The sequence below is a fragment of the Marmota monax genome, unplaced genomic scaffold (assembly GCF_021218885.2).
Source record: "Marmota monax isolate L192 unplaced genomic scaffold, Marmota_monax_Labrador192_F-V1.1 WCK01_AAM20220418_F8-fsc00040, whole genome shotgun sequence".
Classification (NCBI taxonomy): domain Eukaryota; kingdom Metazoa; phylum Chordata; class Mammalia; order Rodentia; family Sciuridae; genus Marmota; species Marmota monax.
In genome coordinates, this window is record NW_026692782.1 from 3,535,676 (window position 1) to 3,654,467 (window position 118,792).

The 118,792-nt window shown below is 35.7% G+C and overlaps 1 protein-coding gene across 4 annotated transcripts; it reads left to right on the top strand.

Moving 5' to 3' along the window:
* Positions 1-13,655: 13,655 nt before the first annotated feature.
* Positions 13,656-114,292, top strand: Ddx60 (DExD/H-box helicase 60). 4 transcript variants are annotated; one of them, XM_046447871.2, is made up of 38 exons: positions 13,657-13,854; positions 19,802-19,912; positions 20,064-20,124; positions 20,564-20,753; positions 21,902-22,243; positions 23,885-24,001; positions 35,546-35,689; positions 37,722-37,880; positions 43,556-43,697; positions 44,793-44,948; positions 47,010-47,115; positions 47,859-47,974; positions 49,260-49,420; positions 52,533-52,785; positions 55,090-55,256; positions 55,765-55,923; positions 57,608-57,757; positions 61,045-61,164; positions 62,250-62,345; positions 65,314-65,429; positions 66,211-66,341; positions 66,437-66,546; positions 71,659-71,763; positions 72,302-72,430; positions 73,452-73,576; positions 77,490-77,648; positions 81,584-81,731; positions 82,742-82,894; positions 84,890-84,994; positions 87,022-87,222; positions 98,080-98,184; positions 98,421-98,562; positions 100,357-100,478; positions 105,403-105,550; positions 107,770-107,912; positions 109,230-109,381; positions 110,328-110,390; positions 113,554-114,292. In XM_046447871.2, the coding sequence occupies exons 2-38, from the start codon at positions 19,894-19,896 to the stop codon at positions 113,651-113,653; spliced, it is 5,115 nt and encodes a 1,704-aa protein (XP_046303827.1). In that variant the 5' UTR covers positions 13,657-13,854; positions 19,802-19,893; the 3' UTR covers positions 113,654-114,292. The 4 variants fall into 4 exon arrangements, with proteins under 4 accessions (XP_046303829.1, XP_046303830.1, XP_046303827.1 ...); XM_046447873.2 differs by lacking the exons at positions 109,230-109,381; positions 110,328-110,390; positions 113,554-114,292 and adding an exon at positions 106,382-106,449 and having other exon boundaries at positions 13,656-13,854; positions 107,770-107,902; XM_046447874.2 differs by lacking the exons at positions 109,230-109,381; positions 110,328-110,390; positions 113,554-114,292 and adding an exon at positions 106,382-106,436 and having other exon boundaries at positions 13,656-13,854; positions 107,770-107,891.
* The last annotated feature ends 4,500 nt before the right edge of the window (positions 114,293-118,792 follow it).

Below are 118,792 nucleotides of genomic sequence, written 5' to 3' on the forward strand. Positions count from 1 at the left end.
GTATGTATCATGGAGAGAAGCCTGTGATAAAAATGTTGCATAAGCAATAGTGTACAAGACTCTGAAATACAAAAGTTCTCTTTCTTAAAAACATTACATTAGTAGTTTGACCAAAGCTCTTAAGTTATTATAACAATGTTTGAATGATTTATTAAGGGTGGGATTAGTGCCTGGAAAGTAATACAGTTTTGCCTTATAGTTTTTTTTTTTTTATTAATTACACATGACAGTACAATGATCTTGACATATCATACATTTGAATCAAATGGGGGCCTTAGAGTTTTTAAAAAAGCTGTCTCGGCCCAGTTTTGAGGCCCTGGCTGGAAGTCAGCCCCTTCCTCTTTTTTGGGAAGCCCTTTAAGTCTACACCCTCAAGTGCTCTGCACAGGGTCACTCTATGCCTGTTCTTACTACCCCAGGACCAGCTGCCGAGACATCCCCAATGTCCCAGAGCCCTCTGAAATCATTCAAGTTAGTCCCAAATCTTTGTCCCGCATGACTGTCTCTTCTCACAGAAACCAAAATAAAGGTGTTGGCCCACAGTTGCCTGCCTCTCCTTCTGCCTCTGGGCCAAATCTCATGCTTCCTTGAGTGGCCCATGTGGTTGTGCTGTCCCAGAGTACCTTGAGTAATACAATTGTACAACTTTTTCCAGTTCTTCTGTCTTGCTCTGCATCTGGCCTTACCACACCTCACCCCAGGTCACATGGCTGAACTGAGTTTCTCAGGCTTTTTTTCACATTTACACTGGAGCCCATCTTCATGTACATCTGAATTTGGAAAGTAGGATCAGGGGCCTTTTTCTGGGTCCCATGTATTTACAAAAAATCTTACTAAAAGTCTTGTACTTTGGAATCCCTTGTCATTGGAGCTGACATCCTGTACCCTATTTTATTTAATGAAGTTTGGATTAGGTAAGTTTATGGTTCTCTTCTTTACCCCAAGACCTGCCATTAATACAGGGGGACATTAGCACACATTTATCTATTTATTCCACACCAAACCAAAAATGCTTCATGTGTGTTCTTTGACCAGTTTATAGCTATTGATCTTCACTTCTATTCATATTTTACCCTTTAGCTCCACAGCCACAATTGCATGTGCTCTGCTTCCAAAATACTGAATCAAAATACATAGCATTAAAGGACTGTGATATAGCAAAGTGGTAGAGGGCTTGTTAGCATGCAAAATGCCCTGGGTTTGATCCCCAGTATCATAAAAACAAACAAGCAAGCAAACAAAACTGTGTGTCATTTATCTGTTGCTGGATAAGAAATTGCTCTACAACTTAGTGGCTTAAAATATGATATACATGAATTCAGTCTATGTTTATTCCAGAGCATTAAAAATGATCCTCACTGATTTTAAAAAGATGCCCTCTACTCCAGGCCAGCTCTTGTCTGTGGATTTGCAAATCTCTAGATCCCTTTGTAAGTGCATTAGTTTCTGCACATTTATAGGTTCATACTTTAAAATATAATCTATTTAAAATATTTTCTGTTTATTGAAGCCATAACCTTTGGCTTACTCCATTTGACTTTACTTTGAGGACATATATGAAATCATCTTCATCTCAACATTTATAACAGGAAAAAATAGAAACAATGTAAATTTCCAATTTATGGGATGATTAAAGAAACTCATGGAATTTAAAATGACTATAGAAAGTGATGCTCATAATAGATTAAACTCACTATAGGATGCTAATAGGAAGAAGTTACTTGTCTTTACACTATGAACACATTACTTAAAAGCACAAATACCCTTTTTTATGACTAAAGATTTTAATGATTTAAATTAAGTTGAAATTAAAGTACAGGGTTGACTGGATGAGATTGATTGGTTTTCTATTTTATTTTATTTTACTTTTCTCTACTAGCGGGGAAAGGCATTGTATACAAAGATAACTGGATATTATGAAATGGCTTTGACATTCATTTGAACTAAATCAAAACTAACGTGTTGTTTGTTTTCTCCCAGACTTTGCATTTTGCCAGCCTCCCGGGTGTGCTTAGGGGATGTCAAACTTGGGGTGGAGTGCCAGATAACTGAGGACAGCTGTGGAGCCATTTTGGAAGTTGCTCCCCAAAGAAGCCCACTTTGGAAAGGTGTGGCTGTCACTCCCTGGGAAAACGGAAAGGAAGAACATAACAAAGGAGGAAATCAGCTGTTGGAACAAGGAAGAATTTAGATATTCAAAAAATGCCAACCATTGAAGACAGTTGCTCTGCCACACACAGTCCTGAGGCCTGCCCTCCTCTACTTCTGTTGGCCTAGCAATTTGCTCAAAACTATTTTGGGAAAGAATTTCCACAGAACTGGCATAGCTTTAGCTCCCAACGTTTCCTCTCATCGACTGGTCAACAGGTGTTGAAAAAGCCTGTGGCTGAAATATCACAGACCCTGTGTGCTCATTTTAATTTTACATTGCCTCCACGATTTTATTTGAATCTATTACTTCCAGGGCAAGGAGATGTTTTATTTGTTTTTTTCTTCAAAATAAAGAGGAAAATAAATGGATACTGACACGATATTTATTTTCATAAGCACACATATCAATTTATTAAGGTTTACTTCGGATGTTTGAGTTTAGCATTGAAGTTATGATCATACAAATCAAACCAAAATAAATTTAGTAGTTATAGCTGGAGAAGTAAGTAGCACTGAATTCCTTTCCAAAGTCACAGGTCAGATAAACTCCTGAAATAGCAATCATACCTGAATCGGAGAAAAAGAACAAAGCAAAACAATACAGTGTTAAATTGCTAAACTTTTACCTAATCATGTAGACCTAATCCTCACTGCTTCTGTATTTAGCAGTCCAGGTTTCACTGTTCTTAAATCGAAAAGGAATGAATGACTCCTCACAGTGGATGACCTCATCCTTAATGCCATGGGCCCTGTTAAATCCTCATAGCTAATACCCAATGGTGTTCAAATTACTTATGCTGTCCAATCAGAAACTGGTAAATTTTCTATTAAAGATTTAGCTCAAATATTCTCTTCAATGCCCATTTCAACAGTATCTTTGCTACAATTTCCTTTCATCTCTGAAGGGACATAATACACATCTGACAGGCTACTGTGGGTACCTCAGCACACACAATCATGGCTGGCAAATTTTTGCTATGGGCACCTTTCTCCAGAAGCACAGGTATGAAAATGCATTGATGACGTTGTCTTCAAAGGAGATTCATTTGGAACACTCCTTGAGGACATGCAAAGACTCACAAATAAATTTACTAAATGTCATTATTCCACATAGGAGTGCAAGACTCTGACACCCTGGTTAAATTCCTGTAAAGGATTTGCTAAGCTGAGGGTTACACTCCATCCTCGTCACTGTCAAAACACAACCCTTGTCCCTCTGAGCACCCACACTGTGAATACAAGTCCAACATCTCCTAAACTTTTTGGTTCTGGAGGCAAGACATTCTATATTTACAAATCTTGTTTTATTTTACTGATGCTCTTACTTGTTAATCAGCCCACCCTAAATGTGTGTGTGTGTGTGTGTGTGTGTGTGTGTGAAGCTCCTATTAAATGCTATGAAATCCATCCGGGTGGAGATCAGCAAGCACTCAGAGACTCCTTTACTACACCACTGTAGGGGCTTTAACAACCACCTCTCCTGCTTCGTTGAGTCTGAAGAAGTTTCCCCATGGACTTCCAATAAAAAATACTGCCCCCTCCTCCCTGTGCTGTATGTCATTGAACAGCATCTACTGACCACATCCTGGGCTCTACTGGATGCAGAGGCTCTCACAGACTCTGACGTGGACCTGCTGTAACCACTCACCCATTGTGTTTGTAAGCAATCAATGTGATGGAATATAGACTGGGCCCATTTCTTCAGTGTCCAAAGGTACAAAGGGAGAAGTTGAATTGATCCAGATTATCAAATTTCAGGCAAGTGTGGAGGAAAGTCAGTTAAACTCAAGCAGCTGAACGTGCTCATTAGAGAGAAGATGATGTGCTAGTGTATGGAGCTCACCCTGAGAAGATGTGTTGAAGATTACTAAGAGGGTAAAGTGCAGGGAGAGGTGTGAAAAATAGAAATGAAATTTGTGGTTTTCTAGATTTTAGACAAAGTCCAGGGCATGGTCATGGGAGTAGGATGTTGAGGTAGAAAAGAAAAGCTTGCTTGATCTTCTTTGTGTTATTTACATACTTTGGGAATGCTAAGGTTTGAATGTGCCCTCCAGATTCACATGTTGGAAACGTAAACCCAGAGCAACAATGTTGGGAGGTGGGGTCTAATGGGAGGTGTTTAGATCATAAAGGTTTCATCCTCATGAATAGACTAGTGCCAATTAGAGAGCTTGAGGCTGCAAATTGGACCTCCTACTCTCTCTCCCTTGCCTTCCACCATGAGATGATGCAGGTAGAAGGCCCTTGCCACATGCTGGACCGTTGAAACTAGACTTCTCACCTTCCCAAACTATGAGAAGTTTTTTTCTTTACAGATTACCTAATCTGTGGTATTTTGTTATAGTGACACAAAACAGACAAAGACAGTGGAATATTGAGGAGGATGAGTCATAGTTTACTGAGTTCTCATTTGATAAAACTGAAGTCATTAGAAGTTGAAACAACCATACAACATCCTTACAAAACAACAATAAAATATGTATACTAAAATCAAAGCAACCAAAAAATGAACACTTTAACCAAAACAGGAAACAAAAGGAAATAATTTGTCCATTAAGTGACTTTCAGTTGTTGAATGTGAAACATTTCTCAGAGATTATGTAATACAGAATATTATAAATACACGTTTGGGGTTAGAGCAAGTTTTGATCTTGACATCAATTTTTAACTGTTTTATCCATTTACTCCTAATTCATCAAATCTATAAAGTGAAAAAAAGCAATAGCACACAGATCATAAATTGTTGTGAGAATGAAATATGATAATAAGATAATAAATGTTAGCATATAGCTTAGCATATAGTAGCCTCCTGAATGAATGCTGCCTCTTGTTGCAACACAATCCATTGTTTCTGCTGCTAGAAAATATGCATTTATCTCCCTACTATCTTAACCTATAATAGTGTATTAGTTTTTAATGGCTGCTGTAACAAATTATCATTAACTTAGGGGCTTAAAAACAGCACAGGTTTATTCTTTTTCATGAATTTTTTATTTATATATGATAGCAGAATACATTATAATTCTTATTACACATATAGAGCACAATTTTTCATATCTCTGGTTGTATACAATTTTTCATATCTCTGCTTGTATACATAGTATATTCACACCAATTCGTGTCTTCATAAGTGTACTTTGGATAGTAATGATCATCACATTCCACCATCATTAATTACCCCATGCCCCCTCCCTTCCCCGCCAACCCCTCTGCCCTATCTAGAGTCCGTCTATTCCTCCCATGCTCCCTCTCCCTATTCCACTATGAATCAGCTTCCTTATATCAGAGAAAACATTTGGCATTTGGTTTTTGGGGGTTAACTTCACTTAGCATCATCTTCTCTAACTCCATCCATTTACCTGTGAATGCCATGATTTTATTCTCTTTAACTGCTGAATAGTATTTCATTGTATATATATGCTACATTTTTTAATCCAATCATCTATTGAAGGGCATCTAGGTTGGTTCCACAGTTTAGCTATTGTGAATTGTGCTGCTATAAACATTAATTTGGCTGTGTCCCTGTAGTATGCTGTTTTTAAGTCCTTTGAGTATAGACCAGGAGAGGGACAGCTGGGTCAAATGGTGGTTCCATTACCAGTTTTCCAAGAAATCTCCATACTGCTTTCCATATTGGCTGCACCAATTTGCAGTCCCACCAGCAGTGTATGAGTATGCCTTTTCACCTACATCCTCACCAACATTTATTGTTGTTTGTCTTCATAATAGCTTCCATTCTGACTGGAGTGAGATGAAATCTTAGAGTGGTTTTGATTTGCATTTCTCTAATTGCTAGTGATGATGAACATTTTTTTTATGTATTTGTTGACTGATTGTATATCATCTTCTGAGAAGTGTCTCTTGAGGTCCTTGGCCCATTTATTGATTGGGTTATTTGCTTTTTTTGGAGTTTAGCTTTTTGAGTTCTTTATATACTCTAGTGATTATGAAGTGGCACCCCCTTTCTCCATGGAAAAGTCTTAACTGGGATTCTCCAGAAATCATCACCATGGTTGATTTTAGGACTGTCAGCAAGGGAGTCTCTGCAAAAGATTTCAATGTAGATAAACTTCCTATTTTCATGTCCCCCTGTTTTACTTGGCCGCTGGCTGGGAAGATACCAGCACTCCAGGTGCTGGACACCCCCTTACTAGTTTTTCACAAACATATCCAGTATAGTAGTTTGTAGAAATGTGCAAGCAAGGCCTCTGGACTTGAGCTGGGCTTCACAGAGATGTCTATATTTTTAAGATAAATTACTAATTGGGCTCCATGGTAACAGCTGGCAGGAGGAGGAAAGACAGGGAAGAAAAAGCTCTCTCCTTCTCAGGTGTTGTCCTTGAAGGGTTAACTTGCCCAAAACAATGAAAGAAAAAGCTGCTTTTATGTGAACTTCTGCAGACTGTGAACTTCTGAACCCCTCCCCTTACATGCTGGGTATAAAACTCTGAAACTACCTGAACTTGGGGTTCAGGGAATTAATTGATTACAGCAAAAGCTGTGCCCTCTGAACCTGGCTGCAGCCAAATAAAACTATTTCCTGTTATATTTGGTGCCTTGTTTCATCTGTCCCTACAATAATTAGTGATGTGTGACGGGTAAAGATTTGCTCCCAAGATGTAGGCTCTCTATTCACCTCACAGATTGTTTCTTTTTTCAAGAAGAAACTTTTTAGTTTGAGTCCATCCCATTTATTGATTCTTGATTTTAATTCTTGTGCCACAAGAGTCTTATTAAGGAAGTTGGGACTTAATCCCACATGATGGAAATGAGGGTCTACTTTTTCTTGTATTAGATGCAGGGTCTCTGGTTGTATTCCTAACTCCTTATCCATTTTGAGTTGAATTTTGTGAATGGTGAGAGATAGAGTTTTAATCACTTTGTTGCATATGAATTTCTAGTTTTCCCAGCACCATTTGTTGAAGAGGCTGTCTTTTCTCCAATGCATGTTCTTGGCACCTTTGTCTAATATAAGATAATTGTAGTTTTATGGGTTAGTCTCTATTCTGTACCATTGGTCTACCAGTCTGTTTTGGTGCCAATATCATGCTGTTTTTGTTATTATTGCTCTGTAGTATACTTTAAGTTCTGGTATAGTGATGCCACCTGCTTCACTCTTCCTGCTAAGGATTGCTTTAGCTATTCTGGGTGTCTTACTTTTCCAGATGAATTTCATAATTGGTTTTTCTATTTCTATGAGGAATGTCATTGGAATTTTGATCAGAATTTCATTAAATCTGTGTAGTCTTTAGGTAGTATGGTCATTTTGATAATATTAATTCTGCCTATCCAAGAGCAAGGTAGACCTTTCCATCTTCTAAGATCTTCTTTGATTTCTTTCTTTAATTTCTGTAATTTTCATTATATAGATCTTCTTTCTTTAATTTCTGTAATTTTCATTATATAGATCTTTCACATCTTTCATTAAGTTGATTCCCAAGTGTTTTTTTTTTTTTGAGGTTGTTGAGAATGGGGTAGTTTTCCTCATTTCCCTTTCTGATGATTTGTCACTGATATATAGAATTGCCTTTGATTTATGGGTGTTGATTTTATATCCTGCTACTTTGCTGAATTCATTTACTAGTTCTAGGAGTTTTCTGGTGGAACTTTTAGGGTCTTTCCAGGTATAGAATCATATCATCAGCTGATAGTGCCAATTTGAGTTCTTCTTTTCCTATGTGTATCCCTTTAATTTCTTTTATCTGTCTAATTGCTCTGGCCAGTGTTTCAAGGACTATGTTAAATAGAGGTGGTAAAAGAGGGCATCCCTGTATTGTTCCAGTTTTTAGAGGAAATGCCTTCAATTTTTCTCCATTTACAGTGATGTTGGTGTGGGGCTTAGTGTAGATAGCCTTTATGATGTTGAGATATGTTCCTGTTATCCCAAGTTTTTCTAGTGTTTTGAACATGAAGAGTGGTGTATTTTGTCAAATGCTTTTTATGCATCCATTGAGATGATCAGATGATTCTTATCTTTAAGTCTATTGATGTGATGAATTACATTTATTGATTTCCATATGTTGAATCAAACTTGCATCCCTGGGATGATTTCCACTTGATCATGGTGTATGATCTTTTTGATATGTTTTTGTATTTGATTTGTCAGAATTTTATTGAAAATTTTTGCATCTATGTTCATTAGAGATATTGGTCTGAAGTTTTCTTTTTTTGATGTGCTTTTGCCTGGTTTTGGAATCAGAGTGATGTTGGCCTCATAGAATGAGTTTGGAAGTGCTGCCTCTTTTTCTATTTCCTGAAATAAATTGGAGAGTATTGGTATTAGTTCTTCTTTAAAGGTCTTGTAGAACTCAGCTGTGTATCCATCCAGTCCTGGGCTTTTCTTGGTTGATAGACTTTTGATGGTGTCTGCTATTTCATCACTTGAAATTGATCTGTTTAAATTGTGTATATCATCCTGATTCAACTTGGGCAAATTTGTCAATGCCTTCAGTATTTTCTACTTTATTGGAGTACAGATTTTCAAAATAATTTCTAATTATCTTCTGTATTTTTGTAGTGTCTGCTGTGAAATGTTATTTTTAATCATGTATGTTAGTGATTTTAGTTTTCTCTCTCCTTCTCTTCGTTAGCATGGCTAAAAGTGTGTCAATTTTATTTATTTTTTCAAAGAACCAACTTTTTCTTCTGTCAATTTTTTCAATTATTTCTTTTGTTTCAATTTCATTGATTTCAGCTCTGATTTTAATTATTTCCTGTCTTCTGCTGCTTTTGGTATTGATTAGTTCTTCTTTTTCTAGGGCTTTGAGATGTAGTGTTAAGTCATTTATTTGTTGACTTTTTCTTCTTTTAAGGAATGAACTCCATTCAATGAACTTTCCTCTTAGAACTGCTTTCATAGTGTCCCAGAGATTTCAATATGTTGTATCTGTGTTCTCATTCACCTCTAAAAACCTTTTAATCTCCTTGATATCTTCTGGAACCCATTGTTCATTCAGTAGCATATTATTTAGTCTCCAGGTGTTGGAGTGGATTTTATTTTTTATTTTATCATTGATTTCTAATTTCATTCCATTACAATCTGATAGAATGCAGGGTAGTATCTCTACTTTTTTATATTTGCTAAGAGTTGCTTTGTGGTATAGTATATGATCAATTTTAGAGAAAGATCCATGTGCTACTGAAAAGAAAGTATATTATCTCGTTGAAGGTTGGAATATTTTATATATGCCAGTTAAGTCTAAGTTGTTAATTGTATTACTGAGTTCTATAGTTTATTTGTTCAGCTTTTGTTTGGAAGATCTATCCAGTGATGAAAGAGGTGTGTTAAAGTCACCCAAAATTATTGTGTTGTGGTCTATTTGACTCTTGAACTTGAGAAGAATTTGTTTGATGAACATAGCTGCTCCGTTGTTTGGGGCATATTTATTTATAATTGTTAAGTCTTGTTGGTATATGATTCCCTTGAGAAGTAAGTAGTGTCCTTCTTTATCCTTTTTGATTGACTTTTGTTTGAAGTCTACTTTATTTGATATGAGGATGGAAACCCCTGCTTGCTTCTGCAGTCCAATGTACAGGAAAAGAATGAGTGATGTGAGTGGTATGATTTTTCCCAACCCTTCACCTTCAGTCTGTGAATATCTTTTTCTATGAGATGAATCTCCTGGAGGCAGCATATTGTTGGGTCTTTTGTTTTTTGATCCAATCTGCTAGTCTATGTCTTTTGATTGGTGAGTTTAAGCCATTAACATTTGGGGTTATTATTGAGACATGATTTGTATTCCTAGCCATTTTTGTTTATTTTTGGTATTTATTATGACTTGGTTTCTCCTCTGATTAGTGTTTCCTTTAGTGTGACCCCTCCCTCTGCTGATTTTCATCATTGTTTTTCATCTCCTCTTCTTGGAATATTTTGCTGAGGATGTTCTGTAGTGCAGGCTTTCTAGTTGTAAATTCTTTTAACTTTTGTTTGTCATGGAAAGTTTTTATTTCATCATCAAATCTGAAACTTAGTTTTGCTGGATATAAGATTCTTGGTTGGCATCAATTTTCTTTTACAGCTTGGTTTATGTTGTTCCATTATCTCCTGGCTTTGAGGGTCTGGGTTGAAAAATCTGCTGAGATTTGAATTGGTCTCCCCCTATATGTGATCTGATTCCTCTCTCTTGCAGCTTTTAAGATGCTATCCTTGTTCTGTATTCAAGGCATTTTCATTATAATGTGCCTTGGTGTAGATCTATTGTAATTTTGTACATTTGGTATCCTGTAAGCCTCTTGTATTTGGTTTTCCAATTTGTTCTTCAAACTTGGGAAATTTTCTGATATTATCTCACTGGAGAGATTGTGCATTCCTTTGGTTTGAAACTCTGTGCCTTCCTCTATCCCAATAACTCTTAGATTTGGTCTTTTGATACTGTCCAATAATTCTTGGATGTTCTGTTCATGACTTCTAACTTTCTTCACTGTGTGGTCAACTTTATTTTCCAGGTTGTATACTTTGTCTTCATTATCTGACATTCTTTCTTCCAAGTGATCTAGTCTGTTGATTATAGTTTATATTGAGTTTTTATTTGATTTATATTTCAACGATATCTGACTGTTTTTTTTTTCAGGGTCTTTATCTCTCTCGAAGTAATCTTTTGCTACCCATATTTGCTCTATTATCTCAATGTTGAGTGCTCAATTTTTGCCTGTATTTGCTCATTTAGGTCATTCTTTAATTCACAGATCATTTTAATTATGAACCTTCTGAACTTTTTCTCTGACATTTCATCAACTTCGCTGTCCATAGATTCTGTTATTATAGTGTCCTGGTTTGTTTGGGGCACTTCCATCCCTTGTTTTTGTTTCTGTGTCTTCTTTTCTTGCGGTGTACATCTGAGATAGTACAGTTTCTTCCCTATATTCTTGTAGTACCTGTGCAGATTGTCTGTACCTCACCTTGATGTTGGGCTTCCAGACCCTGCTGGTGTCCCTCAATGGATGCTACTGCATCCTGGGTCTGGGTCCTGCATAAGTTGGAGTGGGTGGATCTGGCCCTCTGGGATTGACCTCCTGTGGTAGTTTGCTTAGTAGGAAGGGGTGGTTCTGTGCCAAAGGCTAGGCTCTGGCAGTGTCTGCCCTGCCAGAGGAGAGGTGAACTGGGCCTACTGAGATCCTGGATCCCCTGTGGGCTGTTCACAAGTTTATTCTTTTCCTGTTCACTGAGCTCCAGTCCAAGAGTCATAAAGCTGGTTTCTAGATGTTCTAGAAAAGAATGTGTTTCCATATCTTTGCCAGCTTCTAAAGAACATCTGATGCTCTAGTTTGTGGTTCTTCCTGCATCTTCAGTCTGTCACTTTCTTGACTTCTGTTATCAGGTTACATTCTCTGATACTTGTCTCTCTAATATAAAAAGGTCCTTATAATTATTGTGGGTCTTACTGGATAATACAGGATAATTCCTTCTCTGAAGGTACTTAATTTAGTTTATTCCCTAAAGTATATGTTGCTACAAAACCTAACACATTCACAGGGGATTAGGAGGAAGGTCAAAATACATTCAGCCTACCACATTAGAACTATTAGTGAAGGATGGGTACAAATATAGGATGACTTCGGACAGATCACATGCTAAATTCCAGTTCTTTTATTTTCTTTCTCAATATCATTATTAACAAACACATCAGTTCCAATAAATAAGTTCCAAACACACAAAGTTCTAATAAACAAGTGAGTAGATAAATGCCTGATGGATGTGAGAAATACCTTTCCTCCCTCTGGAGTGCCGGCCCAGTATAGAACAGAACAGAATAGAATATTCATCCAATGAATAGAACAGTAGTTCTCAGACTCTGCCTTACCCTGAGTTATTTCAATTTATAAAGCTATAGTGTGCCATAAGCTGCTTCGTTTTCACTTTATGTACTGAGGTAGAAAGACTCTATTGCTTGTTTGTACAAGTAAACAGTCATTATCTGCCTAGCACAATCATAAGGCACAAACTGATAATAAATTATGCTAATAAAAATGGCAACCAGTGAGCGTATGCATCCCTGTGATTCGAAAAGTGGGCCCATGAGCTAGTTGAATACACCAGACCATTAAATGAAGCAACCCTCTCACCAAAGACCCAAAAAGGAGGAGCACCCCAAGACTGAACCTGGGGGGCACACTGACCCCATCACCTGGTCATTCCTTATAAGCCTTGCTCAAGAAAATCACCACAACAACAGACCTCTGAATCTATCCTTGGGCTTTAGCACAGGCTCGGTTTCTCTTATCTGTGGACCAAGCACAGCTGGCTCCAAGCTGACACCTCAAAGTTGAAACTCCAGGCTGATGCTGAAACTGCCCTCAGTCTGGACCAAGGCCTAGGGTAAGTTCCTGAGCATTAACAGCTCTGTGCCCTGAACCTGTACTTTGGCTGATTTGTAATCTTATCTGACCACCTGTAGGGACTCTTTGCATTTGTTACCTGTTGTCCTCTGCCTTTACTGTCAGTTGGATCTTTTAAAACCCTGTCACTGCCTTAACCCTTTATTAGCCTTTCTATAGCACGCGTGGGGACACACACACACACACACACACACACACAATTGTGAAAAGTGAGATGAGTGACTTGAGTGTTACAGATATTAAAAATTAAGATTGAAATAAAAGAACTTATGTTTGCCCAGCTTGATTATCAGGTGACCCACAAGGATATTGTGAACTGCTACTGCCAAAGTGGTGCAGCCTGTGAATATATTGTTATTAAAAAAATTCTGACATTGTGGAAAGACTCAAATGTGTTTAATCTGATGACATAGCTTGCTCCCAACACTCACTGTCCTTCCCTTTTTCTTGAACAGCTTGACTCTTTGATTTATGACTTAAAAATATATCACCCCTTGTTCTCTCTGTCCTGTTTTCCCTGCGCAGTAGAGCCAGTGGCTAGGCCTTTAAGGAAAAAGCAGCCTGTGACTTCCCATGGTCACCAGGATTACCCAAGTCCACTGCTTCCTGGCCCCTAAACCCTTCCTAAAATTCCAGTATATTTGCATATTTATAGCATTCATGAAATGAAGCACATCAGGTCACTAAAAAGAAAGGAGGTTCCTAGTGTTGAAATAAGTAGATGAAAGTAGCATCCAGGCTGATATCTATCTATCTATCTATCTATTTATTTTTACCTGTTGATGCTTGCAACGGAGGTTTCAACAATAATTCCAAATTCACATAGAACAGTAATCATCAGTTTGGGGACCAGACATTCCCCATATCTCGCCTGGCATTTCAGATTCCACCATGTTATAGTCTAAGTCAACCACCTTTTTGATTTTGTCGCATTGAGATGTCCCCAGATTTCTCTGCTTCAGTTTCCTCTATATTTATGCCCCAATTCCAATGTCCTTTAATATTACCTTTGCTTTTTTCTACCTTAAAATTCAGATGGAAGAGAACGATGTTAAAAGCCATATTTTCCAAATCAGCATCAGCCAGTTCTTGAGGAAAGGAAACTGAAACTAAGTGAGGCTGAGAGGAGAAAGGAAACTGAAACCTATGCCCTAGGAATAAAGACAGGCTGCGGTGCAGAGGTGCGCCCAGTCGGACTTAGAGGTTCAGCGGCGCCAGGTCCTGAAGTTTCCACTGGAGCTCGGCGCCAGGTCCTCTCTCCTCCACTTTCCCTCGGTTAGGCGTGCAGTTCAGTTGCTCTGTGGACGCTACATGTTCAGGACCCGGGATTCCGGTCCCGAGTCTGGGGTCCGGGGATCCCTGTCCGAGGTGAGGAGAGAGAGGTGCTTCAGCGCCAGCTAGGAGATGGGGAGTGTCAAAGTGAAGGATGTCCCCAGGGAAGGGCTGGAGCCGAGCTATTCCGCGGAGGGTCGAGGTCTCTTCCACTTCTGAATGGATTGGTCGGGATAGTGGCTCCGGAGTTGCAGAAGTAGGACACCCGCTGGACTTGCAGAGGCTGCATTGCACTGACTGCTGGGTCCCAGAGGCCGGGCTTGGGGAGAGGCAGAGGGAAGGGTTGGGATAGTGGAGGTGAGTGCGGAGGTTTGGAGAAGGAAGCGAGTACAGGCATTTGAGGGGCCCTCTTCAAGGGGAATCTGGGCTCTTGAGGTACAACTAAGGGAAGTCCAATGTGATGACCTTGGGTATTGACAGCAACAAGTATGTTTCCTCCACGCAGAACCCAGGGCCTGCTCCAGGCTTTCAGAATCTCAACCTGCACTTTAATAAGGTATCCTAAATGATGCCTATGCACCCTTAAATTTCAGTGGCTTGAGACAATTTATGGCTTACCTCTTAAGGGTTAAAGGTGTTGTGTACTGCTGGGCATGGTCCCAGCATCTCTGTTGGCTGAGGCAGGCGAGAGGATCAGGATCGCCATGTTTGAGGTCCTCCTGGGCAATTTAGTGAAACCCTATGTTAAAAAAAAAAATAAATAAAAAGGAAGGACTGGGGATGTACTTTAGTGATAAGGCACCCCAGGTTCAATCCCTTTAGGAGCCAAGAGGCAGGCATTACTTTTCTATTGTTGCATAATGAATTACCACATTTAGTGCCTTAAAACAATAAGAATTAATTGTTTCTGTGGATCTGAAGTCCAGGCAAAGGTTAATGGAGTCCTCTTGCCCAGTATCTCACTCAAGGGGAACTCAAGGGCTGTCCTCCCCTCCCAGGCCCTGGATTATTAACATAATTTTGTTGTTTCCTTGCTGGCGGTTGGTTGGGCTTACTCTGAACCTTTAGCTCCCACCCTCACTCAGGTCCCTGCCACTTGGCCCTCACCAAGTGGCTATGCCTTCCAAGCCTGCAAGACACTTTCTCCCTTGTCTGCCACCAAAGGGTCTATTACATAATGTAACCTAGTCATGGGAGAGGCTGTTCCATTAAGTTCACAGGCCTGCCACTCTCCAGGGGAGGAGATTATACAAGGCTTGTATGCTAAGGCGGTGGACCCCTGGAGACCATCTACACTTTCTGCCAGCCACCTCAGATCAGCTTCCCGGGGCGGGGTTTCTATCAGCCACTTCACCATTTTGCTCTAATACATGACCCACGGTTTCCTACTCTTCCCTTCTTCTTCCATTCTCTTGCCTTCCACTCCCATTTCTTCCTCTTTTCCGCTTCCTTTGTAAGATTTTTTTGAATCAGAATGCGAATACGATTCTGACAATACTGTAATTAGATGATATACTTTTAACGTTTCTTTAATTTCCTTATAATTTATTTGTTTGGATGTGTGTCCTGTAGAGATTTCCCCAGTCTTTTTGATGTCACTTAACATGGTTCTCTGTCCTCTAAATGTCTTGTAAATTCGTAGTCACTGCTATAGACTTGATCAGATTCAGGTTTGATTGGGGTGGGGGTATTGGGCCAGAGTTTTTCAGGGATGTTGAAGACACTTTTATTTTTGTCCTACTTTCACCTAAAAATACTAAGACCTGTTACTGCACTAGAAGCTGTAAAATGGTGAGATTCTACAGTTCCTCTTCTGTTTATTAGCTGGGTTACCTCTCCCTGTGCTACTGCTTAGTAATCCAATGATACAGTACTTATAAGAAAGGCAGAACTTCTTGATTTTAGAAGTCATTTTTTTTTTCACATATTAGCCTTAATTTCTATCTCTGGACTTCCTGTTGTGAAAGATGAGGAACTTAGCATGCATTCATCTATTCTTCTTTTTCCTAGACCTCTGATTCATTTTATTATTATTATTATTATTATTATTATTATTATATCATAAAGGTTTATTATGTTTTCCAGACTTTGTACTGTGAATCCAATTCTTGCAATTTGTTTCTATGTTGAGTCATAAGTGGAAAACCAATAAAGAGACAGTTACAAAATTATGTTTATGAACACATTATTTATTCCCTGTCAAAACAGTCTATATATCTGGCTAGGAAATGCAGTTCTTGATTATTGAGACTACTATTTGAAATAGACCATGACAATTGAAATAGACTGAATTCAAAGTATTGTGGACTCCCTTTGCTTTATAGCTTAATTAATTTTTGTTTTACTGTTTCTTGATTATCCTCATGTCCCTCCCCATTTTCTGTACTTCCTTTACATAAAATTATCATTAAGATATATGGTTGGTGAAACTTCTGACTTAAAGTCTAGTTAATGTCATTTTGCCTTTTCAATGAATTGAATCACGATTTGGATGAAGAATTCTAGCTTCAAATTATTCCCCCATTAGAAATTTGAAAACATTGTTTTCTTTTATCAAAATATCCAGCATATTGCTTATTTTAATTTGTTCTAACTGTATGTCAGGCACTTATGGTAAGCCATTTGAATACATTAGTTCATACATTTAAATAACTTGAAAACAATCAGAGGGAAATAATATTATTGTCATTTTACAGATGATTAAATGCAAAGAAAATAAATAACTAGTCTAAATAATAGAACTATAGAGTGTGCTTGAGAACTACGATTAAAACTCAGGTCATCTGTCAATAGGATTCATGAGTTTATTCACTTCACCTATGTTTTAGAATCCATTTCTTCTCAGCTCTCTGTTTCTCTATTTTTAGAGCTCTGTAAATCTAAAGTGTAGTTTTCTTTTTTATCATTATTTCTGCTCAACACTTGGAGGAACTTTTCAACCTAAATGCCTTTTTTTATTTCATTACAGTCTAATAATATTATATTGCTTTGCAAATATTGATTAATTTTTCTGTCCACCTGTTTTAGAATCCTTTTTTTTCCTTTGTCTTTTTTTCTGGAATTACCATTCTATGCCCTTAGAACTTTTTCATCTGTCATCTGTATTCCTTAGTATTTTTTCAATTATTTTTATATCTTTTTGTCTTTTATTTCTCTCCTCTAAGAAACTTCCTGGACTTTAATCCCCTGATCACTAACTTGAGATTCCAGCAGGTTCATTTTATTGTTCTGAACATTAATTTTTTTTTGAAATTATGTTTTTAATTTTTATAAGCACTTGCTCTGTTTCTCTTTGTGATAATATTTTATTTGATAATATATTTTTTGATTCTTTGACAATACTACTTAGAAATTTTCAAAGCTCTATTCTGTTTCTTAATCACATTAGTCATCTGATTTCTTATTTTCTTTTTGCCTCTGGTGTTTGGGGATTCTAGTGTGTGTGTGTGTGTGTGTTCATTCAGCTATTTTTCTATAGTATGCCTCTTCCTGAAATGAGGGAGAAGTGTGGATAAGAACCATGAATTCTATACAAATGTTAAGGCATGTATGTGTTTAGTATAGAGTTTAATACAGAAGCTTTCTGGTAGGGTATGTGAGAGGAGTGTAGGCAGGCAGGCTGTGGACCCTTGGAATCCCTTAATTGTCAAAGTAAAGAGAGTTTTATTCTGCCACCATGGTTACTGTTAAAAAATAGTGCTGTGTCCAGAAGATACCCACATCTCATTAGAAATTATGATTATTTTTATAGAAAACTATGCTGGTCTTTTCAATTTATGTGGGTTATTTCTTCAAATATTTTCTGAGTTGTCAGGACAAAAATACTCAGTTTGTTGGGGGTGAACTATTTAATATATAAAACAATTAGGTCATTATTTTGTCCTAGCAGTTCCATTAAAAAAAAGTTCTGGAGCCACTAAGGATGCTGTGAATGTCTGGAAACTTATAAATTAGCTTATTACATCTTGCAGAATCAGACACTATCCCTTCTGATGCTCTCTTTTCTTCTGTGACATCCTCAGAGTTAATTTTCTTTTGCTTGTTCAGGTCTGACTGACTTGTCTTTTTCCTTTTGAGCTGCCTAAGACTTGGAGAATTGAAGGAAGACAGCACAGCTATGTGAAGTTAGCAAGTTTTCAGGAAAATGTCTGAAGTCCTTGCCTGGGCACAGGACCCTTAATAGTCTGATCTGTGCCTGCCTTTCCAGCCTCACCTCCAGTTGGTGCTTTGCCTTGTAGAGTGACCTGCAGAGTCTCAATCTTGTCATGCAACTCCACATTTCTGTGTATTAGACCGGTGATGATTTGCTATCTGCAACATCTTTGCTTCCATAAAATTCTTCATCTGTCCATCATACTGCATTGTTTGATTTCATTCTCCTTAATCCCCACCAGGGTGTGAGGACCACTCTCCATACCCACTTGCCTGTGTTGCAGCGAGTACAATGCCTGGCAAAGAGTAGATAATCTATCACTCACTGAAAAAGATGGTAACTGGGTGATCAGGCGACAGTGTTTATATTCCTGTTTCCATTAAGTGTTTCCTCAATGTCCCAGCCCACAAAAGAAAAAAATTTTCTTTTTTCTTCAAACTGTTTCAATTTTAAAGTCCTATACCTTCTTTCTTTTTGATTTTTTAATATTATTTTAGTTTATCAGAGTGCATCACCACTGTATGTTCTTCTTCCTTCATGTTGTGAAAAAGAAATCTACATCTACACATTCATCTGTCAATCATCTCTCTATATTTAACGTTAACAGCCTTAACACACTGTTTGGCACATGCCTATTTTGTTTCCATGACAAGATGGGTAAGTGCATTTTCTTCTGCCTCTTTCGTAGTTCTTTATGTTATCTTTTCAGACTCTTCCACCTCTCTTCTGCTGATTATTAAATATTAGTAATCCTCAAAATTAGATTTTTGCTTCCTTCTCTTGTTCCATGAGGATATCTCCTGCTGTTCAAGCAAACTAATCTATGCCAGTGGCTCCCTTACCATTCATGACTCAATTATTCAGATCTAGCTCAGACCTTGAAATTTGACTTCTAGACCTATATATTTAATTACTTACATGACATGGCCTCTGGTAAGTCTTGAAAGTCTGCAATATCAGGTTGTCCACAAATTAACTCATAATTGTTGCTTTAAGGTTACAAGGTTTCATTACAGGGTTTCCAGATGAGGAAATGACCTATCATCCATTTCATTGCATGAGCTAGAATCCTGATTCATCCTTGATGGTCCCCTTTTCCTCTCTTCTTCATCCATTACCAAATTATGTCAAACTCACCTTCTAAATTACCTTCGAAGAAATCCACATCTTTCCAGCTTTACTAACACAAACCCCCATCAAACTACGATTACGTGAAACTATCATCATTATTGTCCTGAAGAGTAGCTTTCTCTCTTCTCTACTAACAAGAATGTTACACTCTTCTTATCTGTTCCCTGTACTGTCACCAAAGTCATCTTTGCAAAATGCAGTCATTAGAATGCCACCTGCTTAAAATATATCAGTGGCTAAACTTGTATTCTAGGATGGAGAGAAAATCCTGTATATGCCCTCGAAGGCCCTGCATGCCCTTCTATATGTCCAGATCTGTCTAGCCCAGCGGGCCCTTCTTCACCTTCCCCACTCCATTTCCATTGGCAACTCCAAGAGCAGCTCTGTCTGTGTACCTTCATACTACAGAGTTTTTACACGTGGTGTTTTAGTGCTCCCTCTGCTTGGAATGCTACGTTCTCCTTCTTTGTTCAGTTAGTTCTTGTTTAATCCTTTGCAAACCATCTTCAGCATTACTTCTTTAGGGAAGCTTGCTCGGACCTCTTTGTTACTTTTGAGATTTTTTCCATCGTTTATAAGATTATGTGATTAATAACTATCTTTCCTGATAGTTTTTAAGCTCCTGGAGAACTAACTGCACATTGACTTGGTTCATTCTGGTATTTCCATCGACTAGTATTTTGCCTGGCACATAATAGTCATTCAGAACCTATTTGTTGATAGAATAAAAATGTTCTTATTTTTCTTCTTTCTTTGCAGGTCCGCCATTTTCATTAATAATTACCTTTTAAAGGGACAAGAGGAAAGAGCATTTGGTATATATTTAATATTTGCCAGTTCAGATTGGAGACATGGCAGCAATCAGAATGGGTAATTTTTAACTTAAAATATTTATAGAATTATAAAATATAAGCTATGCAGATTTAATGGAATTAAAGTAACTGTATCACAGTTTCTAATTTCTCAAAAACCGACTTAAAAAGGTTGGACTGAAAATAATCCACTCTCTTTGTCTTTATAGATGACACTGTGTTCTCAGAGATAATATCACAGTTCATTTTGCAACAAATGCCAGAAGCTGAGTGAGTATTTTTGTAATTATATAGAGCTGTGAAATCATATATTCCCTGCTTCTTATACATCTATTTGGCCTTATTCTTTAAAAAAATATTTAGTTTTTAGTTTTTTTAAGTGGACACAATATCTTTATTTTACATTTATATGGTGCTGAGGATCGAACCCAGTGCCTCATGTATGCTAGGTGAGCATTCTACCACTGAGCCACAACCCCAGCCGTATTCAGCTTATTCTGACCTATCTATCTATATGTATCTCAATATATACATATGTACATATGTATGTAATGTAGATGCATTATAATACATCAATAGACAGCTATATAACTACACATATTCAGCTGATTCAGTTATGAATATTCAATAATAATGCCACCCAGTTTTGAGTCATTATTTAATTTATATGTGATTTCTGTTTTAATTCTGTGTTTTTTTTTCATTTTAGCTATTCCAGTTTATTCAATGATTTTGTTGAATCTGAATTTTTTCTGATTGATGGAGATTCATTACTTATCACATGTATATTTGACAAATCATTAAAGCCAGGACAGAATCTCCATTTTGTCTACCTGGTGGAACGCTATCTCATGGATCTTAATAGTAAAGGAGGGCAATTTTCCATAGTTTTCTTCAAGGTAATTTGACAATTGAGTTCTTTTCTATGATTTGAGTTTCCAATCCAAAATTGTTTAAATTATTTTGTACTTTTTTCTTTTATAACCAAGTAAATGTATTTTTAAAAGTTTAGAATATTTAAGGGGAGAAAAGAAAAAAATATTAGCCACAGTCTTAATATTCTCAAATCACAACACTTAACCTTATATTTTTTATTTTCAATTATGGAACTTTATTGTAAGGACACACACATTCATGAAGGTAGATGAGAAATCTCCTCATCAGTAGTCCATCTGATCTCTGGGTTGTAATTCGCCAGCTCTGAGAACTATTTCTGTCTTCAAAACTCAGCAGTAAGTTTATTTGAGCACAAAATAATATGTGTTTTTGCCCAGCAAAACCCACCAACTGTTCTTGGTTATTGTTTGCTCTATAGTAAGTACGTTTGAGAGAACCTTATTTAGTGATCTTTTTCTGATTAAAATATAATTAATAAAAATTTTACAATTTTGAATGTATAACCATATCACCCCTTCCTCATTCTTTTCCTAAAGGAAAGCTAACTACCCAAGGAGTTTGGTGTGAGTCTGTTCAATCATTTCACAACCCACATTGTTGTTATATTTTTGAACATTGATGGTTGCCTACTAGCAATATTTTGAATGAAGAGCTAGGGTTCTGGATTAATGTATACAATTTATTTGGCTATGCAAATTTTGGTCTTTTGAGAGGAACTTTTGCTCCCTAAGGGAGGTCATAATGGGTTAAAACAGTCCTCTAGAGCAATGTGATCCATCTCAGTTCTCCATTCCAGATAATTTCTATCTATCACTGCTTTTTATATAATTTCTCTTGTCTCTTTTGCATTGAGATTGGAGAGGGAAAGATTTAGATAATGCAAAGAAAGACTGAGGTAAACCCTTAGTAAACCCTGAGTATTATTGTTTTGCTTTGCAGGGGAAGCATTTTTAAAATCTGAATTGTAATTTATGGCATATTGATATGAAGGGCAGTCAAAGTTTTAGGGTTTATTTTCAAGATTATATGACAGAACAAAACAGTTGGATTTGATTCCTGTAATGTCATTAATGGTATGTCTTCACCAACAAAAGTAGAAAAACACTACATGATCATTTTAAAATAATATACTTCATCACCTTCTCCATAGGATGCTGAGTACGCATATTTCAACTTCCCTGAACTTCTTTCTTTGAGGACCGCTTTAATTCTTCATCTTCAGAAAAATACCACCGTCAATGTTTGCACTAACATTTCTGGATGCTTATCAAATGAGTGGAAAGTTTTCTTGGAAGAGAATTGCCCATATTTTCTGGTAGTCGCAGATGAAGGCCTGAACCATCTGCAAACAGATCTTTTCAACCTTCTCATCATTCAGTCCTGGTCCATGGAGGTCAACGTCGTGCTTTTCTCAGGCCAGTCATCTGATATTCTCCGACTTTATGGCTACCTTATGCCAAGCAACTATAGGAATCAGGTGTTTTTTAGGAAGGTAATTTATATCAAAAAAGCAACATTTATATTAAAAATTTCTAAATTAATTGACTCAGTTTTCTTTCCACTTCCTACTTGGGAATTATCATGGGCTTAACAGAGAAGTATAGAAAACTAATAATAATGATCATTATCATAGTAATAAATAGTATTAATACATATTGTTATTCAATAGTGCTTGGCTCTTCTCATGAATGATTTTTATTTAACTTGTTCAACAGTCCCATAAGGTAGTTGGTAGTATCATCTATATTTTATAGATGAGTAAGTAGATACTTGAATAAGTAATCTGTTCATTATTAACATTGAAAGAGTAAGAGAACAGAGTTGAAAGGACACAGTATGACTCCAGCCCCGATGTCCTTAACTACTGTGAGGCATACTGACTCCAGTTTAATAAAGGTAGAAATTGTATTAAATTGGAGGCAAAAGTTCTGTCTTTATTGCTGAGATATACTATTAAAATGATAGTTAATATGATGACCTCAATAAGAACACAATAGAGTGAGCTAATAAGAAAAAAAAAGGAACTGAGATAAGTTTGTTACTTCGTTGAAATTCTCAGAGTAAAAAATGTGTAGTGACTTTATAAATAAATCTTGTTTCTATTTATTTTTCACTACTTGTAGTAAATTCTGAATATGAAGTTCATTCTACAGTTGATCACAATAATTTTTGATCAATTAATTTTTTATCACTCTTTGAGAATTGTGTCAAAACCCAGGTGACTATCATAAAATGTTAAAATAGTTTATTTTGCTTTAGTTAGTATTCCTATCATCAAACTATTTCCACCTTTGGTTGCCTACTGTGAGCAGGAACAACCCTGGCATTTGTTTTTATATTGAGAGGGAGGAAGTATTGCTAATCAGTTCATTGTATTCTGTTAGAGTGATTTCTGAATCTGTTTTAACAGTGTCCTGCAAACATTCTGGCCAATCTCTCTTTAAGGACACTTTTTTAATTAGAGGATTTTATTTATGGTAAAATGATTTATCTCCTAATTTTTTGGAATTTAAAGAGGTATTTAATCAATCAATTGTGGACACCTTAAATAGAATTAGGAACTCAATAAAATGCATTTTATTAATCCAATTGAGGAGCACTTGAAATATTAGTAATGGCAGTTGCGAGGATGATGGGTACCTGTGGAGAGGTTATGCTATTTGCTATTCATTTAATGCAACATGTTTTATTACAATATATATCTTTTAAATAGGTAGTTATGTTTGAAATTTTGTCATAATAAAGTACATTCCATTAAATGCGCATGATGATTTTTTGGGGGGTGTTGGAAATGTTCTAAAATTAGCTTGTGATGCCTGTTGCACTATTTGGTAAATTTGCTAAAAACCTTGAATTGGACATTTAAAATGAATGAGTTTTATGTTATTTTATTTATACCTTAATGAAATTATTGAAAAATATAATGCATTATTTTCCTAGGAAAGATAAAATAGTACTCTTTGGCAAGCTTACAAAACATTGCTGACCATCTGCAATTATGTTAGTACAGTTTCTATTTTTACTGAAAATATATTATAACATAATTATACCTTAAGTATCTGATTTTCTGTAGTTGGAAAATAATTATATATTTGATTTATGGCAATTTATCTGACTTTCCTCTGTCTTGCAGAATTCAGGGAGCATTTTCAAGACTTACAAAACCCTGCTTAAACAATTGGAAAAATGCAGAGTTTTAGCCTTAGAACCTCTTTTGGGAAATTTAAAATGGGAAAAGATGATGAAAGAGGTAATGAAACTTTAAATTTTTTATTTGAACTGATTTTTTAATTATAAAAAAGCTTAAAAATATGTAGATTTTTCATAATTCCCCCCCCACCTTTCCCTGATGCTAATTTCTTTCTTTCTTTTTTTTTGGGGGGGGGGTGCTGGGGATTGAACCCAGGGCCTTGCGCATGCCCTGCCCTGATATTAATTTCTAATGTAGCCATGTGCATTAATCAAAACCAGGAAATTAATATTGGGATGGTACTGTTAACTAAGTTTCAGACCTTATTTGAGTTTCACTAATTTTTGTGACTAATATACTTTTTCTGATTTAGAATTGTATATAGGATACCCCATTTACTTAATTGCTATGTCTTCCCGGTCCCTTCCAGTCTGTAATCATTCTCAGAGTTTCCTTATCTTTCATGACCTTGACAGTTTTGAAGAGTATTGATGTTGTGTTTAAAATATACTTCAGTTTGGGCTTGCCTGATGTCCTTTACTGTTTGGAATGAGGTTATGCATTTTTAGCAAGAATGTCACTGAATTAATTCTGTGCTCTTAGTGCATCTTAGCAGAGCTCATGATGTTGGTGTGTCTTAATATTGGCTAAGTTGCTTGGTGCCTTGAGAGCTTTTTCCTGGTGAGAAATTATTATTTTCCCTTTAGAGTTCATAAATATTTTCAGTAATATTCTTTGTGACAATGCAAATTATATTTTTTCTTACACTTTTTCTAACTAATTCTAGCCACCATCAGTGAAACTTTTGTGCAGTTATTTTGGATATTTTTGCCTAATGCTGATTTTCTATTTCACTCTTTGCTATGCTCCATAACTGGAATTCTATTTCAAGAGAGCAGTCCTAATTCTGCAATTTGTTTGTTTATTTGGTTAATTATGTGAATGTAGACTAATGGGTATTTATTTTAAAAGTTAAAATTCAGTATTATAATTATTTTAGTGCTCAGATTGTTCCAGGTTTGAACATTGGAAGCTCCTCCAGGTTGGCACCTGCCTTCCTCTATAAGACTCTAATCTTTGGGGACATTTTCTTACTTTTTGAAATCCCCAAATGTTCTGGTCTTGTCTTACATTTTTCCTGTCCCAGCCCTGAAATTAATCATTTATCTTATGGGTTCTGGTTGTTTTTATTGGAAAATGGCAAAAAGAAGCCCAGATATGGGAACTCTGTTCATTGCTACTGAAGTATCATTGCTAATAGGTCTTCCCAGAAGACAGCGCTGGTAAATGTATGTATACTAATCCTTGTGTGTGCAAATGTCTATATTTTAATTATCTGAATTTCCACCTCGGTATTTACCTACTTACCTTTCTATATTAAATATCATGTGTTCATACTGTTTTCTTTCACTTCAATTCAATTCCATATGTTCATTTTATTCCTTCCTTTATCTGTAATTTCTTTCTTGAATTGTGAGAAATCCAGCTTTCATTGTCTGCAATATATGTACTTATTTGTTCAATTCTAGTACACACATAAACTAGTTTTAGAATTGTCAACTTTATCCTGTGGGAAACATTCCCTAAGCAGATTAAAGAACTTTTGCATAAATAGTTTTATCTGTAGCTCTTAAATATGTCAATATACTGTTTTTCAAAGTTATTTAGGTTAATTTTTCTTGTCCATCTATTACAATATCTTATAGGTATTAATTAGTATTTTCCTCTCTTTTTGCACTTAATAGAATATTTTGGAAATCATTTTAAAACAGTTTATACATATCAGCATTATGTTATATAGCTGCATAGTACTTCTAGGTGTGAACATACTGTATATTTTTTTAGTTATTCTCTTAGGAATAGGATTTACTTTGTTTTTTAATACTTTGAAATTACAATCTATGCTCTAATGAATAACCATATCATGTGTATTTTTGTACTGTTGGAGGTTTATCTTCAGATTAGACTCTAGAAATAGCATGCTGAAAGAAAAGATAAGTGGAGATAAAGTTTAGTTAGGTATTGTCAAAGTTCCTAATGGAAGAAGGAATAAGAAAACTGATTTTTGCAGGCATTTTTGGGTTTGACTCTGAACTGTTTTTACATGTTACAAATATTAACTCTTTGCATATAAAAGACGTATGAATATTTTCTCTCGATACGTCAGTTGACTTCATTTGTCATGCACTTAAAAATATTTAATGTTACTTTTATTAATCTTTTTGGGGGAGATTATCTTAGATTTTAAGTCATCGATAGAATTCCTTATACAAAGGAAGGAGAAAGTTGTCTAAGATTTCTCATATTTATATTTTCCACATTCTTATTCATGATCCATTGGAGTTTATTCTTGTGTGTAGTGTGAGATGTGGATATAATTTTTGAGTTTTTCAAATGACTACTCTGTGCTTTTTGTTAAAAAGGTGTCTTTCTCCAAATTATTTGAGATGAAACCTGTTTGTATACTAAATTTCTTTATGTATTTGTAATAATACTGAACTTTACACTCTATTCCACTATTTAGTTGCAAATTCTATGCTCTTTTGATTATAAAGACTTTGTGGTATTTTTAACGTCTCATTGGGCTAGGTTTTCCACTTAAATGTAAGTTTTTCATTGTAAGTTTTTCTCTTACAATGGTCTCAAAACTATTCTTGCATGTTTATTTCTCCATGCGAAATTTTGTTCTCAACTTGTTTATGTCAAAAAATAACTATTGATATTTTTATTGGATGGTATTAAATTTATAAATTCAATTGGGAGAGAATTGGCATTTTTATAATGATGAGTTGTTCCAGGCAAGCAGAAGGAATGTATTAACGTTTCTGGAAGTCAACTTTTGTCTCTTTCAGAATTTGAAAAATTTCTTCATATACATTGTATATAATTCTTGTTAATTTCTTCCTAAGTAGGTGATCTTTTTTGTTGCCATTGTAAGTGGAATTTTCTCTGTCATTATGTTCTCTACTTTTTTTCTTGTTTATGCTTATGAAACCTGTTGGTTTTTATGTGTGAATTTTACTCTAAGTTTCATCAAATTCTTTATTTTGACTTTTTATTTTTTTGGTACTGGGGATTGAACTCAAGAGCACTCGACCACTGAGCCACATCCCCAGCCTATTTTGTATTTTATTTAGTGACAGGGTCTCACTGAGTTGCTTAGTACCTTACTTTTGCTGAGGCTGGATTTGAACTCTCGATCCTCCTGTCTCAGCCTCCTGAGCCACTGGGATTACAGATGTGTGACACCATGCGTGGGAAATTATTTTATTTTGTTTTTTGTTTAGTTTTTATCATTGATTTTATGGGGTTTCCCATATCATATAATCTGTGAAAAGACAGAAATAATTTTGTTTTTTCTTTCTCCATTCTTATGCCTCGAATTGCTTTCTTCAGTCTGATTGGATTAGTTAATGAATATAGTGTATAATAGCAGAGATAGTGAGCATCTTTGTCTTATTCCTGGTTTTAGTGGAAATGTCTTTAGTGTTTCTCATTAAACAGGACTAAGATTATCTATCTATCTATCTATCTATCTATCTATCTATCTATCTGATCTATGATGTTAAAAATTTAGCCCTAAGCTTCTATTTTTGAGTATTTTTATCATAAATGAATATGTGTTGAAAGTGCAGATATAATCATAACTTTTTCTCTTAGCTTTATTAGTACTCTACGTGATATTAATAAATTTCCTTACATTGAAGCAACTTGGCATTCCTGGTATAAATACTATTTAGTCATGATGTATCACTTTCTTAATGTGGTATTGGATTCTGTTCACTGATACTTTGTTTAGAATTTTTGCACTGGTATATCTGAGGGATACTTTTCTGTAATTGTCTATTTTTATGTTGTCAGTGTTTTATATGCATCATAAAAAGAATGTTTTTCTTTTTTTAACAGTCTGAAATTATTTATAGATCTTTGGAATTATTTGGTTCTTAAACATATGATAGAGTTGTGTTGGATTATCATTGAAAATAATAGCTCTGTGAATCGTTTTGTTTTTTAGTGTCTGAAATTATTTCATCTGTCATTTCCACAATCTCCTCTAAAAATTTTTAATTCATATTTTATGTCATTTGATTGTTTTCTTAACTCTCATCAATGCTGCTTATTACATTTTTAATTGTGGCTGTTCTCCTTTGAGCATGTTGAATACAATCTTTATTTCAGGGTAGCTTTACATTTTCTAAGATTATTTTGCTGAATTAACCTATTTAATTTGTTCATTTTTCTCTCTCTTTCAATTCTGTCCCTAATTTGTCAGTTGCTGAATCAAGATCATTTTCATATCATAAAACACTTATTTTAGTTAACCTTATTTAGATTATAGACTTAGATTGCTTGTGCTTTATGGTGGTTGTTATTTTTTGGTATTGATAATGACATTTCCCTTAGTTAATTTATGTCAGATTTTGTATCAGTTAATTTATGTTGGAATTTTGAGTTTTGCAAGAGTTCTCCACTCCATTTTCATTATATTGATTTCATGATATTTTCATTCATCAGGTATTTGAAAACTGGATTTTTACAAATAACTCTTTGATGAACATCTTGGTGCATAGATCTTGGTGCACAGTTTGGATTATTTGGATTATTAGGCTAGATCCCTAGAACTTGGATAGCCAATCAGAAAGTATTAACAATTTAATGATAATTATATGTATTACCAAATACCCTTGCATTAAGCCTGTATCTATTCATACTCTCATTAACAAAGTATAAGAGAAACGATACCTTACATGATTTCCTGCCTATTAACCTTAAAATGTACTTTGTTAACTTGAAAGTAAAATACACTAATTATTTTTGTATTATTAAAAAAACTAAATATTTTTATATTTGTATAATATCTATATTTCATTAGAGAATTATAGACTTATTAAAGGCTTGGACATTTTCTTATTGATTTACAGATTCTCTTTACATCTTTCTAAAAAATTATTTTAATTATTCTTATGTTAGTTATGTATGACAGCAGAATGCAATTCAATTCATATTACACAAATAGAACACAATTTTTCCTGTCTCTGGTTGAACACAAAGTAGAGTCATACTATTCGTGTTTTCATACTATTCATGTTTTCATACATGTTCTTAGGGTAATAATGTCCATCTCATTCCACCATCTTTCCAACCCCCATGTCTCCTCCCTTCCCTTTGCCCTGTCTAAAGTTCATCTATTCCTCCCACGCTCCCCTCTCCATCCCTATTATGAATCAGCATCCTTATATCAGAGAAGACATTCAACCTTTGGTTTTGGGGGATTAGTCAACTTCACTTAGCATTATATTCTCCAACTCCATTCATTTACTTGCAAATGCCATAATTTTATTCTCTTTTAATGCTGAGTAATATTCCATTGTGTATATATACCACATTTTCTTTATGAATTCATCTACTGAAGAGCATCTCGGTTGGTTCCACAGTTTAACTATTGTGAATTGTGCTGCTATTAACATTGATGTGGCTGTGTCCCTGTAGTATGTAGTAGTCCTTTGGGTATAAACCAAGGAGTGGGGTACCTGGGTAAAATGGTGGTTCCATTCCCAGTTTTCAAAGAAATCTCCATACTCCTTTCCAAAATGGCTGCATATTTCCACGTTTCCAGTGAATTTCATGCAGTCCCACCAGCAGTGTATGAGTGTGCCCTTTTCCCCACATCCTCGCCAACACTTACTGTTGTTTGTATTCTTAATAGCTGCCATTCTGACTGGAGTGAGATGAAATCTTAGTGGTTTTGATTTGCATTTATCTAATTGCTAGAGATGTTAAACATTTTTTTCTATATTTATTGATTGATTGTATATCATCTTCTGAGAAGTGTCTGTCCCATTTATTGATTGGGTTATTTCCTTTTTTGGTGTTAAAATTTTGAGTTCTTTATATATCCTAGAGTTTAGAGTTCTATCTAATGTGGATGTGGTAAAAATTTGCTCCCATTCTGTAGGCTCTCTCTTTACCTCACTAATTATTTCTTTTGCTGAGAATAAGCTGTTGAGTTTGAATCCATCCCATTTATTGATTCTTGATTTTAATTCTTGCGCTACAGAAGTCTTATTAAGGAATTCAGGGGCCTAATCTGATGTGATGGAGATTTAGTTCTACTTTTTCTTCTATTAGGTGCAGGGTCTCTAGTTTAGTTTCTAGGTCCTTGATCCACTTTGAGTTGAGTTTTGTGCATGGTGAGGGATAGGAGTGTAATTTCATTTTGTTGCATATGGATTCCCAGTTTTCCAGCACCATTTGTTGAAGAGACTGTCTTTTCTCCAATATATGTTTTGGTGCCTTTATCTAGTGTGTGATAACTGTATATCTGTGGGTTTATCTCTGTGTCCTCTATTCTGTACCATTGGTCTACAAGTCTTTTTGGGTGCCTATATCATGCTGTTTTTGTTACTATAGCTCTGGAGTATAGTTTAATGTCTGATATAGTGAAGCCACCTGCTTTATTCTTCTTGCTAAAGATTGCTTTAACTATTCTGGGTCTCTTATTTTTCCAGATGAATTTCATGTCTGCCTTTCCTATTTATTTTTTTATTAATTATTTTTTAGTTGTAGGACACATTACCTTTATTTTATTTATTTATATGTTGCTGAGGATCGAACCCAGTGCCCCTGTGTGCAAAGAAAGCACAATACCACTGAGTCACAACCCCAGGCCCTGCTTTTTCTATTTATATGAGGAATGTCATTGGGATTTTGATTGGAATTGCATTAAATCTGTATAGTGCTTTTGGTAGTATGGTCAGTTTGACAATATTAATTCTGTCTGTCCAAGAACAAGGGAGATCTTTTCATCTTCTAAGGTCTTCTGTAATTTCTCTTTGTAGTTCACTATATAGATCTTTCACTTCTTTCATTAAGTTGATTCCCAAGTAATTTATCACTGATATACAGAAATGCTTTTGATTTATGGGTGATGATTTTATGTCCCGCTATTTTGCTGAATTCATTTATTAGTTCTAGAAGTTTTCTGGTGGAATTTTTTTGGGTCTTCTAGGTATAGAATCATATCATCAGCAAATAGTGCCAATTTGTGTTCTTTTTTTCCCTTTTTGTATCTCTTTAATTTCTTTCATCTAATTGCTCTGGCTAGTGTTTCAAGAACTATGTTAAATAAAAGTGGTGAAAGAGGGCATCCCTGTCTTGTTCCAGTTTTTAGAGAGAATGCTTTCAATTTTTCTCCATTTAAAATGATGTTGCCCTGGAGCTTAGCATAGACAGCTTAATAATGTTGAGATAAGTACCTGTTACCTCTAGTTTTTCTAGTGTTTTGAACATTAAGGGGTCCTGTATTTTGTCAAATGCTTTTTTTCTGCATCTATTGAGATTATCATATTACCATTATCTCTGAGTCTTTTGATGTGATGAATTACATTTATTGATTTCCACATGTTGACCCAAACTTGCATCCCTGGGATAAACTCCACTTGATTGTGGTGCACTATCTTTTTGATATGTTTTTGTGTTTGATTTGCCAGAATTTTATTGAGAATTTTTGCTTCTAAGTTCTTTAGAGATATTGGTCTGAAGTTTTCTTTCTTTAATGTGTCTTTGCCTAGTTTTGGAATCAGGGTAATATTGGCCTCATAGAATGAGTTTGGAAGTGTTCCCTCTTTTTCTATTCATGAAATAATTTGAGGAGTATTGGTATTAGTTCTTCTTTAAAAATCTTGTAGAAATCAGCTGTGTATCCATCCAGTCCTGGGCTTTTCTTGGTTGGTAGGCTTCTGATGGCATCTTCTATTTCATTACTTGAAACTGATCTGTTTAAATCGTGTATATCATTCAGGTTCAGTTTTGGCAAATAATGTGATGCTAGAAATTTGTTGATATCCTCAGTATTTTCTATTTTATTGGAGTATAAATTTTCAAAATAATTTCTATTTTTTTCTGTGTTTCTGTAGTGTTTGTCATGATGTTTCCTTTTTCATGATGGATGTTAGTAATTTGAGTTTTCTCTCTCCTTCTCTTCATTAGCATGGTTAAAAGTTTATCAATTTTATTTATTTTTTTCAAAAAACCAACCTTTTGTTTTGTCATCTTTTTTTTTCAAATGTTTCTTTTGTTTTAATTTCATTGACTTCAGCTCTAATTTTAATTATTTCCTGTCTTCACCTGTTTTTGGTGTTGATTTGTTCTTCTTTTCTAGGGCTTTGAGATGTAATGTTAGGTCATTTATTTGTTTACTTTTTCTTCTTTTAAGGAATGAACTTCATGCAAAGAACTTTCCTATTAGTATCCTTCATAGTGTCCCAGAGATTTTGATATCTTGTACCTGTGTTCTCATTAACCTCTAAGAATTTTGTAATCTCCTCCTTGATGTCTTTTGCAACCCATTTTTCATTCATTCAATGGCATATTATTTAATCTCCAGGTGTTGGAATAGCTTTTATTTTTTATGTTAACACTGATTTCTAATTTCATTCCATTATGACCTGATAGAATGTAGGGGAATATCTCTACTTTTTTGTATTTGCTAAGAGTTGCTTTGTGGCATTATTTATGGTGTATTTTAGAGAAGGATCCATGTGCTGCTGAGAAGAAGTGTATTCGCTTGTTGAAAGATGAAATATTCTATATATTTCAGATAAATCTAAGTTATTGATTGTTTTATTGAGTTTTATAGTTCTTTGTTCGGATTTTGCTTGGAAGATCTATCCAGTGGTAAAAGAGGTGTGTTAAAGTCACCCAGAATTATTGTGTTGTGGTCTATTTGACTCTTGAACTTGACAAGAGTTTTTTTGGTGACTGTAGATGCTCCATTGTTTGGAGGCATATATATTTATAATAGTTATGTCTTTTGATGTATGGTTCCCTTGAGCAGTATGAAATGTCCTTCTTTATCCCTTTTGATAAATTTTGGCTTGAGTCTACTTTATTTGATATGAGGATGGAAACCCCTGCTTATTTCTGCAGTCTAAGTGAGTGGTATGTTTTTTCCCAATCTTTCGCCTTTAGTCTGTGGATGTCTTTTTGTATGAGTCTCTTGGAGGCAGCATACTGTTGGGTATTGTTTTTTAAATCCAATATGCCAGTCTATGTCTTTTGATTGGTGAGTTCAGGCCATTAACATTCAGGGTTATTATTGAGACTTGATTTGTATTTCCAGCCATTCTTTTTTATTTTTTGGTATTTAACTGACTTGGTTTCTTCTTTGATTAGTTATTCCTTTAGTGTAATCCCTCCCTCTGCTGATTTTCATCATTGTTTTTCACTTTCTCTTGTTGGAATGTTTTGCTGAGGATGTTCTGTAGTGCAGGCTGTCTAGCTATAAATTCTTTTAACTTTTGTTTATCATGGAAGGTTTTTATTTCATCATTAAAATCTAAAACTTAATTTTGCTGGATATAAGATTCTTGGTTGACATCCATTTCCTTTCAGAGCTAGGCATATGTTGTTCCAGGATCTTCTAGCTTTCAGGGTCTGGGTTTAAAATTCTGCAGATATCTTAATTGTTTTCCCTCTATATGTAATGTGTTTCTTCTCTCTTATTCTGAATGCTAGACATTTTCATATAATGTGCCTTGGTGTGGATCTGTTGTGATTTTGTACATCTGGTGTCCTGTAAGCCTCTTGTATTTGGTTTTCCAATTCATTCTTCATATTTGGAAAATTTTCTGATATTATTTCATTGAATAGTTTGCTATTTCTTTTGGTTTGAAAGTCTGTGTCTTCCTTTATCCTAATAACTCTTAAATTTTGTCTTATATTTCTTGAATGTTCTGCTCATGGTTTCTTAACATCTTCACTGTGATCTACATTCTTTTTGAGATTATATATTTTGTCTTCATTGTCTGAAGTCCTGTCTTTCAAGTGGTCTAATCTGTTGGTGATGCTTTCTATTGAGCTTTTAATTTGGTTTATTATTTCTTTCATTTCAAGGATTTCTGGTTTTTTTTTCAGAACCTCCATCTCCTTATTGAAGTAATCTTTCGCTTCCTGTATTTGCTTATGTAGCTCTTTATCAAAATGATATTTTGCTTCCTGTTTTTGTTCTCTTATATCATCCTTTAATTCACAGAACATTTTAATTATGTACATCCTGAACTTTGTCGTTTCTTGTGTTTTGCTGGCCATGGATCTTAATAATGTAGTATCTTGATTTGTTTGGGGCACTTTTTCTCTTGTTTTTTTCTCAAGTTGTTTGTGTGTCTTTCCTTCTAGCACTGAGGATCTGCAGCATTACCCTTTTTTTATGCTTTAGGCTTATAGTGCTCCTGCCGGATTCCAATACCTCTTCTTTGAGGGGAAGAACAATGTTACCAATGCAAGCAATATAAAACCTTAAACCAAATTGTTTCTATTAAAGCATTTACAGTTTTGTCATAATATACAGAAATGGTGAGTTCAATTAATTTCTACAATATTAAACAGCAGGTTTGCAAAAGGGTTTATAGTTTCCGATAAAGTGTGAAAAGGGAATCTAAAGAAGATGGTTAGTAGCAGGGGAAGGGAGACGAAATGATTTTGGGGAGACAAGTAAGTGGGAAGACAAAAGAGTATATCAAACAAACACAGATAAATATTAAGAAAAATAAGAAGTACAAAAATAGGAAATAAAAGAATATACAACACAACTGTAATATACTATTCAGACATCCCAGTCCTTAGTATCCTAATTCATGCAAAGTACTTGGTTTCACCAATGTTGGGATGTGAGGGCGGCAGAATAGAGAGGGAGGAAAAAAAAAACTCTTAAAGGAAGAAACAAGGATTGTTTTAGTTGGAGATCAGTATGTTTCCTGCTTCCCTTTTCATCCAATAGGCGGGGCCATCTGTTGTGAGCTGGTATCTCACAACACATATGTGAAGGTTTCCAGGCTGGGAGGGTTGGTCTTGGGTGCAGAGCACCTGGAAGTGGGTGTGGCACCAGCTGATCCCTGAGAAGAGATTGCATCCCAGGGATCTCCTTTGGGGACCGCTTGTGTGATGTGGGCACCTGGTCTTATCTCCTTATATCACTGATAGACCTCAGAGTTCCTTGTCTCTAATTTATTCTCTAAACTGTACACTCACCCACTCCCTTTCTATTCCTGATCAGGGACCTTTCTTTCAGGAGGTCTTATGGGTTGTACTCTAGGGGCTGCAAACCTGTCTTGGAGAGTTATTTTGTATTGGGCAGTCACTGTGCGGGGTTAGCAGCTGGGGACTATGGATACCTGCCCAGCTGGTGTTCTAAGCTGGGATTCACCACAACTATAGGTAACAACGAAGGTGTCCCAAGATGGAGGCATCTGCTTTCAGCGATGGAGTGTCAGGTTGGATTGGGGGGCCCAGTCAGTGGCATTGGGCGATGTGTTCAAAGATGCAGCTCAGACCCAGTGTGGGCTCTACAGGTGTCAGCGGGGCTGTCCTGGGCCTCATTCTTTACATCTGCATTTTAATGATTTCATTGAAATTATTTTCCCACTTAAAATTTTGTTTGTAGTGTTTTAATAGAAACAATTATAGTTTTACATTTATAGTTTTATAGTCCTATTTATCCGTTTTTTTTTTTTCTGTATGGTTTATCCTAGTAAGATCACTTATGGATAAACATATTCATTTAGAAATCTAAATGCAATCACAAGTTACATTTTGCTTCTGTGACAGGCCTGTGAGACTATGTCTCTGCTGAAGCAAATCTGGCCCGAAGGATCTGACATTCGACGTGTCCTCTGTGTTACTTCATGTTCGCTGTCTTTAGGAATGTATCATTGCTTTTTAGAAAACAGAAAGAAGTCCTCCTCTGGTCAGGTAAGTGACATCCAACAGGTGTGCTTCTTCTTCTTTTTTTTTTTTTTTTTAGTATTTATTAGATGTTGATGGACCTTTATTTAATTAATTTATTTATTTATATGCGGTGCTGAGAATCGAACCCAGAGCCTCACACATGCGAGGCAAGCGTTCTACCACTGATCCACAAGGTATGCTTGTTTTACCTCTCCTGGTAAAACAAGGAATGAAATATGATGCTGGAATTTTGATAGGAATTGCTATGAATATGTATTGCTTTGTGTAGCATGGATATTTGCACAATATTAATTATTCTTACCTATATGAACATGGACAGCTTTAATGCATTCCCCTTTGATGTTCTGTAATGTTCATCCACCATTTCCTCCATTTGATTCTCATGTTTACTCATGTTTTCCCCTTATTTATATAAGCTTCAACTAGAGGAACAGCAGTAGAACTTATATCCATAAAGAAACATCTGCTGTGTTGCTCTGTGATTTAATGTTTTACTGTACAGATGTTTTACCTAGTTCATATTTAGTCTAAATCAGGTAGTGGGAGGAAACAAGAAGGGGTGTTATCGCATGGTGGAATCCTGCTCTGCTGCCATGTTTTGGAATCTGTATTCATCATGCCAATAATCCTTACAACAGCTTTTCAAAGCAGGCATTATTATTTCTATTTCACATATGGGAACACGGACTAAGTTTCAGGTATTCCAGATAACATTCCTCAAGCCAAAGGAGTTAAATAGCCACATGAATTAAATTCAGGCTTGTCTTGCGCAAATTCCATAATATCACAGTCCTGAAAGAACATGCCTCCTGTGTTGTTTTGATGTCATTCTAACTGAAGAGGTACTACAGTTCTTTAATTATTTATGGCTGGTAAGGTCAACAATCTGTGGTCCAGCCTGGATTTCCTCTACATCTAAACATTCATCTCTACATATATGTACTCTTTTATGCACACACACATACGCATACACATCACATAGCCACATATACACTGGCTATTTTGATATAATCTTAGTACAGGGGTGTTTTTAACTAAAAATCCTTGTTAAGGAAAAAATGAAGTTTTACCTCTATCTTCCACAATTTCAGAAGTGTACCACGATCATTATCTTTTCCTCAGCATTGTGTTTATTTTGTTTTCAATCTCTCTCTCTTTTTTAGTATCAGGAATTGAACCCAGAGGTGCTTAACCCCGGAGCCTCATCCCCAGCCCTTTCTTTTTTTATTTAGAGACAGGGTTTTGCTAATTTGCTTAGTGCCTCACCAAGTTGCTGCGCTTGGCTTTGAACTTGCAATCTTCCTGCCTCAGCATCCTGAGCAGCTGGGATTTCAGGCATGCGCTGTAGTGCCCGGCTCAATATCTCTTTAAATATGCACTTAGTGAAACATGTCTCCATGATTCAGCATGCTATTTGAAATCATTCTCATAAAAAATAGTAGTAAGTCAAATTGACCTTTGTGGAACTTCCAACCATTGGACCCTATTTGGCCCTCTGGAGGTGCCCTGATGGAGTCTTACTCTTGCTTCCCTTTCAACCATGCAAACGTTTGAGGATAATAAAGACGTATTGTCCCTTGGTGTCCACTTCCTTACCCTTGTTGTCATTGGGCATGTTGAGGTGCTATGTGGTGTCCTCACCCTGGTAACTTGCAATATTACTTTTAACCTATGATGCTTTGGGCAATTAGACCAATTAAGATGTGGCTCCATCCATACAGAGTCCTGTGGGTTCTTGACTTTTTTCATAGCTTGATCAGCTCATGTGAAGACCAGCTTAACTGAAAATCCTGAAAAATGTCTTACTTAAATAGCTATTAAGCTAGAAACTTCCTTTTTACTTTATCTCAAATATGCATAAATGCAGTCAAGTTCATTAAGGAAAGTACTGTCTTGGCATGCAGAGTGAAGAATGCGGTAATGCTTTAATTCCTGCACAAAAGAGTGTGGCTCCTAGCTATTGTGGTTCTGCATGTTTAGGATGCAGTTTTTTGTAGGCTGCTGTTCTCTGGTTTACCATCTCTATTTTATTTAGGTGAAAGATCATTGCTTAACCCTGAAGGAGGCGAAAGATTTGTGTAGACTGCATTGTCTCAGTGTGGTGTTTCTTCTCCACTTGCCTCTTTCTCAAAGAGCACGTTCCAGATTTATCACTTCCCATTGGATTAAAGGCACTCAGCCCTTTTTGAAAATGGTAAATATACTCTTTTATTAGTTTGTTGTTCTTTTGTTTCCCCCTGTTTGGTGGATTAAAAACCACAATCATATTTAAAACAGATTTATAGGTGCACAGTATTGGCCCTTTGGGGCTTTAAAGGTTTGATTGCTTAAATCAATCACTTATATAGTTTCAACAACTGCATTTGGCAGTAATAACAAAATGTCATGATATATATCCAAAGTAAAAAGTCTTTTCTATCTTTCCTTCTTCAAATATCTTTCAAGATCAGGTTTTTATATCATCCACTGTAGGAGATTGTTGGTGACCATGCCTTCTACTCTAAAAAGGAACAGAAGAAACCAATGTAATACTTTGGGGTCCATTAGAGATGATAGCTGGCTTCAGGAAAATAGAAAATAAAGACTTCAGGAAGATAGAAAGAAAAAGCAAAAGAAAACTTCCCTAGAGACCCACCACTCAGATCATTGCTGGCAATTGTTAATATTTTGGTTTATTCTTTTTGAGTTCAAATGCATGGATTTTTCTGTTGTTTTTTTTTGCATTGGAACCACACACACATGTGCACACAAACACACACATGCACATAATTTTTTCCTTATATATAAATACAAACATATATATTTTTTTCACATCACTGGTTAGCATTATATATATATATACATATGTATGTTATTATACATATATATTATACATAAATAATATATATAGTTTTAGATGGACACAATATCTTTATTTTATTTATTTTTATGTGGTGCTGAGGATCAAAGCCAGTGCCTCCCCTCTGCTAGGTAAGCACTCAACCACTGTGCTACAACCCCAGCCCCTAGTTAGCATTATTTTTTTTTGTGAATACTAGTTATCTTTTAATGGTCTACTTACTCATTTCTCTATTATGTAATGTTAAAAAGACTTTGATACTTATGCTACAAATGCTGTTATTGTATGAGCTTTTTCCTTTTAACTTGAGTATTCACTTTGGCTTGATACCCAAAATGAAATTAAGTAGAATAAATAATATGGACATTTTTAAGGATATTGATACATGTAGTCAATATGTTCAAGAAAAGTGTTCTATACCCAATCAATTAATTAGAAGCCAATCCACAAACATTTACCTAGAGCATATGTATCATGCTTATCTTGGGATAGGTTAAGAAAAAAAAACTTACCTGTCCCACTCCAACTCTTTATTAGAACTACATTTTGCAAAGAAGACAGATAACGAGTTTTTAACAATTGCTATGAAGGAGGAACTGTAGGATGTTTTACAATCTGATAATATGAAGATCCAACCCAGTTTTGCAAGGGATGGTTTTGCTTAAGAAGTAAAGTGAACCAAGTCCTGAAGGATGGATAGGAGTTAGCAGGATGGGGAAATAAGGAAAACTGGATTCAGAGAGAATCAGCAGCATGTGTGATTGTCCTGAGGATGATATGATCAGGGAGTTAAGATCCAACTCTTTTAATAGGAATAGAGAGAATGAGGGTTGAAGCAGAAGAGGCAGGTAAAAGGCAAGTCAGAGGGGATCCTGTAGGGCCTGATAAGAGAGTGGCCATATCACTTGGTCATAAGCACTGAGAATCAAGGGGTTGGTTTCAAGCAGATCAAGGGCACTTTTATTTAAAAAAAATCCCTGCCTTGCAGTGTAGACAGAACATTGTAGAGGCAAAACAGCAGATTTGAGGACATTGTGTGTCTATTACCTTAGTCATGTAAAGATATTGATGGTGTTAGGGTCTAAGGAAGTGGCCTTTGACCATTGGTGGATCTGGTTATGTTGCTTGTGTGGAACACTGAAGAGTGATGTACACTTGAGCACAGCCAGACTGAGTGGTGGGCACCCCTTTCTTACCGAAACAAGGATGGCACTTGCATAAATGCTTTGCATCAAAGACTGGCATGTGAGGTATACAGGAGATTCATGAAGGAAACTGACCATGATTAAAAAGGAATTGATTTGGACTAATTTTTCTGGGTAGTGCATAGATTGCATTTATTATATTAGCACCATGTGGATATAAGGTCAGTAATTGAAGGTCAAGTATAGAAAAACACATTTATTGAATATTTTAAGTGTTTGAACACTCATAATTGTTTTAATTAAAAACTTTTTAAAGAGTTTTGGGATGCAGTAAATATTAGATGGTGTGACCATAGCACCATGCGATTTCTGTTGATGTTTATATGAGGAAATACATACCTGTATTCCAAATCCCATTGCAGAACTTTCCTCTAAGTATTTTGATAGTCTATCAGGAGGCTGTAGTCTATGGTTCATTAAAAGAGGGTTAGGAAGATTCCATTTCTAGCTCCTATTTAATTTACTTTAGACATTTTAACCTAAATCCCTTTAGGTTAATATAGTAAACCTGGTGATACTATGTGTAAAATAAGACATTATAGCATCAGTATTATTATGCTGTAGCTTTTGTTGTAAATCCATTTCTCAGAAATATTTAACTTTATTTTGTTGAAGTTATAGTGATTAAGTTATGCGTACTTAACTACCAAAGGGTATGAATGTAATACTTGTGGTATTGATTTACAGGTAAATAACAAAAAATTAACTTAAAGTTGTCTTTTATGAAGAATGTTCTATGTAGTTGTTTAAAAATGCATTTGAAAGAATTAGGCAAAAATGACATTGTAAAATTCTATAAATTTGGGATGGTTTTAAGATGGCCCTGAAGAACATGCTTTCTAACTTATGTGATAGAAATATCAGTCTTTAATTGGGATGACCTGGATTGCTGGAAGTGATAACAACACCGCTATTTATTCTGCACTTGCTCCACATGTGTGTCCTTTATTTGTATCACTTCATTTAGATACGTATTTCTTTATTTTAAATTGAAAAATTGGGGCTGAAAGAAAGTGACCCACAAGCACAAGTAATAAATGGCCACGATGAGATAGGACTTCTGCCCTGTCCAGCTTCGAACATACGACCTCTGCAGTAGTGTCTGGATTTTCCATGGTCAGTCTCCCTTCTCTTCTTTCCCATACTCTATAGTCCCTGCTGTTGGAAGCATCCTGTAGCTTGAAATGTAATTTCAGGAACCCCCTGAGATTTTTACAATAGAGGATGTTTTTGAGAACTCAGGAAAAAGTAACTGGGAAAATCTGTGGGATAGCTCAGGGAGGTCTACTGTGGACCTTGGCAGTGGAGGCCACACTAGAGGCACTTCTTGTATCAAGTGGATGAAGTGAGGCCCCATTACTGTGATGCTTTCAAATACTTTGGTTCACTCTAGGGCATCATGGGAAAGAGATCTGGGGGAAAACTACATGGCAGTCATTCTCAAAGTGTGGTTCCTGTACAATAGTGTCAGCAGCACATGGAAACTTCTTAGAAGTGCAGAGTCTTAGGCCTCCCCTGAGACCTACTGAGTCAGATGCCCAGCAATGTGTGTTTTATTTAACAACCCTTCCAGATGAGGCTCAGGCTAACTTTTGAGAACCATGGTTCTATGGCTGTGTGCAGCTTTTTTGGTGGTTTATTTGTAGATATAACTAAACTATAGGTAAAAGGTTCCTGCTTCCCTTGATATTTTTATCTTCATCGTGAACTTTGGGCAGCCTCCTTGAACTTATGTGGTTAGAACCAGGCTGTGTTGTACATTTAAAAAAATATCAGAATCGTACCAATTCTCAGCCTCACCAGCAATGTATTGAGTGTGCCCTTTTTTCCATATTCTCGCCAACATTTATTATTACTTATATTCTTGATAATTGCTATTCTGGCTGGAGTAAGATGGAATCCCAGTGTAGTTTTTTTTTTATCTCTTGTACTTTTATTGTTTACATTTAACTTAACACTTGAAATTTAATAGGAATATTTTTTTCCACAAATGGTTATTGAAATGTCACCTATTTATTTATTTATTTATTTATTTATTTTTTATTATTAGTTGTTCAAAGCATTACATAGCTCTTGACATATCATATTTCATACATTTGATTCAAGTGGGTTATGAACTCCCATTTTTTCCCCGTATACAGATTGCAGAATCACATCGGTTACACATCCACGTTTTTACATACTGCCATACTAGGGTCTGTTGTATTTAATTTGCACTTCTCTATTGAGATTCCTCAGCAACCGTGGAATGGAACCACTATTTGACCCAGTTATCCTGGTCCAGAGTATATACCCCAAAGACTTAAAATCAGCATATTACAGTGATGTAGCCACATCAATGTTTATAGCAGCTCAATTCATGATAGCGAAGTTATGGAACCTAGGTGCTCTTCATCAGGTGAATGGATAAAGAAAACATGGCATATATACACAGTGGAGTATTACTCAGCCATAAAAAGAATGACTTTATGATATTTGCTAGTAAATGAATAAATCTGGAGACTATCATGCTAAACCAAGTAAGCCATTTCCAAAAAAAAAAAAACAAAGGCCAAATGTTTTCTCTGATATGTGGAAACTAACCCACAATAAGGCAGGGGTTGAGCGTGAGGGGAAGAATGGAAGTTCAGTAGATTGGACAATAGGGAACGAGGAAGGATAGGGAGGATAGGAAAAGAAAAGACAGTAGAATGAATCTGACATAATTTTTCCATGTACATATAAGAAAACAACACAGTGAATCCCACCGTCATACATCCAGAAGATTGGGACTCTCAATAGAATAAGATATATTTCACGCTTGTAATTATATCAAAATCTAGTCTGCAGTCATGTATAACAAGAACCAATAAATAAATAATAAAATAAATATAAGATTTCATAAAATTAGTGTGAAAAACATGCAAACTGTTGGTTAATATTTTCATCATTAATTGCATGCTAACATGATAATATTTTAAATCTATGTGTTAAATCAAATAAATTACTATAATTTATTTCAGGTTGTTTTTAATATAATTTCTTGAAAATTTGAAGGACAACTTGCCCATATTTCATTTCTATTGGACAGCACTAGGTTAAAGTTCCACATCAATAGAGATAAATTAATTGTTCCTGAATTGTCTCCATTTGCAACGCACTTGTGTTTTGCTTTTAAGGGGTGTGGGGGTAGAGAAGCTTCAGTCTCCTCTTTCAGTTTATCTGAAAATGACTGCTAATTGTCATTCATTGAAAGCTTTACTAGGTTCTGATTTGGGTCCACTCTACCAGGAACTCAGTGTGATCAGTGAAGACACTCTGCCTGTGCCCTTTGGGAATATAGCCTCCCAGCCTAAACCCAGTGGGTGCACAAGGTGCCTGGGAATTTTTGAGTTGAAGGGGATTCAGCATATTTTAGATCCCTGAATAATCAAAAGCTTTTTAAAATGGTCTTTCGACCTGAAAGTAAAATTGGAAAACATTAAAACCTAAGTAAGAATAGAGGCATATTTGAAAGCCGAAGTATTTCTATAGCTTTGAGACTCTATCTACATATCACAGAGGAAGGGAAAAAATATTGAAAATTGAATACAGGTTTCCTTGATTTGGAATAAAGAACTGTACTGAATTCACTTGGAAGGAAGTTTTGAATTTAATTTTTGCTTTAATCTTTTAAGTAATGAAGCGTTCATCAGCACCCAGCCTGAGTGGGCTTATATATTAATAAGAATTGAAACAGTCTTGCCCACGGGCCTTATAGTTGAATTACAGAAATGTATAAAGTCATTCCATACTTTATTGCTAAAATTAAAATTGTAAATAAATTGGTTTTATTTTCATTTTCAGAAAAGGTGGTGTGAATATTCCATCCTAAGTAATATAAACATTTTCGAATCTTGGAATCTGAATTTAGTTCACCTTTCCGACTTAAGTGATGAGCCTTTGTTGAAGAATATTGCATTTTACTATGAAAATGAGGATGTAAAAGGTATAACCTTACTATATAATGATAATTAAGCTTTCATGCGGAGATAAATATTGCAGAGGTTTTAAATCTTCAAAGAAATTTTATTGAACTTCTAGCATATAAAAGCAATTATTTTCCTTTCTTTTAATCTTTGTTCATTTATGTAAATAATTTTTACTTAGTGATAATCAGAATGAATATTGAATTTCAAAATATTTATTTCACTTAATATCACTCCAAAAGTATTTTGGGGAAAAATATGTATTTATGTATAAGGCATTTCCAGATAATTTTACCAGTTAAATTTTTCCTTTAAGTTCATGCATAATATTTCTTAATAAAATTACTCTAATTAATGTGATTTCTGCTAGTAGATTTTTTTAAAAAGTACCCTTTTCCTAAAAGACAAGTATTTTTATATATTTGTTATGTGTCATTTTTTATATCTTTTTTTTTAAATAGTTTTCTTAGAATAAGTCTACTGACGTTTCTTTTTTGTTAAAGAAAAATAAAAACCATTGTCATGGAACCATAACTGAGCTTTATTGAAGGTTTTAAAAAATATTTTCAGTTGTGGATGGAGACAATACCTTTATTTTGTTTATTTATTTATTTTTATGTGGTGCTAAGGATTGAACCCAGTGCTACACGCATGTTAGGCAAGTGCTCTACCACTGAGCTACAACCCAGCCCTACTGAAGCTTTTTTGACAGCTTGGGTTTGGTTGCTTTGTATTGCTAACATTGGAATGAACTGACTACCTGTAAATTCAGTGGTCTTTTACTAATTTTTCATCTCTCCAAAATCATAGCTATATGCATTTTTATTGACTGTAAAGTTATGTATGCTATAACATCTTAAAAGCATTAAAGAATAATGAAGAACATTAAATATTCACCATCTGTTATACTTAGTAACTATAGTTATAATTTTAACACTTATCAAATAGAAAAACAAGAACAACTTTAAAATCTGCTCTCTTAGTCAACACCAGTGACCATTTTCTTCTAGGTCTAATATGTATCTCACTGAAAACATTACTATTTGACATATAGTTAGAGCTCCATAAATTTAGTCAAAATATATGCATCTATAGTGTTTTTCATTGTTATATAGGCCTACATTTGAATTTGGGAAATGCTATTATGAAGGATTATGAACATCTCTGGAACACTGTATCAAAGTTGGTAAGAAAGTTTAATGTGGGAAATTCATTTCCTTTGAGGACAACAAAACTTCAGTTTCTTAGAAAGTCTCCATCACCAATCAAAGGTAACAGATTCCTAATTTAATTCAAAATATAAGCATTGTTTCACTGAAAATGTTTTGAAAGTACCACTGACTTAATGCTGCAAATATACATACTTTTCTGGTATTATACATTTTAATAATTGTCATATGTTTAGGGTGGTATGCAATGACTATAATTTGGAAGATTTATATTTTGTTTGCAATTAGTGTTGTTGCCAATTTAAAAAATGAGCCAGATATATGTGAAATTCTATTTTCAGCAGTATGGAAATTTGGATTAACTAAAAAAAAAATCTCCTAGTTTAAAATGCTTGAAATCTGGATTAAGAGACACCCAACATTCCTGTGTTGGGGGACAGGAAGATGTAGTTTAAAGGATATACATTAGCATTTATGTAGGATGCACCTCTAGATATCTATTGTACTACATGAGGAATATAGTTAATAATATTAAATATTATATTTAGAAATATGTATGGTAGATACAACATGGTGAAATTGTAGAACGTAAAAAATAAAGAATCTTAAAGTACCGGTGATACCTACAAAGAAAAAAGATTAATCTATTAATAAATTTTCCTTTAACAATAATAGAATTCAGAATGCAGTGGAATTATATGTAGTTGTTAAAATATAATTTAAGAATGAATGAGAAATAGGTACAATTTCAGAAAAACAAAAATTGATTTATTCATTATCACAGCATCACTGAAGACGTTTCTTTGTGATGAACCTCAGGTAAAAGAAAATGATTCAAAAGGAGTGTGAGAGGGCTGGTGTTGTGGCTCAGTGGTAGAGCGCTCACCTAGCACATGCAAGGCCCTGGGTTTGATCCTCAGCACCACATAAAAATAAATAAATAAAATAAAAGTATATATATATATATATATATATATATATATATATATAGAGAGAGAGAGAGAGAGAGAGAGAGAGAGAGAGCCACAGGATACTTAGGATATATTGATAGAAGGATATTTTTCATAATTTAGGGAAAAATATACTCTTCTATCAGTATGAGTTCCTTCAGACAAAGACCATTGAGTGCAAGTAGTTTATTGATCCCACGAATATCCAGTAAGAGAGTGCTTAGATAAGATTCAGAAGGGAATAGCACCAATGTAGGAAATGCTCATGAGTTGGTTTCCATTGAAGGCAAGTCCAAGTAAATTTCACTAAAAATCTTGAAAGGTACAAAGTACCCAGGAGGTGTCTTAACTGAAGAGCAAGATAATTGAAGTATTTATCAATAAACTCCTGTTGTGACTGTGGGTAAGGGCTGTCTTTAGTGTTTCTGGTCTGCTCCACTTGGGCTGTAGGTAGAAAAGTGCTCAGCCAGGGTTGCAGGGGCTTAGGACAGGAAAGTATCAGGGCAATCACAGGAACAGGGGACAGCAAGAGGAAGAGCAATGGCGGTGTACCTAGAATTAAGAACTAGGCGCCATAGAAAAAGTCATTCATGAGCCCATTATCGTAGATATATCAGAATAGATGCCAGATATATCTGATATCTATGATATCTACTGATCTATCTATCCACCTACCTATCAATCATCTGTCTAGCTATTCTGTGTGTGTTAGGTTATAATATCAAGGAGGACCCAAGAGAATACTGTAATGATAGAAAATATATCATTACTACCTATATTTTTCCTACTTCTTTTTAATTTCATTTCATAAAAGAGTGTGTGTGTGTGTATGTGTGTGTGCACGCACTCGCGCGCATGTTTGATCTGAGTGAAACTTCCATCTTGAGATTCCTTGTCTCATACTGGGGAATAATAAAAGCAAAAATATTTGCAAATAAGAAATATATATATATATATACCTACAGATTACTCTGTTCATCCATCCATCTACCTACCTATTCACCAATATGCTTAATTTCTGTCTGTTCTGCTGTGTTCCAGAATGTTTTAATGTGAGAAATAGCTTAATACGCAGGACTGAAATTGATAAATGTAAATAGGATTAATGACAAATATTTTTAATGTGAAGTTTTTAGAATATATATATTATATTCTTGTATAAATATTTCACATCTATCCTTGTTTTATTTTATTTATTTATTTTTGTTTACAGATGGTTCTAATGAAAAGCTGCCTAATTTGGGTTTTATTCCAGTGTCATCTGATGTGATCGATAAGTTTACTGGCGACATTTTGAAGGACTTTCCTTTCCTAAAGAGGTAGATGGCCCAAAATGAGCTTTATATAAATAAACACTTGCATGAAATGGATGAGTTACTTATTAAAGATTCTTTGAAATATATTTCACTACATGTAATATGTGCTGTAGTATATAATGAATTTAATATCAAAATATTCAATGATCTGGGCATGGTGGCACATATCTCTAATCCCAGCTGCTTGGGAGACTGAAGCAGGAGGATCCCAAATTCAAAGCAGCCTCAGCAATTTAGGGAGGCCCTAGGCAACTTAGTGACATCTCAAAATAAAACATAAAAGTGATGGGTTGTGGCTCAGTGGTTAAGTGCCCCTGGGTTCAATCCCCAGTACATCTATCTATCTATCTATCTATCTATCTATCTATCTCTATATCTACCTATATCTATATAGATAGATAGATAGGTAGATAAATGGGGAGAGAGAGAAAGAGAGACAGAGAGAGAAGAGACCTTTGATCACTCCTGTGTAAACATGTATGTGATTTTAATCTTAGAGTACACCACTCTAGCCCCATGTTTTATTTAATGAATATTTGTGGATGTGGATGGGACTGTTAGAAACATGGAGTGGTTCTGGGTTCTTAAGCCTCTTATAAACTGCTGTTTGGATTCTACCACTCGTATCATATCACAGGAAGAAGAAAGAAACCTATGATTTTCAGAAATTATTACAAAATGAAATCTGTGCTGTTATATTTGGAGGCAAGCAATTAAAACATGTGTGTATTTCTGTTTGTTCACAGTGATGATCCCATCGTTACCTCCCTGGTGAAACAAAAGGAATTTGATGAACTTGTGCATTGGCATTCTCACAGACCTCTTAGTGACGATTATGACAGGACAAAGTGCCAATATGATGGTGAGCCCAGGGACTGGGATGAAATAAATTGAAATTGAAATTGATTTCACTCTCTGTTGTTTTATTTTATAGTGAAAAATTCTCACATTATGAGCCATGAGTTAAAATTAAAATAGTCTACAAGTATTCAGATGTACATCAGGAAGGATGGTAATGGAAAAATTCTCATTTTGTGTCCTGATGGTTTGTAGGTGTCTTAGGAGAGGGTGCAAAAATATGGCATTTGTCTCCTCAAGACCTGGGCTCGGTTTTAAGAAAAGATAGTTTGTGATTTAAAAGGTATGTGTATTCCGTGGAGTCAAATCTGGTGAGGCCTAGTCTTTCCAGCAACTTTCACTGTGGACTGCATGTAACAAATACAAGCATTGCCACCTGCCTTTGTGCTTAGGGGTTCAAGCGACAAAAGGAAGCCACAGAACCACTGCCAGTAGATCAGCAGAGCTTGAATTAGGAATCTTGTCTCCTCAGTTCATTCCTTGTCTTCATCTCACCTTTAATCTACTTCTATGCTTACCCCCACCTCCTTAGAGTTGACAAAACTTACTTTCAGAAGACGTTAAGGGATTGCCCAGTAAGTATGCTCCTATGAAATACTCATCAGCCTGCTTATAGAAATAGCTACCAAGATTCCTGTAAGATAGGAAGAGAGGCTTTAGATGAACCATTCACGTCTTTCAAAGTGGTTTGACTTGATGTATATAGATTCAGACATAGAGAAATTAACCAGCGTGGTTATTCCATTCAACTGAACATTGAAGTTTCTTTTTTTGGGTGAGGGGATATGGGAGTAATTCATACCCTGATTGTTGGGCCTTGCTGTGACATTGGGTTTTTAGAATGAAGAGAGCTTTCTTTAGCTGCCAAGTTCTTGGTCTGTGTCTGTGGTCCAGAGTAAGGATTTTTTTTTTCCCATAGAGTGATGCAAGAAGTCAGACTATCTTACATGGTTTTCTTTTTTGATTCTGCTTCTACCTTTCTTTTAACCTCATTCCCCAGGCATGTGAGAGATAATGTCCCAAATGTGTCATTTTTTGGTAGTATCCTAATATTTGTTTTTGGAAGTAGGCCATGAAAAGTGCTCTGTCACCTCTGTAAGTAGGATGGGAAATGACTCTATGAAGAAGAGACAGTAGTTTGAGCTGATTCCTTTTGCTAAGAGAATCTCAATTCAGGCTGTCTCATATCAGAAAGAAAAGTACATGTCTATGGGCTGGTGGGAAGAATTAGTAAGAATGCCACTAGAAAAAAAAATAGCAATATTACATGTTCATCTTTCATTTTTCAGAAAAATCTAGAGATCCTCGTGTTCTTAGATCCTTGCAAAAGTATCACCTTTTTCAACGATTTTATGGGAATTCATTAGAATCAGTCTCTTCAAAACTCATCATAAGTCAAGGTGTTAAGCCAAAGAAGGATAGTCATGAGCCCAAGAGCAAAAAGACACGTGTAAGTTTTGACAAATTCTACGGATTTTTACTTTACTTAAGTTGATGTTTGTTCATCCTTTGGTGGTTAATTTTTATGTGAGACTTTTTTCATTTGATTACTTAATGTCCTATTTACTTGCTAAGAAAGTCTAACCCACATGTAAAATGTTATATACAATCCTCTGTACATAACAACATATATTTATGTAGAAAAGAATAAAAGACATCAAGTGACTAAAGGTTTGGATTTAGAAATGTTGAAGTAACAGTAAGAGTATAGTTGTTGATTAGTTAATGACATTCAATACCTTTTTTTTTTTTTACATAAGTGGTAAAATAGGGAAGAAATAACTGTCTGCTCATTTTTGCTTAATAGACTGTCTACACTCTTCCAAAGCAGTTAAATTATGAGTTAATATACCACTTTTTTTGGCTGGAAGATTAGAATTATTCATCTCCTCATTTTTGTGCATTATATTCCTGCAATCTTACTGTTTTCCTCCTTGGAATGTCATTTTTCTACTGAGGACCGTACTGAGAATGGAGTAAATAAGGAAGATTCAAACCTATGTCTGGTTTAAAACTAATAGCTTATCATGTGAAAATTAACAATATCTTTGATAATATCTAAGTACAGAAAATTTGGTTAAAACTGAATTTACTGATTTGATGATTTTAGGCAAAGGTTTACTTTCTTCTTCTTTTTTTTTTTTTTACTAAAATGAGCAACTCATTAGAATTTAGTCTATTTCTGTGAAGATTAGGTAAAGTGTTTATTTTACTAAAGATATCCTCTAGAATTGAAGGTTTCAATATATTAGAGAGTGCCTGATAAACAACACCAATCCTAGCAAAGACATTTGTCACCTGTGTGCTTTATTGAATGAAGCAAGCATTGTGAAGTTATCAGAAATGAAGCATATGAAGATCCCACCCAGCCCACCCAAAAAAGAAAAGAAAAGATAATGAAAGAAAACAACAACAAAAATCTTTAGTCTCACTTTGAAAATTTTTTTTAGTTGTAGATGGACACAATACCTTTATTTTATTTATCTTTTTATGTGCTGCTGAAAATTGAACCCAGGGCCTCATACATACCAGGCAAGCACTCTACCACTGAGCCACAACTCCAATCCCCAGTCTCACTTCTGAGTACTTACTTGGGAAAATTTTGGCAAGATCAAGAAACTTCCATATCAGTATGCTTCTAATTTGCAAATTGGGAGTGACAACAGACATCAGTCCACAGTTTGAGGATTCATCTAAACAGCTCTTTTATATTCTATTCAAGATAATGCCAAAAATACCATGAACTATTCTAGAATGTTCTCAGTGCTTTTGTGAAGCCTCTCCTTGAACTGCTTCAAAAATGCAACCAGATATGGAGAATGTTTCAGCTTTTGCTTTAATAGTCAAAAAGAAGCCTCACTAAGCCCTCCTGTGATGGTTATTTCTTTTTCATGATAATGACCTTCTCATTTTTATAGCAAAATTTATTATCAGTGAGACCACTCAATTAAACTTTTACTTTTATTTAGGAGTACCATGAATCATCTTTTCCTTTTCTGAGATATGTTATAAAACAGTAAATTTGCAAATATTCTCATCACACAGTATAAGAGATGAAGACTAAAAAAAGATCTCATCCTTTCCCCTGATATTAAAAATTAAATAATTTCAAAGAAATTAAAACATCTTTATAATTTTATAAATATACTCTCCTACCAACAATAATCTAGGTACTCAGATTAAATGAGATTTGCGTATGTCAAGGAACTATGGCTTACTCTTATTTTTTTGAGACTGAACTATGTGGAATGGACTCATAATACAGAGCACTTAGAAGGTGAAAGATTGGGAAAGCTCAAATATTGTTGATTTGAATTAAATAATTAAAGAGAGATGACAATTAAAATTGACTTCATTATAAGCAAATGTTTCTTTCATTTTTTTTTTGTACCAAAGGTTGAACCCAGGGGCATTTAATCACATCCCCAGAAACCCCCCCATTCCTCTTTTTTTTTTTTTTTTTAAAGAATCTCACTAAGTTCCTTAGGGCCTTGCTAAATTGCTGAAGCTGGCTTTGAAATTGAGATCCTCCTGCCTCAACCTCCTGAGTCACTGGGATTACCAGTGTGCACCACCACTCTGGCAAACATTTACATATTAATTCCATGGCTAACCAGAACAGTGGAAGGGTTGTTAGAATCCTTTGCCAATACAATACTCCAATTTGTCTTTGTAGATTAATAGATCGGATTGCTAAAAGCAGGTAAAAATGAGTCTGTGTGGTGTTGAAGTCAATTGGAACCATTTATCTAGGTAGGGGAATTCGTTTGTCTCTATGTTGGTTCTTCTATTCACTCCTGTCCATCATCTTTTTCTTTATGGAATCATCAAACATTATGGACTAAATGCTTTGTGCTTGGCATCTGCAACATCTATGGCATAGTCCCATCAAGGATCTCAATCTAGTGAAGTATGACAGTAGAATTACATCTGCAGTACACACTGATGAGAGCTTTGATAGATGCCTGGTCAGAGGAAGGATAACATGACTTGGACATGAGAGAGTCAGGAAGAGCTTGGTGGTAGAAATGTCTTGAGCCAGTAGGGATAGGAAGGTGCTTTGGGAGAAACGGAAGAGGGTTGGCCATGCTAGAGAGAGTATGATATGCCACTGTACAGACATACAGAAGAGCAGTGGTGTCATGCTACTTTGATTTCATTACATTTACTCTTTTATGTATAATCTATACCAACTAGAAAATTAGAAGTTACCTACAGAGAGCCTTTATACTTACTAACTTGATTTGTCATACGTTTTTCATTGGTAGAGGCTTAATTTTAAGAGCATTAAAGAAGATTCTTTAAATTGGACCATTATCTTACACCGTATACAAAGATCAACGCAAAATAGGTTGAAGGCTTAACATTTGAACTGACCCTATAAAACAGCTAGAATAAGACAGTGGGAAAAAAGCTTTAAAGAATCTTCTTTAATGCTCATTCAAGAAGGGAAGATGGTCAAAATCATCAATACGCACTTACAAATATCGGCCCACTCATGAAGTGTCATCTTGGAATAGTTCCAACTTTTTTCAAAATATTGTTTCTTTTTTCTTGGGCAGGAGACCAAGGCTGAAATAATTACTAGAGAGAATAGGAAGAGGTTATTTGAAAAGGAAGAACAAAAAGAAGAGCAAAAATGGAATGCTCTGTCATGTTCTATTGAAAAAAAATTGAAAGAGAATTTAGTCTCTGGAATAAAGAACCTGGAAGATTTTCTGAAATCATGTAAAAGTAACTCAGTGAAAGTTCAAGTTGAAATGTTAGGGTTAACTGCCTGCTTGAAAGCATGGAAGGAACATTGCCGAGATGAAGGTATGTGATTTTGTTTTTCTTATTTGGGGGAGTTGGAGAATTAACACAAATGTAATGATGACAGTTGTCATTTATTAGCTGGAAATTTGTGTTATAGGACTCAACGTACATGGAAGACTGACTCAGGAAGATCACAACTTCAAGATTAGCCTCAGCAACTTAGTGAGACCCTGTCTCAAAAAAAAAAAAAAAAGGACTGGGGATGTTGCTCAGTAGTTAAGCACCTCTGGGTTCAATTCCCAGTACCAAAAAAAAAAAAAAAGACTTACATACGTTGTCTGATTTTATGTAGGTACTATGATCACTATTTTATTAATGAGCAATGACATTGTAGAAAGGGTTTCAGTAGTAAATACCCAGGAGATTTATAAGCATTATATGCCAAGTAGTGCTAAGGGAAATGACAACGAGGCACCCAGGGAGAATCTGTCATTTGCTTTTGGGTTCCAAAACAAATACTTTCTTCCTGGATAAATAAAAATTCTTGTTGGTCTACCATGCTTGGTTCTCCCAAAGTTTCTGTGGATTCCATGTGCTCTACTAAAATTGCAAGTAGTAGAAAAGAAAAGAGGCAGAAAGAAGAAGACAAGGTGAAATAGAACTGAGTAGAGATGTGCAAATCAATAGCAGTGAAATAATCATGTTTCATAATACCTCTGACATGACAGTTTTTTTGAGTAAGCCTAATGGATCTGTCAGGTTGAGCATTTCCACACTCACGTGATTCCCAGGTTCTCCTGGCCCCAGACTTTCATTCTACTGTCTTCAATCTGCTTTAGCAAAGCCAGCCTCTCACTGGGTATTTTATCCCAGCCAGGGGCAAAGGCTTAGCTTAGCGTGTTTTCTCTTCAACTAAGGTATTGAATCAGGATTTGTAGTTGTCTGCTACTGAGAGATCAGAATTCACAGTGGCTTTAAGAAAATCCTACTTTATTTCACTCATTTAAATGAGGCAATCCAGGGCTGCTTTGTGACATTAGGTTCTTTCATCTTTGTATTCCCTTATCCCTGTTGACATTCTTCTAGTTATCTTGTTTCCCTAGATGACAGCATTCTAGCAAATATTAGGAGAAAGGGAAGAAGGCAGAATCTCCTCTCTGCAGCTCTGTGTCTCTCTTTTCAGAAGCTTTCCTAGCTATCAACTTCTGCTTAGAAGTCCTTCATCAGGACTTAGTCACAAGACTACACCCAACCACAATGGTTCTGGTAATGTAGACTTTTACTCGGGTATGTCGAACTTCCCAATAATACAGAGAATTAAATAAGGAATGTTGAGTAGAGAATTTTAAAGAAGCATTTGGTACAAAAAATGTCCTCGTCCTTATTTTTCATCTACTGAAACTCCGCTTATTCCCTGAATCCATTTCATGAAATGTCTTTCCATAAAGCCTCCCTCAGTAGTCAGGTTCCCATAATACCTACAGGGTCAACCAGGGAACACACATTGTCTTTCTAAGTGAACTGGAATTTCCTGAAGAGTCAGAACTCCCTACTAAATTTCCTGGGTAGTCTCCTATAGCACTCAGTAGGTGTTTGGTAATATTTATTAAATAGATAAAAATGAAAAGAAAGATGGAGTCCAAAGAGCCCTGATATGGTAAGAATAAAAAGATTAGCAGAAGGGAAGAATAAAAGGGATACACGGGGCTATAAGAAATGGAGAGAGATTTCAAAGTTTGGATCTGGCAGTTGAATTGAAGGGCTCCAATATTTATACCAAATACTTATGGTCAACACTTGTGCTCAATAATGTTGCTAAGTTTTTACCAAATATTTAAAGTTGTACCAATATTTTTTTGAACATAGTAGAAGAAACATGAAAATAATGAGGAAAATATTTACTGTTCTCATTAAATTTCTACAAAGTTCACATTTAATGATCTTTTTTCAATCATGAACTACATGATTTTTCTTTTTCTTTTTTTATCCCTGATACAGATATTCTCAATAATACATACAGATGAAGCGTGAATAATTAAACTTTAATTTTATTTTATTTAGGCCTTTGTACTCCCAAATCTCCATAAATGCCAAGTAAGATAACAAATTTGAATAAGATAGGTTAGAATAATTACTCTTGGATAATGAAACTTTATTAATTTGATGCCTTTAATAAAAATTTGATTTTTTAAAAAATTCTTTTTTAAAATATTTTTTTTAGTTGTAGATGGACACACTATCTTTGTTTTATTTATTTATTTTGATGTGGTGCTGAGGATGGAACCCAGTGCTTCATGCGTGAGGGGCAAGGGCTCTACCACTGAACTACAATCCCAGTCTCTGATTTCTTCATTCTTTACCAAGGTAAAACCACAAAAGATTTGGTGATACCCATTCAAATGATGAAAAGGATCCACTCCTTGATGGAAAAGTACTCAGAGAATTTACAAGAAGCTGATCGGCAACTCATAGCCAGATGCCTTAGGTACTTAGGATTTGAGGAGTTGGCATGTTCTTTACATCCAACCAAGGTAATGTTTTTAGAGCAACTTTGTTTTAATAGAATAATTATGAGTTATAAAGTGTCTTGGTAATACAGTCATCTCTTTTAGATTTTTTTATTGAAAATATTATCATTATTAGTAATATACCTGCCCAATCTTGAAGTATAGTCTAAAATTACAAATCTTGAACAAATGCTTACCTGGACATAAAAATTAAAAGCCAGATAATTTTGAAGATCTTTTAAACTAATCTTAATTCTATCAAAACATCTCAAAACTATAGTGTGATTGTTCAATTGTTTTTAACTATTTATCAGATTCATAGCCACAAATACCATGATGGATATTTGGAAGTCTTGATGTCTACTAGTTAATTCACAATGAAGAAAATGATTTAAGTGGTAACATGTCCATGAAATTTAAAACGGGGTTAAATACTTTTCACATGGAAGGAACTCAATATTAAATATTTTAATCATTTAAATAATGTTGTAATTTAAAATCACTTTCAAAATAATGTTTTAAAATAATATAGGATGTGATGGATGACATAAAAAAGAAGAAAAAGAATAAATATTCAATTGGCATTGGGCCAGCTCGGTTTCAACTGCAATACATGGGCCATTATTTGATAAGAGAAGAAAGAAAAGATCCAGATCCAAGGGTCCAGGATTTTATTCCTGACACATGGCAGGTAATGATGTGAATGCAAAAAATATTCTTGCATTTTCTTATTATATGTGAACTTTGGAGCTGCTCATTATTGTTTTATGTATTATATTTGGTATAGGCTTTTAAATATTGAATATTGAATCATGCCATTAAAAATACTTAGTTATTTAAAATGACAAATATACACTGTTATTTTATTATTTAAAGAAAGAAAAGTTTTCATTTAATATATAGACAATTTCCTTGAAGGTATTTGACAAATTCACATACATCAATTTGAAATTTAAGATGTTTCTATCATCCCTCTGAATCCTATGACACAGCCTCCAGATTGGCCCTGTATCAACAGGATTTCATATGTAAACATACAAAGGCACACAGAAAAATTTGGGTAAACAGTAAAGACAATTGTTTAGTTATGTACACACTGCATCTGCCACCATAGTAGTTATTCTTCTATAAATGTACATAAAGCAAAATTTGATGGCTATAACATTTGGAAGAAAATTATCTGCTTTTGCATACAATGAACCATATAAAATTTCTGATAAAGTAAGCATGTTTCTCTATAAAAATGCAATTTCAGGGGTTAAATATAATAGACTGTCCCACTCAGAATCAGACTGTGTTAGTCAGCTTTTCATTAATATAGTGAGATACCTGAGAGGGCCTGAATTTATAAAGAGGTTTATTTAGGTCACAGTTTTGGAGCTTCAAAGCCCAAGGAGGCATCATGTCACAGTAGGAACAAATGTGTGAGAAAGCATCACATCTCAAAAACAAAAAGCATAGAAAGCTAGTGGGGCCAGGCTCAAGGTTTTGTAATAAACCTCTTTTGAGAACTACTAAGAAGTCTCATAAGAACCATCTTCTGAAGGCATGCCCCCAGTGACCTCAGGTCCTCTTACTAAGACCCATCTCTTAGAGGTCCTAACCCCTCCTACTTCCAGGTTGCTTCATGGACACTAAAACCGTATCCAAACCAGAGTTTGGACTTTACCTTTCTTCTGATGAGCGCGGTGGGTTACCTTAAAAAAAAAAAATCATGCTGCCTTTGCAGGAGCAGGAAAACCAGCTCCTTATTTCAGTTCAGGACATGAGACAGTCAGATGTTCTCTTAATTCCATACGCATTGTCATTCGGATGCCCACTTCACTCTGGGATGTGGCCCAGATTGAAGAGGTGAGCATGTTGGGATTTCCAGTGTTCTTCCATCTTCTGCTCTTCAGGTAGGTTTACATTTCTTTTGAAGTCTACCTGCCGTCCGAGTAGACGCCTGTCATTCTTCAATATAGAAAGTAGAAGATAAGCTGTATAGTGAAGAGTCTTTGATGTTTCTCCTCCTCATCCATTTTTCATTTGCGTCATTACAAAATGCATATTGGCTGCTCCAGGGGCCTTTATTTCTCAAAGCTAGTCTGCACTTCCTAAATGAAAACTAAGCAATAAAAATCTTCCCACTAAGATATTTCATTCAGATTCACTTTTCCAGTTTTCACACATCAAGCTTACCTTTCAGATGCTCAAGAGCATAAAAAATCATACCCTCTGAGAAAATGGCAGGAGCCCTTGAGATTTTCCTTGTGTCAACAACTCTTAGTCATTCCATCAGAGGTTCAGAAAATCATATTGGAAATGTATTAATACGTCTGTTTTGGTATATGTTGTTCATGTAATTGGAACAAATTGTGCTCTGAACCCTACAGCGAGAGCTCCTGGACGTGGTGGATAAACATGAGTCAGCGGTGATTGTTGCCCCAACATCCTCGGGCAAAACCTATGTGTCCTACTACTGCATGGAGAAAGTGCTGAAAGAGAGCGATGAAGGGGTGGTCGTGTATGTCGCACCAACAAAGGTAGCGCTCAGGAGAATGGAATATTTTCTTTCCTTCCTGAGCCTCTTTAAAAATACTGCACACAGTCACCTGGTAGATCTAGTTCACTTTATTTTATTTTGCTTTTATGCTTATGAAAGCAGTAATTAATTTTATTAAAAAATCTATGAAATAAAAGTTAAGATGATTAGATAAGTTCAAGATACTACATACGGCCAAACAAGTCTTCTAAAATTTAAATTCATTTTTATTCCCACTAGTAGTATATGATATTGTACCTTCTCTTACTTGTTCCAGCCTTCCTATTGTCATTTAGTAAGTGCTTGCCATACTGATAGGTGAAACCTATCATCTCATATTTAAATTAGCATTTCTGTGATTTATGACTTGGCCACTTTTATGAATGATTTAGGGGAAAATGACATTTCTTTATTAATAAACTACTTGTGAATAAGTTTACCCACTTTTTCTTGTTAATGAAAAGTATTATCTTTTCATTAATGAAAATTTTAGATATTTAGTGAAATATTTAATATTTAATGAAAAAATTATATTTTTTTCTGATAAATGATAATTATGATTATTTTAATGATAATATTAAGTATTTGTATAGGTTTTTATGTGTTAAAATATATGAGAATACATGAAGTGTTACTTCTAATATCTTCATGGTTATGTTATAAAATTTACATTTTAATCTGTATGGATTTTAAAAATTTGTCATTAAGTGTGATATAGATGCTAACAGGTTTGTAGATTTCACTGGACTAGATACATACTTGATCTTGGGGAGGGTTTTGTACTCATTCTTGTATACATTCAAACTTTATTTTTTTTTCTTTTTTTTATTGGTTGTTCAAAACATTACAAAGCTCTTGACATATCATATTTCATACATTTGATTCAAGTGGGTTTTGAACTCCCAATTTTACCCCAAATACAGATTGCAGAATCACGTCGGTTACGCATCCACATTTTTACATAATGTCCTATTAGTAACTGTTGTATTCTGCTACCTTTCCTATCCTCTACTATCTCCCCTCCCCTCCCCTCCCATTTTCTCTCTCTACCCCATCTACTGTAATTCATTTCTCTCCTTGTTTATTTTCCCATTCCCCTCACAACCTCTTATATGTAATTTTGTATAACCATGAGGGTCTCCCTCCATTACCATGCAATTTCCCTTTTCTCTCCCTTTCCCTCCCACCTCATGTGTCTGTTTAATGTTAATCTTTTCTTCCTGCTCTTCCTCCCTGCTTTGTTCTTAGTTGCTCTCATTATATCAAAGAAGACATTTGGTATTTGTTTTTTAGGGATTGGCTAGCTTCACTAAGCATAATCTGCTCTAGTGCCATCATTTCCCTGCAAATTCCATGATTTTGTCATTTTTTAGTGCTGTATAAAACCCTAAAAAGAGAAGTAGAAGAAGATCTTAGAAGATGGAAAAATATACCCTGTTCATGGATAGGCAGAACTAACATCATCAAAATGGCGATATTACCAAAAGTTCTCTATAGGTTTAATGCAATGCCAATCAAAATCCCAATGGCATTTCTTGTAGAAATAGATAAAGCAATCATGAAATTCATAGGGAAAAATAAAAGACCCAGAATAGCAAAAGCAATTCTAAGCAGGAAGTGTGAATCAGGTGGTATAGCGATACCGGATTTAAAACTATATTACAGAGCAATAGTAACAAAAACAGCATGGTACTGGTACCAAAACAGGCGGGTGGACCAATGGTACAGAATAGAGAACACAGAGACTAATCCACAAAGCTACAACTATCTTATATTTGATAAAGGAGCTAGAAGCATGCAATGGAGGAAGGATAGCATCTTCAACAAATGGTGTTGGGAAAACTGGAAATCCATATGCAACAAAATGAAACTGAATCCCCTCCTCTCGCCATGCACAAAAGTTAACTCAAAGTGGATCAAGGAGCTAGATATCAAATCAGAGACTCTGCGTCTGATAGAAGAAAAAGTTGGCTCCGATCTACATATTGTGGGGTCGGGCTCCAAATTCCTTAATAGGACACCCATAGCACAAAAGTTAATAACAAGAATCAACAAATGGGACTTATTTAAACTGAAAAGTTTTTTCTCAGCAAGAGAAACAATAAGAGAGGTAAATAGGGAGCCTACATCATGGGAACAAATTTTTACTCCTCACACTTCAGATAGAGCCCTAATATCCAGAGTATACAAAGAACTCAAAAAATTAAACAATAAGAAAACAAATAACCCAATCAACAAATGGGCCAAAGACCTGAACAGACACTTCTCAGAGGAGTACATACAATCAATCAACAAGAACATGAAAAAATGCTCACCATCACTAGCAGTCAGAGAAATGCAAATCAAAACCACCCTAAGATACCATCTCACTCCAGTAAGATTGGCAGCCATTATGAAGTCAAACAACAACAAGTGCTGGAGAGGATGTGGGGAAAAGGGTACTCTTGTACATTGCTGGTGGGACTGCAAACTGGTGTGGCCAATTTGGAAAGCAGTATGGAGATTCCTGGGAAAGCTGGGAATGGAACCACCATTTGACCCAGCTATTGCCCTTCTTGGACTATTCCCTGAAGACCTTAAAAGAGCGTACTACAGGGATACTGCTACATCAATGTTCATAGCAGCACAATTCACAATTGCTAGACTGTGGAACCAACCCAGATGCCCTTCAATAGATGAATGGATAAAAAATGTGGCATTTATACATTCAAACTTTAGACATCTGGGGGATTTCCCAAACATGAGGGACAAGGTACCTTGGCTAGTCCTCACTCGACTTTCTTCAACGGTAAACTTATGGTTTTTAAGTCTTCGTCATCCAACTATATTATGCTTTTCATTTATGTTTTCTGTTGTGTGGACAGCATTTATTTCCTCCTCCTTCTCCTCCTCTTCCTCCTCCTTCTTCTTCGTTGTAGATTTGACAGAATGCTTTTATTTTATTTGTATACTATGCTAAGGATGAAACCCAGTGCCTTGCACATTGCTAGACAAGTGCTCTGCCACTGAGCTACACCCACAGCCTGGCATTTCTTATTTTTATTTCAGGAGAAGACTTTTCTGTTCTACTTTAGATTGAAATTTATTAGTGAAGTGCATATGCCTAGTCCAGTATCTCAAAGAAAGTACTTGAGCACATGCTACTTAGAAAGTTGGGTAAAGGAAAGAAGTTATTAAGCTTTCTGCAGTCATGGCTGGACATACTTTTGGATATCTCCTATTGTCCCCTGAGATTTCACCTATCTCCACTTTATCATGTGACTATGGATTTGTTTCCTTGTCAATCAGGCTCTTGTTAATCAAGTGGCAGCGACGGTTCAGAATCGCTATACCAAAAATCTGCCCGGTGGTTTAGTTCTATGTGGAGTTTTTACACGGGACTATCGTCAAGATGCCCTGAACTGTCAGGTGGGTTTGTTAATTAATAAACTTGATATAAAATTATATGATAGTACTTAAGTATCTCTGATGAAAAACTTAATGCCTTTACAAGGTCTTCTGAAAATAATTTCCTTGAATTTATGAAAGACAAAAATGGCTTTAGAGAAAATGTGATTTTGTTACATTTCAAAGAGTGAGAAAGAACTCACCTTTCTCTAAGGTAATTACATTTTCATTTCAGATTTCATTTGTAGTTCATTATATCATCTTGGTTTATAAACAAATTCAAAATCCATCCAGAGAATTCTCAAGTTATGAAAAATCAATTTCAATCATAATTACTTTCTCTTGATAAATACTTACTAAGTATGTTCAACATAATTTCTTAAATGTTGCATTATGGATAGTGTACCTGGAGTTAATTAAAGCTCCTATTGAGCTTGTAGATCAGTGATTAAGACTTTAACAGAAGATGAACATGTGATCATAGAACATAGTATAGTACACATGGAATTACGCTACCTAGATTGGCTTTCAAGAAGGACTTTTGCCCAGATGTGGGAGTATGGTCAAAATAGCACCAGCTGTTAATGTCCCCAGTTCTGCCTCCATAGTCCATATTCTGTGATGTAGCTAGAGAGGGGGACAAAAAATGGGCTACTTTGGCTTGATGGCTATATTCATCTAGAGTCCTGAGCCAGGTGAGCTGAGCTTCCTTCAAGTCTGGTTGATAGTTTGGCCTCTCCCTCTGCACCATGCTACATCCCTTGTTGATTCTTAGCTAATATCATTCTGCCCAAACTAGGTCAGGGTTAGGTTTTAAAGAATCAAGCCTGTGACAATGAATAATTCTTCTTTCTAATCTCTTTTTATAAAAAGGAATTTAAACTTCACATCTTATATTTTAACTATTTTGGACTACAAAAACTGAAGTTTCATATGGTTCCAATGAATATCACAATATAATGAAAACAGTTCTCAGAAGGAATATTATATCCTCCTTATCAGTGTGCACATTCAGAACTCATAAGCCTATCTTATACAGTGTTATAACTATCCTGGCACATAATAAGTGCTCAAAATGTTAGTTCACATTATATTATTATTTTTAGGTGCTTGTTACAGTGCCTGCCTGCTTTGAAATTCTTCTGCTATCTCCTCATCGCCAAAACTGGGTAAAAAGGATCCGATATGTTATATTTGATGAGGTAGGTGAGATATTATTTCTCTGGGTTAATATCTCTCATACTTCATTGTATCTTCCCATTGGCTGAAGTTCATATTAGGAAGGTACTTTCTTCTGAACCATTTCCCTAGTAGATCACAATCAGTTTTCTGGCTCCCCTTTTCTCAATTGGGCATATTGGTTTATTCACCCCATGCAGTTCTGTGTGCAAGAGGAAACTTTCATTGGAGACTTTTGTTTTAGGAGAAACAGAATTCAAACATCCAGGAATAAGTTTCCCTGGAGAAAGATTTCAAAGTTCAATTTTTGATCTCTAAAGCAATAAAATTGGTTCTCTGCCAATGATGTCAATGACCCAAATGACTTTATCTGTCATGGTGCCAATGGAAAACCAATGCCACACTCAAAATTCAAGAAGCATAAATTTCAAAGTAGTATGTGATGAAATCTATAAGTGTTAATGTAGTGATTCAGAGGTAGTAATGTGTCCCTGGGCTGAAGAGGACAAGGTAGGGAAGCATTAAACTCAAAAAAAAAAAAAAAAGGAGATTCTGATTATGTTGGCCACATCTCAGGAGTAGTTACGCCATTGAGGAAAACACCTGGCTCAAGGAAACCTTGGACTAAGGCAGCCAATGGAATGAAGACCTCAGCCTCTTTCTCCTCTCTTAATCTGATCCCCTTCCAAGGCTCTCTGTCAACCAAATCCAATGGAACCAGAGAACACGGGGGTCCTCATGAACATATAGGTACCTCATAGAGTTAGAGAGAGAGCAGGATAAAAAACAGTGCAGATTTATAAGTCACATGGAAAATGTTTAGCAAAGTTCCAGAGCAGCATCATTAAGGATATTTAAAGAGACTAAAATATTATAAAATGATCTATCCTCTTGTTCCAAGGTATTTTCGATTTAAAGTGGGGGAAAAGATAACAAGTTTATATGGAACTTCCATTTTCCTTATCATAAACTTGGAATTACCAAATAGATTGTGCTTTTGATTTGTGTGATCCCAATTTGCTGTATTTATTTTTGGTTAATCAGTATGTATTCTATTCTGAGGGCTTTGAGTATTCATGTTTAAAAAAAATCCAAAAACTTTGTCTATGCCATTGAGAGCCTTAGATTATAGTCTTATCTTGAAACTTTGAAGTGATATGACATTGGATATCTCTGTTTTCCCGATTTTATATAATAGTAAAACTGAAAGGCTTTGAAACCTAATATCTCTTCTGGTAGTCAGGGAAAAGTGCTAACTAACCAGTGCAAATAATTAGTATTTTATAAAGCAGTGTGTCATCTGACCAGAATAAAAAAAATGGGCAGTGCAAAATATGTATGTGTGTATATATCCATACCTATGTTTACATCTATATATTTCAAATACCTACCTCTCATAGTAAATCCTTTTCAGTTGATTGCCAGATACATTATTTTAATTTGCTTAATTAAGATCACATTTGAGAATCTTTCTTGAATCTAGTTTAATTTGTCAAGGTCAAAAGACATCCATTCATTTATTCAGCAAATTGTTATGGAGTGCCTCTTTAGTGCCCCATCTGTGTCCGTGCTAGGAATACCCAGGTCTAAGGTTACAGTTTAAATGAGAAAGAGAGATTAAACATGTAAGCACACAAGTGACTGAAAACCCACATTGGTACCTACTCTGAAGAGAGGAGTGGCTAACACCTGGAAATTGGAGCAGAAATCTGGGAGCATCTCCTTGTCATGATCCAATGTCTTTTTTTTTTTGACTCTTTCAGCTATCATAAATAACCCTGAACATCTCACTGAGTAGGAACTGGGCTCTATCTGGACAGAATGCTTACCTATTTTGAATGTTTCAATTTCATAATTTATGGGATCTAAAGGCAGGGTGTGTTAGGAGCATGGCTCAACAATGGGGGTCAGAAAAGTCATTTTTAAGGAGAGAAGTGGGGCTGAACTCTGTAGGTTGAAGAAGAGAAAATAAGTCATAGTACCCATGGTAGAGAGAGGCAGCAGTAGCCAAATAATGCCAGGCTTTATATATTGTTTTACTGAGCTTTTTTCACTGCTGTAACCAAAAGACCTGACAAAAACAATATAGAGGAGGAAAGGTTTTCAGAGGTCTCAGTCCATAGACGGTTGGCTCCATTCTTTGGGTTCAAGGCTGAACATCATGGCGGAGAAGTGTGGTGGAGAAAAACAGCCCAAAACAATACCAGGAAGGAGAGAGAGAGGGAGAGAGGGAGGGAGGGGGAGAGAGAGAGAGAAAAAGAGAGAGAGAGAGAGAGAAACATGCATGTGCTCATGCTCTGCTTTACAAGGACAAAATATATACTCCAAAGGCATACCCCCAGAGACCCACCTCCTCCAGCCACACCCTACCTGCCTATAGTAACCATTCAGTTAATGCTCATCAGGAGATTAATTCACTGATTGGGTTAAGGCTCTCATAATCCAATCATTTCACCTCTAACCCTTCTTGCACTATGTCACACATGAGCTTTTGAGGGATACCTCATATTTAAACCCTAACATGCATCCTATTAAAAAATTTTTAGTTAGTTCCACATTCAATGGAAAAAAAATATGGAAGAAATTTAAAGGGACATGGCCTAATGTAATTTGTCCTTGAAATGTATGATTTTGGCTGTGAAGTAGGGCGCAAGAAGGGAAGGTAAGACTGTGGTTAGGAGAATATGGTGGTTGTGCAATTAAAATGTAACTGCAGCTTGTTTGGCAGTACACATAGAAAGGCATAGGTTGGAAAGATAGTTTTGAAAGAAAATTAAAGAGGAATTATTGGTGGGTGGTTATGGGGATTGAGGAAAGTTTAGGTGACAAGATTTTCTATTACGTGGATTTTCCAATACTTCTTTAAACTTGGCATATTGATTAAAGGTAATGGAAAATATGTATGATGATTTTAAGGTTTCATGTTTTATTTTCATTTGCTATTTTTTATAATGAACTTTTAAATTGAGAATTTTTTTTTTACTTTAATAGGTCCATTGTCTTGGTGGAGAAATTGGAGCAGAAATCTGGGAGCATCTCCTTGTCATGATCCGATGTCCTTTTTTGGCTCTTTCGGCTACCATAAGTAACCCCGAACATCTCACTGAGTAGGAACTGGGTTCTGTCTGGACAGAATTTTTACCTATTTTGAATGTTTGAATTTCATACTTTATGGGATCTAAAAAGTTTCATGACTTTGTTATCAACTAATAGTTTATCTCTGGATCTTGAAGATGATGTCTGTATAGCACTCCTGACAGGTGTTAGCCACCCTGTACAAAGAAATATGAAGGACTCCCCCAGCCAGATCGGCAATTGAGTAGGGGATTCCCCTTCATACCTCAAAAAATCTTAAGAAGAAATGATAGATATATCTTCCTATTTTGTCCTTCACCAGGAAACAAACAAACAAACAAAAAGGCATACTAACAGCCATTAGCCCTGAGTTCTATTTTCCTAATTTGTAGAAATGTTTAGAAAGATTGCTTTACTAGTTGGAATAAAAGATCATTTTGTCACTGGGGTTTTTTGCCAACTAATAACAATTATAATAAGGTATTCCATACCTCCTATTGTGGGTACTACTCTTAAGTATTTTGCATCTGCTAATTTATTTTAAAAACAAGCAACCTCTATGATTTACTATTATTTTCATTATTATCATTATCAGGTAATAATGTAAATAATGTATTTAAAATGAGGCACAGAATGACTAAGTGATCAATTGAGAGTCACAAAGAGAAGTAGTGAGACTAGGATTCCATCTAACAGAGTCTGGCTCCTGAGTCAATTTCCTTAACGGCCCAGGAAATTTGCTTTGCTTAAACTTTTTAATTTGGGAAAATGTTCCCATTTTCTACCAAAATAATATGTAGATTTAATTTTTAGGTGGTTACAATCAGTAAAAAATTACTGGAAAGAAGAAGATGATGTAATGGCAAGAGGAATTGCTTCTAAGAAAAATGCCACTGTTCCCAAAGACCACTGGCAAGCCAAACAGTCATATAAAGTTAGACTTGGTATGTTTGATATATTCACATAAATTTTGTCTTTCACTTTAAATTATTCCAGACATTGTGTTTTCATTATCAAAAATTCTTGCTTTTAATTCTAGTGCTCTATGGAGAGAGATACAATGATTTAGAGAAGTACTTATGTTCAGTAAAAAATGATGACATTTGTTTTGATCACTTTCACCCATGTGCCGCATTAACAACAGATCATGTAAGTAATACTTCAGCCATATTTGCTTTGAGTGATATAAATTCTTTGCATATATTATAATTGAAAAGCTGCCTATTTTAAACTTAATCAGTACATGTGAGAATCTGATCATTATGAATTGAGACAAAGACAGTTCTCACTAACATTGCGGTATGATTTGATAGTAAACCAATAAGGCGGAGCCTTAAAAGGATTTCAGCTAGGGTGCTGGGGTATGAGTCAGGATTGATTTTTTAAACTTTATTTTTGCATATTTCTCATCCCATTCTCATAAATGGTCCACTTAAACTCCTATTTTCCTATCTGAGTGATAACTAGTCAATAGTGTGTCTGCCTTCCACAACATGAAAAGTTAAACATATCCTACATATTAAGCCTCCTTATGCATATCCTGGTCTTTCCAATACATTAATTGTTTTCCTTTGGAGAGGGCTTGAATGCATAGTTCTGTAGCTTCACAATCCAGGTCTTCTATGACGTCACCTCAGTATCTTTTTCACTCATCTATTAGGTGTACCTTACTCAGAAGCCCTCATGCTGTACATTGTTACTAGAATATTTCACCCCAGATGCCAAATGCTAGTGATCTAGATATCATTCTTTCATGGCTCTTCTAATATGACATATTCTCAGAATCCTTCAGTGACTCCCTTAGCTAGGTCATCTTCTCTCCACAGCCTCTTGTTGTTGTTTCTTATGTGACACCAACCAGCTTGCTGCTAAAGTAGATTTACATTCATTTCTTCCTTATCTTTGCAGGATAAAGACACATTTTATGTTCCTGTGGTTCCTAACAAACTGCTATGTGTGTTAAAAGTACTTACTCAGTGTGTGTTAAATAAGGATAGCCAACCAAAATTGAGCATTTGCTTCATGTTCTCATTTCTAAAATGGATAATTGTGCCTATGCCATTGATTTGTTGTGAGAGTTAAATTAGATGTTATATGTAACAGGCCTATCAAAATGCCTGGCACATGACTGTGCTTCAGCTGTTAACATGATCAATTAATTATGAGCTTATAATTGTTAATTTTAAAGATCCATTAAGCAATTCTAAGGCTAAAAGCTAGGAGTTCAGTTGAGTTGTTTTCTAGTACACAATAACTAATGAACAGGCGAAAATTGAGTTTTACATATTTCACCTCTTTTAGCCATCATGATTGTATGATAGATGTCCTGTTACTATTTTCATTTGACAAATGAGGAAGGTCAGGCACAGAGAACTCAACCAACTTACTAGACATTGAATTGCTAAATGGGGCCAAGATGCAATCTCAGACAGATGGATTTCACCACGCTTCTTTGGAGGATATATTGAACAAAATCCTGAATGAATGAATGCACTTTATAACTTTCACGCTATGTTACCATGGCTTCCAAAAGTAACTAAAGTCATGGGAATGATGGTAAATTTCGAATAGGATTTTATGAGGGGAGCTTCTTTTTATTTTTGACAATGTTCTGGCTAAAATAAAAATAACACTCCTGTGACTTAATTCACACCCCAAACCTAGAACATAGACAAAAATCCTAGACTTAATAATACAATAATTCCCTTCCTCTCTCCCTCCTTCCTTCCATCCTTCCCTTCCTTCTTTCTACCCTTCTATCCTCCTCCTCTCTTTCTCCCTTCCTTCTTCCCTCGCAGTCTTTCTGATGAACAGAGATTCTCTAACATTTTCATCATTACCTGGTATTTTAAAACAGTATAGTACTCTAAAAATACTTATTTTGTATAAAATTGTACAAGGCCAGGTTATCTCTTTTTAAAAAAAATATGTTTTTAGTTGTAGGTGAACATACAGTGTCTTCATTTATTTTTATGTGGTGCTGAGGATCGAACCCAGTGCCTCACATAGGTGAGCCAGTGCTTTACCACTGAGTTACAGCCCCAGCACTCAAGGCGGGTTATCTTAAGCAGCAATGAGTGTTGTGGTTCAGAATACATGCTGAAATGGTCATTCTGGTCCAAGTGCCTTTCCTCTATTCTCAGCAGCTATTAATGGAGTAACTGGAAAGCAAGGGAATTGCTGCAGTGTGCTCTGACCCCATATGACTTTTGCAAAAGGCATGCTGTTGAACGAGTCTTCTTAAGACTCCTAGACTTTTGTAGGAAGAAGGCAGGGTGAATAGATACAAAGGCTTTGGCATTATTAGGTATGTTTTGACAACTGTGTGCATAACATGGGTTTATGTAGGACATTTCCTAAAGTAGCAGTGATGAAAAAATTAATAGACTCCCAAAGGGTAAATAGTTTCTAACCTTGTGTTATATACTTCAAATTAATATGAAAGAACTGAGAAGTAAGAAGAAAACATAATAAATTCTGACAGCATAGAGAGAAGAACCATCCATCTTGGTTCTTTCCTCTTTAGCTGTATCAGAAAAGTGATTTCAGAAGGGAAGGGATGGTACAGGACAAGTGAGCTGGCCTTAATCCAGCTGTGGCAAGGGATCACCCTTAGCCCATATATGACTTGCTTCTGGCTAAGCACAGCCTTGTCTGGCTTTTGCCACCAATTGTCATGCCACACAGGGACAGCTGCTGACTTTCGGAGAGCCAGCAGCCCAGGAAGCCCTTGAAAGAAATGCTATCTCTCCCTGCTCAGTGTGGATCAATGCTTACCAGTACCTGTGACATTTTGGGCAATGTGGATACAAAAATAGTATTATGGTAGAACACCACTGGGCTTCTAAGTAAAAGATGGTACAAATGTGTGACCATTTATTTCTCTTCATTGTCTACTGAAACTGCCTCAAGTTTCCCAGTTCATTAGTTATTATGTAGTGGAAAACAACTAAGCTGAATTCCCAGCTTTTAGCCACAGAATTGCTAAATGGATTTTTAAAATTAATAATTATAAGTTGATAATTAATGGATCATATTAACAGCTGAAGTCATGTGCCAGGCATTCTGATAGGCCTGTTCCATATAATATCTAAATAATTCTCACAACAAACCAATAGCATAAGCAGAATTATGCCGCAGTCTGGCTGGGCACAAATCACGAGCCACTGAAGCAGGAACAAACTTTATTTCTGAACTCCACCAACACACTCCACACACGCTCCCCGGGGAACTCTCCCAAACACCACCCAAGCCACTCCTCCAGGAACCACCAACCAGAAATTCCTCCTCCAGCACTTTCCCAACCAATGCGAACTCTCCAGGAATCCCCGCGAGAACTCCAAAGTAGCAAGAACTCCAAAGTAGCGGCCGAGGTGGACAGTAAAGGTGTAATATACAATTGAATCAATCCAGCATCATCTTAATGGCTTGCCTCTCAACCAATACTGTTGGCAAAATGCCAGGGGCCATTCCGACTCGGCTGTGGCTCTCAGCAGAATTATCCATTTTAGAAATGAGAAAAGTCAGGCCTCTATAAAAGAATGGGATTTACGTCTTAATTAGGCAGTATAAGTAACAACTTTCAAGTAATAGTTGATAAAAGAACAAAATGGCAACATTCCAAAATACTATGTTCATTTAGAATTTTGGTATAATGTAGTCTTTACCATTGAGTCTGCTTTAAATGCTCAGATTGAGTGATGCTAATTGGTTATTCCGTGCAGTTTTTTCATCCTCTGATTTTAGAAGTTTAAAGAACATGTGAGCAGATTTTATTTGTTTGCTCTTACTGGTCTGTAAGTGGTGGAAGTATAAGTATTTTAATTCTTACATTAAAGGTAAGCAACTAGCATTTAGAGGTTGAATTAGAATCAGACCATCTGATTAAACTCTTCTGAATTTTCCGTTCTACCAAATATCATCTCCATTTTTTTTTTCAGTTATGTTGTATTTGTAGTGGCTCCCTTTGCCCAGAACTTCCAAAACTGGATTTTAAAACAAGTTTTTACTAAAACAAGTGAATTATTATTGATTTTTTTTGGAGAAATCTTCATAGTCTAATTGCTTTTTTGAGGTTTAACATTTTTCCCAATGAGAAATCTAAGGAATCCTATTGAATAGGACACATAAAATTCCTCTCCTCCTTCTTTTTTTCTTTTTTCTTTTTTTGGCAGAGGTTTGAGGGATATTATCATGGGTCATCCAGTAGGCTCCTATAACAAAAATACCAGAGATTAGATGGCTTAGAAAACAAATATCTATTTTTCACATTATACAAGTTGGTAAGACCAAGATCAAGGTGCTGGCAGATTTGGTGTGTGGCAAGGGCCCACTGTCTGATTCTTATATGGCTGCCTTCTTGCTATATCTTCACATGGCATAATGGGCAAGGAGCCCTCTGGGGTTTCTTATATAACAAAATTAATTCTATTTGTGAGAGTTACACCCTCGTAACTGAATTACCTCCCAAAGATATTACCTCCAAAAGCCTCCAGTAGGGCTTGCCTCCATTAGGGCTTAGGTTTCAACATATGAATTTGGAAAGGACACAAATGTTCAGTTTAGAGCAAATACCTATTAACATTTCAAGGATCAAGATTTCACATGAAATTTATTTATAATAGTAACATTGAAATCAGTAGAGCATATCACAATAAAATTTTTTGAGGACAGATTTTTTTTTTTATTTTCACTTAAAATATTTGTGGAAAAACAGAATGGTGGGCACATCCAAGTAGACTTAAAGCATACCCGTCAGTGGTCTATGGAAGAAATGTTTTGGAGTGTCTTGAAGGTGGTCTGAGAGCTTTTATCTTGAAGCTGACCTAGTTTCTGTCTTAGAACTTAGGCAAAGATTTCCCCTTCTTAGCCTTGCTCAGTACACTTAAAAAAGAATATTCATATTCTTAGTTAAATTAATTTCAATTGCAGGGTAGAGTTTGTGTAGTCTTGTTTAAACAGAGTCCACAAATCTTTTGGCTTCCCATCACTCTGAGCTGAACTATAAAAGCATTCTACAAAAAAAAATCAGCCTAATTGCAAAGTTTTAGGAAATAAATAAAAGCTTTTTGGTAAACTCTTTTTTTTTCTATTTTAGTAATTCAGGGTCACTGATGGAAAGTATTTTATTAGCATTTAATACCTATCACTCAACAATTGAACATTTTAGTTTAGTGTCTCTCAATGTCTTGTAGCAAAGAGTAAGTCAGAAGATAAAATAGAAAAAGAATATTAAAATGTTCAATTTTATTTTAAACATAGATTGAAAGATGTGGATTTCCTTCTGATCTAACCTTTTCACCTCGAGAAAGCGTACAACTTTATGACACCATGCTTGAAACCTGGAACAACTGGCCGGATGCCCAGGTAAATAGTATTCATTGAATTAATGTCATTAAAGAGGATGGTAATACTGCGGTTTAGAATGATAAGCTCTCACCCTTTGTCACTTGTATTTGACCTTTTAAAATTATTAGTGGACCCTTTCCAAAATAAAATGGCTCCTTCTCATACATTCCTCTTCCTAACACTTTATGTTTTAATAGTTTTTAATTGGCTTTTTATTTTAAATCTTGCAAATGTTTCTTCTTTCAGCTTCTGGGATATGACAATGTTTGGTCCCCTCCTATACCTTGGATTTCTGGTCTGCTATTGTCTTTCACAACACTTGCCTCCTTGTGTCCCAATTGCTGTTTCCTTCTTTGATTTTGTTGTTCTGAACCCTTTCCTTTGAAGAGCTTTTGCATTCTCTTTGTTTTATGTTTTAGAAGCTACAGGGAGATAAAAAGAACTTCACCTCTCTTACCCCTAAAAGCTTGGGTTTGCTGTCAATGAGGCAGAAGTTGAAAACATCTTTAGATTTTCTGGCATAATTTTATGTAATGTTGTGGTATTTGTTTTCCAGAAACTGTGTCCAGAGAATTTCATTCATTTTAAGAATAAATTAGTCATTAAAAAGTTGGACGCTAGAAAATATGAAGAGAGCTTAAAGGCAGAATTAACAAGTTGGGTTAAAAATGGCAATGAAGAAAAGGTAATTTTCACACATTTTTGGAAAGCACTCAATAGTCTTTATCATTTTCTTGAGTTATAGTACTTGGTTAATACTGTTTGTGTTTTTTTTTAAATTTTCAATATTCATTTTAGAATTTTATGTTGAACAGGAAATCTAGTGATTCAGAGATGGAATAAAAAGAGAGAAAGGAATTTGGTGTTAGCCTGATTCTCAGTGACCCCTAAAACATGACCCAGAGGCTGTTGATTCCTCTTGGGTGTTTTTATGGACAGGAAGAGGAAGAAGAGTCAGTATCCTCAGTGCTTGTGGTGTTGATGCCTCCACAGCAGACACCTGACTCACACGAGCTGAGAGATTTTATTCTTCTTTCCTTTTTAATCTTGTAATTCTTTTTTTTTTTTTGATTTTTATTTCAAATTAGAGAAATAAACGCTGTGTTAAGAACTCAACCCGGAATCATTATTTTATACATATTTATTTTAAACAAGTTGATGGTTTTTATATTTGTCATATGTTTTCACAAATGGAGGTTTCTGATTGTTTTAGGAGTGACGTATATGGAAATTGCTCATGTGATATTTTTTTCTCACTCTAATTTGATTTTCTTCCAGGAAGAAGCAGAATACAATTAACTCACACTTTCTTTTGGTTGTTTCACTACAAAAGAGTTTTAAAAATATGTTAGAGAGTGATTTTCCAATATGGCGGGGGGAGGAACTGGCTTCCCATAAACTTCTGCCATAGTGGAACAAGCATTAATCACTGAGCCATCCTCCTCTTTCTGACAGATTGAGCTGCCTTAGAAGTTACACATTGTGTGTGTGTGTGTGTGTGTATGTTTCTAACAAATCTTTGTTTTCTAGTCTAATGACTGCATATTTCTTTGGAGGTTCTTGGCGTAGTTTCATAACAGCCTCTTACGACTATTTTAAGGAACCATGAAGAAGGATAAGATGACGATGGAAATATTTTTGCCAGAAATAGTGACTTTATTCTTTACTATGCAGAACTAAACACAAGTGTTTTATTCCTTCCACAGGCCAAAGAGGTACTGAGAAAACTGAGTCCGCACTCAAGCTCTTATTCAGGAAATATGCTAGAACTATTTCCACTTCTTGTTGAGAAGCTAAAGACAATGGGGAAGTTGCCTGCATTGTTCTTTTTGTAAGTTATTTAATTTAATTTGTTCTTTATTTAAATTTATATTAGACTCATCCCTTTAAAGGAGAGTTATACAAACTTCAATGCTGTAATATAGTATTTATTATTATTTTGGTGCCCATTTTTTTATTCAAATGCATGTCATTTAAAAATATACCTTTCTAGCTCAATTCTTATAAAATATTTTAGTTGTGCTATTACAAATGGTCTTCTTTATTTGCTTTGATATTTTTTCTTTTTTTGTATAAGCTTTTCATTACTTTATTATTATTGTTGTTGTTATTTTTAGATCTTGTTAACTTTCAATACATACCTAGATCTTTTGTAAAACAAATTAAATGTACATGCACACTACTGTCTCACATAAAATATCTTACAATATTCTAGATTATTTATTGGTAGGGTGTTTTAGTATTTTTAATTCATAATAATGAACACTATCACCTAGAGGCATTGATATCTTGCTAAATTTTATATGTTATCGTATAACATAACTTAAATATAGGAGTTCAATTAGTCCAGCATCAATATATAATTTATGTAGTGGATCATATTCTGTATCCTGGATAAACCTTGATAATACAGTTTGGGATCAGCATAGAATACTTGATTCACTCTAGATACTTTCTAACTACACTTAGGCCTTGAAATCTTTATATAAACAAAGACACGTAATCTTGTTCCGGTACTGACGTTTAGCGTAATTTGTTCACATATAAATAGTAATGAATCATCATTGGTAGTGTACATTCACAGTAATGATGATAGGTGAATGTAAGGCTGTATTTGGAAATTTTAAGGGTTACAATAAAAATCACTACTTTTATCTTCACTATTGGGACAAGGAAAATCAATTTCTTCACCATGAAGAATTCATACAGCTTACTTCTCTCATTTTCAAGCATCACCATGGATGTCAGTGAGACACAAAAATCATTCTGTGTCTCTGGAATATTTATAAATGTCTTTCTACAAAATAGAAAAAAAAATAAGTGTTTGTTTTCATAAATTTATAATGCAGGGGAGGCAACATTTTACCTCTGTCCCCTTAGGTTTTTTTCATGCTAGGTTTGTGAATGAAATGGACATAAAAAAGTTCAATGGGAGAAAATCCTATAAATTAATTTAAATTTTATTTGGCATGGGATCTTTCATAAGGAAACAAAGATCCAAAGACACAGAGCAGCACACTTGATGCTGAAATGGACAAAGAGTAAGAAGTTGTGAAAATGTGACCTGACGAAAAAGGATTGGGTCTGGGTGATTAATTGGGTGGAAGATTGACTAGCAGGATAAGGATTAGTTCAACCAATTTTATATGAGATTTTCATTGGCTTCAACTTCTCATCCTTGATGATAAGGTTTTTTTTTTTTCTGGTATGAGGAGAATGTCTTTCATATGCGCATTTGGTCTCCTACTTTTATGAACACGTTCTTCCACCTGCTACTTTTCAAGTGCCTTTAACTCAAATTAGTTAATATGCTAGAATAGTACAGTTTGGGGTGACATGCTTTGAACATCTGGATGTACATAAAGTACTCATAAAAAAGAGAATATTTCACAAAAACATCAAAGGCTTAATTCTGCTCAAGGAGTTAAATCTTGGTAACGTTCTATGAAATCTTGGGTTCTCTACAAATTAAATTGTGAAAATTCTTGGTCTTATGCAGTGTGATTTAGTCATAAGTATTCCTAATTTCTCAGAGACCTGAGAATTGTCTGGGCTCAAGTGCTACCTCTAAGAGCTTTTCAAAGAGTAGTGTAGTTGTCAACTTTCTATAGTCTGATCTCTGAAAAAAAAATGTGTGGAACCCATTATTTGGGCAACATCGGTGTGTGCTTAAGGGCATACACTTCAAAGCCCGGCCCAAGCTTGAATGCCACCTCTGCCCCCTATTAGATGTGTTACTTCTGGAGGATTTTAAGCCTCAGATTTCTCATTAGCTGTGTTAATACATGATGATTTTAAGCCTTAGATTTCTCGTTTGCAAGATGAGATGATAAAAAAACATAATGCACAGGGTTGGGGTTAGAATGAAAGCAATTATTACACTACTACTGAATATTATTGGCTAAGGTCCAATCTTTAGGTTGTATTCATTCTATATAGATAAAGGGAAAAAAATACAAGGGGGAGAAATGAATGACAGTAGAGGGGGTAGAGAGAGAAGAGGAGAGGGGAGGGGAGGGGAGGGGGGATAGTAGAGGACAGGAAAGGCAGCAGAATACAACAGACACTAGTATGGCAATATGTAAATCAATGGATGTGTAACTGATGTGATTCTGCAATCTGTATACGGGGTAAAAATGGGAGTTTATAACCCACTTGAATCAAAGTGTGAAATATGATATATCAAGAACTATGTAATGTTTTGAACAACCAACAATAAAAATTTTAAAAAAATAAAAATATATTTAAAAAAATAAAAAAATAAAAGACAAAATGATGTCTAAATAATCTGGTATTTAAAAAAAACATATGCTTAGTTCCCAGTAACTTACATTATTGCAAAAAGAGAAGCATCATAACATGATAGTTAAGAACATGGGTTTGGAGACTAGACTCTTCCACTGTCAAGTGGGGTACTCCTGGGCATGTCACTCAATCTCTTTGTATCTCCCTTTGTATTTGCATAATAGAGACAGTAATAGTGCCTGAACTAATACATTTAAGCCACTTAAAATAATTTCAGCCACTTAAAATGGTATATGACAATAGTAAGTATAATATAAACATTTCATATTATTATTTTATTGTCTGAAATTTTAAATGTCTTGCCATATGGCATAGATTGTCATTTTCTTAGTCCTTACCTCACCAGTGTGCCAGTTTATTTAATTTTCACTAGCTAACGACATTTCTTTTTTTTAATTTTATTTTTTTTTAGTTGTAGATGGACATAATACTATTATTTTGATTTATTTATTTTTATGTAGTGCTGAGGATTGAAACCAGTTCCCCACATGGGCAAGGCAAACGCTGCACCACTGAGCCACAACCCCAGTCCACCACATTTCCTTTTAATGTTAACTCTACAAAGACTTTGCTAGAAAAGCACTGTGCCTCACAACTTAGACTTTAAAACTTTATTATATGACCCAGACTATTATTTGCTATAATAAGCTCTGGCTGGAATAATGATAATGCCTAGTGATTACTTCTGGCTACAGCATTTTCTAACAAGTTTAAGTAGCAAAATAAAAACTTTCATGAATTTTATTTCAGGATTCCTATAGAAAGCTGTAGATTCTAGATGCTGGGAAATGCATGTGATGTAAACATAGGAATACATACTTTTACTTAATATTTTACTTTTCACTTACCATGAGAATTTGATCTTTAGCCATTTTTTCAATTAGTAACCATTTGGTTCTCTTGTATCTGATCAATTAATTGAAAAAATGGCTAAAGATCAAATTTACATTTCCAAAAATATAAAGCCTAGACCTTGGAGGCATTTCTGGATGGTAAAGGCACAACACCTGGTTTTATCTGATCTCTGGAAAGAAGTCATCATGTTACAAAAGTCAAGGGTGAGAACCTATGATTCTTTCCAACCTGCCAAAAACAAACCTTTTGATTGCCAAAAAACATTTTCTCCCCCTTAATTTCAGGCAGGGTTGTGAAGGATGGAATATCTGTCTCTCTTATGTATCTAAATGTTCTCCTCCGGAATGTCTGACGACTCTTAAGGGAATAATTCCCATGAGTGATGGGGAATAAAGGGAACAAAGGAGTTAACTAAAAAACTTTAGTGGATCCACAACATCTTGTGTGTAATTCGTGATAAAATTCAGAAACATGGGCTTTAAAAACCGAACAGGTATGTGTTAGGATAGCAGCAGTAGATGGAAATAGGATTTGAATTTTACTTATGATATTATTTTCAAGGCAAGCATTCTTCTTGTTTCCAGATTCAACTTAGGAGCTGTAGAAGGCAGTGCCAAAAGTGTGAGTGCTTCCCTGGAGAAAAAGCAGGAGATGCAAAGGCCCCCCAAAGCTGATAAGGAAGCCCATGTCATGGCTAGCAAACTTCAAAAACTTAAAAAGTCCATGGAGAAACAAAAGCTCATGTAAGTATTTCACTAAATGAGTTGGTCATCATAGAGTTAAAAATGCCTCACATGTCCCAGTGGGAAATAGACTCTGAAGGTGCTCTGCAAAGAAGTTCTACTTACTGTTTGGACTTATTTGCAAATTTGAGAGGGAGAATGGGGTAAAGTTAAGTGACCATTATCATATATTCGTGGCACGGATCAGTTTTATTCAAGATTGGGAGAGACAGGAGCACAACCCATCAGTCTGGATAGCTTACATAACCCTAGGTAATCATCCCGCAAAAGAAGCACATCCGAGACATGTGTGAATTCTTTCTCTCAGTGGGTCCTCAGAAGACTTAAACGTTGTCTGAATATTTTGTCTCAGGTCAAAACAAAGCATCACAGTGTGATTCTTAGTATGAGCTGGGGGCTGGATTGATTGAGATGCCAGTTATCTCAAGGGCTTTGCTATTGTCCCCTCTTCCTTGCTCTCAGTGTCCAATTCTGTCACCTCTAGGGCCAGCATGTGTATGCTCTCCCTGTGGGTCCTCTCCATCTTTAGTCGCTGCCTGGTTTAGGTGTTCCTCATGTCTTCTCTGGATGATTGCACAGATCTACTTTTTGGATTTCAGATCTTGATGTTCACAATTCTTCAATCTAACCAACAAATGTTCCTGCAAACATTCAAACTGATTAAAGGACCCCATGCTCAGTGTTGTTCCTTCTTACTTGCTTAACCAGTGAAGTCTAAGCCCTGACTATTGTTGGTATGCCGACATGTTGATACTGCTGGTTACTGATGACAAGTTCTCCTCTCTCACCTGTTGAAGTATGACATTAGAGAAGCACATGGAGGCAAGCATATAAAGCACAGCTTATTTAAAAAGGGGTAGCATAGACATCTCCCGGGAGAGAAAAGGGGGCCATAGCTGGTATCCTGGTATCCCAAGAAGTGAGGGGTTTTGCCCTTTTTTATATGTCTTAGGCTTCCTTTGTTCTACTGCTCTCTTTCCCTTATCTTTCTCCTTCCTGCATATGTGACTAGGCCTAGGAAATGCTCGTTGGGCTGGCCAAAAGTTGGGAAACAGGTGGGCTGAAAGGCTGGGGAGGAGTGATCCAGCAGGAAGGAGGCTTAAATAAAAACCTCTATAGGGAGTGACAATACCTGGGGACAGGTTACCTTAGCTACAGGTAGGAGCAGGGGCAGGTTCTTGATAAGGATGGAGAAAGGGCTCTGAAGGAATTAACATTTCAATCCCTCCATTTTCTGGATCCGACCCTTGCCTAATTCTGGCTTCAACGTTTTAGTCTTTGTCTTTACTTCTTCCCACCACATCCCTCTAGAAATATTCAACATTTATCCTTGTCTTCACATGACATTCTCTTTCATCTCACTCCTTCCTTAAACTGACCTATCTGCCCCCAGTGCCTTCCTTCCCGTTTGCCGCCTAAACATGGACTAAAAATTTTTGTCATTATTTGCAGAAATCTGATTTCTTTGTTTGTTTGTTTACTTATTTACTGATTTAATTTGTCCCCCAATATTAAAAATATCTGGTCCCAACTATTTTGGATATGGGTAACTCGATCTTCATTTCTTTTCCTAAATTTTAAGTTTCTTTACAACAGAAACTATCCATTTCCTCTTTTTACCTCTAGTGCTTGACACAGCTTGGCAGATAATTGTTCCAGAAATATTCCTCAGAGAATAGTGACTGTTTCCCTTCAAGTTGCAACAACTTGTAGAGCATCTCTGACTTAGATATTCCATATCCTAGAGCAAGCTAGAACCTGCTGCTGATCCTTCTGGTTGTATTCCCTCTGTTTTGGGTCCCTAGCAGGAGGAGAGTAGATGAGTTTAGCTGGGAACAGCAGGAGCCTTTCTTAGCACCTTTCTTTAGCTCTCCAGGAGCCATATTTCAAGATGGATTTAGAGACCAACAAGTCAAGCTATAAAAATTCAAGTCTGTTTCAGTGTCTTATTCAACATTATTGTTGTACTGAATGTAAGGAGGGATTGTCTTATTTATTACACATTAGAGAGTACCACTGTGACTCTCCTCCAACTGCATCCATTTCCATGGAAGGAGGAGCCAGTGGAGCTAAGGAGACATGACCACCCACCCTTTTAAATTCTAGGTTGTTCTGGGGCTATATCTGTTAAGGTAGAAGGATAGAATGCATTATATTGGATAGTTTATTATCTTGATTAAAAACTTATGGACAACAGTATGTGGGCCTCCATAAGTGCTTTGCTCCATATTGTGCAAACACAGGGCTGGGACCTTTCATAGTCATACTGCTCTCCCCTGAGTTAAAGGTAACGTTATCTAGAGGTGAGGATACTGACTGATGGAATACAGGTAAGCTCACCTTCTCATATTTAGAATCTCTTGTGCGCAGTTGAGGGACAAATAACTCAAAGAAAATAAGCGATCTGAGTCTATATAAAAGGCTGTTATGAGCCTGCATGGTGGCATATGCCTGTAATCTCAGTGACTCAGGAGGTGGAGGCTGAGGCAGGAGGATTGCAAGTTCAAAGCCAGCCTTAGTGACTTAAGTGAAGCCCTAAACAACTTAGCCAGACCATGTCTCAAAATAAAAAATAAAATAAAAAGAGGTGGGGTGTGATTCAGTGGTTAAGCGTTCCTGGGTTCAATCCCTGCTACCAAAAAAACAAAACAAAAACCAAAAAAAAAAACCCAAACCAAAAGTCTATTACATTGAGCGGTGGTAGTGGAGAATACAGTGTGAAGACCCAAGAGTCTAAGGGTTGATGGAGGTGTGTCTTAGGTCACATGCCCTTAGCGGCACATGATGAGATGGGGTGGGTATCTGTGTAAGTGCTTCATTGATGGGGTGTGCTCATGAGGAAACTGTAACATAGAGAATGAGGCAAGCAGGAAAGGGGAGGTGAAGAGGAAAAGATCAGGGTGTCCTTTCTGCTAGAAAACAGCCTGTGCCTAGCCCTTCTGGAAGCTGTGGAATACCACAGAATCCCCACCTGCATCAAGGGGGCTGACGTTTAGAACTCATGTAACTGAAAGTTCAGCTTGGTCTTTGTCCCCTGTGACAATCAATGCCAATTTAGTAATGAGGACTGGTTTTGAGAAAAAGGAAAAAGAAGGTTTATTGCTTTGCTAGCAAAGGAGAAACACAGGGGACTCCTGTCCCAAAGTCTGTGACTCTCTGGATCAGGAGGGACAGGGAGGTTTTAAATAAACTTCAAGGGTTACATTCTAGGTGCGCTCTGATAGGGGTCTCAGGGTTTCCTGTCTGCATGTTAGGATTCACTTGTTAATTTGGGAGATATTCACTTCCCAGATCCTCAGCAGGCATCGCCTCCCTGTAGTGGGTGTGTTCAAGGGCAATTAACCGTCTCCCCAATCTTCTTAGCGAGGGGGAGAGGGGAGAAGAGAGAAAAAACTTAAAAAAAAATAAGCCTTAGAGCAATGAGGGCTATATTCAGGAGGCGAAGGTACCACTGTTACACTCATGTGTGTGGGCCACGTCCTCACCCTTAACAGAAGCTGGAAATTTTCAGGTGCCTCTGGTCAGTTGGGGGCAGTTCTTCAGGGAATGGGTGCAGTTGGGTACTTTCAGCAACCAAATCAGGGTAGTCATGGCCTCTGCTCTAGGATGGAGATTGACCAGGAATTGGCAAGGAGAGTATGTCTTACTCCAAGCTGAGTGTCGTGAAGGTCGAGGAAGGGAGAAAGTCTCCATTTAGCAAGGGGAAGCAAGGTCATCTGGGAGAACTGGACTTGGAGAGGCCACAACATCACATCCCAGGAAAACACATACACGTGGAGCTTTCTCACTAGGATCTAAACTCCAGAGGTGCCTTTGAGGAAGGAGACAGAGTCATGAGAGTACTGATGTGTATGGCAGCCATTTGGCAAGTCCTAGGCTTCCAGTGGTGGCGGAACATGAATTTTCCTTTCTTAAAATTTCGTTTTTACAAACAGAGATGAAAAAAGCCATAAAAAAACCAGAAACTTGGATAAAAACTTCATACATGAAGCTGAACATGATAATCTACTGAAGAGTCTGGAGAAGAACCTGGAAATCCCTCCGGACTGCACGTATGCTGATCAAAAAGTGATGGACACTGAGGTCAGTGCTTAGGAGGGGGGTGTTTCTCTTGGAGATGTTATCATCCATCAGCTTGAGCGTCTTAATTATGGACAGTGTTTAGGATAATAACTAAATGTAATTCCTACCAGAAGAGAAATCTGTGTATAGAATCTGGGGCTACATGTAACTCTTAATGGCTTCCCAGTGCCTATCTAAGAAGGAGAGGTAAAGGATTTACAGATTATGTCTTGATTAATAACTGTGCACCCTTGAGAGCATGCGCCCTTTCATTGTTTCTTTCGATCTTTCTTGTTTCCACAGCTGAGTTCTGAACTTCCATGGCATATGCCTTTTTTGAAAATGTGGGTCTTCATGGCCTAGTACCCTTCAAATAGTCTTCATAGAATTTCTCAAAATTAGAGGCTTTTTATACTACACCTAAAACATTTTGCCAAAAAGGCATTGGAGAACACACACACACACACGCACACACACATTCATTTTATTGTATACCTTCTTTTGTAAACTCTGTGGTCTCTTCCCTTTTCATAACCACGTATTCACAACACATTTTGATGGATCCTTGATATTCCACTCCACGGGCAACTGCATAATTAAAATAACCAGCAGCCAACCTTTGGCTTTTGGAAACGTAAGCACCCATCTCCACCCCCACTCCCCCCCGCACACACACCATAAGTAGTGTTTATCTTTGTACATGTAACTCTGGACATAGCTGGATTTTGGCCTTAGGACATCGATGGATCTTTTTAAGACCATTCTTGGCCATTCAGGGTTCCCCGACCTTCTAGGACAGAGACACCCTCCCCAACACCCCCCCCACCCCGCCTCCCTCCCGCCCCCCCTCTCTGTTTTCTTTGAGAAGACTATGTCACTGGGGAGAACTCCTAAGGCTCCTGCCCTGACCCCTGACCCCTGACCCCCATGACATAGTATGCTTGTTATTTTCACTTAAACTTTTTTATTATGATTTAAATTAAAGTTAGATGAGACATTATGAAAATCTCTAAATCTTTTGCTTCTTTCAGTCATTGCAGAAGGTGTTTCATCGGGTAAGATTCGAAAGAAAAGGATCAGAACTGAAAGCTTTGGCAGAAAGGGGCATTGGCTATCACCACAGGTCCATGAGTAACAAAGAAAAACAGCTGGTTGAAATTCTCTTTAGGAAAGGATTTATTAGGGTAGGTAAATGTTTTTATTCTAAAAATTGAACTTATAACTATGCTAGCTGAATGTTCATGAAATGTAAAATATTGCTGTTGTTTTTCTTTTTTTTCCCTCATATAATTAGGCCTTTTTTGTCATTGTTTTTTGTTACAACTTATGATATGTGTGTGCATCCCCATCTCATTTAAAAGGGAGAGGGGATTTGTAGTGTACTATTCAGTTTATACCTTTTCATGAGAATAAAAATATTTCCTTAACTGATAATTTTCTAAATATTTCTGCTATGAAGTATACCTATATTGATCTTAGCACAACCTCTTGCTTTTTTGTTTGTAAGATCTAGGGAATTTTGTCAGCTGTTTATATGATTTTGTCCACAAAATCATGGAGTAACGTGGGTTTGGAGGACATTTAGAGCAGAGTTATTGATCAGATCTTTTTCTAATGCATTAGCTGAAATAAGGGCAAGAATCTTTTGCTTCCTCAGGGCCTGCTGCTTATCTCGCAGTTTTTGGTATGTCACTCAGTGCTCTCTCTCCTATCACTGAGTGTGGACAAGAGGAGGAATACGTGAAATAACTTTTAAGCCAAACCCTTGTTTTATTTTGTTTAGCATTTCCCATGAAAGGACATGAGGATAGTCTGGATAAATTCACACAAAGGTTTATATAATTTGAGCTTGAATCTTGACTAATGTTTAAAAATAGACCCCAACTTAAAAATTATCTGTTTTTAATTTTGTATGACATAGACTGTGTGTGTGTGTGAGAGAGAGAGAGGAGGGAGGAGAGAGAGAGAGAGAGAGAGAGAGAGAGAGAGAGAGAGAGAGAGAGAGATGGGAGAAATTGAGACGGATCCTGCTGTGCTAGTTAGTAGTTAGTATCTTTTAATCATAATAAATTTACATGTTGCAGAGAATCTTACATTGTAGGTAAAGGGTAATTAATTGTGTTATCTGGAAAAAATAGAATATATCATTAACAACTTTGCTTAGCCTTTCTCTTAACTAATAACTATTTATTTTTGTTAAAGACTCATAACAAGAAAGAAATATTCTGCATTGTGAATTGAGGGAAAGGAGACACTCTATTTTGATCAGCATATCCTGTGTCCAAAATAGTGTCTGATGAATTGTAGTTGTGACATTACTAATAGCTTGATAAATGAGTAATTAGATCTCTCTAGGAAAGTATCTATGGGAATAGTGATAGATTTGTTACAATAACACATTTTTAAAAAGGCATTTACTCATTTTCTAAATTCAGTGCTCTTGCTTTCTCTTCATTTTTGTTCTTATTAAAGAACTAAAAATAATTTATAAATGACATGGTACATTTCGATAGATGCATAGGACTTAATTACAGAATAATTAGAGAAAGTTACTTAATGAACTTAACACTAACAAGGGCATGTATGATGATCAAAGTAAAGAGAAAATTGTTTAAAATATCCAAAATTAGGTTTAAAAAATGAACAAGTTGGGTGGGCTGGGGTTGTAGCATAATGGTAGAGCATTTGCCTAGCGTGTGTGAGGCACTGGGTTTGATTCTTAGCACCACATATAAACAAATAAAAATAAAGTTCCATTGACAGTTCTTGGTGCAGGGAATACAGTGGTGAATGACACTTAGATTCTGGTATAAGACAAGTAAACAGATAGTCATGTTATTGAGGTAGTTGCTAAGAGACAATAGGAAGATAAATAGTGCAGGACAGAGAGGTAGATAATGATGATAGAGAATGATTATTTTAGATGCCGAGATCCATTGGAGCAGACAATTAAAGGACCCATACAAATGAGTGTTTGGGGAAAATATATTCTGCACAAAATAATGACCTTGACTTGAGAATGTGCTTTGTGTGTTTGTGAAGTAGAAAGAATGCCAATGTGTCTAGCATCCCCAGCTTAAAGAGACACTGAAAAAGTTTTCAGGACCTTTGTGGAAGGAAATAGGTTCATTCTATTCAAACACTATTTCAGGAGCTAATTGTTTTTATCTTCTTTGTAGGTGGTAACAGCTACCGGAACACTTGCTTTGGGAATCAACATGCCTTGTAAATCTGTGGTTTTTGCACAAAACTCAGTCTATCTGGATGCCTTAAATTACAGACAGGTACTTTATGCATAAACTTCTCAATATATTGCTAAAATATGGCCATAGAATAGAAAAACTAATCCAAACCACACCATGGATCATTAGTTTACAAACATGTTGCAGTTCATTCCTGCCTGGCTACCATTTTTAGCTGTTGTATAGTGGACAGCATGTGAGTTTGGGATTACATGACCACTGCTGATCAGGCGTATGACCTTGGATAGGACGTATAACCTGCTTGATATTCTTTTCCTTTGTTCAGAGTATGGGTGATGATTGCTGTCTTATACATTTTCAAGCAATAAATGAAGTGACTTGCAAGAAAGATCCCCATCAAAGATGCTTGATAAATATTCACTGTTCATTTACTGTGCACAAGAGTTTGAACCCTGGAGTTATCTTTAATGCTTTTATATTCCTTGCTCCTGGCACATGGCCTATTAACAAAGCCTACTCCATTACTCTCCTTTGTGATATTGGATTTTTGCCTTGCAGTCTCTGAATCCACCATCTTTCTTCATACGATCTTGGCCTTATATTATTAGATCAATTTCCTTGATTCTCTATTGCCTTATTCTACTGAAGACAGCATAGTTTATCTTCATATTGTTTCCCTGTTTAGGGACACTTGGTTAAGATTTCTTACTGGCTACATCAAACTTAGATGTCACCCAACATTCAAGTTTTTATCAAAGCACCTCCTTTTTTTCGACTCAGTACTTCCATTTTTTTCTTTTTAAGAGATTTCTTTTTTGTTTTTTAAACGGGCCTTTATTTTTTTTTTCATTTATTTATATGCGGTGTTGAGAATCGGACCCAGTGCCTCACACATGCCAGGCAAGCACTCGACCACTGAGCCACCACCCCAGCTCCTCTTAGTACTTCTTAATCTCCTCATAGGGCTTCTTCCTACCCAATATAACATGCTTGTAATTCCCCACCAACTTACCAGTCCCTGTCTTTCTTTACTTCTACATAAACACTCCTCTTGTCTCATGTTTGGGAATCTGGTATTTAAGGCTCTGGAGACAGGGTGTTGAGATATTTGAAATGATGGATTTGGGGATTGAAATGCCAGGGTTTGAGTTCTGGATCTCCTGCTTTCAGGTTGTTTCATAATGGGTCAGTTCCTTCCTTCCTTCCTTCTTTCAGTACTGGAGATTGAACCCAGGGGCACTTAACCACTGAGCCACAGCCCCCAGCCCTTTTTATTTTATTTTGAGACAGGGTCTCACTAAGTTACTCAGGGCCTCGCTAAGTTGTTGCGGCTGAATTTGAAGTTGCAGTCCTTCTGCCTCAGCCTCCCAAGCCACTGGGATTACAGGTGTCCTCCCTCCACCCCCACTATGCGCCAGCTGGGTCAGTTTCTTATATTCCCAATACCCAAGCTTCTACATGTACTATGGGGATAGTATTATATCTATCTCATATGTTGTTGTCAGTTCTATATGGGGAAAAAAGAAGAACTTAGTGCTTGCTATACAGTTAATAATGAAATTAATATAACCCCTGCAGTTTGTTCTTAACTTGCTTTTGCAAGTATCGTTTGTGAATTTTATCTCTCTCATGTATTTCCTTGATTTGTGCACAGCTTTTATTTTATGGCTCGCAGCTCAACATATTTGTATGTGAGAGAAAGCAAGAGAGAAAGGGATGAGAGAAAGAGATGAAATGAGATGAAATGAGACGAGATGAGGAGGGAGAGAAAATCTATATCACAGATTTCAGTTTTTAGTGAAGTTGAAATCAGGGTCTAGTCTTTCATCATTGTGGCCGTTTTTGTTCTGTAGATCATTTTTACAAATCCCTGATACATTAATGGCATGGAATAAGGACATAAGAATGACAAATGTCTCATTTTCCAACTGTTTCAGACATTGTAAATTTCTTAAGCCCTACATAGTTCGACATCGATTTCAGTTAATTAATGTTCGGATATAGGCATACTTTACAAACTTGAAAACACTGTAAAAGACTCAATACTTATACTATGATAGGAAAAGCACTTAGGGGAATTTCACATTGTGGTTCTATTCTGTTTCCAGATGTCTGGTCGTGCTGGAAGACGAGGTCAGGATCTGCTTGGAGATGTATATTTCTTTAATATTCCATTCCCCAAAATAGGAAAACTCATCAAATCCAAAGTTCCTGAGCTGAGAGGACAGTTCCCTCTCAGCATAGCCCTGATTCTGCGACTCATGCTGCTGGCTTCCAAGGGGGATGACCCAGAGGATGGCAAGGCAAAGGTACCGTGCTGGGCACTGCCTGAGGCTCAGCCTTTATCATGGGCCTGGCTAAAATCTAGACTGCAAAAGACCACCACTTTCATGGTCTTTAAGTTCTTCCTAAAGTCCTCCTGAGAGGATTGGGGAAGCTGAGGGGGATAGTGATTAGTTTTGCATGTTTCTACTATCTGACATAAAATTTGGGGCTGGATGGGAATTATGAATCACTTAAATAGGATTCCAGTTTCCATGTGTGACAGACATCATCAGATGGCAGATAAGAGTGCTGGCCAGGGATAGGAAAAGATTCAGGTTAGATTCTGGTTTCTATCATTTAGAAACCAAGAGGTATGTTTTCATAATTTTGTAATAAAATTGATTTTTCATAAAAAGGAACTCAAGTTCATTAAAGAATATTTAGGAAATATAGAAAGTTGAAAGAAGGAAAAAACTAGATATCCATACCTAGTTCTGCTTCCCAAAGGGTATATAACATTATCATTTTGTTATTTTTTCAATCATTTTTCTAAGGCATGGATATGCATTTGGTTTTCTATAATGTTGATGAATGTAATTGAACTTCAGAGTATGGTTGTAAACTTTATCTGATATTTTATACTGAGATAAATATTTTGTGTCCAATCACACAATGGAAGCCTTAAGATTAATAATTAACTTGATTTTCATTGATGAAAATGCATTGTTGAAAGGATCTGCATTAGTTTAGTTTGTTGTTGTTGTTGTTAACATAATGCCATAAATTGTGTGAGTCACAGAGAAAAGAGGTTTATTTTGTTTCACAATATAGAGGGGTGGCATCTGCTGAAGGCCTTCTTTCTGTCAGAGTCCCAAGGTGACACAGAATATCATGTGGCAAAAGACAGGGAGCAGGCATGTGTGTCTCTGATATCTCATATAAAGCCACCGGGATTCCATCATGGGGACTCCACCCCCATGACTTCATTCCTGATAATTTCCCAAGGGCCCCACCTCTAGATACCACCGTCAGATCAAGTTTCTACGCTCTGAATACCTCACAATGGGGAATGAGTATGAATTTGGAGAACAGATCATGTTCAAACGACAGTGGGACCCCCTCTTCCCTTTTGTTTCTTTTTTGGATGTCAATTAGTGTCCCAGATAAACCAGATACAGTTTGCTGAGCTGAGAATTCTAGGACTCTTGTGATGGGTTGACCAATTCCAACCAGGTGATTGCAGGCACAGGTGATTTTAGACCCAAATTTCCCCATTTTTGAGGTGGTAATTTCACCTCCCTGTAGAAAGGAGTGTGTCTTCTAGCAATCCTTGTTCTTCTTTTCAAGAAGTTTGTCAGGGTGATTCATTTTCTTTGCCTTAGCATATTGGAGAAGACTTATCTGTAACCTTTACGTATGCCCATTTTGATTTCTGGGAATAAAATTCTCAAAATTGTTTTTGCTCATCATGTCATACTAATTCCTGCTTTGCCTGTTGGCATTTAGTGTTACAGGAGAAAACTCTTGGGGTCTCAGCTGAAGAAGCCAGGTTTATTTTTTTCCTCTTGCAATAATTTTCTTCTTTTTTTTCTGATGATATAACTATCCTAACCCTTTTTCTTTATCCTCTTTCAAATGATTTTTTTCCAGGATTTTCTATTTTATAAATCCTTTTTAAAATCAATGTTTGAGATATTACATGATGAGATATTTCAGTCCTGATGTGAGGGTTTTTATTTTTGTAGGGAAAATATTGCACATAATGCCAAATTTACCATTTTAACCATTCTAAATTTACAGTTTAGTAGTATTCAATACATTCACATAGTTTTATAAGGCTGAGGTATTTTTCTTTTTTTAATTTATTGGTTCTTTATAGTTATACATAACAGCAGAATCCATTTAATATAATTACCAAATCAAAAAAAGATTTTTTAATTTGTTCTTTTTAGATATACATGACAATAGAGTATATTTTTACATATTATACATACATCGAATATAATGTCCCATTCTTGTGGTTGTACCTGATGTGAAGTTACACTGTTCATGTATTCATATATGAACATAGGAAAGTTATATCTGATTCATTCCACTGTCTTTCCTATTTCCACCCACCCTCCCTTCCCTTCATTCCCCTTTGTCTAACCCAATGAACTTCTCTCCCCTTTCCCCTTATTGTGTGCTAGCATCTGTGCATCAGAGAGAATATTTGGCCTTTGTTTTTTTGGGACTGGCTTATTTCATTTAGCATAATAGTCTCTAGTTCTGTCCATATATCAGTAAATGCCATAATTTCATTCTTCTTTGTGGTTGAGTAATATTGCATTGTGTGTGTGTGTGTGTGTGTGTGTATAACATTTTCTTTATTCATTCATCTGTTGAAGGACACCTAGTTTGGTTCCATTACTTAGCTATTGTGAATTGAACTGCTGTAGCCACGTTAATATAGTATGCTGATATTAAGCCCTTTGGGTGTATGCTGAAGAGTGGGATGACTGGGTCAAGTGGTAGTTCCATTTCCAGTTTTCTGAGGAAACTGCATATTACTTTCCAGAGTGGTTACACCAATTTGTACTCCCACCAGCAATGTATGATGTACCTTTTCCTCCACATCTTCACCAACTTGTCACTTGTATTCTTGATAATTGCCATTCTGTCTGGAGTGAGATGAAATCTCAGTGTAGTTTTAATTTGCATTTCTCAAATTGCTAGAGATATTGAACATTTTTTCATATAATTTTAATGATTTCATTTCTTCTTCTGTGAAGAGTCTGTTCAGTTTCTTTGCCCATTTATTGATTGGGTTATTTGTTTTTTTTTTTTTTTCAGGGGGGTTAAGTTTTTGAGTTCTTTGTGTAACCTGGAGGTTAATCCTCTACCTGAGGTGCAGATAGCAAAGACTTTCTCCCATTCTATAGGGTCTCTCTCTTCATGTTCTTGATTGTTTTCTTTGTTGTAAAGAAGCTTTTTAGTTTGATACCATCCCATTTATTGTTTTTAATTTTACTACTTGAGCTTATAAGACTCTTGTTGAGGAACTTTGTTCCTAAATTGACATGATGAAGAGTTGGGCTTACTTTTTTCTTCTAGTAGGTACAGTGTCTCTGGTCTAATGCTTAAGTCCTTAATCCACTTTGAGTTGAGTTTTGTGTAGATGGAGAAATAGGGGTTCAATTTTAATCTACTACATATGGATTTCCAGTTTTCCAAGCACCACTTATTGAAGAGGCTATCTTTTCTCCAATGTATGTTTATGGCACCTTTGTCTTGTATGAGCTAACTGTATTTATGCAGGTTTTTCTGTGTCTTCTATTCTGTTCCATTAGCCTTCATGTCTGTTTTGGTGCCAATACCATATTTTTACTATAGCTGTGCAGTATAATTTAAAGTTTGGTATTGTAATGCCTTCTGCTTTACTTTTTGTTTGTTTGTTTTTGTTAGCAAAAGAGAAACACAGGGGACTCCTGTCTCAGAGGCTATAATTCTGCCCATCAGCAGAAACAGGGGTTTTTAAAAGAGGTCATTCAAAGGCTACATTTTGTGTGTTCTCTGTTGGAATTGTAATTCACTTGTTAATTTTGGAGATAGTCATCTCTGAGATCTTCTGGTACCATCCCCAAAATTCTGGATTACTTTGCTCCTATGGTGGCTGTGAACTCAAGGCCAGATGGCTCTGCCTAGGATGGGGAAGAAAGGTTATCCTGTTTCCTCTGAGATTCAGGATGGGAAGAGATTAGGGAGACGCAGGAAAACAGGAAGAGAAAGAAACATATCAACTTTAAAAATAAGTTGCGGTAGCGAAGCACCAAGGACTATATTCAAAGCATAAAGTGGACCACTGTTACATTTCCCCACAATTAATTTCTACATTTCATTTTTATGGAAAAATAGGCAATGAAATCTCAAGCTGCTTCCTGCTGGAAGAGGGCAGTGTTGGAGGAAGTATCCCAAAGTCTTTGTTCTCTAATAGGTTGGGTGTGAAGAGTTAAGAGTATTCAACATCAGAGTAGTACAAAGGTCCACAGTGGTAGATGGCAGGAGTCTGGACAAGGCTCACATAGGGCAGGGATCATGCTAAGACAACAATAACCAAGACAGCAAAGCATTACTTTTCTTGTAAACAATTATCACAAAAGCAATTCGTATTTTAGCCAGTCTCTGAGAAACCATGAAGACGGTAACTCATAATCCTATCAGTGAAAAACAGATCAAGTTTATCAATGTCAGAGGTTACGAAGACTTTTACGTCTATGAGATCAGGTTCAAATAACTCACAAACTTGGAACTCCAGAGTCCTTTGTGATCATTATTATTAGCCTGCTTCAGTTTCCTCACTATGGATTGCTTTGGCTATTCTGGGCCTTTTATTTTTCCAAATGAATTTCCTGACTGCTTTTTCTATTTCTATGAAGAACGTCATTGGGATTTTAATAGGAATTGCATTAAATCTGTATAATGCTTTTGGTAGAATGGCCATTTTGACAATATTAATCCTGCCTGTCCTAAAACATGAGAGATCTTTCCACCTTCTAAGGTCCTCTTCAATTTCTTTCTTTAGTGTTCCATAGTTTTCATTGCATAAGGCTTTCATACTCATTTGTTTGATTACCCAAATTTTATTTTATTTTTTTTGAGGCTACTGTGAATAGGATAGTCTTCCTAATTTCCCTTTCCATTGATTCATCACTGATGTATAGGAACGTAATTAATTTATGAGTGTTACTTTTATATCCTGCTATTTGCTGGATTCATTTATGAGTTCTACAAGTTTTCTGGTGGAGTTTGTTTGTTTTTTTTTTTTGGTCTTCTAAATATAGAATCATGTCATCTACAAATAGGAATAGTTTGACCTCTTATTTTCTTATTTATATTCCTTTAATTTCTTTCTTCTGCCTAGTTTCTGTGGTTAGGATTTCAAGGACTATGTTGAATAGAAGTGGTGAAAGAGGGGATCCCTGTCTTACTCCAGAAGTTAGAGGTGATGCTTTCAATTTTTCTCCATTTAAAATGATGTGGGCCTTGGGTTTAACATATAGAGCTTTTATAATGTTGAGGTATGTTCCTAGTGCCCCTAGTTTTTCCAGTGTTTTGAACATGAATGGATGCTGTGTTTTGTCAATTGCTTTTTCTTTCATCTATTGAGGTAATCATGTGATTCTTGTCTTTAAGTGTATTGATGTGGTGAATTATGTTTATTGATTTCCATATTATGATCCAAACTTGCATCCCTGGGATGAACTCCATTTTATCATGGTATACTAGTCACCCAGTATTACTGTGTAATGGTCTCTTTGATTCTTGAAAAGGGTTTGTTTGATATACATAAATGCTCCATTGTTTGGGGCATAAATATTTATGATTGTTATGTCTTGTTGATGTCTAATTCCCTTAAGCAATATGAAATACCCTTCTTTGTCCCTTCTGATTAACTTCAGCTTGAAGTCAACTTTATTTGATATGAGGATAGAAACCTCTGCTTGTTTAAGAAATCCATGTGAATGATACTTATTTCTCTCATCTTTTTACCTTCAGTCTGTGGACATCTTTGCTGATGAGGTGTGTCTTTGGAGATGACATATTGTTGGGTCTTATTTTTTAATCCAGCCTGTCAGCCTGTGTCATTTGATTGTTGAGTTTAGGCCATTTACATTCAAACATTATTATTGAGAAATGATTTTTATTCCTTGTCATTTTGCTTTATTTCTGGCATTTAAATTTGAATTAATTTCTTCTTTGAGTATTCTTCTAGTGTATTTCCTCCTTTTACTGGTTTTCACTTTTATTTTTAATGTCTTCTTCATGAAATATTTTATTGAGTATGTTTTATAGTGTAGGCTTTCTAGTTATGAATTCTTTTAGCTTTTGTTTATCATGGAAGGTTTTTATTTCATCATCTATTCTGAAGCTTAGTTTTGCTGGGTGTAGTAGTTTTGGCTGCCATCCATTTTGTTCATAAATTGGTATATATTATTCAGTGACTTCTAGCTTTAAGAGCCTGAGTTGAAAATCAGCTGGATCCAACTTGGTTTTGCTCTAAATGGAACCTGTCACTTTCCTATGGCAACTTTTAAAATTCTATCCTTATTCTCTATGTTAGGCATTTTCAGAATAATGTGCCTTGCTGTAGGTCTGTTGTAATTTTGTATATTTTGGGCCCTGCAAGCCACCGGTATTTGATTTTCCATTTCATTCTTTAGATTTGAAAAATTTGTTGATATTATTTTATTGAAAAGATTGTGCATTCCTTTGGTTTGTATTTCTGAGGTTTCATCTATCCTGATAAATCTTAAATTTGATCTTTTCAGGTTGTTCCATATTTCTTATAAGTTATGTTCATGGTCTCTTCAAATCTTTTTTTCATGATTAACTTTATTTTTAAAATTATAGTTTTATCTTCATTGCCTGAAACTCTGTTTTCCAAGTGGTCTAGTCTACTGGTGAAGTTTTCTTTTGAATTTTTAATTTGGCTTATTGATTCCTTCATTTCAAGGATTTCTGCTTAATTTTTTTTTCAGAATTTCTGTCTCTTTATTGAAATAAGCTTTCACCTCCTGTATTTTCTCTCTGATTTCACTCCTTACATCAATCATCTTTTACCTTATGGATCAGTTTAACTATGTACATTCTAAAATCCTTCTCTGACATTTCTTCCACTGTGGTGTTGTTGAATTCTGTTTTGAAGTATCTTGGTTCCTTTAGGACATTTTTTCCCTTGATTTTTTTATGTAGTTTGTTTGTTTACCTATTTAACAGTATGGCAGTAGAGTTTCTAACCTGTGGACTTACAATATTCCTTAAGGTTTCCAGTATCTCACCATTTAGGGGGAGACCAATAATAACAACATCCAATGCAAACAATATACAGCAATAAACCAAATAATTCCTGCTATGAAGTCTACAATGTTAATTGTCACAATAAAGAGAAATGATACCATCAGTTATTGCCTACAATAAAAACAGTATATATGCAAAAGGGTTTTCAATTTCAAATGGTGAACAGAGAACAGAAGTGATGTAGGAAGTGATGATTATGAGTGTGGAGGAGAGAAGAGAGAAGGAAAAAATTAAAGGAAAAGTGAAAGAGAAATGTAGAGATTGGCTGTTAGCAGAAGAAAAGAGAAAGATTGAAGGGAAGTGGATAAGTTATATAAAAATATATATAAAGTAAAAATTTTAAACATTATAAATAAAGATAAAATAATACAAAACAAACTGAAATATACTAATCAAACATTCTAGTCCTCAAAATACCTATCCTTGAAAAATAACTAGCTTCAAACATGCTAGAAAAGAGAAAAAATATATATGAATATGTATAAATGTCCATGACCATTAAGGTTACAATTAAAAAAAGAAAAGAAAAAAAATGTTCTCAATGAAAAGTTAAAGAATTGTTTCTGTTAGAGTTCAGAAGATTCTCAACTTCCCTTCTCAGGAGTGTTAGGTGGAGTGTGATGCTTGCTCCATCCTTAGAGGGGGGTTGCTGGAGTGAGAGAGGTAATCTCACAGGCAGAACTCCTGGGGGGGAAGGGTAGGCCTAGGTATGCTCCAGGTTCTTCCCTGAATGCCTATCTGTCTGGAGGTCTTCAATCAGTGTACCTTCAGGGCCCAGCAATTGCTGGTCCATGCTGGAAGACTGCACCCCAACGATTTCCCCTGGGTCCCACTTGTGTGGTGGAGGAGCCAATCTTTAGTCACTATGTGACCATCAGACCCCATGTTTCCTGGTCTCCTGAGTTCAGTTTCCAAACTTAATCTCTCCTGCCCTCACCTTTTGAATTTCCAGCCAGGTGTGTCTCTCCCCACTGGTCCTGTAAGCAGCTGGGTTGGAGGGGGAGGGAGAGACCTTTATTTCCACAGCCATTAGACCTCTGTGTGAACCTCTGTCCACATTTCTCCTGGTCACTTAGACACACCCTGTGTCATTCAGTGTGGGTTTGTCAGGCCTGTATTTCAGGCCAAGCTCAGGTTTGTCAGGAATCACTCCCCCATCTGCTTGCCCCTATGCTGCAGCTGCAAAATGGTTCCTTCCTCTGTCTTCTGCTCATAGCTGGGAGAGAGGTGGCTTCTGTCCCACACAGGATATTGTGCAGTCTGCCTTTCAGTTTAGTCTCTAAACCCAGACATGCCTCAGACATCCTGAAAATGTGTATTCCTTTAATTCCTTCATTCCTCCACTTTGCTTGAAGAGGGATCACTCTTACTGTGGCCCTGGTGATTTTTTTCCCTTACTTTATTGTATCCAACCTTCTGAGTATCCAATTGTCTTTGAATGTGCAGTATTAAATTCCAGTTGAGTCCCCCTCCTTCACTCCTCCCCGTGCCTGTGTTTACCCACCTTGCTGAGAAGCTGCCTGTCTGCCTTCTTGGTTTAACACCACAGAGCAGCCAGAAAAGCAACCTTCTCCATTCTGCCAGTGAACTCCTCCAACAACAACAAAAAATGTATTTCTTAAATTATATTCTTGTTATTTGCTTCTTCTTCTTTTTTGTTTTTTGGTGATGCTGGGGATTGAACCCAGGACCTTGTGCATGCAAGGCAAGCACTCTACCATCTGAGCTATAACCCCAATCCTATTTGCTTCTTTTTAATTCAGTTTCTTATTCATGAAAATTTGCAATTTTTAAAAAGTAAAACCATTTTTCCCCTACTCTCTATTGATTGGCTTCACTCTGTGACCACATGAAATTCTTTGCTCTAACATTACTATCGTTACAAGAGAACATAAAATTTACTTTCCACATCACTAATGCATTCCTCAAAGTGTCAATTCTGTTCTTTAGTAATACAAAGGTGGATTTTAATTCCTCTACTAGACTTTTGGTTTTCTTAAAATTTTTCACTATATCATATATTTCTCTTTCATGTCAAAATAATGCATTTATTTTTAAAAATATCAATTTATCTTGTCTATATACATGCCATTGTACTTTCTCTCATAGAACTGTATTATTTGATATTCATTAAGTAGGTCAAATAATTTTCCAAAATGATTTTTTTTGCTGCATGTATGAAACAAATTTCATAGATGAGACCTACCAACATTGATAGCTGTACTCTAAAAATTAGAGTAAAAACCAATGTTCTTATCATAGTCTGTGAGGTTCTCTAGAATCTGATCTCTGGTTAACTTGTTGAACTTGTCTTTTGTTGTCCCATTTGCCCACTACTTGCTTCATCAAGAGTAAGGCACATAATAGTTTGAGAACAATGGTTCCTGCTATTTCTTTTCAGATACATGCTTTGGCCTATTGCCTTACCACATTACATTGTTTGTTCTAACATTACTTTCAGTGATGTCTACTCGTACCACCCCTCTTATGTGACAAATGCTTCCCCTGATGGCTGCATTGCAATTCTTATTCAAGTACTACATGCTACAAATATTTATTAAATCTACACCAAAAAATCTGGTAAACAAGTATCACTGGCCTTAGAGTACTTACCTTGTACTAGGTCAGAGAAAATAAAAACACAATATAAATAGATATAAATAAACATACATATATGCATAGGTACTTATAGTACAATGCATAACTAAGCATATAAGTTCAAAGTGTGGATCATATGATGTTGTTAATCACTATAACCTACAATGTGCAATGTTTTAGGATTCAAATCATCTTTTTTTAAGAAAAATTGATTTATTCTAATTTGTTATATATGACAGCAGAATGCATTTCAATTCAGCACACATATAGAACACAATTTTTCATGTCTCTGGTTGTACACAAAGTAGTCACACATTCGTGTCTTCATACCCGTACTTAGAATAATGATGTCCATCTCATTCCACCATCTTTCCTACCCCTATGCTCCCTTCCTTCCTCTCCCTCCCCTTTACCCTATCTAAAGTTCCTCCATAACTCCTATGCTCCCCCCATCCCCATTATAGATTGGCATCCTCATATCACAGAAAACATTTGGCCTTTGGTTTTTTGGGATTGCCTTACTGCACTTAGCATTTATATTCTCCAACTCTATCCATTTACTTGTAAATGCCATGATTTTATTTTATTCTCTTTTAATACTGAATAGTATTCCATTGTGTGTATATATACCACATTTTCTTTATCTATTCATCTTGGTGAGGCTCATCATGGGGTCTACACTTTTAAGGTCACAGTGAATCACTATGAGTTCATCACCTCGTAACTACTCTGCTGTTTTTTGATAGTTGCAATCTCTGACTAGTGTAGAAGTGGCACATGGGTAAACAAAAAAAGACTGTAGAAAAGGTCATTTTTAGTGCCCTTAAAATGTATCACCCTTCTCCCCCTTTTCCTTCCTGCTTTCCTCTCTCCCTTCCCTCCTTCTACTTAGTCCATTCCCTTTACCAAAAGTACAAATTCTTTCTTGGTTCTATAAACTCTCCATCCTAAAAGCAGCAAGGTTTAAATTTTGGTAATGCTAGAAAGTTGTTTTTTTTTTTTTTATTGAGACTATATAGACATTTTCGTGGGGCCTCAAAAGCTATGTGAAGTTCACTGCTGTTTGACTCTGGAAACCAATCAGTATTTTTATTTATTTGATTTTAATCAACCTAGTTCCATTATTTTTGCAACAATACTGCAGGATACTGAATAATAAATCTTTTTTTGCTCTTCCAGATCAAGACCTATACGCTCTTAAGTTGGAATGACTTTTGTTATTAGATTGCTTAGAAATACATTTTATTCCTTATGTTCTGTTCCATGTGCTCTGTTTTGTTATAGGCAGGATATCTGTGTAGGAACATGATGAATCCAATTGTGTGAAATCGAGTTGAATCTTGGATATTGCTGATATCCATGTGTACAATAGATATGGACAATACCTACTCTATATTATCCACTTAGGAGTGTATTTATTTCACATGCTTATCAATTTGGGTAAAGAAAAGTGCTCTTTTTAATAGGTGCTGTCAGTGCTAAAGCACTCATTGCTGTCCTTCAAACGACCCAAAGCCATGGAGATGTTAAAACTCTACTTCTTATTTTCTTTGCAGTTGCTGGTGAAAGAGGTATGATTATACTTTTTTTCATTTCTTTCTTTTTCTTTTCTTTTTTTTATGAAATAGGTTTGCTAACATCTAGAGTTTTTACCATGTCAAGCTCATTGTAATCTTTAGAAGGTTACATTCATCATTAATATTACTTATAATTATCAAAGTTGGGCCAGGTAATTGTTAGCAATCTCTCTTATATTGGCATTAAATAACTATTTTAAACTAATATTTTTTTTGTTCTTTTTCTTTAGGGATATATAGATCAAGAGGGCAATCCTATGGGGTTTGCTGGACTTGTATCACATTTGCATTATCATGAACCTTCTAATCTTGTTTTTGTCAATTTTCTTGTGAGAGGTCTTTTCCATAAGCTTTGTCAGCCAACTGAGAAAGGTAAGCTTGGAGTCTATCTATCTATCCATATATCTCCAAAAAGTAGCAATAGATTTATAGAAAGTTAGCACTTCATGAATGTTTTTCTCTACAAAGAAAATACAGTTAGTATGTATGTAATTTACAGTACCCCAAATTAGACAAAATAAAACACTCACTAATATCGACTATATGGGAAGCAACCATATTTTGTGACATCTACTGTAAAATGTCAACTTCTTGAAACTATTAACTTCAGGGACTCCTTGCCTATAGGATTCAGAACATATTGAATAATATACAATTTTTAGAATAAATATATTCTCATCATAAAAAAGGATATAGGAAAGTAGTATGTTGAAAATAGAAAATTATCCAGAATTCTAATATCCATAGATAATCACTATTAGTATTTGGGAATATTTTCTTCGAATATAATTGTATGGAATAATTAAATAACTGATATTATATTAATTATATAATCTAAAATCTTGTTTTACTAGTAAACACATGAAATTTTGCCCATATCATGTAAATTTTTTAATAATTTCCATTTAACACAATTTTTATGAAAAGATTTTGATTTCATTTAAACAATAAAGCCCTTACATAGTATCCCTAAAATAAATGTTACCCTCTCATAATATTTGTGTTTAATTTTTACATTTCCTAATGCCTGCTGAATTCAATGCCTTTTACATTACCTTACCTTCTATATTGGTTGATAAGAATACTCTATTTTTACAATAGATGTAGTTGGTGTGTTGTAAATATACATTGTTATATGACATAAGGTTATTCAGGGAATTCTGTTCTTCAAAAATGTGTGAAAGAGGGGAAATAACTTCAATCCATGGGATGTACAATTCCATTCATTGATGTGGAGATAGGTGTGTATGATTGCAAACAAGAATATGGAAAATTTGAGAACTTTATGAGGGAGATGATATCAATATCAGTCTTGTAAACTAGGAAACTAAGCCACACAGAATACAGAGAAGCTAAACAAATTGGCATGGTTCTGTCCTACAGTTTTAGTAATTCAAAATCAAGATTGAAATATAAGCAATCTGAATCTAGAGCCAATGTTATTAAGCATCACTTTTTTGTTGTTTTTTTGTTTTGGATACTGGGATGGAACCCAGGGGTGTCTCATCATTGACGTCTATCCCCATCCCTTTTTATTTTTTATTTTTGAGACAGGGTCTCACTAAGTTGTTGAGAGTTTCATTAAGTTGTTGAGAGTTTCATTAAGTTTGGTGAGTTTGGCCTCCAACTTGCAATAATCCTGCCTCAGCCTCCCAAATTGCTGGGAATATAGGCATGAGCTACCACACCCAGAACATTTCAGTTTTTTTTTTTTTTTTTTTTATCACTTGAGTATAGTGTTCATGTGTCATGAACTTATAGCAACTCAAGTTGACGACAACTTAGATCAGGCAGGCAGATAAAGCCAGGTGGCTATTTTGGGCCAAATTTTAGAAAGTCTTAGAAAGTTGGATTTTGTTTATCAGTCATTGAGTCAGAGAATTTTGAGTAGATGAGAGAGACATGATTAGAATTCTGATCCTCTACTAGAATAGACCAAAGTGAGGAAATAAGGCAATTCATGTTTGGGATGACACGAATCTGAACTCAGGTAGGAGCAAGACTGAAATAAAAGCACAGATGAAAACTGTTATCAGTACAGTGATTCTGTAGTACTATATCTGTCTCAATTTTTTAATTTCTGTGAAATGAAATGTAATATAAATATCAATTTAAACATAAAAATAGATACTTTTCACATTTATAATAAGACATTGTTTCTCATAGGCTCAAAACGTTTTTCTCAAGATGTTATGGAAAAACTAGTGTTAGTTCTGGCACACCTCTTTGGAAGAAGATATCTTCCAGCAAAGTTCCAAGATGCTAACTTGAAGTTTTATCAATCAAAGGTAAAGTGTATGATGGTGATAAAATTTATTCATTAAGGTTATTAAATAGATAGTCCCAGAATGATTTAGCAGCAGTAAGGTTTTATTTTCATAATTTGTTTTGTAGAATAATTTGTTCTTTTCATAGTTTGTTTAATGTTTAATATATAATTCAAAAGTTGTCCTCTGTAAATCTATTAAAAAGTTAAATGCCTTGAGTAAAAAATAAGATTGAAATCTTACTCATATCTTTCATTTGCTTGTATTAAATCAGAGCATTAAGAGACTAAAATAATCGATATGGGTAATTACACATTTAAGTGAAACAACCATCCCCATGATTGAATCTACAGTTCTCTTAGGATCTTTTTACCTTGATATAATAGATAAAATTGCTATTATAATTATTGAGGAAAAGTTGACTGAGGGTACAATTTGGAATATAATACTATATAGTACTATTTGCATATAGTACTATATGTTGTGAAGTATAGCACATTCAGTGAGAAAGCATTAGACTAGTCATCTAGGAAATCATCACTTTACTCACAGACACCAAAATCATAGAAACTCTTTTCCAATTTTATTATTTTATTTGCAACATTTTCTTTGGTCATGATTTCATATTATTTCAGATACTATTACTGATGTAGTTCATTAGAATCTGAGAAAGTAGGATATGCTAGTTTATACCAGATAGCCTTAGTGGAAAGATGCTATGGAACAAAAAGAGAAGAGTTCAGTCTACATCTTCTAATCCTACAATGTTGAATTAGAAATCTGTGCCCTTACTAAATATCCTCTAGATCAGTGAACACAACATTAGTCATTGAAATATTATCACACTTTTCCACAACATGTACATTCTTGAAATACTATTTAATTGTTCTATTTAAATAAATTTGTATTTACTTAGAACTAAGTCTCTATTCTTAAAAAGAAGGCCATCATATAAATACAATAAAAGTAGATTCTGAATAGAAACATTCTCTCTCTCTCTCTCTCTCTCTCTCTCTATATATATATATATATATATATATATATATATATATATATATAATGATGATTGGAAATTCTTCTGCTTCCAGGTAAGATATACTCAGTAGATAGTTGTCATTCTTCCTGCAGCAGAGAGCTATGAAAGAAATGATGACTACATGTATTGAAATTGCATAGTGGCAAGAACTTTCCCAGATATGATAGAAATTTCCAAGATAGGTTTTGTCTCAGAGAACTTGCCAACCCTGGACATGGGTGGAAATTGAAGTTAGCATATTTAGAGGGCCTCTCCAGTGAGAATAAAGAAGGCCGATAAAATTTTGTGCTTATATAGAGCTCAAGTTACAGATTAAAAATTTTATAGACTACAATCATGTAATGTGTTTTCATCACTCTGTAACATACAAGTTTTGTGCTCAGAATCCCAAGTGAACCATGACTTAGGAATGGAGACAAAGCAGATATAAACTGAGTATTATTAAAATTCCAAAACAATGAGAGTTAACTTCAGTCTACTTGAATGGAGATTCAAGTAATTCTTAATTCTTAATTCATTGCTGCTTTCTCTTTTGGCCAAGTACAAAGATGGGGAAACTTAGTTTGATAAAAGATAGCATCTTAAGCCTATAAAACACTTTTATAAGTTATTTCTGATTTGAAAGCAAAACAAAAATTCTAAAGAAGTGAGTAAACAGTAATATATTCCCAATAAGCAGGAAGAAAAGCAGGTAACAGTAGGAGACCCACATATTTGGAGTTAAAATACAAACAAGGACTTTCAGTATGACTAATATGTTGCAATAGGGAAAAACATAGACAAAATTGGTAAAAATGATGGAGAGTTTCACTAGATAATCAATATATTTAAAAGTGATAAATAGACATTACAAAACTAAAAATACAATATTTGACTCCCAGAATATATGCAGCAGAAATCAGGATCAGTAAGTTAATATAACTCAATATAAAGTACCCAAAGTATAACCCAGAGAGAAAAAATTAAAATAAAATCAGGTGCCATAAAAGATAAGTGGACCACACACAGGAATCTGAAAAGAAGAAGAGGAATAAACATGACACTAGAGTCAAAAAAGGCTAATGACTGGGAATTTTACAAGTTGATGAAAGACAGAAAACCCATAGTTTCAAAAACTTCGTCAATTTCAAGAACTGCTGAAAACCACAGGGATACAAAATGGCAGCATGCTTCCTTCAAAGAAGTGATAGCTAGAATGACACCTGACTTTTAGGTCAAACTAATGAAAGCTAGAAGCAATGGAATAATATATTTAATGGGCTGAGTAATTCTTAATTCTGAAATCTAAATATATTCTTCAAAAGTAACTTGAGATTACTGTGTGTTCAGCATGAGTTCTGAATTTTCTGCTGTTAAGTTTGCAAAAAAGAAATATCACACATTGTAGGCAGATGGAAAAAAATATGAAATTTGGAAACATAAAAATGCAGAAGAGAATGAGGAACACACAGAGAGTAATAGAAGGAACACAGAATTAAGAAAGATAATAAAAGAGGAGAAAATGTTACATAACAGATGGTACAAATAAGAAAAAATAATGAAGTAGAAAACTTAATTATACTTTTTTTTTTTTTTTTTTTTTGGTGGTATTGGGGATTGAACCCAGGGTCTTGTGCATGCAAATCAAGGACTCTACTGACTAAGCTATATCCCCAGCCCCAAATAATTAAATTAAATATAAATGTACTAAATATACCAAGTAAAAATCCTATGATTTTCAGATTGTATTTTTATTTTAAAATAAAGCCATATACTTTATTGAATACACAAATATGTGTTTACAAACAACACAAGTATATTGCATTTTTTGATATGATATCTCAAGAAAAGTTGGAAGTAGAATGTTGAAAAAGGATGTGGCAGTTAAACACTAACCAGAAATACTTTAATTGCCAGGAAATTAAACAAATTAATTTCCAAATGCACATAGGACAAAAAAGAAGTAAAGTGGAAATTATAAAATATTTTTTAAATTAATAACAATGAATGAATGAGACATACAAATCCTAATAAAATATAATGAGGCAATGCTTGAAGGAATATTTAGAGTATCCAAATCACATATTAGAAAAAGAAGACAGTCTGAAAAACAACAGCCTAAGGAGCTGGGAAAAAACCTGTTACAGTTTAGACATGAGGTGTCCCCCAAAAGCTTAGGTGGGAGACAATGCAGAAAGTTGAGAGATGAAAATATTGGTTATGCTATCCTTGAGGTAATCATTACATTAATTCACTAATAGATTAACTGGGAGGTAACTGTAGGCAGGTAGGTAGCCGTGTGGCTGGAGGCAACAGGTCACTGAGGGAAAGTCTTTAAGGTTTATATTTTGTCCCTGGTGAGTGGAGCTCTTTCTGCTTCTTTATTTCCATGTCCTAAGCTGCTTTCCTTCACCACACCCTTCCGCCATGATGCTCTGCCTCACCTCATGACCAGAACAATGGAGTGAGCCATCTAAGTACTGAGACCTCTGAAACCATGATCCCCAAATAAACTTTTCCTCTGCTACAATTGCTCTTGTCAAATCTTTTGGTCACAACTGCACAGAATTGACTAAAATAATAACCTAGAACATATAGAAGGAAAGAAATAATAAAATAAGAGCAGAATTAAAGTAAACTGAAAACAACTGTACACAAGGGAAATTAACAAAACCTAAGTCAGGTCTTTATAAAAAAAATAATAATATTGATAATATTTAGCAAGTCTCAGAATAAAGAGAGGCAAAAATGCAAATATCAGGAAAGAAAATGGAACATTATTTCAGATATCAAAAAGAAAAAGGACATGATGAATTACTTTATGCTAACAAATCTGACTTGATAAAATAGACAAATTCCTATAAAATTTATATTTCCAAAACCTTCTAAGCAGGATATAATAAAATTTTAAGTGTCTGATATCAATTAGAGAAATTTAATCTACCATTAAAAAAAAAACCACAAACTATTCTATTAAAATACCAGAGACTCAGATGGCTTCACTCGTCATTTACTTCAAATATTTAAAGAATATGTGTATGTATGCCAAGGCATGAGATTGTACACCTAAAATATGTACAATTTTTATTTATTAAGTATGTCTCAATAAAACTGGAAAAAGAGAAAAACCTCAGTCTTAGGAAGCAGGTAAACTGGGTTTTGAGTATAATCCCAACAACTCAGGAGGCTGAGGCTGAGGCAGAAGGGTCACAAGTTCAAGGTCAGCCTCAGCAACTTAGTGAGGACCTAAGCAATTTAGTGAGATCTTTTTTCAAAATAAAATTTTAAATAAATAAATAAATAAATGGTGCTGGGGATGCGTCTCACTGGTTAAGTGCTCCTGAGTTCAATCCCAGCACCAAACCAAACCAACCAACCAACCAAACAAACAAAAATCAAAAAGAAGAAATATTTACACTTTCTAGGTAGGAGCAAAATTTAATCTTAATACCAAAACTCAAAAAGAATGGTACAGAAAAGAGTCATATATCTTTCATGAATATAGGTAGAAAAATAATTAATAAAATATTTATACAATGAATCTAGTGAGGGTTAAAAAACCAAGTGAAGTTTATTCCAGTCATGCAAGTATCCTTTATCTTGTTAATCGCTCTCTAAATGTGTCATCAGAGTCTTTGAAATGTTTGGAGAAGTTTAATGTCTACTTGAAGGTATGCTTCTACTTAAAAAGTAGTTTCAACTGAGTTGTGTCAAAGCAAACTTTTAAGAGCAAAGAATATAGAATTTGTTTTTAAAAATGTAAATAGAAACAAAAAATAAATTTTACTTTAATTCCACTAATGAAGGAATGAATCAATGGGATTGTTGAATAAACATGTTATGATGCACAGTTTTTTGCCTTTTTTTATATCAACAATTCAGTTTTTAAGGAAAATACATGGATTGCTCTGAAATCTGCTTGTCTTCTAGGTGTTCCTGGATGATCTTCCTGAGGATTTCAGCGCTGCTTTAGATGACTATAATATGCAAGTTACAAAGGACTTTGCCTGTTTTCTGCTAATTGTGTCCGGATTGGCGGATATGAAACAGGAATATCAACTCCCACTGTCAAAAATTGGTAAGTATATTTTAACTGCATTGTGGAATAGTTGAAGAATAAAAAGTCTTGCCTAAGATTGTTTTATCTCAGGGTTTTGATTGTAGCTTTTTGCAAGGACACTTGCCTAGAATCTTCAAGGTCCTGGGTTTGATCCCTAGCACTTGAAAACAAAAAGTGTAAACACACACACACACACACACACACACACAGAGACGTATATAATTAAAAGGTTATATTTTAATATATTTTATTTTATATTATACATACACATACATTTTACATACATACATGTATATACACATATCTATAATCAAAATATTTTAAAATTATTTAATTAAAAACATACTTTTTAATCTCAGAGGAGGACTGGAACCCTGGAAAGGTCAGCCTGCCTTAGAAAAAGGGATTCCTTTTGCTTTCCAAAGAAAGAAACTGATTATTAGAAGTTGAACGGGTAGTGGAGAATGAAACTAAGTAGTAAATCATCTTGATTAAAGGCTGCCTTTGAGTCAAGCCTGGAAAATGAAGTAAGGACATCTGGGGGATAAAGAGAAATTAGAGACTAATTAGTTATGTTTCTTTTTTTCTTGAGAAGAAGTATACTTACTTTTCATGAGCATAGGCTCTGGTCAGATTTCTGGGTTCAAACCCTGGTTCTGCTACTTATTAGCAGTGAGATTTGGGGCATGTGACCTCATGATCTTGACTTCGTTTTCTCCATAGGTTTGTGAGAGAATAGTACTAGTTTGGGTGAGCTTTAAATGATTAATATATATGAATATCTTAAAAGAGAGCTTGGCACAGTTTACTATGAGCATTTGTCTCATTTTTCTTTTTTATGACTAATAGATGGAATCATTCTGGAGGAAATAAATAGGAGAAGGTGACAGAGATAAAGGAAAAGGTTTGTGTTTCAGGTAGTTATATACTGGTTTCCTTATTTCCTAACATCCTCCATTGGACACATTCAGGGAGGTGGAGCTTAGGGCTTTCCAGGTCCTATTAAGGTAGGAAGCAGCATGAACAAAAGCAGACAGTGAATGTCCCAAGGGAGGGGAAGTGGGAGCATGTGAATATTCTGCCTCCATTGCATATGAGAGCCCAGTTTGAATATATGACCTGGAGCTTTATAAGAGCGTGAATGGAAATGCACATTTTCTCACCAATCCCCATACCTACTCATAGTGGCTTATTGGCATATGCCGCAGTCTGGCTGGGCACAATTCAGGAGCCATTTGTCAAAAGGAACGAACTTTATTTTTAGAACACACGCCAGACCACACAGCTCTTCAGGAATTCCCTCAGAGCCCAACTGCCACCACTGGCTTCCCACAAGCCTCTCCACCTCCCCCACTCCTCCTGCTCTTGAGGCCGGTTGACTGGGTCGCATGGGCGGAGCCAAAAAATGTCCCCCAATGAGCAGCTCCGTGGTCTGAAAGGGTGGGGAAACAGCCCAATGAGCATCACCGCAGAGGAGCCAATCAGATGGCAGCTAGAAGTTTGCTGGGGCTGCAGTGAGCCAATCATCAGCTAGAAGCTGGAAGTTTGCTGGCAGCTGGAAGTTTGCTGGCAGCTGGAAGTTTGCTGGGGCCCCTTCAGCTGTGGCTCTCAACAGGCATACCCTGTCTAGAAAACTCTAGGTCCAGTCTGAATTCAGATAGCTAAAGTACCAAGGTAACGATCATTTTCTGTAAACCATGTGAGCTGGGCCAGTGGTACATGCCTATAATCCCAGTGGCTCAGGAGGCCTAGGCAGGAGGATTGTGAGTTCAAAGCCAGCCTCAACAACTTAGTGATGACCTAAGCAAACCAGTGAAACCCTGTCTCTAATTAAAACACACACACACACACACACCCCACACACACATACAGGGCTTGGGCTGTATCTCAGTGGTGAAGTGCCCTTGGGTTCAATCCATCCCTAGTATCAAAAAAGAAAAAAAAAAAGTAAACAATGTAAATTCAGTTTCTTACTACCTGTTGATCCAAGCAACTAAAACATAATGCACATTTTTTAAAGCATCAATGCTAATGTTAACAGCTCACACTTGTTGAATGTATCCTAACCCTAGCTGTGCCACTTACTTTGTGCAGGACAGTTCATTCGGTCTACACCCACCGTGACAGTCCCTGAGAAGTTGAATGGCCCCCCTCTAGCATGGTCTAGAGCAGGTACACAATGTTTGGCATTATGACTAAATTCTAAAAACTAACCTATCCCAATTCCTGTTGGTCAGAATTCACAGGTAAAGAATGTGAAGACTCCCAACTCGTATCTCACTTGATGAACTGCAAGGAAGGAAGAACAGCAATTTCACCATTTGTTTGTCTCTCCGGGAATTTTGATGATACTTTACTTCAATCAGAAATCTCAAGTCGTGTAAGTGAAGAGTGGGGTTTGTTAATAAACCTCCGCACGGCTTTACCCCATTCTCAGTGATGTCCTAAAGATACTGCTTTTGAAGTGTGCCAGATTCTGGCATACAAATTATTACAGATTGCACTCTAGAAAGCTTTGTTTCCTATATTTTATTTAAATGATTCCATATCTATTTTGAAGCATCTTGCACAGGTGAATATTTACAGAGCATTGCTTGATGGTAATGCACTTTGCCTTACTCAGCTCACTTTACACTGTTTACTAGTCAAGTGCAAGATATAATCTCTTAAAACTTCCTATTTATTATTTATTACAGTTTAATACTAAATATGTAAACTTACATTTCTTTAAAGAACGTGTAGATGAATGATGAAGCATAAAACTATAATGAACACCCCTTAGAACTAAGGACCCATATGTTTCTCCTCTATTTCATTGTCTCCCTTCTCCTCCCTTCTCCAGAGTCTCCTAAACTTTGTTTTTCATTCTTCTTCTTAAAAATGTCATATTACAAATTTACTTTTAACATATGCTTGCTTTTAATTTTACAAAAAGTGAAGGAATTCCCAACTGGAGTTTCCCAAAAATGGCTTTTTTAAAAAAAAATTCCATGTTATGCCCCTGATTCATTCAGGTTGTGACTTGAAGCTCTATTTTATTTTTCCTACTTCACGATATTTCATAATATAACACAACCTGTTGCTCTATCTCCTGTTGATGATTGTTTGGTCTGTTTCTAATTTTTTGTTTTCTGTTACAAATAGAGTTGGTATAAAAGCCTGCTGCCATTTGTAGTCTCCCTAGCAGTATCCTAGAGGCTCATTGACCCCGTAAAGTACAGTTCACAGAAAGGGGCAGACAGAAAACCATTTACTTGCCTTCTTCCTCTCTTTGTGGTCTTTCTTCTCATCCTTCTTTATTATCCCCCTTTTAGAACCCGATTCCCAGAATAAAAGTTGTTCAGTTGATTTTTCTCTAGTTACATATAAGCTTCTAGCTCCTTGGTCTTCTGTTTGCAAAGGTATTCCCTGTCCTGATGAGGACAGTGGTCGAGTTTTAAATGAGTTTTTCTTTCCCGGTCAGTCTAGTGGTGGATGGTTGAACGTGCCATCAGTCTACTGTGGAAGCAGTGATTTTCGCGGGTAGAGCTCATCCGTACTCTAGGCTTGCTTAAGATGTGGGAAAGACACCTCCTCTTTCCCCACCAAGAGAGTGCTAGAAAAATATTGATTAAAGGAAGTAACTACAAGGTTTGCTATAATAAATCCTAAATTTTCTTTACACATAAGTAACTAATTGATATGTATATTTCTTCAGGTCGTTCTGCACACAGTTGGTGTCAATCACATTCAAGCCCCTGTGCTGTGGCCACAAAATTTTGACAGCCAAGGAAGAAAAATGCCACTCAATGCTTATGCACTTGATTTCTACAAGCATGGTTCCCTGGTAGGATTATCCCAGGACAATAGGTATGTCTTCTCTCTTGCCTCCACTTCCATTGAATGAATCAATTAAGTGGATTTTAGGGGAAAGCTCTCTGTACAGTTTTAGGTAGAGGTTAGTCATGCTAAACATATAACACTTTTGCTTTACAGACTAATGGCAACAAATGACAAATTCTATCCTTTTATGTGTGTGTGTGGTGGAGAGGAAATATTACTGGGGTTTGAACCCACAGGCACTTAACCACTGAGCCACATTCTCTGCTGTTTTTACTTTTTTATTTTGAGCCAGGGTCTCAATAAATTGCTTAGGGCCTTGCTAAGTTGCTGAGTCTGGCTTTGAACTTGTGAACTTCCTGCCTGAGCCTCCTCAGCTGCTGGGAGTGTGCCATCGTGCCCTGCAATTCTGTACTATTGATTGTGCTTTACCAATAACATGTTGGCACTTAGGCCATCTCACTTGACATAAAGATAGATCTCAAATATATTTTTACTTCTTTCAATCCCATTTATCCATTATTAGATATTTTAAAACTGAAGGACAAATAAAGACCATCCTATGCTCTCTTTTATATCTGAGAAGAGTATACACAGAGTATGTAATTCACACTTCTGAGGATGTGACAGTTGCTTTAGCTCTTTGTCAGGGATACCATTATCAAAAGTAATAAGCAGGGTTATACACTTTTAAATTTACCTGGGAATGGAGAAATTGACATGGTTCTGAGTACATAGATGTGGAGATGGGTTCACCAGAGTAGGAACTCAATATGCATTTTACATAAAATTTTAAGTAATCCTTATTAAAATATTTTAAAATTCTGAAATTCTAGAGCATTTTTCAGAATGTAGAGCATTCAGAAATGTAGAGCATTTTTTATTTTTAGATCTGCTTACTGTGAATAAGCATTGGTGTTACATTAGTAAATAATACATTTGTGCCATTAATTTTCAATTTTTTGTTGTTGTTTAGGTTACATCAAGGGGACGCTTACCATTTGCTGAAAGATTTTGCACTCACCATTAGATCTATCAGGTATGTTGTGTATTTAAATATTGCATTCATATTTTTCAATAATTTAACTGCAATTCAAAAATACACTGAGGTCTTCCTTTGAGCTAGATACTTGGAGGTGCCATTGAGCCTCTTTACACATTCTATGCATTTTAATTTCCCAGAGGGTCTTTAGAACGTCTCCTCAACACCGTGTTGCATATTTTCTATAACAGAATTAATTCCAAAGCCCATCTGAGATGAAGTTGCATTATTAATGTACTGAGGCACTACACACCAATAGGCAGGAAATTCCAAAGCCTCCCTGACCCCAGATCCTAAGATTCTCAATTGTGCACCAGCAGTGTGTCAACATACTTCAGAAGGCCCCTTGGGGCTCCATCAGGCCTTTAGTTTATATCCACGTGCATACTCTTGAATCTCTTACTTTACCCAGTGTTTTTTCCAGGCTTCATCTGACTCGGATCTCTCATGTTGATTTCTGTTTTCATCTTTAACAAAATCCACTGGGGAACCAAGTGATATCAAACTTTATATGGAGGTCCACACCTTTAGGGTCCATTGGCCATCTAAAGCTGCCCAGTTAGATGACCATCTTTGTCAAGCCTCAAATCTGCATGTACTTCAATTCTTTACGGATGTTCCTTCACTCTGTCAGTTAGTTATATACATTTAATTTGCTATAAATCTTTTTATTATTGGGTTTTTGCTAATCAGGTCATCATTTTTTGTTTCTTTGATATAAGCTGAATCAGGCCTGTATGAACTTTTAATACAGAGAGTGAAGATTTAAGGATGCTAGAGCAGAAGAGAAAGGTTTTGTTCATGTGGAGTACTCAAGATAGAGTATTCCTTGAATAGCTCAAAATGGCCCCAAGTTATTTTAATCTCCAAAATGGTCTAAGAAACTCCAGGGATTTTGGAGCTGTTTCCAGAAATGGGCTTATGAAATAATCCATTCATGCATTCATGTGACAAGCATTGATGTATTATTCGTTCAAGGCCCTTTTAAAAATCCGGGATAGAAAGAGTCATTAAATATATCCCCATTTAAAAAAAAAAAAAAACTTGCATAGTGAAAGACGGAGACTTGTAGATGTTATAAATATTGTAAGAGTTATCATGGCAGATACAGAGTAACAAACACTGCTTGGATATAGAGGACTTTGAAAGGAATTTTTTTTTAAACCAAGTCTAAAAGCATAGGACAAAGGAGATAGGGTTTTCAGAGTGTACAAATGAGAAATGTTCTGATGTTCCAGGGATAGGGTTCAAGCTCACTATGGTGACATATAGAATATGGGACTTGTGAAGATACTGGGCTGCTGTAAGCAACAGGGAATTTGGTTCTATATTAGGAAGGATGCTAATTGTCATATTATAGAAATTGGCCTTAGGCAGTGCATGAGCATGAGTGTGGCATATCTGTGGTTTATATATGTTTATATATGGTTGTCTCAAAGTTCATAACTGTGAAAAAGCAAGAATAAGTGAGGGTATGAATTAATGAAATAGAAGTAATGACACAGAAGAGTAATTAGGGAAATTGTATGAATTCAAAGAGATTGGTTTAAATTTCAAGCTGCTGGAGTTTTCTATTTTAGTTAACTCTATAGAAAACAGAGAGAGAGAGAAGACAATATTTGGGGATGAGAACCAAAAATAGTGAGTTAGAATTTATCCTTATTATGGGATATCTGGGGGACACCATCAGGAGACAATGTCCAATAGTTACAAGTATAGGTCTGTAATTCAGGAGCAAATTCAGTATTACAGACCCCAGGTCTGATCATTCTTGGTGGTAATTCAGTGAAGACACCAGGATTTAAAAAAAAAATGAACCCTAGTGGAAATAAGATGATGCGAATAGTGAAAAGCTAATAAGATGTCCTGATTTTTTCAACCTTTGGTCAACCCAGTTACATTTTTTCATTTGTGTATCTCTTCTCTCCTTTCTTAATACTGCTATATCAGATTACCTTAAACTTAATGGTGTTAACCAACACAAATTTGCTCTTACCGTTCTGGATGCCAGAAGTTCAATATGTGACTCACTGGGTTCAAAATGATGTGCCTCTAGGAGACAATCTATCTTGTTGCCTTTTCCAACGTTTGAAGGCTGGAATTCTTTGGTCCTGGGTCCCTTCTATCTTCTAGACCAGCAGTGGTCAGTAGAGTCTCACACTGTGCCTCTGACACTGTCTCGGGTCTTCTACCCCTGTGTAGCTTTGGATTGCATAAGGCCTACCTAGATGATCCTTGGTACTCTCCTAGACATTTCCTGGCTACTCTCCTAGGCAATCCAGGGTACTCTTCTAGGCAATCCAGGATACTCTCCTAGGCAATCCTGGGTGCTCTCTTAGGCAATCCAGGGTACTTTCCTAGGCAATCCTGGGTACTCTCCTAGGCAATCCTGGGTACTCTCCTAGGCAATCCAGGGTATTCTTCTAGGCAATCCAGGGTGCTCTCCTAGGAAATCCAGGGTACTCTTCTAGGCAATCCAGGGTACTCTCCTAGGTAGTCCTGGGTACTCTCCTAGGCAATCCAGGGTACTTCCTAGGCAATCCAGGGTATTCTCCTAGGAAGTCCTGGGTACTCTCCTAGGCAATCCATGGTAGTCCCTTTAAGGTCAGACAATCAGCAACTTTATTTTCATCTGCTGCCATAATTCTACTTTGCTGTGTAACTACAACATGTTCATAGGTTTAAGGGGATTTGGATGGGGATATACCTAGAGAGCCATCATTTTTCTTATTTTCTCATACATATATGTAAAGAAACAAACATTTTTTTCATTCCATAGGGATGGTTGTCTGTGAGTTTCAGTATATCTTGGGCATAATAGCAGAAAAAACAAAATATGACTCTAAGATACTTACAGAGAAAATGTGCTGCATTATCAAAGAGAGGAGGGATCAGTTTTACATGGAATTTGGTGGCTTTTCAACACTCCTAGTAGTAGAGGAACCTAATGGGAGTTGTCTTTATTTATTTATTTATTTATTTATGGATGTGTAAGGTTTTTTTGAATAAATATTATTCCTTTATCACTATCTCTCATATTTAGCCAACATTGTTGGGTCATGTGAAGGGATTTGCTGACTTCTGCCCACCCAGGGAATGCCCTTATAGTATGCAATGTTATTAAAATGGGTACTTTCTATATTTTTTTTTCTATTTGCAGTGTTTCCTTGCGGGAGCTATGTGAAAATGAAGATGACAATGTTGTTCTGGCCTTTGAACAACTGAGTGAAACCTTTTTCGAGAAATTTAACAAAGTCTGAAAACAAAGTCTATGCAAAAACCACTTTAAAATATTCTCATAGAAGTTTTATGGGTCGTGTTTTATTCTTGTGCTTTTTGTCAGAAAAATGTATGTGACAAAATGGAAATCACAGCACAAGTTAAGGAGAAGCAGTCGATGCTGTCACGTTCTATCACGAGTGCCCTTAGACAAATCATTTAGTAAATCTGAATCTTAGTTTCTTTTTGTAGTTGGATAATGCATAATTGCTTATGTCTCAGGTATGTTGAGGATTGACTGAGAATGTACAAGAATTTGTATGTGACTGAAGAACAATTTTTATTCTATAAGATCTATAAAATATTACATTTATAATATTTTTCTCTCTACTGTGAAGATTTGTAAAAAGTTTCTAAGGCTTGAAGAAATGACTGCAGTTTCCAAAAACTGAAATATATTTTTACCAATTAACCTAAGTGGTAGTACATGATTTAGATAGGTAGCTATTGAAATGCACATTCTAGTAAACAAACTACTTTTAAAACTACGAATGAAAGTTTTGGTATAAATTTTGTGATGCTTTAAAAGAAAACATCTGATGATTTGCTTTATATTAGTTGTATATACATGTCTGGAAAACCAAAAATAAAATAAAATGGACTAAATCTTTTAGTATTTATTCACTGTGTGAATTATATGCATCTATGCATTTTTGCACTTATACATTTCATATACATACGTACATAATATAGTATTTTATATGATACATATAGAATAGTTTATGTATAATAATTTTCTCTCCCTAGCTTCAGTCTCAGATCACAGTTCTCATATTTAGTCTAGACTGTTAACTTGAACATAGAACAAAGAGTCTATTGTCTCCTGCCACCTCAATGTTTTACTGAATCCTGCTCTTTTGCATGACATTATTTATAAATACTTTACACTGGCTTTGGGAAACACCTGTGTCACATTTTTCTGGAGACAGAATAAGGCTTGATTCCCTGGATCTGGCACATCATTTCATGTGCCATGTTAGAAGGTTCTGCTTTCGTCCGGCTAAATCCATTTTCATTATTTAAAAGAAGCACTACAACAATTTCTAAGCACCAAGACCCTTAGAAAATAAGGTGGTTTCTGCTGACTCTTAATCTGTATTCAAAACAGTGATGTACAATATTAATATATTGTCACACTGTCCTCCCTACTTGTAGTTATGAGGCTAATTGAGACATGAAGATTTTTTTTCCCATATGACTAAGTCAATCTAGCTTCCTACTTTTTAGACAATAAATAATGTTATTTTTTTTCAGCTGAAATCTTCTTGAAAGATGGGAACTATTCCTAACCTCCTTGAAATGGGTCCAATGGGGCAGCTTCCCTTTTGATTTTTAGCAAAAATTAATCAGAATACATTCTACTGTCATGTATATCTAAAAACAACAAATTAAAAAGTAAATTTTAAAAAGGCAAAAGGACTAATCAGAAATGATTTCTAAAGAGTGAGGTTAGGCGTAGGATATTCGCAAAAGGATAAAGTAGGAGCTATTTGGATTCATTTTCCCTCTACAGAAAACCAACTAAAAACTATCCAGTAGTAATGCTTTCACTCAGAATTTCTGTCATAGAAGTCAGTATTGGAGGCTGTAATGATCTCTTTTATCTCAGAAAAGAAAATTCATGAGCAGACAGTAAGGGAAACAGATCTCTTTAAACCACACATGTCTTTCCCAAGTGGGTGGGTGCTACACATGGAATAGTTCTCTGAACTCAAATAGTTTCTATGCTGGAATAAGTGAGTTTGAGGTGGACATCTTTTTTCTACCATTCTGGGACTCTTCACAGTAAGCCCACAGGAAGTATTGCAAGTGCCTGCATTGGTCTGCACAAAGATTTATTTTTAAGATATGACTGTGAAAACAACAAAAGCAAAATGTGACAAAGGAAATTTTATTAAAGTCAAACTCTAAAGTTCTGTGTAAGAAAGAAATAATCAACAGAATCGGAGAAAATATTTGCAAATTCTTCATCTAACAAGGGATCAATATCCACAATATAAAAGGAACTTTAAACAAAGCAAAACAAGAAAATCCCCAAGTAATCTGACTTCCAAAAAGTTGGAAAAAGATCTGAACAGACATTTTTCAAAAGGAGATACACAAATTGCCAATGGGTGTATGAAAAAATACTCAGTATCACTAATAATGAAGGAAATGCAAATCAAATTCACAATGAGATGTTATCTCATGCCAGTTAGGGTGGCTATATTGAAAAATTTGAAAAAAAATATAGCAAGTACTAGAGAGGATGAAGGGAGTTGGGAACTCTCATACATTGTTGGTGAAAATGTAAACCAGTACAACCAGTATGGAAACCAGTTTGGAAAATTTTCAAAAAACTAGAAATAGAACTAACATGATCTAGCAATCCCAGTATTGTGTATATTCAAAGGATTGAAGTAATTCGATCAAAGAGACATCTGCACTCATGTTTTCTGCAGCATTATTCATAAGAGCCAAGATACCAAATCAAGCTAGGTGTCAATTGACAAATGAAAATACATAATAGACAATGGAATGCTGTTTAGACACATTCCATAACAATGGGACCAAGGTCCCATCCTGGAAACACAGGCTACTGTCTTGAAGACTGCCACTGAGCTGGGAGGGAGAGTAGGGGAAGGGAAAATATAATGCTACAGTTTTCCTACTGTTATGGGATAGATAAGAGATGTCCCCCAACAGCTCACATGTGAGAAAAAGCAAGAACATTCAGAAGTGAAATGATTGGGGTGTGAGAGCTTTAACCCAGTCAGTGAAATCATCTCCTCATGGGATTAACTGGGTGGTAACTGAAGGTGGGCAGGGTGTGAGTAGAGGAGGTGGGTCATTGGGGGCATGGTGTTGGGGTATATATTTTGTATCTGATGAGTGGAGATCTCTCTCTGCTTTCTGATCATCATGTGAGCTGGTTCCCCCTGCCACACTCTCCTGCCATGATTGATGTTCAACCTCATCTCAAGCCCTGTGGAATGGAGCCAGCTGTCTGTAGACTGAGACCTCTGAAATTGTGAGTCCCCAAATAAACTTTCCCTGCTTAAAATTGTTCTTGTCTGGTCTTTTAGCTATAGCAGTGAACAAGCTAAAACACCAACCCTATTCACTCAGAGTTAACACTTTGACTTTTTTTTGGGGGGTGGGGGGTGGGGGGAGTCTGACAAGTTGATTGTATTAGTTTTTGTTTCACTTTTTTGGGATGTTTCTGCAAAACATCTTGCAGCTGCCTGCTCTGCTATTTTCACGATGTGACACATGTTTTAATGTGTGGAATATTTAAGTCTGATGATATTAATATGCTAGTACTCAAAGTTGTATTTTTCAGTCTAATTATTAGCCTCTCTGTTAATCAATTTATACTTAAACTATAGTGCAATATTGCATAGAAAGGGCATGATCACTTCTCCTCTTTCTATATTTGGTTTCATTGTGTTTCTGGATCAGCCAGAATTTCAATGGATGTTTACTATTTCCTTTTCTTTAGGTTGGGTGCATAGTAGAAACAATTTTATTCTCATTTTATTCTCTTAAATATTGCTTTATTATTATTATTATTTTTTTTTCCACCAAGCTAAATATGGGAGATGCTTTTAGCTTAATCAGAGACTTTATATTTGCTATTCGGTTTCAGATCCAGAAAACTTTTCTGCATTTGAAGATCATATAACCAATGCAGCATCATTTAAGCATAAATAAATACCAATGAGGATAATTCAAACACTAAATTTTTCACAGAATTTCAATAAGTGATTTATGTGATGATGAAAACAATAGTGTTATATCAGCATTTAAACAACTAAATGAGGCATTCAACCCAAGTGCTTGGGAAAACAGAAGATGCTGACGATATTAAACTTTACTGTAGTGTCCTTTTGTATTTCGGGAAATGACTTATGAAGGGCTCTGTGAGGCCCACTCTTTCTCATATGACTTAGATAAAATTCAAGACTTCTTTTTTTTTATTTTCCAAAGGTAATCCTTGATATACCTTCCAAATTCCCATTCTTTGTTTCATAAGTTAACTGATCAACACCCCCCCCACACCACCCAGCCTTTTAGACAATTGGACTTCATCAAATTTTAGTTAGGCTTCTTCCCTCCCTAGAGTTTCCCGAATTTGACTCACCTTCAGACTGAGCCTCTGATGAACAGCTACTCCTTAGCTCTGACTCCTGAAATCTGCCTGGTGGCATTCTCTGATCAATTTTCCTGATCAACTGTCCACGTATAGATCAGCTGTCACGAAGAATATCAATCAAAGCCATTCCCAGATAGACAATTTAATCATACTTTGTATATATCTTACTCTCTCATACCTCATTCTTTCTGATTTTATTTATTCCTCCCTATAATCAGAAAAAAATCCCTTTTCTGACTAATCTTTGAGGTCCCTGTACATCTCCTGGTCAGAGTTTCCTCTCTGTCACAGTAGCCCCCTTTTCTATCGCAGTTAGCCCCCTTCTTCCATTCCAGAGGCCCCTGTACACCTATTGCCATAGTCTTTATGAATAATGTCTCCTTCTGAGACCCAATTTAGGATTTGCTTTTGATTTGATAACAGCATGTTGTACCTAAGGAAGAAAATGTAGTATCTAGCCAATATAGAGATTTCATAAGTATTGAACTACTTACAGAAAGATACCATAGTGAGGAATTTTAAAAATATTTATTTTTGAGTTATAGGAGGACACAATGTCTTTATTTTATGTTATGTGGTTCTGAGGATCGAACCCTGTGCCTCAGGCATGCTAGGCGAGAACTCTACCTCTGAGCCACAACCCCAGCCTCAATTTTTTTTAATATCTAAATTCTAAAAAGGAATTCTAACATTTTCTTCTTTATGGTTTTTAGTTGACAAAAGTAGTAGGTATGCTAAATACCTTCAACAATTATTGTATGAGGCTTGAAATTCTGATCATGATTTTTTAAAAAAGAGAAATCAAGCCCAATTTAAAATGACATCATACTTTTACCATAGTATTAAATTAAAATCTGGACAGTGATCTCACAAATCTAATTATTCTTAAATTTTTAATGTTTGTACCCTTTTTTTTCAATGTTTCAATTCATCCCCTATCAGATGCCAGGTACTTCTTCCCCCTGAGACCAGCAGAAGCCGATCC

What these genes read in the sequence shown, in the direction of transcription:
- Ddx60 (XM_046447871.2), top strand. An exon ending in CAGAGGATGGCAAGGCAAAG is followed by an intron (nt 87,223 to 98,079) that starts GTACCGTGCTGG and finishes TCTTTTTAATAG; the next exon opens with GTGCTGTCAGTGCTAAAGCA. An exon ending in GGATTATCCCAGGACAATAG is followed by an intron (nt 109,382 to 110,327) that starts GTATGTCTTCTC and finishes GTTGTTGTTTAG; the next exon opens with GTTACATCAAGGGGACGCTT.